At 41.3% G+C, this 144179-nt stretch overlaps 1 protein-coding gene across 4 annotated transcripts; it reads right to left on the reverse strand.

Moving 5' to 3' along the window:
- Window positions 1-16526: 16526 nt before the first annotated feature.
- GRAMD4 (GRAM domain containing 4) lies at window positions 16527-101138 on the reverse strand. 4 transcript variants are annotated; one of them, XM_072147094.1, is made up of 20 exons: window positions 100798-101138; window positions 81008-81215; window positions 76149-76269; window positions 70079-70199; window positions 59824-59882; window positions 58489-58624; window positions 57430-57455; window positions 56486-56577; window positions 55361-55452; window positions 51858-51906; window positions 47411-47482; window positions 47123-47166; window positions 41747-41856; window positions 41116-41270; window positions 37764-37781; window positions 28996-29140; window positions 27914-28007; window positions 26012-26096; window positions 24067-24135; window positions 16527-23344 (listed from the first exon to the last, which is right to left on the reverse strand). In XM_072147094.1, the coding sequence occupies exons 1-20, from the start codon at window positions 100824-100826 to the stop codon at window positions 23243-23245; spliced, it is 1827 nt and encodes a 608-aa protein (XP_072003195.1). In that variant the 5' UTR covers window positions 100827-101138; the 3' UTR covers window positions 16527-23242. The 4 variants fall into 4 exon arrangements, with proteins under 4 accessions (XP_072003195.1, XP_072003197.1, XP_072003196.1 ...); XM_072147096.1 differs by lacking the exon at window positions 100798-101138 and adding an exon at window positions 87466-87609; XM_072147095.1 differs by lacking the exon at window positions 37764-37781 and having other exon boundaries at window positions 100798-101133.
- Between the last annotated feature and the right edge of the window lie 43041 nt (window positions 101139-144179).

Genomic DNA, 144179 nt, shown 5'->3' on the forward strand with positions numbered 1-144179 from the left:
GCTGGGGTACAGTCCGGCCTCCCTGCAAAGGGCCAACATCTCCCCATAGGAGGCCTGGCTACAAAAGGGACTCTCTTAAAGGGGCCTGACCCCTTATCTAATGCTGCTGATCGTCCTGCGGAGTATCCAGGACCACCTGCTAAGAGGCCCAGGCTGTCCGGTGAGAACGCCCTGCCAGCTACAGAGGTTACCACCGCCAGCGCAACAGCACCCCCAAGAGCTACAGGTCAGTCCAGGAACAACAATCCTTCAGCTGTCAGCAGTGAAGAAGTTACAGCTCCTGCGGTCATCATCATGCGCTCCACAGCGCCCCCAGCTACAGAAGGTCAGCCAGAGAAGTGCCTGTCTCCTTCCTTTGCTGAGATGCCTGCCGCCGCAGATGATCTCCCTGCTGTTCCAGCTCCAGCTACTGGGTGTTCCATGTCAGCAGTTCCAGTGTCTACCACCAGATGTCTTCAGGTGACAGATCTCAACACTGCTTTCTTCACCCAGGCTGATGATGTCCCTGCTGCAGTTCCTGCTCCCATGCCTGCAGCCATTGCTCTTGAGCAGCAAGATTAACCCCTGAAGGGCTGTAGCCCACTTCAGGTACTGTACATATTGTGTATATTTCTGTCCTTACCCCAAAGAGCCAGAGACTTTCCTGAGACTCTTACCCTTATTTATCTCAGTCCAGAGATTATACATTGTCTTGTGCTATGATAGCACCCCTTCCTCTGCCACAGCAGAGATTTCTTCAAAGGACTCTGTCCCTCTCCAAATAGAGGAGACCCTTTGCATCTCAGTGCACTTTTCCCCACATCAAGGGCTGTACCCAGAAGATGGACTTTGTCATTAGAGACCTTCTGAGAGACTTTTGCCAGATACTCCAGGGAAAAGTTGCTATTGCTATTGACTATTATTTTGCACTTAATGCCTTCCGTTTTAGGTATGGACATTCTGCTTGCACTTCCATGCCTTTTCTTTGCAGGAAAAGAGACATTTGCTATCGTGCTACCCTGAGTAGCCTATCCACCTCTGTAACGTTTGCAATGTTATAAGATGTGTACCCATTGGGCTGCTAAGCCAATGTGATTTTGCCAAATGTTTGCACACTGTCATATCTGCCAGTAGTCTGCATTAACCCTTTCATAGGCTTTTCAGGTTGTAGTGTGGCTGTGTCGGACCGTCTTTTATGTAAAACACTGACCGCTACCTGATCCCTCAAACCGAGGTTTGCACATGGGGGTAGTCCGTAAACTGCGGGTCTTTAGGGGACCGGGGGTGTTACAGAGATAGCACCTGGATGCCACTCATACATGGGTAAGGATACCAGTCAGGAGGTACTTGTGTCGCATATGCTAACGCAATGCAGATAGACACCTTATATAATTGCCGCCAGGGAAGAAGCGTTGATACAAGAAACATACAGGCCTTGGTGCAAGGAGTGGATTACAGGACATGACACCACACCTTTCCTACTGTACAGTTCGGTTTAATGGCGTCAGCGACCAACTGTCATACAGCTCTTACATATTTTTGTCTTAGTCCGACACCAACCCAGGTGCCTGTCTCCAGGACCATGGGCGGTTTGTCCCTACACCTCACATAGCCTGCACTTCCCAGAAGTGCCTTTAGCCCCCTCTGTGCCCCAAAACATCTGTAGTCGAGCCGAGGGCGGCTCTTTCAATTGCCCCCGGGGTATGCAACACCCTCGCCGATGCAATGGCGAGGTAGGGTTTGCGAATACGTCCCACCTGCATGTAATCCCATTACACAACATGGTTCTGATAGGACATAGGGATATTGCAGTGGTGAATCCTGCCTGGCAAGGCAGAGGTTAAGTATTTTGTATAATGCAAGATGCTGTTATCCAATGATATGTGTTACATCCTGTGCTCTGTAAGCTGAGATGTGATTGGAGGAGCAGCCACCACCTGACCAAAGGGAGGTAATAAAACTCCCTGGCCAGGAATGTTCTAGGTCTTTCCAGAGATCTGTTCAGAGAGATTCTGTTGTAGGAGAATCAGTGAGTGAGTGAGTAATCTCTGTCTAGCCCATACCAGAGCAGGAAGAGCCTAGCCCCTGCCTCTGAAGAGTGGAGCATTAGACTAGGGTTAGTGTAGTGAGGAAAAGGGGTATCATCTTACCTTTGAAGGTGATACCTGAAGCCCTACAGGACAAGCTGAAGCTTCCTACCAGGACTCAGCTGCCTCCCAGCCTGCCCTCTACATCCAGGCTGGTGAACTATCTCCTGAGGCTCCCTCCAACTCACATCTCGGCACCCTACCTACCTGTTAAAGGCACGTTTGCTGCGGTTCCTGCGGTTCAAATAAAGAACTGTAAGTTGTTTTCTTCAACTTCTGTCTCCGTCTGGTCCCTGCTAATACGGCTGCCTTCATCACCGGGCACCCTGTCCATCACCCAGAGACTCACACTCGGGACATTAAGGGGTTGCCCCAGGGAGATCCGCTATAGCAGCCGCTCCCGCATCTTTTCTTGCCAACACCACCCTGCTGGAGACCTGCCAGGCTGTAGGACAGCCCTCCGGTTCCCCCGTACCAAGCACCGTGACCATAGCGTGCTTAGGCCGCAACCGCCAGCCACTCCGGTACCGCGGGCCCCGGCTGTCTCCAGGCCTCACCTTTAAGGCTAGGCCCCGGTGGGGGATGTTGCAAAATGATTTAGCAAGAACTTACAAGAAAAGCAGCTTCAAATTAGTAAAACAATATTTCAAAGAGTAAAGGTTCCGCTGTGTGCTGAAAATGGATGATAAGGCTAGTACAGGAGATAACTGTGATAGTTTGGGCCAAATTTAGCAATCTGTTTATGATAGAAATTAGTTGTTTGCACCAAAAACTGTCTAGAAATATCTTTAAAGCTTTTGTGCTAGTCTTCTCTTAATGAAAAGAACGTGCAAACTTCTAGCACATGTATTTATAAAGTGTCTGTGCTAGTTTTGTGTCTTGGCTGCACTGTGTCCGACAAGACAGAAAAAGTGTGCACCTAAAGAGTCGTGTTACTGCTTAGTTGGACCATGCACCACATTTATTACTGACCTGTGGCAGAATTCTGCAGCATGAACAAAGTGCACCAAAAAATATGGTACACTCTTCCAGAGCTGTGCAGGGGGCGCCAGAGTGTGCACTCTGCACACTCCACACACAAACTGCACATAGTACAGACTACACTAGTTTTGATAAATGTGGACCTATGTCCAATCTTGAAATGGCCCACGTTTATCAAAACTAGAGCAAACTGCACCATATGCAGTTTGTCTGTGGAGTGTGCAGAGTGCGCCTGATTTATTTAAAACTGGGGCACGTTCCTCATGAATCTGTGCGCCCTGTACTGCTCTGGAAGTGTGCACCATTTGTTTTTTTGCACTTTGTTCATGCTGCGCCACAGACAATTGTGGCGCACTTCAATAATAAATGTGTCACAAACTCCGACCAAGCACTAACACATCCTTTAGGTGCACATTTTTTCTGCCTTGTCTGACACAGTGCAGCCGCAAAACTGGCGCAAACACTTTATAAATACATGTGCAAGCCATTTGCATGTTCTTTTAACTAAAAAATAAGACACAAAACTGGAACAGACACTTCAATAAATGTGGGCCATTTTCTTTCTTTGAGGCACCTTTTGATAAATCGGTTAGCGGTTACTCTCTGCATCATCAGTGTCTGTGTTTGAGCTCTGCACCGCACTCCTGTACGAGGCCATGTCCGTCCCTCCCTATGTGTGATTTACTGAGCACTCAGTGCCTCCAGACACCAGCACTGTTCCGGTTGGCCTCAGCGTTATCAGATGTTCGGAGGCGCAGCTATTCAGACAGGAAACAGGCAGGAAGCAAAGTCCACTCCTGTGTGATGTATGCTGACCCTAGTACAGGCTGCACTACTATAAATGTGGCCCGAGTGTTTTGGGCATGTGTTTGGACGTATGGGTAAGAATGCATGTGTTTTTCATGTTACCATGTGTTTGGGTGCTTTGAAAGCATATTCTATCATTGTTAGAAATGTATGCAAAAGTGAAAGTGTTAACACACGCATCCAGCAATGAATAAAAAGGCTTTCAAAGCAGCCAGACACATGGTAACATGGAAAACACATAGTGGGGTTAGGGGAGGGGGCAAAAGTGGCGTAGGGCACATTATCTGCCACAAAATTTGGGAGCTATAGCAAAGGGGCCCACTGAGGCTCTGTTGCCCAGGGACCTACTTAAGCCTGGAGTCGGCCCTGTATACAGAGTTAAAAATGGAGCGGGTTTGTTTAGGTTAGAGCAGTATGTGTATGTGCAAGGAGGTGGGAGTGTGGTATTAAAAAGGGTCTCACTACTTGCTTGAGACAGAGGAATAGGATAGATTTTTTTCCCTTTTTAAGCTCTGCTGTGAGCATGGATCCAGGAATGTATGCCCTCATACAGCGGGTGTTGCAGGAACAGCAATTGGATGGTCCGTCTCAGCCACCCTTGACTCCAGCTGCGCTGCCAGACCGCCGTGTAGCAGCCGTACCTGTCCTCCGACCAGGCTCAGTCTGGAGATGACGCCTCGGTGCCAGCTGTCAAGAAATCCGTGTCCATGGGAGGGACTGGGATTGCGGAGAACACCAGCAATGCGGACCCCATCCCTCCGCTCACTGGGCAGATTCCAGATGGTTCCAGCCAGCCGACCTGCTGATGTGCCTATCAGCAGTGGAGGAGGTGTGCTTAGCTGTTTCATCAAGTTGAAGAGGACTCAGGGTCTGGCGCGGGTCGATGCCCCCAGGGTCAACTGGGCAGGTGGATCACAGACCCGGAAGTGGAATGCCAGATAACAGTGGCCGCAATAGGGTTTGACTGGAAGACCCAGATCGGTGGCAATAATGGAGTGGCAAGAAGGTTAGAGAAGGTTCCAGTTACAAGGAGAGGAGTGGGTATCCCCTCTCTTGGTGTCGGTATGGAGAAAGATTTCTGGATGGATTACGAAGTCAAGGGGGGTCCTGGGGTTAGGAATTTTTACGGAGACAGTTTACAGTTCTTGCTCTGAGTGTGCAGGAAGTGTTGGGGTCTAGTCCAGATGCAGCGTCAGGGTCCCCTGTCACTGTATGACAGGAAACTGGGGTGGTCCCTGGGAAGAAGTTAGGAGTTGTGACATCAGGGGTAGGGGAGAAAAGATTCGGGACGTGGACTGCAACACCTAGTGTGCTTTGTGGGCCCTATTTAAAGCTGGGAGGAAAAAAATGGCCGGGTGAATATGTAAAGACATTTTCCCTCTTGCTGTTAGAAAGCGGGGTAGGTTGGATGAGAGCAATTGGTTTTAGGCCTTTGTCATTATTGCCGGTTCATCCAAATAGTTTCAAGTTTTCGGGTTGTAAATGGAAGGGATGGTATTTTGTGGATTTGTGTATGCCCATGAGTTGCTTGGTTTCCTGTGTGTACTGTGTGGGAAGTTTTATTGTTTTGTTGAATCGTGGTGAGAAGGGAAGCACAAGTTCAGTATGTGTTGCATTATTTGGATGATTATTTGTTCATTGGATCACCTGCCTCGTGGGTATGTGCCTTATTGTTGCAGACAATGGAGCATATAGCCAGTAGCTTTGGGATACCCTTAGCCCCTGACAAGATGGAGGGACCATGCATGGAACTCAAGTTTCTGGGCATAGTCATCGATTTGGAGAGGATGGAGTACAGATTACCTGATGACAAGTTGGAAGAGATACGTGTGGCAGTACATGGGGCTTGTTGGTCTTGCAAGATTTACAATCTTTATTGGGACGTTTGAATTTGGCCTGCAGAGTGATGCCCTTGAGGCGGGTCTTCTGTAGGAGGTTGACAATGGCTAACACTGGAGTATGACACCCAGAGCATTATGTGACTTTGTCGGTTGAGTTGAGAGCAGATATAAGAGCATGGGGTGATTTTTTGGGAAAGTAAAATGGAAGATCGTTGTTTCAGTCAAGGGCAGGTTCAAATTGCGAGTTTGAATTGTTTACGGATGCAACAGGCAGTTCTGGGTTTGGCATTTACATTTCAGTGGTGTGCAGAGGGATGGCCAGTTTCATGGAAGGAGAGGTGTCCAATTTAGAGCTACTTGAGTTGTTCCCGATTGTGGTGACCACTAAGGTGTAGGGTGAGAAGATGAGGGATATGAAGGTGTGCTTTAACTGTGCCAATTTAGGGGTAGTGCAGGCACTTAACAGTCAGACCGCCAACTCCCCACCAGCAGGAAGCTGCTGCGGCAGCTGGTTCTGAAAGGGTTAGAAATGAATGCTTATTTTGTGGCAGTACATGTACCAGGTGTTGACAATAATGTGGCTGATGATTTGTCTCGTTTTCAGTGGGTATGGTTTCAAGAATAGGGGCTGGGGGCCGAGGTGCAATGTCATGTATGTCCGGAGCACTTGTGGAGTCTGGTTGGATTACGGATTGGTCTTTGGTGAGATGTTTGGTGAGTGACACCAAGTGGGTGGCTTACAGTGCAGTGTGAATGGGAGAACTTGGTACGTGCAATTGGTTTGGCAGGTAGCACTGCTGATTGGAAGTCAGCCTTATTTTTTGAATGAATTTTTTTTTATGCCCAGCGGATGGGCATAAAAGCGTTTGGCTTAAGGGTTACAGGGATTTTACTAAATCTTTTGTCGTCCAACAGGCATTGCAGAGTTTCAGGAAGTTGAGGGTGTACAGGGATGTTCAAAAGCCCGTGACATTTGAGTAGTATGGGAAATAAGTGGAGGTTTTAGCGGATCTCTGTTGGAGGTGATTCTGTTTTGCATGGCTTAAATTCTGCCATTTTTGGAGCATTTCGAATTTCTGAGTTAGTAGCGCCGAGTAGGAGCTCGGTGGGTGGGCTGTGTGACAGCCAGGTATCTGCTCAAGATTGGGTGTTGTTGTGTTGTTTTTGCCTAAATCAAAGACTGATCAAACGGGGAAAGATGTATTAATTAGGCTGGCTCCATTAACGGGGTCAACACTTTGTCCCGTAAGGAATGTTTCGGAGTACTAATACTGGAGACCACCGGTGGCGACCCCCTGTTGGTGCATGCAGACAGGTGCTTTTTGTCACGATTTGAGTTTTGCAGGGTTTTTCGTAGAGCATTTGGGGTTTTGGGATATGACAAGAATGCCTTTAGTTCTCATTTTTTTAGGATCGGGGTGGCCACTAAGGCTTCCAGATGGGGTTTGAGGGATGATTTGATTAAGTGGTTGGGTAGACTGGTTTTACCTATTCATCCACCCTAATTTAGTTTTTTAGGGGCCATGGTGGGAAATATTGATTTGTTTATCATGGTTTGTTATTGTTTGTTTAGTTTCGGTCTGTTTCGGTTTGGTGTGGATAGCAGGGCATTCATTTGTCCACTTGGGAGCTCTAAGGGCAGATGTACGGCCAGCAGGCAGGTAGTTGGGCTTTGTAACATCTGAGGTACAGATTTGTTGGCTGAGTACTAGGGGACTGTTGTGGTCACGTCTGCTCCCGGAACTGTGTCACTTCCCCGCTCAGGTCCGCCGGAGTCCACCTTTTTCTTTTTGGTGCATGTAAGTGCATTGGGCTTACGACACAATTTGAAAGTTAAATCCTGCGCTCAGTCCGAATCGGTTGGATCATCCGATGGCACGCCCCCCCCCCAATTTGTGTCGCATGAAAGCCAGCACAGCTGCGCCAAAATTGCCAGTGCAGACCTCTGTTAAATACCTGTCAAAGCCGTGCAATCTCCGAAACCATCGGAAGGTCCAACAAAAGCGCGCGGACCCTCAGTAAATAAGCGTGTAGATCTTGTTACCATTTCACGCACCTCCATGATGAGGGAACCAAGTGGGCAGGGCCAGCGTAGACAAAGGCAAAGAAAAAGTATGGGGAAAGATTTTAACTTGTTCACGACCCCCTCCATGTATTCACGGCAGCCGTCGGGTTCCGCTGCATGGAGAGGGCTCACGGGTTGAGGCCTCTCTATCGCCGGTAAGTCTTTGCTGCGTATTGCAGCAAATACTTATTGGTAACACCCGCGATCGGTGCTAGCACCGATCGCTGGTGTTATCACAGCGATCACTGCCGGCAGCCTCAAAAGGGTGGAGCCGCCATCTTGCCTAGGATCGTCGCTCCCCTTGACGTCATCGGGGATCCGATCCATCTCCATGGTAGCCACGGTTCTTCCGAAGACCCGAGGCTATTTCATTTTAACCCCTTCATTACAATGTATAGCACATTGTAATGAATGAGGAGGAAAATCCCCATATACTGCCATACCGTAGTATGGCAGTATATGATAGGATCGATCAGGCAACCTAGCGTTAAAGTACCCTAGGGAGTCTGAAAAATAGTAAAAAGAAAAATAAAAAAAAGTTTAAAAAAAAATTATAATAAAAAAACCTAAAAATTAAAATCACCCCCCTTTCCCTAGAACTGACATAAATATAAATAAACAGTAAAAATCATAAACACATTAGGTATCCGAAAATGCCCCATCTATCAGAATATATTAACGGTTTATCAATGCGTTTAACCCCGTAACGGAAAATAGCGCCCAAAGTTGAAAATGGCACTTTTTTGCCATTTTAAAAAATATTAAAAAATCTATAAAAAGTGATCAAAAGGTAATACAGTCCTAAAATTAATTGAAACTATTGTCAAATGTCGCAAAAAATGACACCACCCACAGCTCTGTACAACAAAGTATGAAAAAGTTATTAGCGCCAGAAGATGACAAAATCAAAAAAAAGATTTTTGTACAGGAGGTTTTAGTTTTTGTAAATGTATGAAAACATTATAAAACCTATACAAATTTGGTATCCCCGTAATCATACCAACCCAAAGAATAAAGTAGAAATGTTATTTGGGGCGCTTAGTGAAAGCCGTAATATCCAAGCCCACAAGAAAATGGCGCAAATGCGTTTTTTAACCATTTTCACTGCATTTGGAATTTTTTTCCTGCTTCCCAGTACATGGCATGGAAGATTCAATACCAACACTATGAAGTGCAATTTGTTACGCAAAAAACAAGCCATCACACAGCTCTTTACGTATAAAAATAAAAAGTTATAGATTTTTGAAGGTGGGGAGTGAAAAATGGAAATTAAAAAACATGAAAGGGCCCGGTACAGGAGACCGCATGTGCATTCCATAAGGTAGATCACGAACTCAGAGGAACAGTTCATAAATGATTTAATGTGAAATACCACAAATGAGGCAGTGTATGTACTATGCTCTGTGGGGACTGGGGGAGTGCTAAAAATGTGTCTCCTGGTGACAGGTTCCCTTTACAGTGACCAAGTGACCACACTCCCACCACACCTTTACAGCTCTGGGAAGACACTTAAGACCTGAGCTTCTAGGTAAGAATCCAGTCCCTCATTTATCTATTTGCTTCATGTTTCTCTGCATTGCATTATTTACTTTTTGTCTATTTGACCACTAAATTCCACAAGCTATAAGTATTCCTTTGCTATCTGCCTACTTCATTATTGGGATCCATCATCCACTTCCAATCCACTTCTTTTTACCCTGTCATTTGTATATATTCATTTTTATATAATCATTGATATGTCTATTGTTGTATCTATATTCACATTTATTTATTTGTATCTAAACTTATATTTACATTCATATTTATTTATTTTGTATCTATATTTATATTTCCACTCAATTTCATTATATGCTTAATCCATTTTATTGGACTCTGTATCAAACGTATTCCTTTTTTAACTTAGTTGATGCTTCTTATGCAATTTTATGTTGGCTTACCTATTAATACTTGTTATGTACGTTTTTTGTTAGTTTATACCATGCTATGATAACATGCAAATTTTTATCTACATCGCCCTAACACTCTATTGGCATTTTTATACGGATGGCTTTTATTTTTTATTTTCAATTTATTTTCTTGTCCTTTATTGACACACATTGTACCTATATGTTCTTTTAGTCTCTCCTCACTTGAAAAAGGAATCGACGCTGATTCCGAAACGCGTTGTGTTACCGAGACACCAATAAACAGATTTGTTGTGAAGTAGTCTCCAAATCAATTTTGACTACCAGTGTGCGCCATAGTGACAATCACCCCATCATCCCATGCATCTGATCTAGACCGGTGTGGCTACTGCGCTCTGATGATCCCGTCAACAGGCAGCACCTGATTGGTACTCAGATCAAGCCTTTCACTAGTGTTGTGCCTGGAACTTGCACAACTCTATCTGGCGAGTCTCATTCTTTCCTCCCCCATCTGGATTTGTCCATTGTTGTACAAACTACTACTCTATGAGCGCTTTTTGGTCTCTCCCTGTTCGCCTTTCCTATATACTGCCACATGTGACCTCCTTGCTGTTCAAGCTACAACTCCAGCTTCTGGGTGTCCCATGGCAGCAGTTCCAGAGCCCAACAGTGTTCCTGAGGTTCCTGCTAAAAGGATTTCATTGGTGAGCGCTTCTGTTTCACAGGTTGATCCTTTGTCTGCATAGGAACGTGTTCCTGCATCATCTGTTCCTGCAATAGCACCTGTTAACAAGCTTACCAAAGGCTGTTTTGAATAGAGGGGTGCAGTTTTTTTAAAATGGGGAGTTTCTAATAAATAGAATTTAAAAAACCCTTGAAGATAAATTGTCCTCTAAATTTTCACCAAATTTGCATTTGGTGCAAAAAATGTCAGCTAAAATAAAACATTAGTGTTAAGTACAACATGTCATGAAAAAAAAAACAGTCTAAAAATAAACTCTGCAAGATAAAGTGCTCCAAAGTGATAACTCCATATCGTGACACAGGCAGATTTGAAAAATCATGCTGTGTCCTAAAGGTGAAAATGAGCTGGGTCCTTAAGGGATTAAATAGTTTTACGCACTTTTGATGTGAACCAATAGCCAACCTGATGTCCAAATAGAATCAGGCGATAATGTAACTTAGCTATTCAGAAATAGTTTCTTGATTGAGCAGCCCTACGGCAGTTTGTTGCTCTTTACCTTGCACATACTGCCATCTAGTGGTAGATCTTTATATTTAATGGTGAGCCACAAATCTCTTGAGGTGCTTATTATAATGATGAAAAGGCAGTAATACTGTATTGCAAAGCATGTTAATACCTTTAAACAAATTCATATAAACACAAATCAAATATGACTGTTAAAGCCCTTGTCTGGGTCTCTACATTATACCTGCATATGCTTAAGAATATATATAAATTCATACTGAGCTTAGCTGAAATTATAGATTGCCATTTCATATAATTAAATTCTATAGAAGGCTGGCATAATAAAGAATACTCAAGTGTTGTATGGAGACTTCATAGAATGAACTGTAATGACCTCCCAAAGATATGGAAACACTGCAGCTTGCTCTGTTATACTATTTCCGCAGCTCTATGGGAGTTAAGAAAACAGTGTATTGTGGTCCCTCTCTCTGCTCCCCATCTTATTATGAGCCCCCTCTCCTTTCATTGGCCCCACTTTTTTTTATTATGCTGCTTAACTGCTCCCCCTCTTATTGCCCCCCCCCCCCCACTCCACTTTCTATTATGGCCCTCACTTCTGCTTGGCTGTTTTATTGTGACCCCTTCTCTGGCTGCCTCTTATTGTGCATCTCTATTTGTGGCCTGCTCCCTTTATTGTGTTCCCTTCTCTGTTCTCCGTCTTATGGTCCCTTTTATGTTGCATAAAAATAAACTGTGCTCACCTTTCCCCGTTCCCCCGGACAGATATATACAGACAAATCAGAGACCTTCCAGTGAAATTGAAAAAAAAGGAATTTGCGCCTGTGAAGGAAAACAGAACGTTTCGGACCTCTGAAGGCTACACAAGGTTGATTAATCGTCTTTTCATAGACACTCCCAGAACGCATGGGTTTTGGAAGGCACAGGAAGTGATTTAGGGTTGTCCACACAAATATTAATAACCTAAGATGCGAAAAAGAGTGAACAGAGTAATACCCAAAAGGGCCACTAGATGTCAGCAGAATGCTAAGAACATTACGTGCACAAACAATCCAGGCAATGATATGCAGGTAGTTCTGCCTAATATAGGTCTCAGGGAAGAAAGGCAGATCAAGTAATGTTATGTATGATAAGATTAAGTCATATATATATCAGATCCATTCTTACCCAATACACGTGGCAATAGTGGAGTCCTGTATGCGCCCCGACTCATGTTTGTCAGTGTCTCATCAGGAGGCATAATATAAGCCTGGTCTGTAACTGGATTTTATAGGGTGAGTAACCAACCCGGTAGCGTGTGGGGATTGGTGGATCGAGGTAAAAGAGCAACACAGGTTAAATTGTATATTTAATTACCTTAAGGGCACACTAAGCAATACAGTACACACTATATATATATATATATATATATATATATATATAGTTAAGCAGAGAACAAAGTATGCAGGTAGAACTACAAGTATCAGTATGCAGTATGTTTGTTACTTTGTGTGGGTCTAATGGGAACAGACAGGCCACAATTCAAGATCCTTCCTGCACTTGTGATGGTAAATCGTTCCCCCAGGCAAAGACATTGGGTCTCAGGGATGCTCTGATTATATTAGGTGCAGAAACACTCATGCACACCCCCAGGAGGGTGCGTGGATTTTTTTTTTTATAATTCTTTGTCTGTTGCCAAACAAAATTGTGGGAAGCCTCTGAAACAGTCAGTGCCAGGGAGGCTGTGAAACTCCTTTGAGGCTATCCCTCCTGGCTCTAGCTAGCTCAATTAGGCTAATCTAGATGAGGCTGGGGGGAAGTTAGGGATATGGATGGCTTGATGAACAGGACATAATTTGGCAAAACCTTGTTAACCAAAAGAGAATTGGAGCCCTCTCCAAACATTGCCAGCCAACGTGTGACATACTATTAAGCCACGCGTCATGACTTAGGGGTTAAATTCTTCGCTACCTCTATGACTCCATTCTAACCCTAATTGAGCTTGGCGATTCTGGATGCTTCACCAATGGCATTATTTTTGACAAAGCAAAAGGTAAGCCATACAACTTCTTATCTGCTTCCGGGCCAGTAAGCAGTTGTGTCCCTCAACAATGTTGGCCCTGGCATTTTCATGTGTAATAACACTACCAATTTCCACAGGGTGGTAAGTTCTCTCTTCAGATCCCAGTTAGAATGTGTGTAGGCACCTTTGACCCAGTCTAAAACGTGCCTCAAGAGACACACCAGTTACAGAAGTAATAAAACAAGGGTAAACTGTGCCACCTCTTTAATTCAGATATGATTTTAGATATTATTTGAGTATAGTTCAATGAATATAAACTACTCTGGCATTTTCCTATATGTGATTTCTCTGGATGCAGACTTAATGCCCAGGTGTAATCTACCCCAGTTTTCCATCCTGCCATGATTTCAGTCTTCCCGACATTTATTTTATATCCCAAGAAAGTCTTGTAAGACTGACAGAACAGTAGCAGATGCTTAAATGGGTTTGAGAAACACAAGATAACGTCATCTGCAAATAATGCAAGCTTTGGTACCCAATTAGCATTTTTAAACACACTGATTTATGTATGTTTTTCATTCATAAATTCATAAATTTATTCATTTATGAAATGCAATTCTCTTATGCTGTTAATTTATATATTTTTGTTAGAATGTATTTATACTGAGGAATTCTACACCTCAATTTCTCCTACTACAAAACTCCTCAAAAAAAACTGGACCTGAAGAACGTGAAATCCTCCCCGAAATGCGTAGTCCATAATTGTCTGCTTGACTAGTTGTCAAATAAATATGTAATTGCAAAACCTTAGAGTTATATTTACGCCAAACCTATAACAGAAAAACCCTAACTGGTTATATGTTAGAGCAATAGTATCCATTTCAACTAGCAGCGCGACAACTAAAACTGGTTACCACAAAAAAAATAAACATTTTTTTAGTCTACCATATCAGGATTCCTTCCTGCACACCAGAGTCTGCAGCAGCTTTATAACTATCTCTCTCTCTCTTTTTTCATTATCCCCTTGCATAGAGGGCGGTGTACACACTCTATACCAGGCTGATATAGCGGGGAACTTTACTCTCTTTAAAATCACCTTACTTTTTTTCCCACATCCTGCTTCTGAATATAAGGCACTATAAATATTCCCGGAAAACAGAATCAATCTCTTGGGGTTGATTTCTGATTGATCCAGGAGTCCGCAGTGTCCTTATAGAAGGCACTGCATATCTGCCTTTTGCTAACTTAGCCAGGAGTTTCCCTGCCTTGTCACCATATTTATGGAAGTTAGCCTCCCATTCAGTTCGGTAAAAACTCTCACTCAGTTCTGCCGAATGTCAAATTTTCTTTTCACCTGTATACATTCCTCCCTTTTCTCAAGAATATCATTCTTGACAAGGAGGAATGTGCCACCCGCAATTTCAGACTACATATTTCTCCAGAGCCCTCTTACTAAGTGATATAACATACCCTCGTATTCTGCCTCTGATAACCATTTTTGCTGAGGCCCAATATAATCCCAGGTCTTCCTCATGTTGTTGATGTGTAGTAGTGTATTCTATCCACCCACCCTTTACTAAAGAAAGAAAACCTTCATCCTTGGGTAAAAATCCCCCAAAACGCCAGGTTATATAGTTTTCCCATAGCCTGTCTATCTGTATAGGTGAATAGATCTGGAGCATGGTTGGAAATTACCAGATCCCCTATGTGGCCTTCTGAAACTCTTTTCCCTATTTGTGAAGAGGAGAGTATATAATCCAATCTAGACCACGTGCCATGAGCCCGGAAAAAATGTGAAAAAAAGTCTCCACGTGTCTGTTTAAACAGTATCATCTAGAAAGGATGAAAGCATACCATCCCCTATTCTCAGAGACTGTGGAGAGATTTGTGGGCAACGTCCATCTTCCACACTAACGTGCACAACATTTAAGTCCCCCATCCCCCCAGTACTTGGTGGACAGAGGTTGCCCTAAGAACTTTTGCCCCAAAGTATTGAAAAAAGGTGAACATTCATTTTGTCAGTAGATATTATAGAGATCCCAAGTTTCCCCTAAGTATTGAAACACCAGTTTCAAAATCCTTCCTTCACTGTCTGACTCGTGAAGAAGAATCTTATACATCAGTGTTATTTCACCAGCCTTACCATGACTGAAGGTGCGTCTCTTGAAGCAGCACAATGGGGCACATTTACTTACGCGGTCCCTGCGCAATCCCCGAGGTGCGTTGTCCAACCAGGATGAAGTCTGCAGCGATTCAACAAGATCGTGTGCCCGAGATCCTAGATGTGACGCTTCACCGCTCAGGTCTGCCGGAGTTCACCTTCATCTTCAAGGTGTATGTGGGCGCATGTCTTGCGACACAATTTGAATTTCAAATCCTGCGCTTAGTCCGAATCACGGGCCCCAATTTGTGTCGTGTGAGAGTTGGCGCAATTGCGCCAAAATCCGATCGCGTGCGCCAAAAACCCGTTAAATGGGACATTGTTCTTGTTGGCCACCACATTCGTGATCTTGAGTTGACAAGTAACATTTTGACTGCACTGCAGGCCTGATCCATGCCCCTAGAATGGCGCACATATTTAATCTGTCAAAGTCATGCATGATAAACCAGGGGCATATTTGTTATCCATGGCCGCTTTCCTGAAAAAATCATTATGCTCAGAAGGGATCCTGGGGCTGTCCCTCCATGCTGTAGCTTCACAAGCTGTTAAGTTTTCCAAGTGCACTTACCCCTACTAATGTGTGCTGAAACTTCCATTCTCACTCTGCCTAAAATAATTTCACAGCAGCAGATGAAGTGCTGCAGGAGCAGGGGGAGACAGTATAACAGCCAGTACAACTACAGCACAGAGGGGTTCAGGCAACACTCTTCAGAGCATTTCAAGCTCATTAGCATAAATGTAAACATTGATTTTAGAAGGAAGGAGGCCATGGATAACAGATGTAAGAAGATTGCCTGGGTTTATGAGTAAGTGCATATGTATTTCAGGTTGCCAAGAGGGATGAGCCCATGAGGTTGGTCTAGAGCAGGCAAAATATAAGCTTGATCAAGTTCTTTTAATTTAAGCTTGTTTGGTTTAGCAAGAGGAAGGCCCAGGAATTCCTTGATAAATTTGAAGTCCACTGCTCCAACATCTGGAAATGCGGGCTCTGCAGCTCCGATAATCCGGACACACAGGACTAAAACCGGACTATTCAACAACAGTCGATACTACACTAGTAGTCACACTTAATTAAGTGGAGGTCAGATTAAACAAATTCATGAGAGGGGACTCAAACTAGCAATTTTCCCAGGTAGATACTGCAGTGTATTTCACACTAAAGATGAAGGTGACCCCCAAAAACCATTCAGAAACGAGCAATTGTATCCCAGTATTTAGTGCAGTAATTTCAAACTAAAAGGGAATGTCACCCCCAATGGAATATTATTATATAAGCAATTATAACCAGGCAGATAATGCAGAGTATTTTACACCCACCTAAGAGGAAGGTGACCTCCTAAATACTGCATATTTATGAAGTCACAGCAACAAAAGAAAAGTAAAGTAAAGACAGCTACAGTGCAAGTTACATAGGAAAACGGGATCAAACTTAACCAAAAGTTGCATTTAACCAAAAGTTGCATTTTAACCACAGCAAAATCCCCTTAAAGAATAATTTCACATTAACATTTTTTATTCATTTTGTTTATTTTTATTTTTTTTTACAAGACTTTCTTCATCTTTTTGTTAAACAATAAAGATCATTTTAAAAAATGTACAGGGTAAGTTAATTATCTTACATACAAGTTTGTTATTTAGAATTATTCACAACTTCAAAAAAATAGACTCTCAGACTTTAGACATTGTAGCATCAAATTGTAACATCATTCTAATGTAGCCTGATACAAAAAATAATAACCGCTCAGATTTACAGTTTAGTAAAAACTAAACAATTCTATACGTGAAACAAATGTCAAAAATATATATACACAAGTAATTCTTGAATTTTCAAGAAAAGTATGTCTGTGCTGCCACTCTCTAACATTTTGTAAAATCTGGAGTCAGTCCAGTATTATTAGGATTTGTAAACTGAATGACTATGGGTGTACTCTTAACAGGGGTCTACATGTTCTATTTGACTGGATCACAAACTACTATATCTTCTGGTTCAGTATTTCCACCTTGAAACCGATGTTAATACGCCTTTCCTCGGTATAAGACTCAAAAGCTACAATGAAGTCAAGGCATAAACCTGAAAGCAAGACAAACTTAAATTAAAGTGGTTTCTTCGCTCAACACTCCTTTGAAAAAAAAAAAAATCTGTTGCTTATGGCCACTACATGTAGCGTTCACTCATATGACTCATTCGCATGTAACCTAGGTTAGCCAGAAATTGGGATTCACCTCTTCGAACACTAGTGCCATGGGTCTATACATCCTAACAGAAAGAAGACAACACTTTAGCTAGACTACAGGAATATGTATGGGCCACAGGCGTATATTTCCAGTTTATAAATTGTACCCTTTGACAGAAAAACCCTGCAAAGCAGCAGTATTATTTATCAATGCACAAAAGTACTACATCTTACATCCGGGAAGGCCACATCAAGTCAAACAGAACTGAGGTGTTCTAGCAGATAGGTACAAAAAAACCTAATATTTCTACTACCTCTTAGTTAATTTAAAATGCAATTCCACCAAAAATGCTTGTATTCAATTGTTTGATGACTATGGACTATTTGTTTTGCTGGAACTCTAATGTTTCTTACAAACACTTAGTCCAGACTCTACTTATAGATAGCGTTTGAGTTGTGAAAATACCTTCATTGTGATTAACTAGTGTATATTTGGGACAAGCCAAGGTAAGGTAAAAAGGTAAGTGAAACGTGAAGTTATCCGCAATCCCATTCAGTCAGTGTGACTGAATGAGAATAGCCCCAAGTAACACTAAGAAAACAAAAGGAAATGTTTAGATCATGGGCAGCCAGTTACAGAATATTGCACATCAAAGTTCACTACACCAGGTTTGGTGCAAAAGACATGAGTAAAAGCATTTTAGAATGAATATACTACACAGGGGAATAGAAAATATTAACAGTGTAATGTTTATCCAAGATCAGCATAAAAGTAGACCCTCTATTATAACAAAAAACATCCCATAGTCATAACACGAGAGAGTAGCAATACAAGATGAACCAATCAGGCTGTCTTCATTTCCCCTTACAATTGTAATGGAACTCTGACAAGCAAGATTGGTTGTAATGACACAATTATTCCAAACATACATAAATCGAAAAACTGCAATTTAAACAGAAATCCACATTTCCTGTTTAAACATGGGCACTGCAAAATAACTACAGTAGTCAACTTTCTTCATATTGCTTTCTCTTTAAACAGAAAAATTATTCCAGTATCTTGTAACATTTGGTCATACTGAAATTTCTGATGCCAGTTTACAAAAGAGTAAATCCAGCGACAGAATGTATGTTGGCGACTTCAGATTTAGATCATGAACTTCAAGGAGAGTTAAACAATCCTTTTCCAAGGTATTTCTGATAAAAAAAAAAAAAGCAAAAAAACACTCAGCTTCACAGAGATTAAAGAAGAAAAATTCTCCAGCTTAGGCTTCACAGAAATGTACTCCAGGTTTTATTCTTCCTTGCATTATCAAAAAATGGAAAAAACAGTCCACGTCTTTTTTTCCCACTTTTAATAATAGAAGTTTAAAGGAAGGCAACCTTCTGTACATTGAAGTCGATAAAATGTTGAAGGTGAACAGTGTTTTTCACTCACCTTCCGTTCTCCATCACACTCTTCTGAAAGAGTGCAGTGGAAAGGCCAGACATAAGTCACAGGTGTGAACAGAGCCTGTTTACCATCTCTCACAACAGTTGATCCATGCTATAAGAATATATGAAAGTAATACACTAAAAGGGGCTGATCATAAAGCAAAGCCATCTAATGCTCCATTCACACGTCCACAAATGGCAGCCATTAGTTAACTGCAAAAAGGAAAACTACTTCACAACCATGTCTCGCACAGTGTCTAAGCCACACGGCCGCATGGCAAAAGAGAGGGCAGCGCTCTCGGCCACGTGACCGAAACAGGACGTGTGAGAGTAGCGTACGGCCATAACCAAAATACTGGTAAGAATAACGCAGCATGAAATACACCAACCATCAATTACATATAATGTATATACATGCATCACTCTAAATGTGACTGAAATCTGGTGCCATTTGAAGCAAACTGTGCACAACATTTACCAAGTGATTTAGACACTTTCCAAGTATTGGTCAAGAAAGAGATGTGGCTTTGTGGTAATAGCTTGTGGTTTGTGAGGAGATGGCTTAAGATACACCAACATGTGGCAATATTTGGGTGCAGAACAGGCCTAGTCTAGTCTGGGGGCATTTCATTAGGGTGGAAGCATTGCTAGGGGCATTTTTTGGAGAATTGTTGCAGGAATTTCATTAGGGGTGGGGAGCACTGCTAAAGGCAATTTCATTAGTGGCGGGCACTGCTGGGGCATTTCATTAGTGGCGGGCACTGCTGGGGCATTTCATTAGTGGCGGGCACTGCTGGGGCATTTCATTAGTGGCGGGCACTGCTGGGGCATTTCATTAGTGGCGGGCATTAATGAGGAAGCACTGGACATTGAGTTGAGGGGGCACAGATGGGGACATTTCATTGTGTGGGGGCTCATATTGCTCCCCCCGAGCAATGCTGAAGACGTGGCATTGGGGGGAAGGCCAGCTGGGGGCATTGCATTGGGGGAAGCACGTCTGGGTGCATTTCAGTGAAAAGATTAAAGACAAGGGGACATCATAGGTATGTTGCTATAGAAAAATGGGTATTATAAAGGGGGGGGGCTGCAGGAAATGGGACATTATATGGGTTGGAATATTTGTGGGGAAAACAATTTTTCCCCAATGACCATGGTAAGAGGGTTACACAGGCCCGGCTCCCGGAAAAAAATATATATTTTCAGTGGAACCTGAAACAAAGGTTGGGGAACACTGCTTTAAACGCTACTTATGACCAGACTGAGAATTTGGTGTGCATGTCTAATGTATGCCTCCTTTTTTTTTCCAAAGTTTTTGCACATTTCCACAGTAAAGCTTTGTTTGCATACTATATGCACATGGCAGCTATTTTCAGACATGCAGTCAGCCGTCATTAAGATGGAAAACTTCGAGATCTTAACCATTAGTGGGTCTGTCTGCAACATTTTGCACTAGGGCCATTTCTGCAGCAAGTCCCTAATAGCAGGTATTCGGTTTAGAGACTGCCTAAATCTACTTTGCAGCCAGTTGTTGGTCCTTGAATTAAGTATAAGTTCATTGTTGGGAACCATTTTATAGTTTCTGTATATATTTAATCTACATCATAATTAATTAGGTAAATTCCGAATCCTAATTTGGTAGAAGCATCAGTTTTTACATATGGAAAAGTAGCTAAATCCTTCTATATAAAGTATTTCACGGTGTAAATCATTAATAAATCAACTAATAATAAATCTTTATACTGATGACCTACTTCTCAGAATTTATATAGTTTCCCCATTATGTAGTGGAACATAAATAGAGGTAAACACAGTAAAGTAACAGACATGCTTAGATAAAAAATAAAATTCTAATTTGTACCAATTCATTTATGCCATTGTTTTAACAGCTCTACTAAACCCAATAAGGCATATAAAAGGAAAAAAACCTAGAAATACCCACCTCTGCTCCTCTTGATGTTTATTTTGGCGCTGTCCTTCACTAAGCGTCACATGCCATGATCACCTAGAAAAGAAACTTATAATTAGCAGCACGGAGCACGGGGACAAGCTGTCCAGCACTCTGTACAGCTAATTATGCACGTTCCCTGCAACTCACTCACCCTCTCCCATGCTGGTGGGTGCAGGCACGTGCATAATTAGCAACTCCTTGCTGGTAATCATAAGATTCTTTTTTTAGGTGATCCCAGCATGTTAAGAGTAGTGGAGGACAGCGCCAGGATCAACATCAAGAGGAGCGGAGTATTTCTAGGGTTTTTTTTGTTTTTTCTAATGATTGATTTCTTCTAAAGAACGGTACGTCCTTCTTTTTCCATAAAGTCTGTTTTTTATATAATGGCAATAAGACTAGAAAACTACTGGGGCGTTTCCCAAGTCTCTGCAAGCTCTGGGGACTAAAGCTACTAAAGACCCTCCTGTAGTGGCTTCAGTTGCGCCAGCTTCAGGGGAGTTCGGCATCTTTGCAGTGGCGTGACAGCAACTGCACATGCACAGGCCCGTGGTGCCGTTTCATCCCATATCACAGACATGGGGGGTGGGTATGGGGATAGCCCATAGAGCTTGCAGAGGCTGAAGAGATGCCCAAGTGCTCTTATTTATCCCACAAAGCCCACTTATTTATCACAAAGTGCCAAGGCCGTAATTTAAGCAGTAACTTATTACTAACTGCTCTGCTACAGCATTAAATAATATAAACATCCTGAGGACACCAATACTTTGAAAGAAGCTGGAGATCTGGAGTACTAATGATAATTCAGCTTGGTCCACACTTCCCTGTTCCTCCTGCAGTCCCAGGCTTCAAAGGAGTTGTTGCTTTGAAATAAAATCGAGGACAGCACATGCCGTGCTACTTGTGTCCTGTCCAGAGAACTCTGTGCAAAGGGTGAAGGCCATCACTGCTGTATTTTAACACCCCACAACTTGCTGGCTTAGTACATGACAGAGCCACACCTTAATTTCATGTAAAGCCACACTCCTTTCCCGACAAGTCGTACGAAAACCTAAAGCACTTGATAAACATGTGGAAGGCATGTTGAACAATTTTGTGGTGCATATTATTATTTTACATATTAAATCTCGTACCATAACTAAGGGGAAACATTTCTACAAAAAACAACTATGGCAGTGTATTTAGATTCAGATTGCAGACCTGCTGCTGGGAATATAAAGTATACAAGTAAAACTGTATGAAATGCTACATTTTAGCGTTCATGCATTTTACTGGCCCAGGACATTGATCATTGCCAAGTGTGCATCAAATATGTACGTGTGCAAAGAGATTACAAATAATATAAACTGCGTACAACTATTTAACATATGGAAAGTACTGACATAATCTTGACAACAAACAACAAGATAATTTTTAAGCTAAAATTCATCACAGCAATTTCAGAGCTATATGTAATATGGTGAAAGTTGAGTGGCACAAAATGCAAGAAGAACTGCAGATCATGCCAGCCTTTCATCAAAAACTAGCTTGTAAGCAGAGAAATGGGAAAATGGATAACATTAACTATGACTTGCGCGACAGCTTATCTGCTGGAAAGGCAGGTAAGAAACTGCATTTCTGCCATATTGGACAGTTTTCTGCCTCGCAGCACCCTTTTTCTAGAAGTGGGCATGGCTGGGCAGTGATGGGAGCGGTAGGGAAGTTTAAGTTTCAGCCTACCGGTTACAGCGTCTGTCAGAGATCCAAATCTCCACCCATTCTGGCAGACGAGAGAAATATTAAGACCATTATAACATTCTTCATATTTTATTACATCAATCCAATTTCTATGGTAATGGCTCAAAACGTTGAGATCCTCAATTTCTATAAAAATTAAAAGAACTTTAGAATTTAGAAAGAGCGTTTTAAAAATTTGACACGTTTCCTGCGTTTGGTATATTTGTTGGATAAATATGTGACCCATTCTTTACAGTGTAAGATTTGTGGGTAAGGCTTGGGGAAAATTTAGATGTTAGCCACATTATACAATGGGATTGATTTCTAAACCTACAGAAGGAAAAAAAAGGAGTAAAATTTGCTATTTACCAATATTACATAAATAACTTAAAAATAGTGATGCATTTTATGATTATTTGTAAGCATTATGGCTTCCAGAGCCCAAAGAGATCAGCATTTTATACAAAATCCTTAATAAATTGACAACAACTATAAGTGCAAGTTTTATGTGGAGTAGTTTGCATTCAGGAAATACTTATTAGAAACCGTTCTTATCTTGTTTTTGCCAGCATGGAAATTATATTGTAACTGCTCTATGTAACAATTTCTCTCAAATGGTTACTACTGTACCAGCTTTCCAACTGAAAACCAATTTGAGAGCAACATACACACATTAAAATACACATAAAAAATAATACATAAAACAGGGAGGACCACTTTCCGCAATCCTAACTATTTCATGTGCACTTTTTGAGTTTAGTAAAAAAAAATACATATATGAGAGGATAGATGCTTAAAAAAAAAAAAAACCCTGAAAGATGCATATATAAAAACACAGAATGTTTGCTCTCTGTAACCGCAAAAAATCCCCTCTATTTGGTAAAATTATTGCAAAACAGACTAAAGAAGTGGAAGGCAAGATGAACTTTGAAGGGTTGCTTATGTGTCATTGTTCGTTGCTGCTGAAATGGTTTTCGTATATTGGTTGAAGATGGTCTCAAATGCTTCATCTCGGTGAACCATGGCACCAAAGATCAGAGGCTGCAATAAAAAGTTTAGAATTATTGAGCAAAAAGAATCCAAAGTACAAAAGCATTTATCTGAAAAAAACTTTATGGGAACAGGGAGGGGCGTAATCATTAGGCTATAGTTAATGTCCTTGTATGACCTCATCAGTTGGATGGTTGTATGAAAGGCTCTTGTATAAATGTGTATTATGTGCTGGAACACATATTTAACCCCTCACTATCGATGAACTTTTTCATTTAAAATTTTTTGCTTCCCACCTTCAAGTCATTTCCATCATTTTCTTTTGGGCTACGGTTTTATGGATTTCACTTTGACACATATACTTTATCCTATGGGTCCATCACAGGGATACCAAATTCACATGGGTTTTTAAAAATTAAAGGGAAAAAATGTTTTGCCATATTCTGACACCAATAACTTTTTCATACTTCAGTGTACACCAAGTAAGCTGACATTTACATTTCTACCATTTGCGGGTATTTACAACCTTTTGATCACTCTTAAAAATTTTCATGTGTTGTAAAATGACAAAAGTGGCGATTCGGTCATGTGGGCACCATTTTCCATTACTGGGTTCACTGCCGGGAATCAGTTTTTATGTTTAAATAGAGCAGGTATTGCGACACACAGCAACATTTTTTATTTACTTTATTATATTGCTATGCCTCCTATGGTAAATGAACCATAGGGGTTCTGATTACTTATCAAATAAACTGCAATACTGCCATTCATACCTTTTGTGTTGAGGGGGTTGTAACTGCAATTCCCATGCCAGATCCAGGGAGAACTGAAAGAACTTTATACTGAAAAAATGAGAAATTTTGAATACATTAAGCAGAATACACAAAAGTCCATAACCACAACAATCTCAATTTTAAGACTATCTAGGCCATTATTGGCATAGAAAAGAAAACAAGAATTCAATAGAACAACAAAGATTGGCACTATAAGTCAAATATACTATGGACGGACTGAATTAGCCTGAATTAGGAAACAAATCTAATGTGAAAATCCAATTGGCTTCTGTACCCACCCATTTTTGGATGTCTGAGACACTCAATTAGGCATTACTCATAGATGCATTGCATTACCATGGTTTCACTCCTTAAAGTGCTTTGAAGCACCTGACACATTGACCAACAATGGACACACACACTCAAGACCCACTTTCCAGAAGGACTGAATTTTAAGAGAGATTAATGCATCTATACTGATACATGATCTTGTTTATCTGCTGCTATTCATTTCTGCTCGCTGTTCTTTTTCTGTTTAAAGGGCTTTGAATTGTTGCATGCCGTAACTATGTGTCATGTGATACTCATTGGCGGGGTTCTGCCTGGTGTTTCTCCTTCCTACGTTACCAAGTTATGTACATTGTGTCCTGTCAGTTTTTTGCATTCTATGATTAAGAATCCATTATGTTTTCTGTAGTGGTGCCCCCTATGAATTTAATAATGATAAAATAAAGTATTTATTAATCCTTTTAATTATCTTTTGCCTGGATGCTGGAGATATCGTTTTGTTCCTAGAATTCTTTGCTGGCCCCTGCTTAGTGCCCCATTCATCAGCACTACTTAGCTTTGGGAGGTGAAAACTCTTGCCAAAATGTATCAGTGCTGAAATCATACGAACAAGCCCTAAAATAAAAATAGATGCTATTCCACACTTGCACTTATTCAGCTGTATGTAAAATGTGCGCCTCTGTTTCTATCTTGATACTATACTAAGATACCAATTAAACAGGACTAGATATAGCTAAATGTTCACGACACAGATTGGGCAGAGCCAAATCGTAATGCTTTTTAAATAGTAATATCTATCAAATAAAGAGTACATTGAAAATGTAATAGAATGTCTCAATGCTTATGTGAAAAACCCTTAATTCAAACACACCTCGTGACTCTGCAATGGGAAGGAACAGGTGGCTCAAAACTCCTTTCAGTCTGTGGGTGATAAATGTCCTTTCTTGTGGACGGAGCTTTCAAATTGTTAAGGTAAATGGGAAAATTATACATGCTGCCGCATTGGTGATATTTTGAAATTATATTTCATCTACTGTATTCGGAAACTGTCGATTGGTCTGTGGCTTGGTATAAATGTTTTTTTTAATGTAAAAACTTAATAAAGATTATCCCAAAAAAAAAATTTGTTAAGGTAATTATTACCAGTCAGCAATCGCCAGGACCTGCACTGCATCGTTTGAACTGCATCAAATTCAGCTATGTGTATGCTGAAGCTCCATTATCTACAATTATCGACAAACTAAGAACTTGGTCATAACAAAATGGTTACGGTCGCCCATGTATTAGGACAAGAAACTAAAAATGGTACATAGGGAATACTGTATATTTTATAGTTAGCAAATACTGTTACATGCCACAATGGAACAATCCCAACGTTGACCTACTATGCCGCTTTTAGACACGTCATCATGGCAAGCTGCTTTCAGACATGTCAATTTTTGGTCACAAATCCACACAAATTAATTTATTAAAAAAATAATTTCTTTTTATTAAAAATAAGCTTCTTCATTGTGTCCTTGCTGTTGCCAATACATAATTTTTTACAGGACTAGGTTTAGCTAAATGCCCCTCTGTTGAACCCTTTAACTACATTTTGGACTCAAAATGGATTCAGAAGAGTCAATATCATAGGTCCACATAAAATCATCAAAAGTACCTTCTGAACGTCTGTTATATCTGTTAGTTTAATGACTTTGTTCCTCTTGGATGAGCCAGATTTTGAACTTTCAAAGCATAAGAAGCTGAAAAAGGTAAAAAAGAAAAATAAAACAAATGTGTTTAAAAATGGTAAAGGATCCGTAAATATTCTGCAACTGTAAACTGGCTGGAGAATTCTATATATGGACAAGCTTGGTCCACAATAGAAATGGGCTCAGGTGTGAAATTAGTTACATTGAATAACAAAGCATGAATATGGACTCTTGCGATGTGAAAAGTCAAAATAGCTTAGGTTCAAATAAAAGCCGCTGCTTCCAGTCTTCTGAGAAGCTGCTACTTGTGCTGCAGGGCGTGAGAGTAAAGTGGATGATGTGTAGGAACCAGTGTAGATAGGATGCAGATAACAGGGCTCACAGACAATCAGGTACCAGATGTTCAATTTAAATTACATGTATTTTATGTAGTAAAATAAAATGTAAAAAAATGTAAAAAAAAAAAGTAATTTTATTTGTACATCTGATACCTGATATCAATGAGTGAGCATATGTGCATCTCATCTCGACCATGTCCTACACAAGAACTGTAAATTGAATCACATATAATTTCTAAACCATATAATCATATACAAAAATCAGCACAAACCACCCCAAAGCCCTCTCTTAAATCTCAATACATCCATTATGCCAGGCCATCCATATCTCTTTGAAACCTGGTTTCAATTAACCCTACTTCCATTTTTCTGCTGTTACCAATAAATCCATTTTCCTTTCCCATTCCAGCGGCATCAGCACCACATATGACTTCCATGGGTCAGAATTACATTTCTAGCCAACATAAAGCTCTTCAAAAACAAACAGTAGTTCCTCTTACCCAACATACCCATAATTAATCCTAAAATACAGGTTTCTGGGTCATGAGGAAATGAAACATTAAATATTGGCTTGACGTTCTTGAAAGTTCGCAGTCTATTTTCAAACAGCTTGGGGCTACGCCACAGCAATGGGATCCAGTCCGTTTCTACCAGACTACAGCTTAGACATCTTTCAATCCCATCACCAAAATAACAATTGTTTTGGAATAGAACACAAATAATACATTAAAAAAACATAATAAAGGATCAATTTTTTGTCATTCATGTGTACAGGTTTCCATTAAAAGAAAAATTAATATAAGATTGGTGGGGTCCAAGTTTAGCATCAAGAACTCCCTCTACAGCATATAAACTTGACTCATTTCCTCAAAACTTCATTCCTATACATTTGTGACTCCAGAATTCCTAGTGTGTTGTATGGACATAGAGAACTATAATTATGTCTTGGTATATATTGAATCATATAAGAACAGGAGATGCCCTCCCATTAACTCTCACCCTGGCAGTCGCCCCAGCAAATAGCAATTTCACCCACCGTATATACCAACTACCAAATCCCATGTTCTGTAGGATGAGCTATATGTAATCCCACTCGACACAATCAAAAGCTTTGACTGCGTTGAGTGAAACCACGGCCCTACACCCTCTAACATCACAGGGAACCTACAAATTCCACCACAAATGTTGGATATTATACTTAACCACTTTTCCCGACATGAATCCAGATGGGAAACAGCAGATAACTATTACATATGTGAAGATTTATTCATAGACGCTTAAACAGACCACTTAAGCAGCACGAAGATGAGAATGGTAGTGTCCAGTGGAAATGTCATGTTTAGAACAACAAGTTATTGTAATCTACCAACATTTGAATAAATGGCATTGACTACTCTCCACAGTGAACTTCTTGAAGCCCCTAAATGGTCTTAAATATTTTACAGGACAATAGCCGATTTCAAAACAGCGACAGACCTAGAAAAATGGGTAATATTTTTGTCAAAACTAAACTAAAAATACACAACTTACTTTTCTGTAACATAAAGTACACCATTTCGAATGTAATCTGTGGGCATTTTACGATCCCTGTTGATCAAACAGCAGCGCCAGCCTGTGTCGCAAGCTAGAAGTGAGGGGGAAAAAAACAAGAATAACTCAATAAATGGGTATCAATTATTAAAAGTGCATTCCTATCTATAAGGAATGTCTTCACTTAACACTACTCTATGGCGAGGGCACTACGCATATCTTTCCTCAACTCAAAAAATTATTTTATTATTTGGCCATAGAAATGCAGAGTGGATTGGCAACAACCTTTGAAGCAAATTTATTTTGAGAAACAAACAGATTTGACAAAGCATACATACAAGAAGAGGAGGCTAAAGGTTAACTTCCTACATACCAAGAAAATATTTCACTAGAAAATACATATATGTAAGAGAACAAGTCATTGACTTGACCATCAGCTGTTGGTGTTATTATGGATGGGACAGTGGATTTATACACAATCCTAATAGCAGGAGGGAAAAACAGAGGGAAGATTTTTCTTTATTAAAGTACATTACAGAATTTACTGTTATAAGCTCTACTACTGATTAATGCAATATAAAAAATTAGCTTAAAAGTATCGTTACCCTTTAACCCCTTCACGACTGCCATATGGCTATACATGTCCTACTTGCACATACCCCATGCAGATACATAAATATATGCCAAGACAGTGTCCCAATTTAAATGGTCATATCTCCCGAATCTTACCTTCAATATACAAGGATTGTGTCTCTAGGTGAAACAGAATCAAAGATATCCACAGTTTTTTTTTTTTTTTTTTATTTAGAATAATATTATTTTCTATAAATCAACATTTGAAGAACCACATAATTTACACAATAGAGTTACAAATATCATCAAAAATATGTACTCATGCAGTTGTTGTTATGCAGACATAAATCATCCACTACCCCATCCCCAGCCATCTGATAAGGGGAAATGAAAATAAATAAATAATTATATTTATTTTCTTAATTTATCTGCCTGGTATATTGAAGAATTCTTTTAGAAATTTTTTAAATCCCCATCTGAACTCTATTTTAGAAAGACAATCACGTTACCTGGCAAAGGGCGCTCTGTTTCTGGTAAACTGAAGATCTCATGAAAACTGCTCTTTTTTGTACTATGGTATCTTCCTCCTTCATCATCTCGGCTTGTGGTTTGTGGAGCTCCAGTGGTCACATTAGTTCTTGATACTGACTGCATCTGAAAACGAAGTAGGATATGTTATTTCTGTAAAGCGATGAATAATTGGTAAAGGGGAAAAACAGTTCAGATACATAAAGCAGCAAAAGTCTAGAGGCACCAGATTAGAAGTAACAGGAAGTGTCTAGAAATACTACATATAGTTTAGAATGTAACAGTAAAAAACCAGATTCTGCTGTTAACTGGAGGGTAAAAAACTACATCTGTTAGGAACCTCAGAGGAGGATTGCCAACATCTGTAAAAGCATTGCATGACAAGGTTCTAGGTCAGGGGTCAGGAACCTTTTTGGCTGAGAGAGCCATGAACGCCACATATTTTAAAATGTTATTCCATAAGAGCCGTACCACATGCACATGCCCCCCAGTAGATAGGTAGTCCCAGTGTCACGGGTGCCCCTGTGATCTACGTCTCGGATTGCTGGCACATCTGTGCCCCTCTCCATGGCAGCGGCCCTTTCCGAGCTCACTCAATTCAACACTTTCCGGCTCCCATCCCAGGCTGCCCAGCGCGCGTGCCCCGGCACTCACAGATTTAAAGGGCCAGTATGCCGCTAATTGGCGCTGCCCACTTCCCGCGTTCCTATAAAGACCAGTGGCTCCCAGCATTCCTCGACAGATCTTAGTGCTTCATGCCTATGAGGAAGCTTTCCACAGTGTTTCCTTCCCAAGTGTTGACCTCCCGTTGTGACCCCGGACCTGTTCCTGAGCTGCCAGCCCTGACCTCTCGCTCCGGACCACACATCATTGCCGCCTGCCTTGAACGTCTGCCTGTTCCTGACCACGAAACTGCCTAGTGATCCTGTACTTCAACCTTGGCTGCCACCGTTGAACCTGTGTACCCCAAGTAAATAGGTAGGCACGGCACATGCCCCCAAGTTAATTGGTAGCCACCGCACATGCTTGCCAGAAGATAGGAAGTCACAGAACATGCCTACCAGTATATAGGTAGCCCCATCACTTACCAGCGCTCCCTGCAACCAGCTCCTCAACGCTCTCACGCTCTTCTCTTTGACCCAGGCTTAGACAATGGCGGTGATAGCACCTGGGTCATACAGAGGACGTAGGCAGCGGTGACATCGCTGCCTGTGTCCAGTGATCAGTCTAAGAGACACACAGGAGCCATCACTATTAATTAAAGATCTGTCTGAGAGCCAGATGCAGCCAACAAAAGAGCCACATCTGGCTCCCGAGCCATAGGTTCCCTACCCCTGTTCTAGGTCAAAGTGAGAGGCTGTGTGATAACTAATGTAAGAATGTTAAACGCAAGTTTTAGGACACAAAAGAAACAGACACCATATAAACATGTAAGGATTCTAGAGGATTTCTGGAGGCAAGCATCTCTGGATCTGGCAATGAAGTGATGAGAATGCTTGCAGAAATCACCCATTTGTATATAAAAATAAAAAACAGATTTTGACACACTTTTCTAAGTCCAAGCTGCCAAGTCTCTGAAAACTTTCCTTAGTGCCAGCATTTATGTAATCCTCTTCCACTGACAAAAATTTGACACATATTAGTTCCATTAATGACATTGATATTATGGGAATAGAGTGAATGCTTTAGTCATGAAGGACAGCTATAGATAAGAAAGTCTATGAAGGAAGACTTGCCCCGATTTTGTTTGCATAGTTTTGCAAATCCTATAGGATTATATATCAATACATTATCCAAAGTCCTTGAACCATTTAACATAGTCATCACCCATGCAGTGACCATGATGCTTAAAGGAAATCGACCATTTGCTTTTATGCATTATGAACCAAACATGCCTAGAGAATGCTGTAGCTACAGTGATGCAGAAACATATCCATTTAATCCCTTAAACCCTTAAGGACGCAGCCCATCTTGTAGCTTAAGGCTCAGTCCCATTTTTTGGATTCTGACTTGCGTCTCTTTATATGGTTATAACTTTTGAACACTGTTACTTATCAAAGCGATTCTGAGATTGTAAATAAACGCAAAACTTATCAGCCAAAATTTACCACTAAAATGAAGTACAACATATGGGGAAAAAACAAAGAAAAAAAATGATGAATTTTTAGAAAAATTTGCCATTTTCGTAATTCGAAATCACCGCGTTTTCAGGCAGAACGATTTACCACCTAAATAACTTGCCGAATAACATTTCCCATTTGTCTACTTTACTTTTTCATAATTTTTGAAATGTTTGGATAATTTATTTTGACGTTCCGCGGCTTACAAATCGAATAGCGATTTTCCGTATTTTCAGAATTTACTATTTTGGGGATAAATACTGTTTGAAATAAAATTTTACATATTTAGCATTAAAACCCCCCTATATAACCAACCCATTTTCAAATCTGCACCCCTCAAACTATCAGAAACAGCATTTACGAAGATTGTTAACCCCTTGAGATCTTCATAGTAATTGAATCAAAATGGCGGTGAAATTTAGAATGGTCAAATTTTGTCGGTTATATGTTCGGTTAGCCCTAAAATTTACACATTTCCAAAAGATAAAAAGAGAAAACCCACCATAAAATTTGTTCTACAATTTCTCCTGAGTACAGAGACCCCCCACATGTGACCGTTACTTGTTTTATGGGGGCACAGCGAGGCGCAGAAGGGAAGGAGCCCTGCAGCTGCCAGGATTTTAGTTTTCTCGTTGCCCCCTTTTGAAGGCTATAACATTTTCGCTTTTCCGTTATTGGGGCCATGTGGCGACATTTTTATTGCGCGATGAGATGCTTTTTCTAGTGTTACAATTTTGGGGTTGGTATCACCTATTGTTGAAAATTTAGGAACTTTTTTTGAGGTCATGAGTAGAAAAGCATCAATTCTGTACTGGATTTTTTACTTTTTTTTTCGTGTTCACCTTATAACCTAATAATCATGTTACCTTTATTCTATGGGTCGATACGATTACGGGGATACCATGAATATTTTTTCTTATATTTTACTAAATTTGCCAAATAAAACCCTAATGTGGGGAAACATCTATCATTTTTGCATCGCCGTCTTCCAAGTGGCATAACATTGTTACGTTTTTGGCTACAGAGCTGGTTGATGGCTTGTTTTTTGCGGGACATGTTGTACTTTGCAACAGTATCATTCTGGAGTACATATGTTTTGTTGATCACTTTTTATTGCATTTTTAGTGGGATATAATAGGTAAAAATCATAATTTTTGGCGGGTTTTTAAAGTTTGTTTTTTTTTTACGGCGTTCATCATATGGGTTCAATAGTTAGTTTTATTCTATGGATTGTTACGGATGCGGTGATACTATATATGTGGGGTTTGTGTTATGATTTAGACTTTTTTGAGCGTTATATGTCTCTTTATATGTTTTAGGGCTTATGGGCATTTTTAGCGATTTATAAAGTTATTTTTTATTGAAAAAAAATTTATTTATTTTTTAATTTTTTACTTGATCCACCATGGGATATGAACAAGCAATTATCTGATTGCTTGTTCATGATAATACTTGATAATATGCAGATGCATAGGCTGACACTTTGCCTTTAAGATGACGTCACAGACACCATCTTAAAGGCACTGCCTTTAGACTTCTCTGGGGTCCCGATCAGACCCCAGAGGTGCCATAGCAGCGATCGGCACGGGGGTGCCGATCGTGGGGTAAAACGGCACGGGGGCACGGGGGTGCCGATCGTGGGGTAAAGACCCCCGGAAGGCATGTTGAATGCCGCGGTTGCGTTGACTGCGACATTTAACGGGTTAAAAACCCGCGATCGGAGCCCACTCCGACCGCGGGTGTTAGCCGGGGATGTCAGCGGTAGATTACCGCTGAAATCCCGCGACCCCCGATGCCGGTTCGGCTGCTGTGCAGAGATGAACCGGAATCGTCTCTGCGCAGTACTGTGCTGAGCGCTATTCGGGGGACTCAGCGCAGTACGGCTACGACGCAGAGCGCCAAGCGGTTAATTGAGTGGTTTTGCTGAAAAAACAAACAATTATAGAATGATGATAACGAGGTTCTCGTGCTCCTGTGGCTGGCTCAGCGCTTCTTATCTTACATTAATTATGCACTGCTTCAGACAATGATGTAATCACTGTGTTGTGCCTGACAGGAAGAAGTAACCAATCACTGCACCACCCCCCAGCTCCTGTGTAGTCCTGTATGGACAGTGTTTATGAACGGCAGACTGCATGCAACCCAGCTTTCCCAAGGTCCGGAATTTTGGAATTGCTTTTTGAACAAAACCACTCGTATCAGGGATTACCGTATATACTTGAGTATAAGCTGACCCGAATATAAGCCAAGGCTCCTACTTTTACCACAAAAAAACTGGGAAAATCTATTGACTAGAAGCCTAGGGTGGGAAATGCATTGGTCATAGCGTCCCCCCAGTAAAAAGCTAGTAAGTCCCCCACCCCTAGTATATATCCAGCCCCATAATATAGTGAGCCCTCTGCCCCATAATATAGCGAAGCCAATATTCCCTCAGTAGGCAGCCTGTATTCCCCTCCCCCCCCCCCATTACATAGGCAGCCAGCATCCCCCCCCCCCATTACATAGGCAGCCAGCATCCCCCAGCATCCCCCATTACATAAAATAGAACGAGACACGGGCGGCGCCCCTAGTGCAATAGGTCACTTATAAGTGAGATGAGGTATTAGAGAGTATCTGCTCACCTGAAGACACCTTGTGTCTTATGCGTCTAGAGTAGATACTTTTTGTTCTCCGGTAGCTGTGGCTAGGGTGTGCTGCGTCTTCCCGGGGTCCGGTACAGTGGTAGTGCCGGATAGGGAATCACAGGGATGTAAAGATTTGAAAAAACCGGGTTGGTATAAGACGCGCTGCCCCAATTGAGTTGTATCCGACACGGTAGTGGAGTGTAAGATATTATTTATTTAGAGGATAAAAAGGACTACGCGTTTCGGGGGTGGTCTACCCCCTTCCTCAGGTCCGTGATAATTGCTAGGCAAAACAACATGATAAAAACTAGTTTAGAGTATATATACATATAAAAGATGATGTTTGTTTTTTTGAAAAGATTATATAAAGAATAAAAACGTGTCTATAAAGTACAGGTCATTTCGTCGTTTCTTGGTGGAATAAATTCATATCATACAAGTACTGACAAAAATAATTCATAATTGATAGTATCAAAGGAAATACATAAACAGGAAATTCATAGTAATGCGTAAAAGAAAATTCATAAAAAGAAAATACATGTGGTTCATGTAGGGACGTCTGAATATAAATAATATAAAATATGGTAATAGGGTAAACTGTATAGAATATATAAAATATAATATATAAAAATGTAATATATAAAATATCATGCAGGTATGGGGTGGTGGAGAAAAAGATATCATGCAGGCACCCCATACCTGCATGATATTTTATATATTACATTTTTATATATTATATTTTATATATTCTATACAGTTTACCCTATTACCATATTTTATATTATTTATATTCAGACGTCCCTACATGAACCACATGTATTTTCTTTTTATGAATTTTCTTTTACGCATTACTATGAATTTCCTGTTTATGTATTTCCTTTGATACTATCAATTATGAATTATTTTTGTCAGTACTTGTATGATATGAATTTATTCCACCAAGAAACGACGAAATGACCTGTACTTTATAGACACGTTTTTATTCTTTATATAATCTTTTCAAAAAAAACAAACATCATCTTTTATATGTATATATACTCTAAACTAGTTTTTATCATGTTGTTTTGCCTAGCAATTATCACGGACCTGAGGAAGGGGGTAGACCACCCCCGAAACGCGTAGTCCTTTTTATCCTCTAAATAAATAATATCTTACACTCCACTACCGTGTCGGATACAACTCAATTGGGGCAGCGCGTCTTATACCAACCCGTTTTTTTCAAATCTTTACATCCCTGTGATCCCCCATTACATAGACAGCCAGCATTTCCCCCCCCCCCATTACATAGACAGCCAGCATTCCCCCCCATTACATAGGCAGCCAGCATTTCCCCCCACCCATTACATAGGCAGCCAGCATTTGCCCCCCCCCCCATTACATAGACAGCCAGCATTTCCCCCCCCCCCATTACATAGGCAGCCAGCATTCCCCCCCATTACATAGACAGCCAGCATTTCCCCCCCCCCCCATTACATAGACAGCCAGCATTCCCCCCCATTACATAGACAGCCAGCATTTCCCCCCCCCCCATTACATAGACAGCCAGCATTTCCCCCCCCCCATTACATAGGCAGCCCGCATTTCCCCCCCCCATTACATAGGCAGCCAGCATTCCCCCCCCCATTACATAGGCAGCCAGCATTCCCCCCCCCCATTACATAGGCAGCCAGCATTCCCCCCCCCCATTACATAGGCAGCCAGCATTTCCCCCCCCCATTACATAGGCACCCAGCATCCCCCCCCATTACATAGGCAGCCAGCATTCCCCCCCCCCATTACATAGGCAGCCAGCATTTGCCCCCCCCATTACATAGACAGCCAGCATTTCCCCCCATTATATAGGTAGCGAGCATTCTCCCCCCCCCCATTACATAGGCAGCGAGCATTCTCCCCCCCCCCCCCATTACATAGGCAGCGAGCATCCCCCCCCCCCATTACATAGGCAGCGAGCATTCCCCCCCTCCCCATTACATAGGCAGCCAGCATTCCCCCCCTCCCCATTACATAGGCAGCCAGCATTCCCCCCCCTCCCCATTACATAGGCTGCCAGCATTCCCCCCCCCATTACATAGGCAGCCAGCATTCCCCCCCCCATTACATAGGCAGCCAGCATTCCCCCCCCCCCCATTACATAGGCAGCCAGCATTTCCCCCCCATTACATAGGTAGCCAGCATTTCCCCCCCCCCCCATTACATAGGCAGCCAGCATTCCCCCCCCATTACATAGACAGCCAGCATTTCCCCCCCATTATATAGGTAGCGAGCATTCCCCCCCCCCCCCATTACATAGGCAGCGAGCATTCCCCCCCCCCATTACATAGGCAGCGAGCATTCCCCCCCCCCCCATTACATAGGCAGCCAGCATCATCCCCCCCATTACATAGGCAGCCAGCATTCCCCCCATTACATAGGCAGCCAGCATTCCCCCCATTACATAGGCAGCCAGCATTTCCCCCCCCCCATTACATAGGCAGCCAGCATTTCCCCCCCATTGCATAGGCAGCCAGCATTCCCCCCATTACATAGGCAGCCAGCATTTCCCCCCCCATTACATAGGCAGCCAGCATTTCCCCCCCCCCATTGCATAGGCAGCCAGCATTCCCCCCCCCCCCCCATTGCATAGGCAGCCCCCTGCCACATTATATAGCCAGCCTTTCACAAGCTTGTTTGCCAAGTTCATAAAAAAGAAAGTCAATGCTCACCTTTCCGACGCCCCTGCAGGTCTTCTCCACGATCCATCCCGCAGCGGCACGTCCGTGTCACGCTCCAGCACACAAGTCGTGAGATCAGCCACCACTGACATCACACAATATTATAGCAGCAGCGGCCGGCATCCGAGGATCACTGCCGTACGTATCGCGGAGCCTGAGGGGGTTGAAATACTTTGTGCTGAAAAACTCTGCTTATACTCAAGTATATACAGTAAACAAGATATGTTTCTTCCTCAGTGTAGCCGAATCTCATGGTATGTTTGGTTCATAATGCATAAAAACAAAATGGTAGATTTCCTTTAAGCCTTTTATTTTTTCTGCCCCAACATAAAATTTAGCTCGAGCTGGAATGATAATGTCCACTCATCAATCAATAATGCATTTTATGCCAGGAGAATAGCCTAGATTCCATTGGCTCTGAACATTTTTACTGTCAAAGATACTAGGATGCTGCTTTTAAAAATGGAAGTGAGCTCTACACATATCACACGTTTGAAAACGGATGGGGGTAATGCATTTACATCATATTTTAGTATTCACAAAGCTTACACCTATAAGCTGAAAAAGTTTCCAAAGCTCTGTAGCACCAAGCTACCTTCCTACCTTTGGCCTATTGTTGAGGCACAGAAGCCCACTTGCCTGAGAATCAAGCAAATATATACATTCAACCCACTTTCCAACAAAATCCTGCTGTGCACAGACAATATAGTCAGACACAGAGATACATGGCACAAGTACAGTTCATACTTTTCTCCATGATAACATGCTTGGAGTTGTTGAAACCAAAAGTGATTAGTTTAAATTTAAAATACAAGTCCATTTGATGCAATTATTTTACATAATAAATGAGACAATTTTTACTTTTAGTCGATTTTGAAGACTTGTCAAAAAGGATTATTATCATTTTACAAAACTCGTCTGTTAAACAGCTGGCATTTAGGTTGCTTAGCAATGGACACTATTACGCCTGAATGAAGAATGGCTACACCTTAAAAGGAATACTATATATATTGCAGAATTCAAAGTTATGTCCTACCGACCTCAAACTAACTGTACTGGCCACAGTGAAAGGGAGCAATATGTGAACAGCCCCATGCTGCATACAAACTTAAATGACATGCACATGTGAAAATCCTTATTTCAGCTTTTTGTATAAATTTAAGGATATAAATGAACACACAGTTTAGAAGACATGAGGTACATAATAAATCAAACAAAAGGTCAAGCGAACTAGAGCATGTTAAATGGTTAATGAAATCCAAAATAAAACCAGTTGCACTCTTGAGTTCCATACCTTTTCATGCCCTGACAGCTAGCAGGAAAGGAAACAAACACATATGTGACAGTGACAAAAGAAATGGCGACAGCTTTGACATTTTATCCACGAAATACACACAGGCACGAGCAGAAAAGTGCACAACAACACTACAAATGTGCACAATTAAAAAAAACTCTACTATTGTTGCTGCAGTGAAATGCAGAGAATATGATGCAAACAATGGACAAAGCCGATTGTAACAATCAATGTTCATGTATATCCATCATCCTCACACCTAGAACTCCACTATATCCAACTGCGGAGATATCTATCCTACATAACTGCTGTGGTGTGGTGCTAACATTACAGTCCCTATCAATTCAGGGTTAGTGTCACTGAAGCACTAGAAAATAAATATGTTAGATTACTAAAATATATTTAAAAAAAAAAAAAAAAAAAAAAAACACTAAATAAGGGAAAAAAACATTAATGGACATCTTTAGGAATTAAAAACCTATTGCGACATCACAACTGTTCTTATAAACATGCACGACTGTAGGGAAAATAAGGGTAAACATCAACACAGTTTTTTATTGCAAAAGTAAAGAACGATTTTGTACCTGGAAAAAATACAGTAAAACAAAATTAAAGGACCGTATATATACTCAAGTATAAGCCGAGCGATTTGGCTTATACTTGGGTATATAAAAAAAATAAATAAACTGAGTACTCACCTTTCAGTTGCCCCGGGTAGGTCATCTTCTTACTTCATGTGCACCAGCTCCAGGTCTGTTACAGGTCCGTGCGCACAGCCCATCCGCGCACAAACTGACAGTTTTTTTTATGTGCTGGGCTTATTGGGGGCTGGCTGGCTACATACTGCAGAAGCAGGCTGGCTATATACTACTGGGGGCAGGTTGGCTATAAACTACTGGGGGCAGGTTGGCTATATACCACTGGGGTTTGATTTATTTTACACACTATGCAGAATTTGTTAAAGAAGTGTATTATAAAAATGTTCACCACATCCCCTGCACACAATATTAAAATTATGGTTACACTGTAATGCACTGAAAATTTGTTAAAGGGGTTGTCCCAAGTTCAATTGTTGTGGATAGGGGATAACAATCTGATCGGTGGAGGTTCAACTGCTGGCATTCTCAGTGATCAGCAAGAATGGACGTCGTGTTCTCACTAATTGAGGGAAGAAGCAGGTCAAGCATGTGCCTACTATGTGAGCATCATAACTTGACAAGAACAAACACTCAGTAATCTCAGACACTCCCATTCACTGTAATTGCCATTGCTCCCATAGTACTGAATGCAGTGGTAGCATGTATGCTCCACCTGAAGATTTATTGAATTAATAAGAATTTCACCGACGTTCTCATGATTGGTCCAAACGGTCAGACAGCCACTGTGGATATGGGATGATACATGAACATGGTGTAACCACTTTGAATCTTTTTGCCCAATAGCAAAAACATGCTTGTAACAGGTAACACAGACCGAGACACAGGACACAAAAAGAAATTCTCCAATGGGGAAGCAGTGTAAAAAATATTGGATACAAGTTAAAGGAAGTTATCGTTATGGAGGAAGTTGCTGTAACTTGTGTAAGGTCATGTTGAAAAGTACCTAATTCACTTCTGTTAGCACTAGGCTAACGTACAATATCAAAACCTACATCAATTGTGAATCCTCACATGTTATTTACCTGGTATACTGTTACAAATGTTCCTTACAGTAGGTGGGATGTACATTGAAAAAGCTTAAGGCACGAATCAGTGGACATATCACAGGTGCTAATCCCAGCACGATAGCGAGCACTCGTAATCTCTCAGGCATCTCAAAACATTACAAGGAAGTCCATTCAGTCTCAAAGAATGGGATGCAAGTTATAGCTATTGAACAAGTCTCCCGACCACATCGGGGAGGATCTTAAGCATTTTGGATCTAAGATCTTGACACTCACTTTTCCCCAAGAGTCTTAACTATAAACAGGATCTTATGTATTTTTATTAAATTGACTTATTTGCAATTACGGTTATATGTCACATTTCCTCTTGGTTAAGTCCCTGCCCTTGGAAGGGGTGTTATCTTTTGCTACACCGGAAACACACCTGGGTTCACTGTGTTTTAATATATTTAAATCCTGCACTAGGTATAAGTAAGGACTAGGATGTTGTAGTCCGAAACGCGTTACTACAGCCCTGTTTTTGTGTCCCGTGTCTCCAGATCTGTGTTACCTGCTTCAAGCATGTTTTTATCCAGACTTAAATTTTATGTTTTAAAAGGCTTTTTTCACTGGAAATGCTGGAATCCACCCCTACTTTATGTCTAACCAATTTAAGCTAAGCAGCGGTCTGTGTGCATGGAATCCTAGGTCCAGTCTGGAGTCCAGTCGTGCTTTTAAATTGTCGGATCCACTCATGGTAAGCCATTTTTCTTCTATTTCTTTTTCCTATTTAGCTGTATACTCTTTTCAAACAACAATGGGCTAGACTCATTTTACATATCATAGTATGAAGCATTGACACACGTAACATGAAAAGTAAGCCCAGTTTCACAAGGCAGTATGCTGGTCAATATTTTCACATCAGCGTGTAGAAGCGAAAAACAGAAATGGATTCTAAAATTGAGAATTAAATCTTTCCATAATACTGTTCATACTCAATTCAACATTTACAGATTGGTGTGTGCGATGCAATGACTTTTTACTTATCCCTTTTAATTACATCAAAAGTTAAGGCTTTCTCTTCATAAGTCTAATTACTATCAAAATAATAAATCTGCTTGATAAAGTTTGCATGTGTAATGTGCCCAACTGTAAAAATAAACTTTTCAATGCACCAAAGAATTAGCACTGTGACCAATAGTGATACAATATTGCCAGCTTAGTGTCATACATATATCATTGTTTCATTCACATTGGGGGAGATGCACTAATGGGCCGATCTTTAGACCAGTGCAGAGTAGAACTAGCCAGTTCTCTGCTGGGCCAGATTATTTCCGGTTTCTGATTCTGGATAATTAATCTGGTACAGAATAATTAGAATGGTGAGGCGTACTTTGCACTTAATATTAGCTGGTCTAGTTTGTGGCACCACAATATTGAATTTTCTGGTGCATGGACTGATTACTATGTTACTATGTTGATCATTTTATAGCTTACAGAAAGATGAAGAAAAAAATGGTAGTCACATACTTTAAATGGCTAAAATAGAAGATATACACAGCAGAAAGTGAACACATTGAGAGTTTCCACTTAATGCATTATGTAACTTGGAGGCTTGTTCCAAATTCAAAAATATCATCTTCTCATACAGCAACATTAAAAGCAAATGTACTATATGTTGAAGATTACATACAAATGTTACATACACACCCTTCTAGATGCTGTTACATTTGTTCGTTCTTTAAGTTGTGGATCTGTAGGTAGGTTTGTCCATATAATGTATGGCGTGTCATACTTGTCTCGAAGTCTTGGGCATCTCTTAAAAACGAAGTCAATAAGGAAAAACTTAATGCCGGCATAAAGCCCTAAAAAGAGCAAACAGAAAATGTGGTAAAGCAACAACAATTATCATACATATCTCAACATAGATTCAGATCTCCGTTTCCAATTCAATATAAATCTTTCATTCAGCTCAATTTAGTGCTTTAGACTAAGTGAATAGAGTCTAGCTACTGTCTCATGGGTGAGGACACAATGGTAGGTGCATTCTACACAACGGTATAGGAGTGATCAGACCTTCAAAATAAAAGTACATCCTTTCCTAGCAATACAATATTATGTGTTTGTGATACCCTTGATTTGATAGAAATGGATGCATATAGCGATGTTATGTTACTAAAATTTTGTATTAGTCGACAGGTTGGTTTAGATGCCACACATTGTTACGCATGAACTACCTTTTAGTACTCTACATAGTAATGTCAAGTCTTCAAACGTTACTCATAAATGTTTCTAGAACTTCACGCTAAAGAGATAATAAAACATTAGTAAATACACTTACCTATACAGAGTCCAATTAATCTATATGGAAAAAAGCAGGACGCAATGAAGGCTGCCCATAGACAAACATATAGTTTCTGTGTAATCTCTGGCTGGACCCACATGAAAAGACTGCAAAATTGAAACGTAATAAGTTATATTTTTATTCAAACCTTAAAGGGAATCTGACACCAAAACATCTTTTTCAGGTCCCAACAGTCAATACTAAATATATCCTAAAACAGTTAATCAGAATTCTGCCTTTCTTCTTTCAAACTATAACTTACCGTATATACTCAAGTACAAGCCGAGTTTTTCAGCACAATTTATGTGCTGATAAAGCTCTACTCGGCTTATACTCGAGTTAGTATAAAAAGCACACCCGATACAGCGGGGTGTGGGGGAGCCGGGCAGCAAAGTGAGCAGGGTGTAGGAAGCAAAATCACCTCAGGATAGATTGCTGGCTGAGAGGCAGAGCGGGGGAGCAAGGGACAGGCTCCTGACCACAAGAACAGAGCTCAAGCACGTGCAAGCTGAGCCTGCAAACAGGGGATATAAAGCACCTTTTGCTCGCATGAGCAGCAGTGAATACAGAGGATCATGCAGACCGGAAGCTTGGCAGGTCAGGTCAACAGTGAGACTGCAGAGTAAACTAGGAGACTGTCTGCAGAGGGAAAGAGCAGTCCAAGCTATAGAAGCTGTATGTGTGCAAGACAAGTACAACAGAGGAGCGGATTCTGCAGGTACCTGAAGTGTGTTTTAGCTGCACTTACAACTTTACTAACTCTTATACAGGCAGTCCCCGGGTTACGTACAAGATAGGGTCCGGAGGTTTGGTCTTAAGTTGAATTTGTATGCAAGTCGAAACTGTATATTTTATAATTGTAGATCCAGACAAAAAAAAAATTTGGCCCCAGTGACAATTGGAGTTTAAACATTTTTTGATGTAATGGGACCAAGGATTATCAATAAAGCTTCATTACAGACACCTTACAGATGATCATTACAGTCTGGGAATATAGTAAAGCTCACCAGAGGTCAGAGGGGTCTGTCTGTAACTATGGGTTGTCTGTAAGTCGGGTGTCCTTAAGTAGGGGACCACCTGTACAACTCTTGTAAAAATTAGATACACTTCTCCCTGCTGAGAAACTAGACTGTTCACTATCTGCAGGATATAATAAACTGACTGTGCTCAAGTAAAACAAATGTAGTCCTGCCACTCAGTCAGTCTGTCTGTCTGTGTACCTAACATGTGTGCATACAAGGACCTTTACATCTGCACATTAACATCTAAACAAACTGAACTGTGGCTTACAGTGGTGTTGGCTGCAGTCAGCCCTAAACCCCCGATGACGCCAGCATCGGCGAAACATGTCGGGAGGTTCTGGTTTAGCAGTATGTTTTAATTAGCAGTGGACAGTGCATAGGAAAATGTTAAAATCTGATGTTACATATAGGACAATTAATTTTTGATAGCCTTGTAGATAGAGAATTGGAGAGGTGTTGCATATAACAGGAAGAGCTGGGATGAGTCTATGAACATTTCTTATCTACCCATAGATGCTCACTATAGTATTGGTTGCTATAAGAGAGGGAACTGACCAATCCCTCTAGCACAAGTTTGCTCGTAGAGCATCCCAATCCTGCTATATTTCCATTTTCCAGCCCCTGCCCATTGTGTATTTTAATACACTTTAGGTCGTTTGTTCTTAACTAGAATTCTAATACAAGTAAATTTTTATTATACTGTGCCCTGGTGGTCTAAGGGTAATTTTGGTCGCTTGCCGGGCAACTATGAGTCTTTTTCAATAAACTGACTGTGCTCAAGTAGAACAAATGTAGTCCTGCCACTCTGTCTGTCTGCGTTACTAACATGTGTGCATAACAAGGACCTTTACATCTGCACATTAACATCTAAACAAACTGAACTGTGGCTTACAGTGGTGTTGTAAACCTACATGGAAGGGTATAGAAGCTGGTAATAGGATTCTGCTTTTAATGTGTTGTAAGCAATTTAATATCCCTACCATCAATGCTGCATTAACTAATGCATTTCATTACTCAGGGAGCCTGTAACCAATGCATTTCATACCCTCCGCTTATACCCGAGTCAATAAGTTTTCCCATTTTTTGTGGTAATATTAGGTGCCCCGGCTTATATTCGGGTCAGCTTATACTTGAGTATATACGGTATATAAAACTTTACCTAGCTCCCTGCCTGCTTGAGTCCATCAGGCATCCTGGCTCAAAGAAAGTACACCTCCTCCACAAACTACCTGGCTCTCAGCCTGGACGAGTGGTTTGTGTAGGAGGCGTACTAAAGCCCAATTCACAGGAACGTGAGGGGGACGTATGTACGGCCGCACATACATCACCCTTAGACGGCTGTAGGCGCACTGAGCAATTCGGTGCTGCACACATGTGGCACCATACCGCTCTGTCCACAAAGAAAAACATGCCCCATCTTTCCATCTGTGTGCATGGCCATGCATCTCTATAGAGAGGGTGGGGGTCACCCTTCCTCCTTTCCAACGCACCGGGCAGGCATACACCTGTCCGAATTCACCCTTACTTTTAGGATGACCATGTGGGCAGGCAGGGAGCTAGGTAAATTTTTATATAAATTATAGTTTAAAAGAAAAAAAGGCAGAATTCTGAAATCAAAACTGTTTGGTTATGCTTGTTATTGAATGTGGGGACATGGGAGAGACTAAAAACACTTTTGTAACACTTTAACATATCCAGGGTATTTTGAGACTTTTCTCATCAGGCATTGAACTTCAAATTAGTTGAAAATATTGGATGATATTTTTGTGTTAAACTACATTCACATGTATGGGAAACGTATATACGGCCGACATATATATGGCGTATATACATTCCCCATACATCGCAGTGGCCTCACGGCGCCATACAGGAGCGGTATGGTACAGCAAACATGCGGCACTGCACTGTTCCTAGCCCATAGAAAGATAGGACACGGAATACGGCACCAGGTTCTATGTTAGGCTATGGAGAGGAGTGGGGGAGAGAGACGATCTCCCCCTCCTCCCCCCGGCACTTAAACACTTTGAGAGGTAAAAACCTGTAAATTATGTTGTTATTTTAGAAACTACACCCCTCAATGTATTAAAAATCAACTTTAAGAAGTTTGTTAACCCTTTAGGTGTTTTACAAGGGTTAAAACCAAATAGATGTGGAATTTACAAACTGTAATTATTTTTTTTGACAATACACAATTTTGACCAAAAATTAAAACACACAATATATTAAATGATGAAAAAACTCCATAGAGTTTAACACCCAATTTCTCCAGAGTATGCTTATACCCCATAAACTTGGTAAACTGCTGCATTGTCACATTTATAACATTACATGTTATAAAATGTAAACTTTTTTGTAATTTGGGCATATGGGGGATTATTTTTTCGGGATGAGAACCACTTTTCAGGTACGTCATTTATGAGCTAATAATGAGATTTTCAATACCTCTTCTTGGTGGTTTTTAAAAAAACAATTATCAATTCTTGTTTAGGGTTTTCAGTTTGTTTGTTTTTTTTCCCCTCCCTTCACCATATAATAAAAATAATAAGTTATCTTTATTCTATGTGTTACAATGATTACCCCATTTATATAGTATTTTATGGTTGACTTGTTTTGGAGACTACAAAACTCATTGTTAGAATTTAATTTGTTTTTGCATCCCCATGTATTAACAGGCATAACATTTTTATTTATTTTTTGTTTACAGAGCGGTTTTAGGGCTTGTTTTTTGCAGGACAAGCTTTTTAATGGTGTTATGTCAGGGTAAACAATACTTTTTTTTTAGCACATTTTATCCTGTTGTTATGAGGTTAGATGTGAAAACATGAAAATTACAGTCACCTCCACAGCAGAACAGACAGGAGAGATTCCCCGCCTCCCAGGGACAGGAAACAACATGGAACAGAATAAAAGGGAGATCCCTCTCCTCGTTCCCCAGTTAACACCTTTATAATTTTAGAATACATTCGAGAAAAGAAACACAAAAACCTGAAAAAAGGAAAGGGTGAATATCTTTTCCTAGCACCACCACAACGGCACTAACAGGAGGATAAAGGAGTAATCTACTCAGGGCGGGACTACTGCCAAGAGCACCTTCCTGCCAAAGTATAGATCTAGGTCTGACCACACATCTAATTTATAATGACAAAAAAAGGGTTGAGGGTTTTTCCATGTAGCAGCCTTGCAGATCTGCTCTATTGAAGCGGATGCTCTTCCTAGCCACTATTTGTTAATAACAGTGAATTAGAGTGTGGTATTTTGTTATCCAGAGTATATTTAAGAATTTTGTCTTAGTGGGAATACTCCTGCCATTTAAATCAACTCACCCAAAAGAAAACTATAATTAAAAATGAATGCTCTTACCCCTAAATGGTTGCTTTTCACGCAGTGTAACTAACCTGCGGTAAGTCCAATGACATTAATGGGGTCTTGCATATTACATTTTACTTGCATTGTCCTGCCTCCTTTTACATGTTCGACAGGTCTCACTGCTAGGACATGCTGCTGTATGGAACTAGCACTTAGTGACTGTCTGCCAATATTCAGTTACAGACAGATACAGCTCTGTTCACTTATTATTAGAGGTAGAAATGTGTTACACAGTGCCTTGCTGGAACATTGAGAGGGAGTTCTTTTACATCCTGTGATCAGGGTGATGTCATCCAATGTCCTTTCCTTTACCCATTAACTTTTGTAAACTCTACCTCATGCATGTATCTGATCACATGAAATTACAGCATGCTGTGATTTCATGCAATCAAATACACACATTGGGTTTAATTTTCAAATGTTATTGGGTAAATGACCTTACATTACATCACCCTGGTCACATGCAGGGTTGGCTTCAGGTTTCAGTAGGCCCCTGGAGGCATTAAAATTCAGAAACAAACAAAATCTCCCGTTTCCTAAAATATTCCCTAGTTTATCATACCAAACAACGCATGGTTTTTGGATATACAGCACCCTCATGGTTATTTAATATAAAGCCCCCCTCACTCCCATGGATTCCTTATGTACAGCCTTATGAGGGCCCCCCAGCAGCTCTGGGCCCTGGCACTTGACCGGGTATGCCCAGTGCTCGCACCGGCCTTGGTCACACGACATGAAGTGCTGAATGGTGAGGAGGTATATGGCATGGCGAGTAGATGGGGGGTGGGGACAAGCAGAACACGCCCCGCAATGCCAGGTGAGCGGAAGTTGATTTTATGGGGATGTTAGGGAAACAGTTTTTAGCTAAAAGGGTGTCAGTTAGTTAATGGGGGCTCTATGGAAACCAGATACTAACTGTATTTGTGAAAAATGAGGTGACTGGTTCCCTTTAAATCACAGAAGGTTAAAAATAACAAAATCTTACTTTTTAATTTTTTCCAATATGTCTGACATCTTTCCAAACAAGTTCTGGAAAAGGAATAACAGTGTTAATATACATGTGTGACATCAAACAGAACTAATATTGATGGGAATCATGAAACATAAAAATAATATAATAGTACAGCAGGTATAGTGCCCTGATGCCATTATTAGAACAGGAAAATGTAACTACATTTGGCTTCAATAAAAGTTGATCAAGTGTGTCCATAGCCTTGAACATTAGAAGTTTTGCTATTGTACTGGAAGAGTATTCTCAACCCTTTAAACAAACCTGTGCTTTCTGTGCTACATCGAGAACTAACTGAAATTTCTCAGAAACTGTTAGGTCTTCCTTTGGAGGCTCCTAAAAAGAAAAAAAATATGAATACATTTTGAAAGTTCTTAAATTATAACAGCAAAATCCCTTGGTTTGTAATAAAGACTACCTCTTAATAACTCTATAAAAACTTGACTTTACAAAGCAGATTCCACCAAGCCATGTTTTGGCCATGGGTCTAATGAAAGAAGAATGTATACATTCCAGTTGGACATGAGTTTTATACGGCAGACACTTTTCAACTACAGGCAGTCCCCTACTTGAGAACACCCTACTTACAGACGACCCCTAGCTTTATTGTTAATACTGGTTCTTATGACAATCCAACATTTTTAAAATTGAGTTGTCACAGAGACCAAAAAGAAATTGGCTGTGGTTACAATTATAAAATATTCAGCTTCGACTTACATACAAATTAAACTTAAGAACAATCTAATATGTAACCCGGGGACTGCATACTATAAAAAAAGAATATTGTTATATAATATGTTTATATTAATCAGTCATTTTTGTGGTTTTGGAGGCATGCTCCTTTTTGTTTACAGGGGCAAGACCGCTCCAATCTGACAACTTCCGGTGACCTGGCACACCCACCCATCCTGTTTAAGAACAGATGTATTTGGGTGCTGTAGAGGCAGTCTTTCCACCATAAGCTTGCTCTGGTATTACAGTCCTCTATGGCCATAGAACATGTGCAATTGACGGGAGGCAAGTGTAACCCCTTAAGGACGCAGGGTATTTTCGCTAATTTCTCGCTCTCCATCTTCAAAAATCCATAACTTTTTCATTTTTCCGTGTACAGACCTGTGTGAGGGCTTATTTTGTGCGTAACAAATTTTACTTTCCCATGATGTTATTTATTATTCCATGCCATGTAGTGGGAAGCCGCAAAAAAATTCCAAATGTGGAAAAATTAAAAAAAAACTGCATGTGCGTCATGTTCTTGTGGGCTCAGTTTTTACGACTTTCACTCTGCGCTCCAAATAACACCTCTACTTTATTCTTTGGTTCGGTACGATCGCGGTGATACCAAATTTATATAGGTTTTATTGCATTTTAATACATTTTCAAAAATTAAACGAATGTGTACAAAAAAGAAAAAAAAAATTTTGCCATCTTCTGACGCGAATAACTTTTTCATACTTTGGCGCATGGAGCTGTGTGAGGTGTCATTTCTTGCGAAATGAGCCGACGTTCTCATTGCTACCGTTTTGAGGACTGTGCGACATTATATATCCGTCACGGAGCGTGAAGGGATTAAGGACGTAACTATTTTGTAGCTTAAGGCTCAGCCCCATTTTTTTGGATTCTGATTTGCGTCGCTTTATATGGTTATAACTTTTAAACACTGTTCATTATCAAAGTGATTCGGAGATTGTTTTTCCCCACATGTTGTACTTCATTTTAGTGGTAAATTTTGGCTGATAAGTTTTGAGTTTATTTACAAAAAAAAAGAAAAGAAAATCATGAATCTTTTGAAAAATTTGCCATTTTTGAAATTCTAAATCATTGCGTTTTCAGGTAGATAGATTTACCACCTAAAATAGTTGCTGAATAACATTTCCCATATGTCTACTCTACATTTTCATAATTTTTGAAATGTCTGACATCAAAATAAATTATCCACACGGCTTACAAATCGAATATCGCTTTTCCGGATTTTCAGCATTGACTATATAACCAACCCATTTTCAAATCTGCACCCCTCAAACTATCAGACACAGCTTTTAGGAAGATTGTTAACCCCCTTGAGATCTTCATAGTAACTGAATCAAAATGCAGGTGAAATTTAGAATGGTAAAATTTTGACGATTATATGTTCGGTTAGCCCTAAAATTTACACATTTCCAAAAGATAGAAAGAGAAAACCCACCATACAATTTGTTCTACAATTTCTACCGAGTACAGAGAGCGACAGCGTGGCGCAGAAGGGAAGGAGCACCCTGCAGCTGCCAGGATTTCAGTTTCCTCATTGGCCCCTTTTGTAGGCCATAAAATTTTAGCTTTTGCGTTCTTGGGGCCATGTTACAGCATTTTTTTTGCGGGTTGAGATGCTTTTTCCAGTGTTACCACTTTGGGGTTGGTATCATCTATTGTTGAAAATGTAGCAACTTTTTTTTGAGGGCCGGAGTAGAAAAGCATCAATTCTTTTTTTGGTTATCTTTATTCGATGGGTTGATACGATTACGGGGCTACCAGACATGAATATTTTATCTTACGTTTTACTAAATTTGTCAAATAATACCCTAATGTGGGGAAAAAAAAAGATCTATCATTTTTGCATTGCTGTCTTCCAAATGGAATAACATTGTTACTTTTTTGGCTATGGAGCCGGTTGATGGCTTGTTTTTTTGCAGGACATGTTGTACTTTGCACCAGTATCATTCTGGAGTACGTAGGTCTTTTTATAGCATTTTTAGGGGATTGAATAGGTAAAAAAAAAATCATAATTTTTGGAGGGTTTAACAGTCTTTATGCAGGTTCAATAATTATTTACCGTTATTCTATACTATACTATATATGTGGTATTTGTGTTATGACTTAGACTGAGCGTTATGTGTTTCTTTATATGTTTTGGGGCTTATGGGAATTTTTATTGATTTACTGTATAAACTTATTTTTTATTGAATAACATTTTTTTTTTGACTATTTCCACCATGGGACATGAACAAGCAATCATCTGGGGGAAAGAGCCCACTCTGACTGCGGGTGTTTCACTGTCACAGCCGGCACCCCGTGTATCCCAATGCCGGTTTAGCTCAAATCTTCAGCTGAACCGGCATCAGCTCTGCGTCCGATATATCGGACGCTGAGCGCTAAGTCACTGCGCTCAGCAACCGATATATCGGACACAGAGTGGGAAGGGGGTTAAAAAAAAACCCCACCAATGTTGTTTTCAAGAGACAGGTGGTTTGTGGAGGTAAACTTAATATTATAGGAATATATTTTTATTTACCAAGTAGTTATATGTCAGATTAAAATGCCAATAAAAACTGAATTAAAAAAGTTTTTGCATAAATCCTGCAATAAAACAATTAAAAATTGTTTAAAAAATTGCAAGAAAAGAAGGTCTTTCAACAGGCCAAAATACATATCAGGCTTGTGTTCTTAAAAGGAGTAGTACTTTGCTGATGTATTTAGAAAAACTTTCATGTAATGGTAGTGTAGGACTTGCCATGCAATACTGATGAATGCATTTTTAATATTACACCACCACAGCAGCCTGGGCAGTTAGCACCCTCATGACCGTTGGCAATCCTACGAACAAAAACAAAGGCTTTCATACGTCCCCAAAATAGTCATGTGCCATATACCTGTACAAAGTGTCTTTTACTTTAAAACCATCTTATCATTTATCTGTGAATAAAATTTATTGTGAATTTGAAGCTACAGACAACTTCACCTGAAAAATAAAAAATACTCCGGAGAGGACTCTACCCACCCCATGCATCTGGGGGAGCGGGGTTACATGACTGCCTGCTTGCATCATACAAAAGAAAAGATGATTTTTCATTCATTCTGTAACCTAGAAATATGCAAAACAAACCTCCAGGGGGCGTACATATTACAAAGGAAGGTAATGTTTTTGGGCTTAGAGGGGTTAGTATGGTGACTGGTTCGCTTAAACTCCTTTGCAACTGCCATACCGCTTTATAAATCCTATTTGCATATAAAACACAATTGTAGTGTACCATTAAAAAGGAGAAGCTCCCCAATTATCAGGTTAGCTTGTCGGCTAAAGGCAGAATGCAGAAGGAGCTGCAGAAGACACCTTATATACATGCACTCTCTGTCTTAGTCTCTGAACCTGGAAAATGGTGATTGTTTGAAACTGTCCATATTTATAACATTTTTTTTAAAGGTTTATACAATTTTACTTATTAAAAATAATTTTAATGGAAAAACATTATAATCCAATATTTTGTTACTAGTTTAATTCTCAAATAACATGAAAAAAAAGAAAAGAAAAAAAATTGTTACGATATGAAAGGCAGTTCCAAAGATAATACCATTTCGGTCATTTAACAAAAAAAAAAAAAACAAACAGTACATAAAATTGTAAAAACTAACGTTGAGATTCAGACATCCAGGAATAAAAAAAAATAAGATTATATATGGCTGTAAAAATTGTAAAAATTAATAAACCGCTTGTACTCACCTTACTTCAGACCCCCGTTTAACCACTGCTGGTCTGTTTTATATACAGAGGAAGGCAGTGCCAACACAACAACAGACACGCACCTACTACAATCAGAGTTTATGGCTAAAGGAGGCACTAGGTTTATAATTGTTATAGCCCCCCTTCTATCCCCCTTGTGCCATATATAAAAATTATTTTATTCCAAGACACCCTCTGATTAAAAGATTCCGGTGACATATGCAAACAACAAAACAAACTTACTATGGGTTCTGAAACTTGAGGCACAATGCACCACTGTATCCTCCAACCCCTATATACAGAAAGACAGACAGAAAGACAAACAATGAAAAATAAACAAATAAAAGAATGCAAACAAAATGGTTGATTTTTGCCAGATTTACTACTCTAGTAAACAGTTTACAAAAAGTTGAAAAGGATGACATCCACCTCTACCACCTACTAGCTAACCCACAAGTGAAAGCAGCATTTTGTGAGTAACTTTATTAGATTTCCCCTGAAATCTGTTATTTTGGAGAAAATTCAATTTTTTACCTTTATGCAATTATCTTCCTGGTGCACCAGATTAGGGCAGTCTCAGATGGTATAACAAATGGATACAAAATTTTCAGTTAAAAAACTAAATGATTGAGAAATGAGTCAGGAATGTCTTGAAGGTTTACCAAGTAAACAATGCTGGTTTTATTTGTGAGAAAGATGGGAGGGGGATGCTTCATTACAAAGGGAACCATAAACAGACATCACAAGTAAAAGTGCTTAATAACACTGATGAAGTTATAGAACATAGAAGGTAAACCTGACCAATGAAGATCATCACGCAAATTAGAACAAACACAGTTAAAACATGCAGGGTATTATACATGGAACAATTAATTTTATATATCCCATCAGATTTAAAAATGGTGCAAAATACAATAATTTCAGTTTGTACAACAGTGGCCTATATTTGTAACAGTTGACCCAAGTTTTTTTTTTTTCACAGTATCCAAGTTATTATTAAGGGTTCAACTGAATTGGAATAAGTAACATTTCATTTTTAAGACCCTAAGACCTGTTGTGAACAATGGAATACAGGCGGTCCCCTACTTAAAGGGGTTTTCCCATCTGGGCATTTACATTTAATTGAATTCATTTGCCATATGTAAACATTTCTTGAATGTTATGAATGTTGCTGTGTGAAGATAATCTCTCATAAATGCAGTCACTCTGTCCCTTAGAAACGAGATAGCTTCCTCGGATACGACCCGCCTAACATTTTGCCAGCGGTGGCCAGACATGCGCTATTGAGCTCTACCTGACCACTTGGATTCAGCTTTCATTACCACAGGACGGCTGTGGGACATGCAGTAACTCCCGGACATTTCATGTACAAAAACCTTTCGTTTCTTTGTGCAATCCCTCAGGCAGAGGTGGCCGTATCCGAGGAAGCCATCTCGTTTGTAAGGGACAACATTTATGAGAAATTATCTTCACGCAGGAACATTTTTTTAAAAATAACATCCAATTGAAGAAATGTTTTGCATTTGGCAAATGAATACAATTAAATGTAAATGCCCAGGTGGGAATACCCCTTTAAGAACACTCAACTTACATACGACCCCTAGTTACAAACGGACCTCTGGATATTGGTAATTTATTGTACTTTAGTCCTAGGCTACAATGATCAGCTGTAACAGTTATCACAGGTGTCTGTAATGAAGCTTTAGTGTTAATATTGATTCTTATGACAACCCAACATTTTTAAAATCCAATTGTCGCAGAGACCAAAAAAGTTCTGACTGGGATTACAATGATAAAGTATACAGTTCCGGCTTACATACAAATTCAACTTAAGAACAAACCTGCAGACCCTATCTTGTATGTAACCCGGGGACTGCCTGTAATTATAAAGGCCTATAAAAAAAGCATATTAAAGGGGTTGTCCCAATAATCCAAGTTATCCACTATCCACAGTATAGGGGATAACAAGGTGATCAGTGAGGGTCTAACCTGCTGGTAGCCCCAGTCCTCCAGAGAGCACAGAGTTCGAACAATATCCGTCTGCTCCAATAGACAGTGAATGGAAAAGCAGGACACACGTCAGCCTTCTGTTACACACAATAGTGAGAATGGGATATCCTGGTTCTCTGAAGACCTGGGGTTCCCATTCTTGTGACTTGTTGGGGGTCACTTTAAGTATCACTTTATTTGATTTTTAGCATTTCCATTATTTAACTCCCAGTCAAACATTTAACTTTTTTTTATTATTTTTTTGTATGAGGACTTTTTTTCTGCCTAACAAATTGTACCTCCTGGTGATGACATTTCATATTTTATGCCAGTAACTGAGATGCTGGAAAAAAATTCCAAATGCAATGAAATTGTAGAAAAACCGCATTTGCACCAATTTCTCGTGGACACAGTTTTAGCAGCTTTCAATATACGCAATGTACGCCACCTCTACTTTATTCCTTTGGTTGGTACAATCACTGGTATTCTTGATTTTGCCATATCCTGGCAACAATAACTTTTTCATCCTTCGGCATACAGATCTGTTTAACAGGATCTATTTATTAATTTGCTCGTTTTTGCTATGATTTTGTGTACATAGTAATTAATCACATTTATTCATTTTTACTACTATAATGTGTACATGCATACATTATTAATTCTTAAATATTGTCTTTTATATAATATATTTATTTTGTATAATATATCATTATTTATATTCATATTATCTTTATATTATTTATTACCCTTTGTGTGTATATATAGAATTTATTATAGGGGATAGATTAAGCTTTTAACATTTCTTTTTATTATACTGTTACATTGGTATTGATTATATTTCATATTTTGTGTTAATACCACCTCTTATTGAATATGTATCATGTATTACTCTCCGCTATTATTCATTTACCGGTATTTTGTTTTATCGCATAGGTATTATTCTTCATTATTATTCAAGAATATTCATTTCCCATTAATCTAATCTCTAAACCCCCTTCGTTTACAGAATTTCCTCAAACATTATACATTGAGTTAATATCCTCATCAGCACCTCGTCCCATAGTCTAAAAGACAAAGTTCATGTGCAGATACTCCGTCACCTAGTTTACATTGTTCAGAAGCGCTGCCCCAAAGTATTTTCCAGTCCAGCCACCATCACATACACACGACTCATATCACTATGAACATATGACTGCGTTCTTTTTCACCATTGCAACTACTGCCTCGATACAAGGTGAATATGTGTACATTTCTTTTTCTCTGGATACTTTTGTTAATGAAATAGTTAATGTACAGCTATGTATCTCAACCTATTTAAATGTTGTCCTCCTCTGATTTATTTGCTGGCTGGCACACACAATATATGCACCAGAGCGTCAAACTGACCTGCCACCGCTGGACCGAAGAAGAGAAGACCCGCGGGAGGCGTTGGAAAGGTGAGCATCGCATTTCTTTTTTATTTTGACGTGAGTATAAGCTGAGTTTGGGTTTTTCAGCACATTTGTGGTTAAAAACTCGGCTTATACACGGGTATATACGGCACTGAAGGTTTTTGTTTTCTATTAAATTTATCAAAATGGTGTAGCCTGATGACAAAAGAAAAAAAATCCTTCACAAATTCCAGGATCAGAGGTCCCATCGCAAAAAGCTAGATCAGAAGTGTAGTTAGTCTCTCTACTCTTACAATAGAAGAGCTTTACAAGCACTCCCAAGATCATTAGAAATATCTCTGTACTGTCCATTCAAAATTGACCTACCTGGCAATGAGGTAATTTAGGGATAACCTCAAAATAGCTAAGAATAAAAACATAGGGATGGCCCAGCCATGCCACACAGCATACATGTAGATCTAAAAGAAATAACAATATGTGTTACAACAAAGGAGAAATATATTTTGCTTGAATCAACAGGGCTCTTTCAATCAGGGATGATTGGGAGGCGCTGGTATTAAAACGAAGATTGGGTGTACTTCAAACCTCATGACCACACCCAAGGCGCAGAGAAATGTTCATTTACATATTAATAAAAAATTAGATTTCTCTGCACTTGGGCTTCCAATATGGATGACTTTAACTTCAGGTCCACATGTTTAGTTTGTATGTGCCCACATAGCAGAGACGTTGCTGTGGCACCTGTCATGGGGATTAAGGCCCATAAGCTACCATCCACCTGTTATATGAGAAAGTAACAGAATCAGAATGATGCATTTCTCTATTCTCAGCATTATGCTGCATTCTGGTTACTTAAAAGGAGTACAAGGGGTGGAGAAGAGTCACACTGGTCAGACCTCTTGACTTGAATAATGCCTCAAAGGACTCGTACACATTAGCAAAGGCTACCCCCAACTGGTGACTCCTGACAATGTACCTGGACAACGGGAAAAGAAGATGGACAACGGGAAGATTTATTTTCCAGTTGTCCAGGTACATTGTCAGTAGTCACCAGCTGGGGGTAGCCTATGCTGATGTGTACTAGTCCTTTGTGGCATTATTCAAGTCGAGAGGTCTGACCAGTGTGATTTTTCTCCACCCCTTGTACTCCCTTTTAAGTAACCAGAATGCAGCAGAATGCTGAGAATAGAGAAATGCATCATTAGCCTTCTGCACCCTAGTGACTCCTTGCAGTTCATCCAAATATAACGTTCAGAGTTTTTTTTTTATTGGAATAGTACTGAATCTCTGAAGATACAGAATTATACATTTTGATCCAGTCTCTATTCTCAGGGACTAGCTGTGGACAATTTTAATAATTCCTCATAATAATTCCTTTAATAATTCCTCATGATAGAAGTGCAGTGTGGCCACCTATTGTGTCTCCCATTTCTTAAAAGGAAACTCAACCGTACACATTATATCATATTTAATAAAGTAGCAAACACTTACAATAAAGGCAATAGCAGACGTATAAACAGAATGCCAGTCTGATAAGGCAGAAAGGTTCTTCACAAAGTTTGTAACAGGTTTGGCACCTCGCTCTAAAAAAAAAAACAACAAAAATAATAATAATCTGATTAAAAAAAACTATCTCAAAATGGATTGCAATCATGTTGCCTAGCTTTTAAAAATTCATGAACTATTCTTAGGACACATTATAAAATGGAGATTGGAGAGGGTTCAAAATCCAGCACTCCCAGTTAATTGTTCTTGGTAGCGCCATATTCCACATGCCAGGCTAGGGACAACATGTCCAGTCATCTTGTGGCCTGTAAAGAGATAGTTCAATATAGAATTCTAGTATTTTAGGAGTTAAACAGCATAATACTGCTGTCAGCTCTCAGGAGATGTATTAGGAAAGGATAATGATGATAATGAACCTGAAGAGTTTCTGGGGTGGTGCCCAGATTCACAGACTGTTAAACTGTGCACATCCCCCGACCACAGTGTGTTGAAACTACCTTTGCTGTAATGAGATTACATCAGCCAACGTGGGGGGGGGGGGGTGTTGAGGAAGCAGACGGGGGAGGTGAGACAGTCTAACAGTGAACCAACTGTGAAGCTGCAGCGTGAGGGGCTCTGGGAACAACCCCAGTAGCCCTTGTGGCTGATAAGAAGAATTTTAAAAGTTTATTTTAGAAGGAAGGAGGCCATGGATAACAAATACAAGGAGCCTGTCGAAGTCTCAGTGCCTGGATCTATGAGTAAATGTCCCTGCTTGATTCTGATGGTAGATTTCCTTGCTAATATCAGATAAAACTTAACAGTCGGGTTAAGTACAGTAGATCTCAAAGGGTCTCACGCTGCAGAATCAAATCAGATTCTAATTCTTCATTTACTGGTCAAACAAGTACCAACTTTAACAGGAGCAAGCCAAAACATTTGATACTTACTTAATCTTCTCATATTTTCTGTCAACCTAAAAAAAAAAAAAGAAAAAAAAATTGAAAGCATCAAATTTATTTTGAAATACCAAACATAGGCAATCATAGTTTCTATCCAGTGTGAATAATACAGTAAAATGAAAGATCATAGTGTTCTCCAGTTGCAAATGCTTTTGGACCAGTGGTTTAGCTTTCTAGATTTCGTTTTTCGCACATTTTTTAGCGAGAAAAAAAATGCAACCCTAAAGACACACAATGGTGGAAAAAATACACCACTGAGTGTGCAACACCACATTTATCAACTTTCAAAAGAATGCAAATTTAATCACAAAACTACACCACATAGGTGGTTTATGTGCGTCCATTGCTACTACAGGGGGAAGTTTTTGCTCAATTTTATGTTTAAGGTATCTGAGAATTTCAAGGCAGAAAGGCAGAAATTGAGCAGATGTTAAACATACTTGTGACTGGTGCAGTCTATTCTCATAGAGCACACACAGCTGTCACATCAGAAGGCATTTAACACTGCACATACACCGGACCATAAATCCAACCGTAGGAAACCTGCCAGTCTAACACATAGACAACTGCTCAAAATCCTGCCTAATGATAAATCTCCCCCAATGGGGCAGATTTATAAAAATTGACCCAAGGTTAGACTAGACAGTGTTATTCTGCACCAGATTCATATAAGTGTCTGGTGCTGGATAATAAATCCACTGCAGTATAATATTGTCTAGTTGTATTAGGACACAATTCTGTCGGGTCAGCAGTATTTCTGGTGCACTGACATTTCTTACACAAGGCCGCGTCCCCTTTTCATAGGTCACATCCCTTTTGTCAAGCTAGTCATAGGAAAGCCAGAAACCCTTTATAAATGTGGTGCAGACAGAATTTTGTCGTAGTTTGCACAAAAAAACTGTCATAGACAGATTAATAAATCTCCCCCATTATGTAATAGTTTATTACACGAGGATTCAAACAGCAAAACAATGGTACAACATGCTGGTGATTCAATTAACTTGAATACTGGTACTTGGTATGTGGTTGTACATGGGCTCAAATTACCTTCGAGCACTCAGTGGTTCTTCAGTTTCAACAGTGTTCTCTTCTGGCTGAAATCGAAAATCCTCAATATATTCACCAAATCGATCGTAAAACCATTTCTGAACTCTAGAACACATGGTTTGTCTTCTGGGTTTATCTAAAAACAGATAAGTGAAGAGTTAATGATGTTATCCTTACAAAAAAAAGACTGATAATTCTGATGCATGATAGGATTGGATCCTCTGATCTCCGAGTGGTAAGGGTCTGACATCCCCCACATCCACAGATCAGCTATTTGCACTGCAGTGGACACTAATCTTCACCCTTCACAATCCACTCATGTTAACGTTATTCTTCATATGAGCTATTTTCAGGGCAATTCCCCTCAATTCAATGGGCCTGAGCTGCAATAAAGTGCAGTCGCTGTACAATATAAGGCAGTGTGCTCGGCCCACAGTGAAGTCTTTTCTATCACCCAATCGATTAACTATCCTAGGGGTAGTTGATCCAAGAATATTACCCATTAGGGTGATGTCAGACGTGGCGCTTTGTCTGCGCTTGCAAACGCAAACAAAGCCGCACCCACCGGGGCGGGCCACGGGCCGTTCGCATCGGCGTTTCCATGGTAATGCCTGCGATCGGGAACGAGCCGGTGATTTGCATTACATTAACGCAAAACACCGGCGGCTCGTTCCTGATCGCAGGCGTTACCATAGAAACGCGATGCGATCGGGCCGCGGGCCGCCCCGGTGGGTGCGGCTTTGTCTGCGTTTGCAAGTGCAGACAAAGCGCCACGTCTGACATCACCTTAAGTATCCCAAAAAACCTTCCCTAAACGAACTTTGGCTATGTTTCAATTCTATGATTCCATTTTTGTCACCTTGTGCAGGTTAGAAACAAAACCATTGGCTACTGTAAAATGTGAATGCACCCTTAACCGCTTTTGCTGTGGTGGGGTGCTGGTGGGGACACAGGGCCCAGAACCATGGGGGCTTAGTCTGCCAGTATGAGTATTGGTGGGCTGTTGGGTCTTGATTCCTGCTGGTGCTTTGTTGAAGCGATGGTGGACACTATGTGATGCTGTACCCATTAGTGTAAGGACACACTAAAACAAGGCCACTGTGTTGTGGTTAGTAGGCTCATGCAATTTTAAGCAAAACCACTCAATTCAGAGAGCAAACAAGATATGTTTTTGCATCAGTGTAGCTACAGCATTTTCTATATATGTTTGGTTCATAATGCATAAAAACAAAAATGGTAGGTTTCCTTTAATGAGTTAGATCAGGTGACAGAGACTTCAAAAGTTTAGTTACGCTTCAAGTTAATATCAATAGTAGCTGGTTATTAAACTGGTACCTGCTCCATTGTTTTGAGATTGTCCCCTTGAAGCAGGCTGCACCACAAATTCTTCACTCCTTAAAAGAAAAGTACAAATCATTAATGAAGTGCGAGGGCTCGAAAGTGGCAGAGGGCGCAGTCATACATTGCAGATAAAAACGCATTACAATCAGGTGAAGCTTTGTTAATGTAACAGGTCAAAGACATGAATTGAATGGGTGAATTTGATTTTAAAGGGTAAACCTGTTAGACAAATGTCTTTCCCCTGTTAGATTAACAAAACTACACGTCAAAGCAGATTGCAATGCAGTTTTAGCTAAGGGTGCGGTCACACGTTGCAGTTAAAACTGCATCACAATTAGTTTTGAGGTGGTTTTAGGTGCAGTTTTGTCACTTTCACAGGTGAAGGACAAACTGAATGGGTAAATTTGATTTTGAGGGTGCGTTCACAAGTTGCAGTTAAAACTGCATCGCAATCAGCTTTGAGGTGGTTTTAGGTGCAGTTTTGTCAATTGAACAGGTGAATTTGATTTTGAAGGGGGAACCTTCTCCACAAATGTCATTCACTCATTCAGTTCATGTCTTTCACCTGTTCAATTGACAAAACTGCACCTAAAACCACCTCAAAGCTGATTGTGATGCAGTTTTAACTGCAACGTGTGAAGGAGAAAGCTGTTCCACAAATTTCATTCACCTGTTGATTTGATGTCTTTCACTTGTTAAAATACCCCCCAAAAATTGTGATGCAGTTTTAACTGCAATGTGTGACTGGAACCTTACATGTGACTGCACCCAGAATGAAGGTGTGTAATCAATATACAAAAAGAGGCAATTAAAATGGTTTCTCTGCAATCCCTGTAACAGAAAGAAACAGAAAACTGTCATTTAATAGTACAGATTTTTTCAGTCATCTGTAGCAGGGTAGCTAAAGCAGATTTTGCCGCTGAAATGTGTATTTTGCCTAGGGGAGAAGAAAGATGCGGTTTATGCATGGAGGAGCAGAGGCGGGTCTGAAGAGTTAATCAGAGCTGCTGTGTCTAATTAGACCCAGTACACCTCTGATCATCACCACCAGTGGTTTTCCTCTGCAACTGAGTAAAAGAATACAGTAAAATTAGAGGAAAAAAAAAAAAGTGAAATTGTCCGCCAGGGGTCTTTTATGACCTCATGGGGGACATATGAGGGCGGTTCAATAAGTACCCCTGTTAGAAATGAAGACACCATTTCTTTCCAAAAACAGATATTTCAACATAGTCCTCTTTTAGAAAGATACACTTCTCCCAACATTACTGCCATTTTCTTAACCCCTCTAAAAAAATAGGATTTGTCGAACTCTCCAAAATACGCCACTGTCTTGACAATGACTTCCTCGTTTGAGCTAAAAAAAATTTCCCACAAGCCATCTCTTCATTTTAGGGAACAAGAAAAAGTCGCAGGGAGCTAGATCTGGTGAATACGGGGGGTGCAGCAGCAATTCATAACGCAATTCATGCGGTTTGGCGGCGACAACTCCGGATGAATGTTCTGGTGCATTATCGTGCTGAAACAGCACCTTCTTTTTCTCCAAATGCGGCCGTGTCTCCTTCAATTTCAATTGTGTTGAAGCGGTCCAATAACTCACTGTAGTATTGTCCAGTGATCGTTCTTCCTTTTTCTAAAAAATACATGAGGAGGCCATTGGCATCCCAAAAAATAATTGCCGCCATGACCTTTCCGGCCGTTGGGACAGTCTTTGCCTTCTTTGGAGCTGATTCACCGGGAAAAATCCATTGTTTTGATTATTGCCAAGTTTCTGGTGTGTAATGATGAATCCAGGTTTCATAAACGGTGACAACTCAACGCAAAAACGGATCTCGCTTAAATTGCTACAAACACTGCTTCGAAGTTAAAAACCACACCCGCTTGTTGTCCACCATAAGCAATCGCGGCACTCATCGGGCTGACAATTTTTTCATCGCCAACTACAATACAAAAAACAAAATCGCCATAGTCGCCCCATGGGGCCCTACATGATAGAGCTGAACTTTCTCCTACCACACGAGCTGAGGTGATTGCAAACAGGAACACAACCTCAATCATTAACCACTTTACAGAACAGGACTCCAAGGGCTCGAAAGCTTCTACAATGAGGTAATTGAGCAGTAGGGAGAGGTCCCAGGGGGGAACCAAACATCTCTTAAATGGTGACATTATAGTGGCAGCCATAATGAACCTGGATATCCAGGGTTGGAGGATTTTAAAATAATGAGCTGAAAGTAGATACCTGTACTTTGAGAGCAGCTAGTTCGAGTCCCTTATCTAGTCCTGCCTGTAGAAAATCCAGAATTTTGCCTACATCTGGGTGGTCAAAATCTATGTTAGGAGCAAAATCAGGAACAGGTCCTGGGTCACAACGGGAGGTCAACACTTGGGAAGGAAACACTGTGGAAAGCTTCCTCATAGACATGAAGCGGGGAATGCTGGGAGCCGCCGGTCTTTATAGGAACCCAGGAACTGGGCAGCGCAAATCAGCGCCGGACTGGCGCTTTAAATCTGAGTGTCGTGTGCGCAGTGGCCAGCCAGGACAGAGCCGGAAAATGGTGAGTTCAGAGAGCTCGTAAATGGGCACGGCCACAAAGAGGGGCACAGGTGTGCCTGGGATCCAAGATGTAACTCACGGGGGCACCCGTGACACTGGGACTACCTATCTACTGGGGGGGCATGTGCATATGGTACGGCTCTTACGGAATATAATTTTAAAATATGTGGTGTTCATGGCTCTCCCAGTCAAAATGGTTCCTCACCCCTGCTCTAGATGTAGCAAAGATCATAATCAAGATTCTACATAGCACCAATAGGCATAATGTAACGCATGCAGATAGACAAATGTACATGAACATTGAAGAGTTTGCTGCACTGGCAGAAGTGCACCACACAATTTGATTCAGATTTTCTAACCCACAGGTAGATCATTAAATAAAATCACCCACATGGATTTAATGGTTTTAACCCAAGCATTAGTACATGCTGGCATGTGCCCCTAAATTAGGACCTGTTCTGAATTTAGCAGTTAATGGCTTATTTTTCATAATACGAAAATGGGCCTTTGTATGTATGGGATCCTATGTACGTCACAGCTCTCAACGATTCTATGGTAGTGAATAGGGGGCGGGCATAAACACCGTAGGAGGAGTGAACAATAAATAGCTGATAAAGGCAGAAGGGGCTCATTTGCATATTTTTAAAAGTTATTTTTCACAAAAAATACTGTATTTTTGGACTATAAGACACTTTTTCCGCAAAAAAAAAAAAAAAAATCTTGCTAAAAAGTGTCTCCGTCTTATAGACCGAAGGTGAGGAGAATCCAGCACTGCCAGACCATCCTAACCGCTGTAAGGGAGATCGGCTGATATAGAGCTGCACCCGATCCCCCTGTGATTAGAGTCTCCGCACTGCTCTCCCCTTTCCTGGGTGTCCTACAGGACCTGTGGGATGTCAGAATCATGTGACTGATCACATGCTTCTTACATCACCACATACCATCACCACCCTACATAATGGGGACATGCTGCCCTGAGACAGTGTAAGAAGAAAGGAAAGAGGGAAATAGGTAAAGAGGGGAGGGGGGGGGGCTGTCTTTATAGCTGAGCTGTGTGTGTGTAACGGTATGGATGATGCAGTGCTGTGTGTGTGTGTGTGTAACGGTATGGATGGAGCAGATCTGTGTGTGCGTAATGGTATGGATGGAGCAGATCTGTGTGTGCTTTGCATTAGTGCGACCAACAGGGATATTTTTATTGGTGTCAAATATATTTTTCCTTTTTGGAAGTCTAAATCTGGGGTGCATCTTATAGTAAGAAGAGTCTTATATTCTGAAAAATACGGTAAGCCATTTACAGCTAAATGAAGAACAGTTCCTGGGGCACATGCGAGTATGCTTGGGTGTAACCGTTTAAAGACTAGGGCATTTTCTTTATTTTCATTTTTCGCACCCAATCTTTTAAAATCAATTACTTTTTTTTTTATTTTTGGCATCTACACAGCTGTAGACTTGGGGGCTTGATTCCTTCATAACAAATTGTCCTTCCTTGTGACAGTATTTAATATTCCATGCTTTGTATTGGGAAGCTGGGAAAAATTTCAAATGAGATTATAAAAAATGTATTTGCGCCTTTTTTTGTACACACTGTTTTTATGGCTTCCACAGTGCTCTCCAAATGACACCATGTATTGTTAGGGTTGGCACGATCACAGTGATACCAAGTTTGTATAGGTTTTAATAGATTTAAAACAATTAAAGCCTTTTGTACAAAAGTAAAATGTATTTCATTTTGCCCAACTTTTTCATACTTGTGTGTACAGAGCTGTGCAAGATTTCATTTTTTGTAGGGCAAGCTGAAGTTTTCAAATCTACCTTTATGGGGGTTTTAGAACTTTTGAGAACTTAAAAAATTTTTATGAGTTGCAAAATGGTGAAAAATTGGAGATTCTGAGATTTGGGCACTATTTTCCATTATGGGATTTATTGTTGGAAATAACAGTTTTTATATTTTGATAAATCAGGATTTTTGGGACACAGTGATACCTGACAAGTTTATGATTTAAAGGGATATTCCAGGAATATGAACATCTGACACAAAAACCCATGATGATTTAAATAAATGAATACAACAATACTCAGTGTCAGTCACAAAATGGAGCTTAAATAGTTTGATTTTATGATTCACAACATTTTATGTCCTCTCTAAAGTAGGTGGAGTTATCACCAAGATGGCCGCCACTGGAAAATACAAGTCTCATGATCCTTTAGTTCTCAGTAACTCCTCCTACCTCTCAGGCTCTGCTACCAGTGATGATGTAACAGGTTTTCTTGCACTGTTACCATAGTAATGATGTGTAACTGCCATCACCACAACACTGACAATACTGGATGTGCTGCAACCAACTGACTACAGCCAAACATAGTGGTGATCACATGACCTGCCCAGGCAGGTGCAGGACATGTGATGTGGACATGTGACCAGCGGCCATCTTCTGTTCTGTGACGGACTGCGCGGAGGAAATTAACGGACTGATTAAAGGACCAGTAGCATTTTAATTCTTCATTACAGTCTATGTCATCAGCATTTTTCTGCTAAGGGGAGCAAAATTTTAAATAACAACTAATTACACATTAGCTTATATTTTGAGTTTGCATTTGCATATGAATTATGTTGATTCCTGGAATACCCCTTTAAATGTGTTCTAGGGAAAGGTGCCCACGTAAAGCTGCTGTTTCTGTGAAATGATCCGTTTTGACCACGACAACTAATAGGTTAACTGCCATCACTGTTGCCAGAACCACAGTATCAAACAATTACCATGGAATAGAGCGTGAAAATGCATTTGGTATTCTGGAGCTGCATTTTTGGTACAAGCTTGGTTAGGGTGCTGCATTTCTGTACGCCAGATCTGGTGCTGGCGATTTAGTGAAGCATTCTTTCAGCCATTACAACAGGATACACTCCCTCTCCCCTGTAGATTTTGTTTTAACCAATAAAGGAACTTTTTGAATACAAGCAACAGAATTCTGGTGAGTCTTCTTCAATCTTGTACCTATGCACAACTAGTTGCTTCACGGTAATATAGTTAGAAATACATTGTACATAAAATTCACCAATTGGGGTTCTCCAATTATGATTATTAGAAAGATGAAGCTGAACATAAAACCTGTTTCTGGAATATAACAATAAATGCTCTTTAAGACAGAATGGTGAGCACAAAACATTGGATGTACTGCACAGACGTCTTTCTATACAATACAGTGCCAACGGCTACATCTGTAAAGGGATAAAGGCTCAACGAGTCGTACTAAATTAAATACCAGGCAGCATCTGTTCCCATCAAGGTTCAGCTGAGGCAGCATTGAATGCATTAAGGCAAAGAAAGAATACCTTTTCCCCATCTCAAACAATTTACAAAAATATGATATAATATAATATATATCTTTAAAAAAGACATTCACAACATATATAATAATAACAAGCGAAAAAAAACAAAAAAAGATAAGTTATTTATAGGGAATTTACAGGATAACAAGGGACTAAAAATTTTACATGTATATTACAAAAAAAATATATTTTTGTACAAAATATTACAAACTTTACCAATCATGCTTTAAACCCAACCGTCATTTCAGATGATATTGTGTAGAGGGAAGTGTTGTGAACATTTTTATGATATACAGGCGGTCCCCTACTTAAGAACACCCGACTTACAGATGACTCCTAGTTACAAACGGGCCTCTGGTAATTGGTAACTTAGTGTACTTTAGCCTTGGTTTACAATAAACACCTATAAACAGTTATCACAGGTGTCTGCAATTAGGCTTTATTGCTATTCCTGGTTCTTATGACAACCCAACATTTTTAAAATCCAATTGTCAGAGAGACCAAAAAAATGTTGCCCGGGGTTACAATTATAAAGTATACAGTTCCAACTTGCATACAAATTCAACTTAAGAACCTATCCTGTACGTAACCCAGGGACTGCCTGTACTCCGATATGATTAAGTAAATTCTTCTTAGTATGTAAAGAAAAAGACTGCTAGGTGCCTCTTAGTTAGAATGTTACTTCTACATTGTTATGGCAAATCTGTCTACAGGACTGGAAAGGACTCTCTCCCTCACACATATGAGAGAGTTAACCCTTCCTGCTCTCTATAGTATGCTATATTCAAAACATCAAGCTTAAAGTAAAAGGGGGATAATCCTCATTACCAGAGCTGTTTAACCAAACACGGGGAGTTTACATGGGAGCTCATGCAGTCTCCATAGATAGTAGCTTGATTTTTGTATTAATAACCAAGCAGAATTTGTTAATTAAGTATATACTATATATAAGCCCTCACACAGCTCTTTACATGGAAAAATATAAAAATATAAAATATAAAACTAGCTTTTTGAAGGTGGGGAATGAAAAATGGAAACACAAAAACGAAAAAGGGTCTCGGCGTTAAGAAGCAGCAGTCAGTAATTCTCCTCCAATCAATGACAATGAAGAGTACTGGTAACACGACATGCACCAAACTTCTGCAACATACTGGGGGAGATGTATTAATGGGTCAGTCTTTAGACCAAAGCAGAGTAGAACTAGACAGTTCTCTGCTGTGCAAGATTTATCAAAGTGTCAGATGCTGGATGATTAACCTGGTGCAGTGTAAAACTGGCTATCCGCACTTCACACCTCATATTAGTTGATCTAGTTTGCTATGCTACATCATATTTTCTGTCACAAACAGACTGAATACTGCATGGACTATTTCTGCTGTGATTATGCCTTCGTTTTACCAAGGACAGGAACATTTTTGAGGCATAAAAAGTGTCTGCAATATCTCCAAAGAGTTTGTATGTTCTCTATGCGTTTGCTCCAGGTCCTCCAGTTTCCTCCCACTCTTCATAACATACTGGTAGGTTGATTAGATTGTCAGCCCCATTGGGGACGGGGACCGATTTGGCAAGCTCTGTGCAGCGCTGCGTAATCTGTGTGCGCTATATAAAGAATTACTATAAATTATAATTAAATTGCTAAAGTATTCTCGCATAGACAGAATGATGCATCCCCCCCATTGTGAGAAAAACAATTGGTTACATGATGGATTAACCCCTTCACAAATAATGTGTATATACATGATTATGCATTCAATGGTGTATGTGTACCACTTTTTTTCCATTTTGCTATCCATACAGAGTATAAATGGGAAAAAAAAGACACTAAAAACAACTCTGTATGCTAACATATGAAAAAAAGTGCAAAATAGTAAATTTGGTTTCTCCTTTATGGTACTGGCCTAAAGAATAAAAAGTGACCATACAGTGCTAGAAATAAAAATCCCATAAGAAAATGACACAACTGTTTTTTGTTTTGTTTTTGGAATCTTTTCCAGCTTTCCAGTAAACTGCACTGGATATTAAATTGTACCAATAAGAAGTATACTGTGCCCCAGATATTTAAAAAAAAAAAAAAAAAAAAAAAAAATGTAAAAAGGATTATATGATAGATTATAGATTAGATAATATGGATTTTTTAACTTTTGTAAATGTTTGAAAACATAAATTTGGTATCCCTGCGATTGTACGGACCCAAAGAGTTATGTAGACATGTCATTTGGGGCGCACAGTGAAAGACGTAAAATCCAAAGCCCAGGAGAAAATGGCATATTTTTTTTCACCAATTTCACTGCGTTTGGAATTTTTTTTCGTTTCGCAGTACACAGCATGGAATATTAAACAGTCACGAAGTGCAATTCGTTATGCAGAAAACAAGCCCTCACACAGCTATCTACATGGAAAGAAAAAGTTGTAGATTTTTGCAGGTGGGGAGTGAGAAATGAGAATGCATAAATGAAAAAAAGGGTCTGGTCGTTTAGAGGTTAAACAGAAATAAAAATAAAAGCTTTAGGAAACAAATTTGCATTAACATATTCCTTATTTTTAAACTTCCATGCACAGAGTTGTGAAAAGTGTTATTGATTGGCACATATCAATTTATATTTTTACAGATTAAGCATTTTAGGACATGGGATTCCTAACGAGGTTTTTCTTACGAGTTTTATTTTAAATATAAGAAGGGGGGGTATGAATTTTTGTTTTCTGGAATCCATTTTTTTTTTTTCAAAGAAAAAAAAAAAAAAAAAGTTACATTTTCTTGATTGTTCAGAAAATATCCGGCAGCTGTACTTTATTGCACATTAGGGTGCTTTCAGGCAGCAGTGTACTTGCCCAGAACCTCTTAACTTTTATGGGTCCGGATCATGGTGTGGTGACCACATGGTGCATGACTGGACCAAGTCGAGCGGCCGCCCCACTCGGTCTTGGTGCGGTGACAAAGTGTAATCCCCACAATGATTTAGTCGTAAAACATGCAACCAAATCAGTACCCCTGAACGGCCATGTGAATGAGCCCTTATTGTGAATAAACGGCTTAGCTCTTATACCCTGAATCCCTGATGCGACGTGACAGACCTAGAAGCCTGGAGGAGGCTACAAACATCATCATGGCAGATGCCCTTGCATGACATTAGGGGAGGGAGGTTAGCGCTAAGATGGTGCTCATGTTTAGGAGTAGCATCTAACAGACATGCAGTGTTGGAAAAGGAGACAAGAAAAAAAAAAACACAGAAGCCAGTTGTATTATGTATTTTACCGCTGTAGATGTCTGATACAGGTGCAGCTATTAGTGTCTAGCGGATAAGAGGAAAGTAATAGGAAGGGTAGCTATATAATGACCTATTTAGCATATTTCTACAAGTCTGCTTTGTAAATAGTTAAATCAATAGGGAACATACATCCCCTCAACCATCATGTGACTATTGAATATGGAAGTGTGATGTGTACAGCAGCAGTCATAGCAGGTAATCTGTAAAGTGTACATCTAATGTGTCCCAGTGGAAAACACAGAGCAGTCAGGCCAAGTTATTAGCAAGCAGATCTATTTTTACAGCTGATGCCTGACAGGAGGAGGCTATGCTGTGAGATTACACTTCTCTGCAATAACAGTGTTATTTGTTGTCTGGTTCACAAATAGCTCCTGTATCTATATACCTAACGTGGAACAATTTTACTTCCATTTTACTTTTCCATTCAAGCTTTTTTTTTTTTTGCACATCAACTTAAAAGAAAAAATAATAAAAAAAAAAAATCAGCAGGTTCAGCATGAAACCGATATCCATGACAGAATCTGACGTGTATTTACCACCAAGCACATATTCAGAATATGAATTGGGCACACACGTAATGATGAGGTGTTGTCCCTGTTATATGAGAAGAATGGCAGCTGCTGATAGAAATTATAGAGTATGTCTCAGCAAATGTATGCCTTTTATTTACATACTCAGCAGCACGATCAGGGATGTGTAATAAGATGCCAATGTTTACAAGCCTGGCCTCTACAGCAAAACACTTTCTGTACCAACTGGTTCATTAACATGGCACATAACACAGTTGTGTCTTCACAGCTTTTGTACTAAAATATAGTACAAAAGCTGCATTCATTTAAGGTGGCATGCAAAAACACACAAATTATCTCCATAAGGAGAATGAATCCCTTCTTGAAGCATATTAAATCCTGCTTACATTGGCAGGGTATTGTATGAGCTGCCGCCCATCCAGGTCATGATCGAGAGCTGTAGACCTCTTTTGTGTCCGTGATCTAGTGCTGCCAGGTGACGGTCAGAATAACGGCTGTGTGCATGTAGCCTAACAATTATTTACAGCACTAAGAAATCAAGAGTTTAAATCACAAAAGTTTACATTACCTTGCTTTTACCAATTCCGTCATCTTCTGTTCTAGTTCTACTCTTTTTTGCCTTTCCTTTTCCAGGTCCTGCTTTAAAGTTTCAATGTTGGTCTCTTCCCTTAGCTTCCGGAGCTCTTCCTCTATTACAAAAGGAAAACAGAAAAAAAAAATTCTAATGTCTTGTAAGCGACGTTGAATGCTGTGGTAGAACTGCTTTGTAAGTTTCTGACAGAATCCACTGTGCACCACAGATTACCCAACAGCATACAGCCATGACATGGGTAAAATATGGAGTACACACAGCCCACAAATACAGCTATTACAGCCGCATATAAAAACAATGATCATGTGCAGGTAGCGGGTGTGTAATACGTGTTTCCATGATCGAGCTGGGCCAACCCATAAAATCATGTGATTGTTGCCCAGCAACCAACAACAAAAATCAGCCAGAAAACCCCAGTACACCAGGGTGCAATCAGGTTTTTTTGGGAGCCCCATTGAAATCTGAGCCACAAACACAGATTAGAATAGCAAATACTGAGATTTTCCTCAGGGGCACACCTGAGTGAAGTTGGCCCCCACCTTGTTCAAATCAAACAAAATTGGTGTCAAACATTTGTGCTACGTTTGTGCAGCAGAAATTTTAATTTGTGCCGCTATTGTTTTTTTAATAAAAGTTTCCCAAGGTCAAAGGTCACCCCCCCCCCACATTACCCAAATAAAACTGTTGCTAATCAATTGTGCTACGTTTGTGCTGCTCAAATTTTCGTTTGTGCTGCTTTTATTTTGAATATATGAACAAAATTTTAAAAAGGTCAACCAGCCCCCCCCCCCCCACATTAACTGAATAAAACAAAACTGGTGTGTCAAACGGTAGAGCTACGTTTGTGCAGCAAAAATTTTTGTTTGTGCTGCTATCATTTTTAATATATTCATAATCATCAGAGTTCATTCCTTCCAAAGTACAATGTGTTTGCTAGCTCCCCCTGGTGATCAAACTGTCACTAGGTTTGTTTTTTTAACCAGTTCATCCTAAACCTGAACCTATGTAAACACCTAAACATACCTTAAAAATGATAGCAGCACAAACGAAAAATGTTTGCTGCACAAACGTAGCACTAACGTTTGACACCAGTTTTTGTCCTTTAAAATTTTGTCCATGTATTCAAAACAAAAGCAGCACAAACAAAAATGTGATCAGCACAAGTGTATCACAATTGATTGGCACCAGTTGGACAATGTGGGGGGGCTGGTTGACCTCAAGAAACTATTAATAACTTAAAAACGGCACAAATGAAAATTTCTGCTGCACAAACCCGCACAAACATAGCACAAAAGTTTGACACCAATTTTGTTTGATTTGAGCCAACTTCACTCAGGTCCCAGGCACTGGGTTCTGGCAAAGGGCTGAGGAATCCTGAGCATGAGCCCACAGAAACACAAGGAGCCGGGAGACAGCCGTGCACAAAAAAAAAAACACACACACTTCAAATTTTGGCTGGCGAATTTTAATTGGGTCAAAAAACAAATAGAAAACTTTTTATTTTTTATTTTTTTTAACAGCTCTTCAACTTCATTTTCATGTCCGGTTTCATAGTCATGGGATATATAGTAGTTTCTCTAGAACTGTGACTATTGATAGAGAAACAAAATCCTTTCCATCCGTTATTCCTAATTGGAATAACGGATGGAAAGGAAATGGCAACTGGAGCTAATTTGTGCTTTGCAAATTTTGCTCTTAATGATACATTTTCATAAGATAAGAAAACTCATGTAAGTACAGTTGCTGCTGTCATCATAGCAGAATTTGGGACTATAAAAAGGTAAGGGAGTTCAGCAAAAATGTTAAAACAAATTATTAATCGCTTGTCATATAGATAGTACCTCGCGTTCATCTATTTTTGTGCCTGGTTTGTTAATTTTGGCTTGTAATTTATGTTAGTTGGTGTTCTGCCTTATTAAATGTGTTTTGCATTGTCGCAAGGTCAATTCATTTGCGCCTTAATTGTTGCAAATTATTGTCCTACAAAGTAGATCTTATTTGGGACCAATAAGAAAGCTAGATTGAGAAAAAAAAAATGTCCAGACTACCGTATATACTCTAGTATAAGCAGAGTTTTTCAGCACAATTTTTGTGCTGTATATTCCCCACTCGGCTTATACTCGGGCACAGCGGCTGACATCACAGTTGTGCGCCAGCTGGGTCGCGGTGCAGGCGCCGGCCTGAAGAATGATGAGGTGCTGCGGACATGAAGATGGAAGCCGAGCTGCCCGGGCCGTCGGAATGGTGAGTACGGAGTTTATTTTTTGGGGGGCTGGTAGGCTGTATCAGCTTATACAGTACTCGAGTCAATAGGTTTTTCCAGTTTTTTGTGTTAAAATTAGGGGTCTCGGCCTATACTCGTGTCAGCTTATACCCGAGTATATACAGTACCTTTTGCTGTAAGTGCAGCAACTAAAAGTTAAAGATATGTTTAGATATTGCCTTTTTTTATAATGTATAGGAAACAAAGTCTGCTATCATTTTTAGATCTGTACCTTCAATAATCCCACTCAAAAATGAGAAAGATGATAACATTCTATATTTAGTATTTTTTCATGTTGCATACAGTTAATGTTTCATTTGGGAAGCAGAGACCTTTGTTTCCAGTAACAAAAAGGGAGGTTTGTTTCAAGTGCACCTGCTCAGAGAAGATGTATTTTTTTCAATTTTTCCAGCTACTTTTTAAACGCAAAATAATGATAGATGCAATGCAAACATCTGCAGAACACCCATTCACCATCTCAGATAAGGTACAGAAACTCAAAACCTTGAAGTTCTGACTTTTGCATGCACCCAAAAAAAAAAGACAATTCGGGGACAAATTTAATACCGCTCCAAAAAAATTGTGCAAAAAAAGGCAAAAGCTATCTAAAAAATTACGATCAATATCTTCAATGTCATTATTCACAAAGCAAAGCCTAAAATAGTGCTTTTCTGATTTACAAAATTTAAGGGGTTTCCAAAGTAGGCTGACTTATCTTTAAGATGGCCACCACCTACAACTTCCGTGATTACTCAGTAAGAGTAAGAGAGGAAGAGCGTGCTCCATCTTTAGCCGTACGTACGGCCCGGCAGCACACCTCCTTGTGGAGAGGGGATGAGCAGTCCAAGCCCAGTCGTAGCATATGTTTGTGTAGAAGAAGCCCAAGGTAGAGAAGCTTGTACTACAGTTTCTACCGCCAGCATTAGATGAGACAAGACAATGGCGGTAGTGTGTTTCCTAACTTACAGAAACGTATGTTAACAACATGACAATGGGGCTTGCTCTCCTTTTTTTTCTTTATTAGTTAAAGCTCTCCTCATTATCTGAGAAAAAATAAGAGAGTGTGAAATAAAAAGGAAGCATTGCTTCTTCCTGCAGTTTCCACTTCGGGCTATGGAAAAAGCGTATACCAAGTCTGCAACAAAAATCCACAAGAACTTATGAGGGGAGAGATTTTTCTGCAGTATGACAAGACAGAATACAGATGCAACAGAGCTCTGAGAGAAGATGCTCCAGAACAATAGCATTCTCTATGAAAATACACGTCAGGTAAGGTGATCCTTGAAGGCTATGCTTTATTCAAGGGAAATAAACACATATGGTGCTAGGTTCCTGTAGTAGTTTTTCTTGTCATGCATTCATAAATAATCATTTCCAAATTGCACCTATTTTCAGAGTCTTGGCTGTGGGGTGTTCCTTAGCCCTAGAACTAGAGGCCCTAGAACCTCCTGCCAAGATAATGCTCTCTCCACGTTCTTACTGAAGCTGAATATACTGAAAGACACATTTTTCACAAAATCTTATCTTTTTCCATTAATACTGCTATTTCAGGAAGAGGAAAGACAGAAGTGAACATTACAGGTGGAGTCAGTAGGTGGCGTGGCTGGGATAAGAAGGCCTTGCCAGAGCTTGAGGGTGCCCTGACAAGCAGAACTTGCAATGCGAAGCTTGGCCTGATCCAGCTGCATTTTCCGTGAAACACATGCAATCATTAACGAGCAGCCAGTGTTTTGCATTGTTTACATGCAAAACACCGGGTGCGTGTTGCCAATCACGTGTTTCACTCAAAACGCAGATATGATTGGGCTAAGCCCCACCCCTGTGCACTGGGTTTCTAAATGCATTGCAAGCGCCGTGTCTGACAGTACCCTTAACATGTAGAGAGAAGGAGAGGATTGTCTGCATCATAGGCCTCATGTCTTCTTCCTCTACTCCACTACATCCTCCTTTCCCGCCTGCTCAATGCAGATATCAGGAAGTGGGGACAGGTGAGGGCTGCATGAGTTTAGAAGAGAGAAGACTGACACAGGCTGCAGTTGATAACCTCTCCTAGGACTCACCACATGTTGCAAGCAGGGAGCCAGGTAATGTGAATTAAAAACTTATTTAAACTACTGAAATGATTCAGAATGCTGACAGACATTTTAAAATCGACATAGTATAGGCCAGTGATGGCGAAACTTTTGGAGACAGAGTGCCCAAGCTACAACCGAAACCCACTTATATGTCACAAAGTGCCAACATGACAATTTAAGCAGTAACTTATTGATCCCTACAGGCTTTAATCGTATTGGCCTCCTGAGTTCAACAACACAATAGAAAGATGGAGACATTTGGATTGTAGCTTCCCTCCAGGGTGCCCTGAAGAGGAAGGATCAGGGGACCCAGAGCAGGAGCTCCAATGACAATCCATCTCTATCCACACCTTCTCGCTCCTCCTGTAGTCCTGGCAGCCAAGGATGTTGCTTTAAAATAGCACTGAGCAAGACACGACCTGAGCTGTATTGGATCACAGAAGAAATCCTTGAGTCTTGGCTTGCAAACTATGTGTTGGGGTGAAGGCCTGGGTGCCCACAGAAAGGGCTCTGAGTGCCACATCTGGCACCCGTGCCATAGGTTCGCCACCACTGGTATAGGCTATTGAAGCTCGCCACAAGCTAAAAATCACATTCCTTGTGACAGGTTAGCTTTAAAGGGAACCTGTCACCGGGGACCTAATTTTTCACTAAAGAGATTGTAAAAGCCCATGACACCTGCAGTGCAAATCTGCCTTTCTGCCTTTTCTAAGCATTTGCATTACAATATAATTGTGTGTTATAACTTACCTTGCATCCTGACAAAATCCTGGGGTAGTCACAGGGGCTGGACTTTGGTTTGCATGCATTTCAAAAAACAACATGTGACTTGTCTGAGCTGCATGCTACCTCCATCTTTGTGCTCCTGTACAGTTGTCCCTCCCCCACTGATGTAAGGCTGATTAGGCTGTGACCTCTGAGAAGAAGCAGGAGGTGGAGCTAGACAGGAGCACAAAGGTGGGGGCCAAGCTCTGAGGAGTGGGTAACACAGACAGGCCACATGTAGTTTTTTTTAAATGCATCCAAACCAAAGTCCAGCCCCTGTGACTACCCCAGGACTTTGTCGGGGAGCAAGGCAAGTTATAACACACAATTATATTGTAATGCAAATGCTTAGAAAAGGCAAGAAGGCAGATTTGCACTGCTGGTGTGAAGGGCTTCTGCAACCTGTCTTTAGTGAAAATGAGATCCCTGGTGACAGGTTCCCTTTAAACTCTGTTGCAAAATAGTTCTGGGGTGAAAAGCAGCAACATACACACACAGTCATGTGAACTAACCCTTAATGCTTTAGTAAGATTGACACACAAACAAATGTATACACAAAAAATGGGGTCAAGTATATAAGATGAGAATACACTTCCGAAATATGGTAACTGTTTTTTAAGCCTAAAAGAGGTGTGATTATTGTAGATCAGCACAGCAACAACCATGCCATTTGGAACAGTCTCTCTAGTAAGGAAAGTCTAAAAACCCAATATTCAGCGATCAGGCCCAATAGCAGTTTTATAGGCTACCTTTTTGGTACTTGATTATGCAAAGGTTATTAACAAAAAACATTTATAATCAATAAGTTTGGATTGAATACAACAAGGAAACACAGTTTATGATACATCAGTGCCTTTTACCAACAGATATAATGCACACGGCCCAGAGGCTGCTAGCATGCATAGTAGATCTCATGACGTTTTGCAAGATACACAGTACTTACGCAGAAAGTGTTTTTCCAGTAAGGCAATTTCCAGATGTCCCTTAACCTCGTTGAGTCGGTCCGTTTCTGTCCGGTTATATTCCGGTATTCCGGACGCCATGATGATGGTTTCTGAATTAGCCTAGGAGAGGGTTAAACAGCAAGATCAACCAGATGCAGTAAACACCAGACTCACACTGCAATATGAACATATTAATAATGCAAACTTAACTTATGTACATAGCAAAATTAAGAGATTTCCCTCTGTCTACAACAACTGTTCAAATAACACAGTGCCTGTCTTCTAAATAAAGAAAGCCTGCTCCAGAAACATGGGTAAACAGGGAAGCAATAATCTTATTATATGTGCAGTGGTCAGAGAACAAACCCTGCTGTGTCTGATGTGTCACGAAAAGTAGAAAAGCAGCATTCTGGTGAGCTCCAAACTAGAGCAGAAAGCCTTTTCACCAGCGAAGACAGTACAAGAAATAGACGCAGACATGAGCAGTCAGCATTCCTGCAGCAGCGAGGAGGAGAGACGTCACTGGAGCCTTATAAACTGATAGGGAGGGACCCGAGTAGAAACACTGCAGGGCTGCAAGATTCTGACCTGGACAGCACAGGGAAGGTCCAAACCAGAAAATAGCTGCCGCTCAGTGAATGAGACAAATTTACACACATGCTGTTATAAATACTATGGCTATGCCTGTAAGTGACAATATCAGGAGCTACGCCAATGCCACATGTGGATTCTGTACAGGGCTTGAAAACATATTCTCTGCATTGCTTTTCTGCAACAAATTAATAGTCAAAGGGTTTAAAAAAAATAAATAAATCTTTTGTCAAAAAACAAGAGCCTATAATTTTCCCATGCAGAGCGTAATAAGCATAGGCAACAAATCACATTGTAAACTGCAGCCTCACATGTTGCTTGTTATATTCATGACAATATTATAAACTGCAATGAAACCAGGTACGAATGATCAAAAGAACACATGCAATGGGCTCTACACAAATGGTACATCACTAAGACCAGCAAATGGCTATAGTAGTGATCTAAGAAGATAAAGCCTTTTCTCATGTGGCAATGACGGATAAAAATAAACAAATTAAGCATGTGCTTTAAAATATGAAAACAATTGTTCCAGAATGTGATTTCCATAAAGGAGGGGAAGAAAAAAAAAAAAAAAAGTCCAAATCTCCACTTTTATCAACATTTTGACACCCATAAAATTGAATAAAACAATGAAATGGTCCCAAAATAATATCACTAAAAGGCGAGTTCATCACAGGAAAAAAAAAAATTAAATGTTACCCAGCTTCATACATTGAACTACCGAAAAGAATTGGTGTCACTACATGGCGATTAAGAATACAAGTTAAACTACTGCGATTCTTTAGTCCTTATATACAGACTGTGAGGGCTAGAAGTGTCAATTAAAGACTGTGACGGTTGTAGCTATGACTGCTAGATACTGGCATTATGTGGCCCTGCATAAAGCTCCTTTATGGTCCGTGTGTGTGGCTGTACAAAGAACAAGTATAACAAAGAAATTTATTATTTATATAGTTATCAACTAACCTGAATTTGGAAGTTGCACTTGGTAAAGGTCAACTTAACAGTCAGACAGTGATGGCATTGTGTACGTGAAAGAAGGGTGCTAAATAATGAAAGGTGCCAAGAAATTATAAATTAATAGATATGTGCAGGAGCAGACCACAAGAACAGAGGGGCCTCCTGTAACACAAGAAGACTGTGTAGAGACCAGGTGTTATCTGCAAGGATTTAACCCCTTCCCGCCGCGGCCCTTTTTCGATTTTGCGTTTTCATTCCCCACATTCAAAAATCTGTAACTTTTTTATTTTTCCATGTACAGAGCTGTGTGATGGCTTTATTTCATGCCGTGTACCGGGAAAAAAATTCCAAATGCAGTGAAATTGGTAAAAAAAACGCATTTGTGCCATATTCTTGTGGGCTTGGATTTTACGGATTTCACTGTGCTCCCCAAATGACATGTCTACTTTATTCTTTGGGTCGGTACGATTACGGGGATACCAAATTTGTATAGGTTTTATAATGTTTTCATACATTTAAAAAAATTAAAACCTCCTATACAAAATTTTTTGGGGGGATTTTGCCATCTTCTGGGGCTAATAACTTTTTCATACTTTGGTGTACAGAGCTGTGGGTGGTGTCATTTTTTGCAGATTTTGATTACGTTTACAATGTTATCATTTTTAGGACTGTAAAACCTTTTGATCACTTTTTATAGAATTGAAAAAAAAATTTTACATGGCAAAAAAGTGCCATTTTCGACTTTGGGCGCGATTTTCCGTTACAAGGTTAAACACAGTGAAAAACCGTTATCATATTTTGATAGATCGGGCATTTTCGGACACGGCAATACCTAATGTGTTTATGATTTTTACTGTTTATTTATATTTATATCAATTCTAGGGAAAAGGGGGGTGATTTGAATTTTTAGGTTTTTTTTAATTATAATTTTTTTATTTTAACTTTTATTTAATTTTTATTTTTACTATTTTTCAGACTCCCTAGGGTACTTTAACCCTAGGGTGTCTGTACGATCCTATCATATACTGCCATACTACAGTATGGCAGTATATGGGGATTTTACTACTCATACATTACCATGTGCTGACAGCACATGGTAATGAATGGGTTAACCCGAAGTAGCTTCGGGTCTTCGCGAGACCCAAAGCTACCAAGGCGGCGGATCGCCGCTCCCTGATGACGTCACGGGGAGCGACGATCCACGGAAAGATGGCGGCGCCTGCCGCCGGCACCTTTGCAATATGCAGCAAAGACTTGCCGGCTATGGAGAGGGCTTGTACAGGCGCCCATGTACCGGGACCCGACATGTGACGTAGTACTACGTCACATGTCGGTAAGGGGTTAAGGAGGTAACAGTGGCTTTAAAAGAGGTTGTTAAAGGGAACAAGAACAGGCACATTACTCACCCCCTTCCACTGTGCCTTTGTTGAAAAGTGCAGCACAGGTGCCCCAGCATTAAATCTGTCTCCTCCCACCAGTAAAATCGTTCCCCAAACTTTATTAGGCTTTGTCTTTGCTGGTCCAGCCCACTGTTATGATGCTCCGCCCATCATTGATTGGCCCCACCCATCAGGGGGTGCATTTCCCACATAGTGCTCTCTGCTAAATACACAATGCAGTGAGTGTAACAGTATTCAGGTAAGGCCAGGAAGAGGACTTCCATTCGGGTCAGGCTGAGATTTAAAGAGACACTGAGCTGTCAAAAAAAGGGGCGTGGTTCAGTGGTATCTCGGGAGAAAATTTTACCAACTCTTCTTTAGTCATTTATGAGAAAAACTGCTGTATAAAGGTAGAGCGCTACAGTTGCAGATAATTTCGGATAACACAGGGAAGCTTTTTAACCCTTTACTAGTAAGTAATACTGGTGTGAGGGTAAAATTCTGGCAATAGGTCTTCTTTAAGCAATGCTTAATGGATATAGATTATATTTGTGCATGTTTGTTTTAGCAAAACACCTCTATGAGGCTACTTGCACACTGCCATATGCTCGCCCGGCCTTAGCCCTGCTCCCCCTTCCTCTCACCATAGTGATCCACGGTGCTCAGCTGTACATACAGGGAATAATAGAGTATGCTCTTTTACCTTTGCCGGTCATCATAGGGTCACCGGGCGCCATAGTTGTCTATAGGGATGTATATATATCCGTAAAGGTTTTTTTCTCAACTTAATAGCTCTTGGGATGTAAAACAACTTTGACTATTATTTTGTTACCTATATGCATCAGTTTCTTTTCTATAGCCCTCAGATTACCTCAGTGCTGCAATGGCTGCTTCCTCTCTCTCTGGAGTCCGTATTTTGTTTATAGATTGTTTCATGGGAGGGGAGTGACTGCTGATCCCTGCTCACAGTGGTGGAGGAGATCATGTGACGGAGCTCTTTGTTTAAGTAGCAGAGCTGGATGTGTTCAGTACAGTGGATGCAGAAGTCTCCTGTACAGAACAGGGAGGTACAAGATCTCCCCTGTTTCCTACCAGTTCCTACATCCTAGTCTGTGATGTCATGGGCACTTTGTGCACTGTACAGATAAGCTATCAACCCTTAGTACTCACACAACACAGGCTATAGACTTCATGTAACTGGTTTACTGATTTATTCCACTTATTACAAGTTCCCTGCTCCTCCACGTGATGGAAGCTGCCAGGCTAGTTACCATATACATCCTGTATGTGCACTGTTTAGTGGATTTACTTGTGGGAAACTAAATGGATTTAATGCTAAATTAGTAAAGAGAGATCAGAAGGCATCATGGGATGTGTGGGCAAGCTATCTGGCCTTAGACTGAGGGCATAGACTGACGGACCTTAGTCTGCACCCACTTCACCTCTGGTGAGAAATATTTTTGTCAAACACTTTCAGAACAGAAAATGCCATAACTTTGAAAAGAAAACCGCGAGCAGCATAAAGTAGGCATCTTCTGTTTTTTTTTTAAAGGGGGGGGGGGGGATCATATATAATAATTTGGTAAAATCATTATAACTTTACAGTTACGCTTTAAAAATTTGTCAACTGTGGGAGTGCCATGAAGAGGAACAGGGTTTGGAAACCCCAATACCATGATTTTTGGGGGTTCATACACAAAAAAAAAAAAAAAAAAGACTTGAAATGTAAAAAAACTCAGTGCCAAACCTACCAAATATGACACTCCTGTCTACCAGCCCACTTTCTCCAGAGCATGACAGCCACAGATTAATTGAAGAAAACAACAAAGCAGAGAGAAGAAAGAAAGTTTTTTTCCAGGGTTACTATATAAATACAATAATAAAAAAACATTACAAACTCCAGCTTATAAAATTAGAGCACTCACAGGGTCCTTTAACTCCTCATTGTCTTTTGATGGCCGAGAGATTTTCAGGGTAATTTCATCGCCACATTCTGTATCGGAAGCATTGGGAGACTCAGCTAAGTAAGGAAACTCGTCTCTCTTCGGACCTCTGAACCTGATCTTGTCCAGTCTCCTTAGCATGTTCTGCACAGTACCTTTCTGCTTCACTTTAACATGACTGTTTACGTCTCTGAAAGGTGGAACACAGGAAGACATTTAGAAGACAAACAAGCGGCAGCATTTCAGACATAGCCTTAACTATACAGACTCCACACCCAAGTAAAGCATGTGACAGATTAGCACTGGCTACCGTGCTGCTTTCTTAAGCCCAGAACAGAGCCAATAATGTACACACGGTTTTGTGCCTTGTGGCTGCTTAAACTTAGTAAAGCAACACACGCAGGACTGTGCCATCTCACAACTGTATAGGAACAACATTTCTTGAGCAATTGAATAATTCAATATAATAGTGACATCTTGTTGAAGTTCTGCAAATAGTTTCATGCTGTATAAAAGAACAAGAAATAAATAATAAAATGTTATGATGTGATAGATTGTCTGCTACAGAATATTCACATTCAACCTGGAGTTTCCCCTGCAGCAGCCCTGGCATAAAGCATTACACAGACTAATCACAAGAAAGAGACCTTCATCCACATATATTCTTTATTCTGCTTCATAGAAATCATCTTCATATACCCCAATAGAGGTTTTCCTTATAATATGCAAATACATGTTGCATGATTCTTACTTGATCATTGAATGAAGTACACACTTCATATTAATATGTTCTATGACAGATTAAAGGTTCAGGCAGTAGAAGTAACATTTTTAGAATACCTCTAACTTGGACTTGGTAGTACCTATTCTTGGTTAGAGACCCCACAGGCAGAGAAGGGATGTGCCATTATACAATCAATCATGTGATACAATTCAATTAGATCCTTTGCTGAAAATTTACATTTGTGTTAAAACTGCCAAGTAGGGGAAAAAAAGCTAAATCTCAAAAGCCTAGCAACATTCCTTCTCGTATTACACATGATCTGGAACCACTTGAACTTTCATACACTGAGTGGGAGAAAACGTCACAGCATATTGTATTGTGAAAGAGCAGAAAGTTGCAATTACAAGGATTCCCATTTGTAAACAAAACCACAAACATTGATAATCAGGGTCCAAGCAGAGCAGAGTGTATTTATCCCACATTCAACTGGGCAAAAGTTTTGTTTTTAACCCCCTCAGCGACGCAGCCTGAAAAGGCTCTCATAAACGGGGCGTTTTTAGAGAATTTACATACATGGCAGTTTAAGGTCCTTAATTTTTTGTGTGCTACCATAAATTTTTTTTGCAATTTTAGATAAAAAGTAAAAAAATAGACTTATAGGCTTAACAATATGTAGGAAACCGTTTATTGTTGTCTTAGTAGCGAAAAACTTAGTAGCTTAAGCCGTTTCCTACATATTGTGGAACCCAAGTCCATTTCTACTTTTTCTCCGAGATTACTTTTAACTGGATATTTAATCTGGGTCACATGACTGTGCGCTGCCACTACAAACTACAGGCTTATCTCTAGCCTTTGTCAAGTAACCATTCACACTTTGGGACACGGGATGCCTGTGGGCTTTTACGCATTACAGACTTGCTACTCTATGGGAGAACAATCTTTTTTCATTTAGATAACTAATATTTACATTTTTTCCAGCATTTAAAAAAAAAAATTCTAGAAAATGTCCCCCTGGAGTCTTTTATGGCACCATGGGGGACACACAGAGTCAGCAGCAGTGCCGGCTCTGCTCCTGTTTGCATCACGCTATTTCAGGGGGATGCTTTGAGGAGCGGAGAAGGGAAAAGTGGTAATGCATCACATCTCCCTTCTCCCAAAGGGCTCACAGATAGCACGGACCTGCGCTTGCTGATGTCTAAAGTACTGTAGTACTGCATCTAAAAAGGGGTTTGCCCATTAAAAGGAAGTTCAAAAATTTTAATCCCCTAGTGATAATAACACGATAAAGATCATTTTAACCCCCTTACTGCACAATTAGTTTTATTGTCATTTTAGCTGATTCTCAGCTCTGGTTCCTCACTTAATCAATAAAACACACAGTCAGCTCTGCTATAAAGATCTTATCTGTCTGTAGCTTGTAGAGTTAGTCTCTGCACACTGATACTTACTGGCAGGAAGTCCCTGTGTCTGAGCTGGTCTTGTAATGCAGAGGAAAGGGCCAAGAGGCAGAGAGCACTGCAGTGTGCAGACAAGAAGCTATTCCCAAGAATATTTATGGTCGTATCCAGGAACAACCCAAATTTTAAAATACCAGGACTGATAAAGACAGGTTGGTATTATATCTGTGAAATGCTTTATTTAATTAATAAATAATTTTTGTTAATGAGATAATTTGTTGTCCTCAGTAATTTTAATTATCTTGTCTTCGTGGAAATCCCCCTTTCATTTAGTTGGTGCAAACTATCTAATGGTGAGGCTTATTTACGGAGGCACATTTAATGGAGGGGTTAATACCAAGGCTACATTGGTCTTAGGATTGTATTGCTTGCTTATATCATTCCATCTATATTATACAATTTATGCTGAATATTTTTTTTATATGACCACATCCGCTCTCCTTATATACAAGAAGAATCTTTTTGAAAGCAATTTGTGGTGCCGAATAAAATGGGAGCTCAAGAATAGGCCACTGCCCCACTATTCTGTTACAAATGTCCCTTGCACTATTTTATTTTTTTTAGTTTACAGATGTTTTTCCTTGAATAAAAGTTATATCTAAAGGGGTTCTATAAAGGTCAATCTATATTTTACAGCCATTATCTTTCTGAAATAAAAAGGTACAACAAGTTATCTTAAAAGATGTTACGCCAAAGTTCCAAGATTGGCTTCTGAATACTAAACCAACAGCTTCATGTGATAAAAGGTTATATCATAGATAAAATATTAATAAGTGTGATAGAAATGGCACAACCCCATTATGCACAATTCCTTCCTAACAGTATGCTACATAAGCAGGTTTAAGATCATAGCAAACATACGACAATGCAAAAACACATTAAATGTATCAAATTATACCTATAATGCAGCTACATGATGAAGGAGATGGGTAGAACCAGAGTCTACTCATTAGTATTATCTATAGATTTGTAAATTATAAGGCCCATAACACAAAAAAAAAGTATTTACAGTTATTGTGTAAAAAAAACGTGGAAGGTGAAGCGAAGGTCTCTCAGAGTTCCATGTAAGAAAGGTTTCAATCAATTACAGTATAAAAAAATAAGTTTGGCTTCTATCCAATATTTCAGCACATACTGGTGAAATAAACAGTTCTTTAAAAGTCATTTCAGAAAATAAACCACAGTATCTCTTTATATGTCCTATTACACCATGGGTGCACAACCTTTATAAGTCCAACGGTCACATTGTCATAACGCTCAACTTTAGGTGGACGTACTAGAAACCAACACCCTAGATGCATCCTCAAGCGAAGTTCAGCACAAAATACCATCCCAGAAACCAAATATTGCATTCAGACTATAACAGACCATAGTGAACAGACCCCAGACTAGCAAGGAATAATCATATAGACTCCAGACTAGACAACAAAGAGAGTGTCCAACCAAGACACTTACTGTACATTTATACCCACCCAGGGAAGAATCCCAAAAGCAGATTATAAGAATAATACTGGAGACCCCAGAGAAGGTTTAAATTAAAAAATAAATAAATAAACACTTACCTTCCCTGGTCTCACTTCTCCTTCCTGTTGCATACTGGACTCTTTGAATTCCGCTTTTCTCTGTGTCCAGATGTTGGCTTCATGCTCTAACACTAGGACCCAGGGCACAGCGGAACTCAAAAGTGGCGAGTACTCACCTCTCCAGCGTCATAGCACCCATAATACTAAGAAATGAAGCAGCACTCATAACTGAGTAATATATAAAAAGAAGGTTAGCTCATACCAAGCAACAACAAAACACATGAAAACAACAAGACAGAAGGGGACACAATAATCCATGCAGTTATTAGTATAAGGACTTGGAAGGAAATGCCAACACAAAGCTGACAAATCTTCGTCAAAGTTATAAAAAAAAAAAAATCAAAAAATAAATACATTTAAAAAAAAACTGCTAATGGCATTTACAAATATAAGCAACTAATTCAGAAGTTTTTCAGACCTGAAAGTATGCATGGCACAGAAAGCAGTGATCCTGAAATTTACCATGGTATTCAGATAAAAAAAAAAAAAAAAAAAAAAGTTTAAAAGGAAACCTACCAGTTCAAATGGTAGGGGTAAACTGTAAATACCGAGCACCAGCTCAGGGTGAGCTGGTGCCGCAGCTTACTTTCGTTAGTGTTATTAACCATTGTATCGCGGTTTTAACACTTTTTAAAGTTTATAGCTATAGCTGCTTCGGCGCTGCGTGCGCACGACAGTGTGCGCGCCTACATAGGAAGTGCTGGAAGCAGCTGTGTCATGCAAGAGAACCCGTCATGCAAAATAACCCCCCTAAACTAAATATATTTTCATAAACTGCCATTACAGAGCATTGCCTCTATCCCTTCATTGTCCCTCTACATGGCTGTAAACCTAAGCAATGAGGTCCTAAAGCTGTATGCAAATGACCTGTGAAATGTCCAATGAAGCATTAGCATATTCAAGCTGTCCACTCTATTCATGAGTGGGAGGCACAGCCACACCCCCAGTGCATGACTGACAGCCTGTATAATGGTGTGAGGCTGTATAATGATATCCTTCCTGGTTCTGGTGACCACGCCCCCTGCAGCCTGTGTGTGTATGTGTGTGTGTGTATAGGAGAGATACAACAGCTCCAGGCAGCCATGTTACAGCAGAACATGTCAGATTCATGTGTAGCTGATGTCTGTGTCTCTCACATGTCAGCAGATGCAGCACAGACACTAGCCATGCTTTACTATACATTACACACAGACATGAGCAGGGGGAGGAGAGGGGAGGGGTAACAGGGGTGACATCACTGCCTCTGACCATGTGACCAGCCTCATTTACATGATAAAAAATAGATGATTTTACAATGAATAATGTATGAAATAACTAGATAAAGGCTGGGATGGGATCCTTGTGAGCTGCTCCAACAGGTAGAGGTGACAGGACTAGTGACACAGACCTGATGACAGGTGTCCTTTAAGGATTAAAAGACTAAATGTTCTAATAAGTCTTAGGTCTGCCCTTGTACAAATCAGCCGCCTGCTAAGCACATCAATATATGTTGATAACCGGGTTCTTCAGGTTTTCTGCTGCTATTGATCCGATATTGATAACCCATAGTAATCAATCCCAATATTTCAGTCCAAGTAAATGCAGACAGAAAGATCATCAATTTCATGGACAACCTAAGCCCATGAAGGCCTGAGAAAGTGTCCATTCATTATAGAGTAGCCTAGAACGTTACCGATGATCTCTCATAAGAGACAGAGCTGGCAATTCTCCTTCACTGATCAGCATAAAAGCATTCTAGCTTAGCTTCCGTTAAAAGAGGAATTACTGTACATTCACATTTAATTCATCTGCCATGTATAAATCACATCTCTTCAATTGAAAGTAATTTTTTTTTTTAAATGTACCTGCGTTAAGATAATTTCCCATAAATGTAGTCAATGGTTTCTTAGAGAGAGTGTCCTTGGATACGACCACCACCGCTCAAGTGATTTCACAAAAAACGTTTTCCCAAATCAATACGTCCGGGAGTTACTGCATGACCTATAGCCATCCTGTGGTAATGAGCGCTGAATCCAGGACATATTTCATGTGACTACTGCTGCCAGAGTGTGGAGGTGGTATACAAGAAAAGCATGGCTACATTTATGGGAAATTATCTTCACACAGGTACATATTTTTCCAACAACATACAATTAAAGAAATGTAGGTAATGTGTATGCCCAAATGGGAATATCCCTTTAAGCATCTTTTCCCAGCCTATATCTAAAGTACCACAGTAGCGGCTATTTTTTATTGGTTTTGCAGGACTTAATTCAGCATTAAAGAAAAAAAAAAGTCTCAAAAGTCGCAATGTGATTTCACTGCTAAAAAGTTGCACAGGACCATTTCTGCCACTTCACTATTCTGGTATAAACATATAACTACTGCTAGTTCAACACCATGCAAAGCCAAATTCGTGACTTTTTAAAAAGTTGAATAGTCACTCCTGCCCCTTGTTGGCATACAAGATGGGACTGGTAATTTTTTTTTTTTTTTTTTTATATAGTTACAAAATAAATAAACATCAAGTAGCGCACAATTACATTTATTAAAAGGCCAAAGCCATATTAATTAATCTGACAGGCAGCGGAACTTTCCCAAGGAACTAGCCAAATAATAAATAACTTAGTGTCTCCTTCAGCTCAAACATGACAGCAGACAATTTAGGAAAAGAAAATGAACAAGAACATACACTACCTCATTTTGTGCTATACTATGACAATCCCCAAAAATTTGCAGCTTCGCTTCGTTGTTTTCCATAAAGAAGTGAAATGATTTCTTCATTCGTGTTTACAGACTGTCAGGACCAGCAGCCTTAACAAGCAGTGCACATGATGAGAAGAAGAGGAAGTACTGAGGAGCTACTGCCAGTCACTAAAAGTCATTTAACTATAGGGCAGGGGAGGACAATGCACTTTACAAACCACTATGTTGATTGCAGGAATCAGTTTGAGGCTTTGGTGGTGGTGGGGGGGGGGGGAATAAAAGTTCAGCAGACATCAATAGAAAATAATTAGGCTATAACTCTTTGTATAATAGCAAATACATTGTTAATAATGACAATTGTTAATAAGAAAAAAAAGTTGTGAATAAAATGAGAACATCTTTGAATGATTTGGGGGGAATAGCCAGCATTATTGCAGACAGAGCTGTGACAACCTCTCAATTTCATCAACAGCCAAAATCTTATTTAGAGGTGATGGAAAGAACCTTCATGACCGATCAAATGCCCCGTGATGAGAGCAAGGATAACCTACATAATATATGATGAAACATATTTTAGAATCTTTAGGCATCTAGTTTAGTTACTGGTAATCAATATCACACGGTCTTAAACATCTCATTCCACTCCTGAACACCAAGTAAAGAGAGGAAGAATCTCCATGTTAAACGCCTTGTTACTCTTCATTACTTTTAGATGGTAATAGACACCCCAGTAACTTCTAATAGTTCGCAGTATGGGATATATTCTCCCATGTTGAACAATAAAGTTAATCATGGGATAAATATACCCCTGACCTCTAGATAGCACGGGTATGACCTTGTTCAGTATGTTTGGCAATAGTGCTTGTGTCACTATTCAGGAGCCGATGTCAGAAAGTTGGCAGAGTTTAGGGAGAAGCCAATGTGATAGAGCGCTGTATAAAATGTTCAGCGTTATTTGCCGCTAATTAACAACTAAATTAGAGCTGTGGACTACATTCGAGAGATTGTTAGAAAATGATTCAGGGAACACCCACTGTAAATACAGACAGTGCCCAAGTTATGAACAAGATTATAAATATCTACCACTAGTTTATAGCTGTAGTCACCCTTAACCCCTTATCACCGACGCTTGTTTTCAGCTCAATGACCAGACTCGATTTTTCGGATCTGACATGTTTCACGATAATTGGTTACAACTTCGGAACACTTTAACATATCTGGGTGATTTTGAGATTTTACCACTATCATGAAGTACAATTTAAGTGATAAATTTTGCTTTCATTCTGGAAAAAAAAAATGAAACTTTAAAAATGAATGTTTTTTCAGAAATGTTGTCAAAGTTTAAAATGTTCTGCATTCCAGACAGGTAGTAAAACTACCCCAGAAGCTTGATAAAGCAGACATTCTGGAAATGTTAGTTATGTTGGAATTGTATTTTATGTGTCCTCTCATTTTTCTAGGATGTTATGAGGCTTAGAACTTTAGGTGCGATTTTTCAAATTTTTATGAAAAATTGCCAAAACTCACATGTGATCTCGAAAAGCCTAAATAATACTAAAACCCCATAAATTACCCCACTATACAAACTACACCCTCAACGTATGTAAAACAACTTCTATCAAGTCTATTAACCCTTTAAGTTTTTCAGATGGGTTAAACAAAATGGACCTGCGATTTAGAAACTTGACTTTTTTTGGAAAATACATTCATTTAGGACAAAAATTACACTTTCATAATAACCGTGTCACGTCGGAAGAAGTACCCTTAATGACCGACGGAGATTCCTTATAGGGTGATCATTAAGGGGTTAAAGGAAATCTGCCAGCAAAATCATGCATGATAAAGCAGGGACACTTACTTATAGATCCAGTCAATGTGAATGTGGTAATATCTTATATAGGTTATCCATTGCCTCCTTTCTTTTAAAATCATACTAATAAGCGTGAAAGGCTCTGGTGTTAGCGGCCCTCCATGTTGTAGCTTCACAGGCTATTACACTGTCCCTGCCTACCCCCCAAGTGTCCTGGTTTATCATACTTGATGTTTATGGCAGATTTCCCTTAACTCCTTTCTGCTCGCCCGCTGACTTTAGACTTCAGCGGGTGCAGGTCCGGAGTCTGCAGTGACGTCTTTAGACGTCTGCAGTTTCTGCTGCTCCAGCGCTAATCATGGGAGCAGGACCCGGTCTCCGGGTGTCAGAGGCACCCGGAGACCCTAGGGAGAAGGGAGATGCGGTTCGTTACCGCTTCTCCCTTCTCCGATCCTCCCTGCATCGCGCTGAATGAGCGCGATGCATAGAGGAGCTGAGCGGCGCGGCCGCCGGCTCCATAGACTCGGCAGTCACGTGACCGCCGGGTCTAAAGGGGTTAATCAGAGCTGCTGGGTCTAATTAGACCCAGTACAGCTCTGATCACATGTCCCCAGTGACAGGTGAGCATTTACCCTGTAACTGAGGCTCTTATAGACGCCTCAGTTACAGGGGAAAACTTGTAATAGGAAAGGAAAAAAAAAAAGGAAAATGTAAAAAAAAAAAAAAAAAAAGTGAAAATGTCCCAGAGGTGTCTTTTATGAACTCATGGGGGACATAAAGTAAAAACACACTCACACACAAAAATAATTAACCCCTTCACGCTCTGCATCCGATATATCGGATATATCCGATTTGTCTCCCGTGGCAGGAGCTGGGCACAAGATGACACCAACCATTATGCATAATCCTTGGGGTCCACCTGTGGGGTTAAAATACTCACTACACCCCTAGATTAATTCATGGAGGGATGCAGTTTTCAAATAGGGTCAGTTCTCAGGAGTTCCTACTGTACTGATCCCCGAGGGCATCTACAAATGTTTTATGGTGCCAAAAAAATGTAAATGTCGGTACTCCAAATGCCATTCTGTTCCGAGCCCTGCCCTGTCTCCATCTTTTAGATTATTGGCATGTACCTGGGAGAACCTGCATGATGATTTTTGGGGTGTTTGCCTCCAGTTGCATGGATTGGGTAAAATACTTTTGACACTACAATTACAAATTTAGAGAAATTGCAAAGCAAATTTTACTCAACACCGTTCAATTTGTGTTACATTTGAGCCAGGATCTTATGGGTTAAAATGCTCATACAACCCTAAATAAATACTTTGAGGGTTGCTCTTTCCTAAAATGGGATCACTACTTGGGGGTTTCTACTGTACTGGTACACCCCAACACCAGTCTAGTGACAAGGGTGCTCCAAAAGCAAAATTTTGCTCCTTCCCTTCTCTGCCCTGCCGTGTGCCCAGCCTGTCAATTTTTGGCACATGTGTGGTTTTGCCGTACTCGGAACAACCCAAAGACTTATTTTTGTGGTGTTTGTCTGAAGTGACATGGGTTGGGCACAGTATATTAGGTGCTAAAATGACATTTTTGAGATAAACACTCAATTTTTAATATGCACCATTTAATGTGCATTAAATTTTGACCATCATGTTGGGGGTTAAAATGCCCACAACACCCCAAGATAAATTCTTTGAGGGGTGTAGTTTCTAAAATGGTATAATTTATTGGGGGTTTCTATTGCACTGGTACCTCACAGGCCCTGCAAACATGACATGGCACTCCAAATCCAGACAGGTGAAAATGGAGCTCCAAAAGCAAAATTTTGCTCCTTCCCTTCTCATCCCTGCTGTGTAACCAAGCCTGTCAATTTTTGGCACATGTGTGGTATTGCCGTACTCGCAACCCGCAGAATGATTTTTGGGGTGTTTGTCTAGAGTGGCATGGGTGGGATACAATATATTAGGCAGTAAAATTACATTTCTGAGATAAAAACACATTTTTTACTCTGCTCCATTTACCTTGCATTAGATTTTGGCCAGTATGCTCACCTCCAACCCCAGATAAGTCTTTGAGGGGTGTAGTTTCCAAAATGGTATAATTTCTTGGGGTTTCTATTGCACTGATACCTGCGAACATGACATGGCACTCTAAATCCAAATGTATAAAAACGTAGCTGCAAAAGCAAAATTTCGCTCCTTCCCTTCTCAGCCCTGCTTTGTCTTTGAGGGGTCTAGTTTCCTAAATGGTGACATCTTTGGGAGTTTTCTATTATACTGTTACTTCAGGGGCTCTTCAAGTACACTGTGCCACCACAAAACATTTGCAGTCAAAGTGGCCTTCCAAAAACCCAATGGTACAAACTCTGTTCTGGACTTCACTGTACGACTAAAGAGCAGTTAACATCCACATGTCTGGTATTACCGTACTCGGAAGAAGCAGGGCAAAAATTTTGGGATGTATATTTACCTCAAATTCCTTCTGAATTTGTCCATTTTAGGGCTAAAAGAAAATAATCATAGTAAAAAAATGAAATTTCAAAATTTTCAATCCATTTTTGTTTGCTTCCAGAGAAAGATTTAAAGGGTTAACATACTTCTCAAATGCTGATTTGAATAGTTTGAGATGTTAGGTTCATAAAATGGTGTCACTTGTGGGTGTATAGTACATAAGCCTTTATAGAGCACTTCCAAACTGAATTGGTCACTAAAAATTTAGCATTTTTCAAATATCTTGAAATTCTGAGAAGTTGCTTCTAAAACTTGAAACCTTCTCAGATCCTTAAAAAAAGTGGAAATGTAAAACAAATTATGGAAATAAAAATAAGACCAATGGCATAAGGTTTCTACAAAAAAAATTTGCGGTATGACTTTTTGTCTAAAAAGTATAACATTTGAAAATTGTCTTTTTTTTTTCAAATTATTGAATTTTTACCCCCCAAAAAAGAAACTGATCACCGAAATGATAATACTAACAAACTACAATATCTCACGAGAAAACAATCCCAAAATCACAGGGATATCTTAAAGTGTTGAAAAGTTGAATTATTCTTTCCGTTAATTCCTTTTCCATTAGTCCACCATGACGGCCCCACATGGAGGATGACCCTTGACCCTGCAGGGACAGGAAGCGGAGAGGTTAAAACACCCCCCCCCTTGCATCCACATACCAGTGGCTTCCAATAACGAACCTTGGCAGTGGATACAACCCATTTATTATATGTTTCATTCACATACAATATAGTCATAAACATTAAATAGCAACAATATGACATAGGGTGGGAATATACATGGGCCGTCATGGTGGACTAATGGAAAAGGAATTAACGGTAAGAATAATTCAACTTTTCCCCTAGCGTCCCCCATGACGGCCCCACATGGAGTCATAACAAATAACCATTTCCTTAGGGGGGGACAACAGCCTGTAAAACCTTCCTACCAAAGGCTAACTCTCTAGCACACTAAGTCTAGTCTGTAATGTTTTGCAAAAGTCATATGGCTGGACCAAGTAGCAGCCCTACAGATCTCCTCTATTGACGCTCCTCTCTTCTCTGCCCAGGATGCTGCCATGGCCCGAGTTGAGTGCGCCTTAAGCTTCCCTGGAGTTTCTAATTGTTGAGTTGCATAAGCTGCTCTGATGACTGATTGAATCCATCTTGCAATTGATGCTTTGGAGGCTTTTTTGCCTTTATTTCTACCCCCATATTGAAGAAGGATATTGTGATCCTGACGCTAAGATTCAGTCTGTTTGAGGTATTGTAACAGAGCTCTTTTAACATCCAAGGAGTGCCAGGCCATCTCTTTTGGATTTTTGGGTTCCTGGCAGAAAGAAGGCAAGATGATTTCCTGATTTTGATGAAAGTCAAATGAAACCTTGGGGATAAAAGTTTTGTCTAGAGTTAATGTTACTCTGTCATTGGATACTTTTAAATAAGGCTCTCTAATGGAGAGGGCTTGTATCTCTCCCAATCATCTAGCTGAGGTTATTGCTACTAAAAATGTTACTTTTAGGGTCAGATCTTTTATGCTAGCCGATTCTAGAGGTTCAAACGGGGGCCCCGTTAGGTAGTTTAGGACTAAGGAGAGATCCCAGGTAGGAACTCTTTGTTTGAGTTGTGGTCTCAACCTGGAGGTGGCCTTAATGAATCTCTTAATCCATCTATGTTCTGCAAGAGGTATATCAAAAAATGCCCCTAAAGCTGATATCTGTACCTTCAGAGTATTGGTTTTTAGCCCTTTTTCAAATCCTGCCTGTAGAAAATCCAGGACCTGAAAAATATTGGGAGATAATTGATTAGGCGTTACTGTTCCACAGAAAGCTACAAATCTTTTCCATATTTTGGAATATATAGCAAACGTTATCGGTTTACGACTTGCCTTAAGTGTAGAGATCACACTGTCTGACAAGCCTTTAGACCTCAACAGTCCCCATTCAGGATCCAAGCCGAAAGTTTCAGGTTTTGCGGGTTATGGATGGTATATGGGTCCCTGATGAAGAAGGTCCTTCCGATATGGAAGTAATATTGGTTCTGCTATTGCTGATTCTTTTAGTGTTGCAAACCAATTCTTCTTAGGCCAAAAGGGAACTATTACAATCACTTTTGCTCTGTCCGCGATAATTTTTTGTATCATCTTGGGTATCAATGGCATTGGAGGGAAAGCATACATTAAGGGTGCGTCCCACTCGTGATTGAATGCATCCTTCTGACAGATCGAGACATCCCTTTGTAGCGAGAAGAAAAGACCTGTTTTGGTATTCTCCTTGGTTGCTAACACTGGAACTCCCCATCTCTGTGTTATCTGGCCATAAACTTCTTGGTTTAGAGACCATTCGTGATGGTCTATCAACCTCCGACTCAGGAAGTCTGCTATTCCATTCTGACTCCCTTTTAAATGTATAGCTGTTAGAGATAAGAGGTTGTTCTCTGCCCAGGTGAAAATTTTTCTCGATAGATGCAACAGGTCTTGACTCCTGGTGCCCCCTTGATGGCGGAGATAAGCTACCGTCGTCACATTGTCTGAGTAGATTTTGATATGGGGGTTTTCCAGATATTGGGAAGCCCCTTTCAGTACTTCCCAGACCGCCTTCAACTCCCGATAGTTTGAGGATCGCTTCTGAGTCGTCAAAGACCATTGCCCTTGAAGGCATCTTCCTTCCAGATATGCTACCCATCCTGACAGGCTTGCATCCGTCTGAATGACCTTCACTGGCCAAGGAAACCAGTGAACTCCCTTTTTCAGATGATCTTCTTCTGTCCACCATACTAGGGATGACTTTATGGATGGAGGTAGCTGGATTATTTGATCCAGGTGTAAGGGATCCTTGTCCCAGGATGACAGAATCCAACTTTGAAAGGTCCTCGTATGACTCTGGCACCATTGGACCGCTCCTATGCAGGCGGTTAGATGCCCCAACACTTTCATTGCCTCTCTTATTGTGCAAGACTGACGTTGCAGAAATAATAGCATTTTTTGAATCATGAGGCTCCTTTTTTCCTCTGGTAGAAAGGACATCTGGAGACTCGAATTCAGTTGTGTACCTAGAAAGACAGTTACTTTGTTGGGGGTAAGATTGGACTTTTCCCAATTGATGATCCATCCCAGTTGCTGTAGGGTTGAAATAGTTAGATTCCTGTGAGATCAATTCTTCTTCTGTAGTCCCAATTATTAGTAGGTCGTCCAGATATGGAATGATCTTGACGTTTTTCATTCTCAAAATGGGCTATTATTTCTATTACAATTTTTGAGAAGGTCCTTGGGGCTGATGAGACCCCGAACGGTAAAGCCCTGTATTGGAACCTGAATATTTCGTTTGTTGGAGAGGAAATCGCAAACCTGAGGTACTTTTGGGACTGCAGACAAATGGGTACATGGTAATAGGCATCTTTCAGATCTATTGTACATAGGAATGCATGACGAGGGATGAGATTGGTGGCTGAACTGATCTTTTCCAACTTGAATTTCCTGTAGAGGATGAATTTGTTTAGCGACTTTAGATTGAAAATAAGTCGGAAGGAACCATTGGGTTTCTTTATCAGAAATAAAGGGCAGTAATGTCCGGTCAATGTTATATTCCTCGGTACTGGCACTACAACGCCCATCTCTTGTAGTTTCATGACTTCCTGCCATAACTGAAGAGAAAGGGACCGATTTTGCAGATTTGTTACTACAAACTTCTTGGGAGGGAGGGCTGTTAACTCCAATTTGTAGCCATTCTCCAACAGATTCAGAACCCAAGTATTTGATGTTATTTGCGCCCACTGTTGGTAGAATCCTAGGAGTCTTCCCCCCACTCTGGCGTCATTGCTTTCTGAACGGTTGAGTTGTATTGCTGGAGCTGAGGAGAAAACCTCTTCCTTTTCCTCCCTTGGAATAGCTCCATCTCCCTTGCTTGCCTTTTCCTTTATAAGGAAATTTCCTTTCTCTTGGTTCACGAAAGGGTTGTTTCTTTGGAAAAGATTTCGTTTCTGGAAACCCTTTCCTCTTGTCTGCAGCCTTTTCTAGAATAGCATCTAGTTCTGGTCCGAAAACATATTCTCCCTGGAACGGAATACCACACAATTTGGAACGGAAGTCCCCACTCTATTGTCTTAACCATAGTGTACGTCTGGTAGAATTTGAGAGGGCGCCTTCTTTCGCGCTAAACCTTACTCCTTCTGCTGATGCATCGGCTATAAGTGCTGTTGCAGATTTTAAAGTTGGTATTGTATCCAAGATGACATCTCTCGGGGTTCCACTTCTAATATGGTTTTCCAACTCCGACAACCAGAAGAACATTGTACGAGCTACTGATGTTGTTGCTACATTGGCTTTAAGGTTTAACATACTAGACTCCCAGGTTTTCTTCAATAAGCTGTCTGCTTTTCTATCTAATGGATCCTTCAATTGTATCGCATCTTCAAACGGGAGATCCGTCTTCTTTGCAATCTTAGTTACCTGTATGTCTACCTTAGGAGGGTTATCCCATAGGCGAGAATCCTGCTCATCAAATATTAACCGGTTCTTAAATTCTCGGGATACCGAAATCCTGTTCTCTGGTTCTCTCCATTCTTCTAAGATTAACTGTTTTAGGGTTTCATTGACTGGAAATACCCTCCTTTTTGCTTTTAGAATGCCAAAAAGTTCATCCTGAACTGATTTGGATTCTTCAAGGTCCTCGATTTTAAGCGTATCTCGTACGGCTTTTAGGAGAGCATCTAAATCTTCAGATACAAACATATATTTTGACTCCATTTTACATGCCGAGGAAGAGGGAGGTGGTTCCATTTCAAATAACTCCACATCTGATGTGGAAGCCTGTTCAGCCTCAGACTCTGATTCTGAAAAGGGTTTCTACCCCTCTGGGTCTTTTGCAAGGTGGCTGTAATTGTGGAATCAATGCAGAAATGGATGAAGACACTGATGTCTGAATTTCACTCTTTATGAATCCCCTCATTTCATCCATAAATGACGTTCTTTCTTCTCGCATTAACCCATCAATACATTCCTTGCAGATTGCTTATTGTAACACATATTGCATCTTTTAGAGGATGCTTTCTTCTTCTCCACCTCTTTAGTTTTCTCCTTCTCCTTAGGGTCCTGCTAAAGAGATGGAGATCAGGAATTTACAGAAATTTTTTGGTAAAGGAAGATAATCCCCCTGTCCCCCCAGATACCCCGAAACCACTCACAGGAGTTATAGGCGGGGGTTCTGGTAGTGATACATCCATAATCAGGGATTCCATGCCTTCAATCTAAACAGAGTATCACGCATTTAGATAACTTCAAACATAACATGTACTACAAGAAGACAAAAACCTGACCTTATACAGAATTTTGCCATAATAAGCCGCACCTGCATAACAGAATAAGGCATTTAGACATTGTACAGCAACGTTAAAGGCATAGACCTGACAAAGTACCTTACACCCACTGGTTTAGGAGTGTCACGACCGAATCACCGCTGATGTAATCCTATAGACCTCAGAGCAGCATGCAGGTCAACCAGCGCTGGCGTCACGAGTAGATCCTGTAGACCTCAGATCAGCATGCGCCATTTTTTAAGTTTTTGGCGCCCTGCGCCAGCCTTCAAAGGCCCGAAACGTCACTTCCGGTGAGACGCGGTCCACCGGAAGTTGTCATCAAGCTCCCGACACGTGGCCGGGAGCACCAAGATGGCGGTACCGGGTGTCTTTGGCTTCTCGGAGCCGCAGGCAGAGCCGGCTGGAGACTTCGTGGGACCAGGAAGAGGAAGAACGGCGCTGATCGCGAACCCCAGTCTCCTTGGATAAAGGTAAGAACCCGCTCCTTAGTACAAACTCCCCCACACAGTCCCACATGGCGGAGACCGGAGGAGTACTCTCCACTCCCTGCCCGTGTAGGGACAGGAAGCCACTGGTATGTGGATGCAGGGGGGGGTGTTTTAACCTCTCCGCTTCCTGTCCCTGCAGAGTCAAGGGTCATCCTCCATGTGGGGCCGTCATGGGGGACGCTAGGGGAAAAGTTATTACCACATGAAGAGAAACTGGTCAAATTTTAAAGAAAAAGGTCTGAGCATTAACTTAAAAACAGGCTGCGTCATTAATGAGTTAATGCTGGCGGGTAGCTCCCAGCAGGGTGCATACAGCTAAAAGTTCTTCTGGTAAAGGACTAACATTTACTAACAAAAAGTGGCCATGGACATAAAGTCAATTACGTAGCCTAGGAATTATTTTTCTTTGATCATACAGGGTATTAAAGAAAATCTACCATCAATATCAAGCATGATAAATCAAGGACTCTTATTCATACATCAGGCACTACAACTGTCGTAATATTCTTATATCCATTATCCTCCTTTCATCAACTTTTAAAGATGAGCTAATAAGACTGAAGGGCTCTGGATGGGTATTTCCAAAATGCCTTTCTATATGCCTCCCTCCCCCTCCCTGAAATAAAGATCTTATCTGTCTGTAGCTTTACTCTCTTCTGTTTGCCATCAGTAAGTCAGTGGGGGACATGTTTCACAAGTCTGGATTCTTTGGTCTGATTTTTGAGACTTTTCTTGGCTTTCCTGCTGGTCAGATGTATCTTAGCAGTTTTTCTTTATTGACACATGTGGCATGGGCAGTAGTGAATTTGCAACTTTTTGAAACAAAAGTCGCTAACCGTCCCCCAGCTAATTTCTACACCTGGTCAAGGGCAGCCGTAGATTTGAGAAAATATTTGCAACTTAAAAAAAAAAAAAGTCACAACTTTCACATCTGACAACTCATGGAAGACTGCAGAAAATTAAACGATGGTGAACTTTGAATGGAGACAGTTTTAGGCGCAAAAAACAGGCACAAAATGAGCACAAGAACCATGAGAAGTCTCAAAAATTTAAGTAAAAGGCAAGGATACACGTATCCCACTGTGTGTCTGTGTGAGCTCGTCCTGTAATGCATAGCTGGGGGCTAGAAGCAAAGAAAAGCTCAGCGCAAAACAGAAAAACAAGATGTCTACATATCCAAAACTCAGAAGATCCACCCAAAAATGTGCACACAAGGACTGAGACAGGTTCGAATTATATCTGTGAAATGGTGTATTTTTGTTAGTAACATTGAATTAAGAGTCCGGAGTACATAATGCCCTTTTAATGTCTGCAAAAACATCCCAGCCGATAATACATCATGGAAACTTTTACTCACATCAATTACCTGTGTAACTGGGCATTAGAAAGGCCTGCCATAGATGTAATAGCCCTTTTACAGTGGTAGATGCAGAGGTGAGAAATTAGCAACAAAAGCTTCCAATAATTATTATGGGTAAACAGAACAATTGTAAGCCGACAAATTAAGCAATGCAGTTTTGGCAGCTGCTCAAACATTTTTTGTGGCTATAAAAAATGTATTTGTTGTCAGATCTTCTTGTGTAAACATGACATCTTCATGTAAAGTATACGAGATTGGAGGGTACAAGCAATTACATAATTTGTAAATTGCTGAAAATTTTCAGAAATGAAAGTTTGATTTGGTACTATACTTATTATTAATACATTAATTTAACCGCAAAATTTACCCACATAAACTTAGAAGGAGCGTCATTGAGGAGTTCCGATCCAGACTGTTAGAGCAGGCTGCCATAAGACTCCTGCTCCTCCTGCATGGGGCGCCCGTGCAGAACTTAGGTTAGGCTAACAGAAAAACCCATTGTCCTAGCCTAAGGCCCCTTAATGACCAACATAGAAACCCGTATGGGTGGTCACTAAGGAGTTAAAAAAAAACGTGATACTTTGGTTATGCATCCGTCCTGACACTGATGGAAACTGCCCCTAATCTAGAGATTTTTCAGTAGGGAATTATTGTCTTGGAAAGTTATACCTCTATTAATGGGATGTGCCATAAAATATCCAATAGATAAAGTATGGTATAAAATCAAAAATAACCATTACTCATCCATTAATTCCCTGCTGCTTCAGAACAAAGATTATTGTACTGGCCTCCACTTTAACACTTAGTCTGCGTTCAAACATGGCGTTTGACTTGTGTTTAGAAACGAAAGGCAACCCCTTGTGGATGTGGAGAGAAGACTTAGAGATAGGACGTGTGAAAGATCATTTTAACCAATAAGAATGGGAAATTCTTTAAAAAAAGAAAAGTTAGAATTAAAAAATAACGGATATGGAGAACTAAGTTATTTATCTATTCTTATAAAACTTAGCACAAGAACATGAAAGATGTGAAATACAGGCACTGTATGCTACTTTATTAAATATCAGCTGATCCACAAACTTGGCAATATCGGAAAGTACAGCATGACAGAAATTAAGAGAGTATGATGTTACTCACAAGAAAGTGGAGCAGAAGAGATGCACATATTTAATAGGAGGAGATTCCAGGCCTGATGTTTACAACATCATTACGTTATACATAAACGTACAACTTCCTCCTCGCGTACAAGCAAGGTATTAGGCTACACATCATAGTGCTAAGGGGTATAACATCCATTAAACGAGGAAGACATGATGTACCCATTATAGCTCGATGGCTTACGAGTGATCCCACAAGCAGATTATAGTGTAACTGATCATAATAAACCAATAAGCCATGACACCAGTGTACATCAGAATAGGACCAAGGCCCAAAACTTTAGAAAGCCTTTCTACAGTATGTGCCTACATGAACATAGGAGCAGAGTGGTCACTGTAGGCCAAGCAGCAATTGTAAAATGTCATGCCAGTCCCAAGAACTAGCAGTCTGTCTGAGGACATTGTGGGTTTCAGTCATTTAGGGATAGGGGGTTGTTCCTGGGTTCCCCAGATGTGTGCAGGTATGTGATGGGCTGTAGTGCAGTGCATGGACTATGGAGGGTTAGGAGAACAGGTACCTGAGAACAAAGAGCCCCTGTGCCCATCTCCAGGCTGTGCCCTCTGCCCAGCAATGAGGAGGAGACTGGAGAGGTAACAAGTGTGCAGCCTTTCAATTATTTAGTGTCCACTATGGAGGTGAGCGCCAGGTGAGGGATGTGGGCGCCCATCACATACACACAGGAGGAGCAGATAAGGGCCTTCCTTACCCTGCACCGACATCCGAGCAAACTTTCATCCAAGCAGCAGCTCCCGGTGCCCCCGGCACTGCGCGCTCCTTCCCTCTATGTAGTGTCCCGGTGTAGTGTCAGCATAGACTCCGAGGATGTGCCTGAGGAGCATACACGAGTGGTGCTTCGGCCCCTGCCTAGCACACCGACATGAGCCGCTGCACCCTCCTTATCCGCCGCCTACTGACAGCGCCGGGCACAGGAGAAGCCGCTCTCCGGTTGTCTCTTCTCTGGTGACGTCACCGGAGCACGCAAAGCAGCAGCAGCGCCAGACACTCGGCCCCGCCCCCTGCGCCCGCTTAGTCTATTTTTAATGGCTGGCCGCTCCCCCTCTGCGTCCGGCACATACACCGCACAGCCGGCGGGCGTTCACATGTGCCATGACTGCTAGTCACCGGCGCGTCACCTGCTGCCTCCTGTTACCGGCCATACTGCTCAACACTGGCTTATAGGCAGCAGGGCCGGTTCTAGGCAAAGTGGGGCCCTGGGCAAAACTAAAAGTGGGGCCCAAAATAAAACTATTTTATGACCAGTCACAGTCAGCAAGAGGCTCCCTTTAGTATGGTAAAACAAACTGTAATATGGGAGAATTTTATAGGAGATAGATAAATGATAGGGAGATTTATGGGCAGCATGGTGGCTCCATGGTTTGCACTACAGCCTTGCAGCGCTGGTCACTTTAAACCTGAATATCTCTGGATCCATAGCACCTAGAAACAAAATTCAAGATTCATTTGAAAGAAGAGATTCTCCCCTTTCTCCCAGGGGCCCTGGGCAATTGCCACCTTTGCCTACCCATAGCGCCGGCCCTGATAGGCAGCATCCCCACATGGATGCACTGCCTGCACTATATATGTGGGAGGAATATGTATAAATACCTCAGCAAATACTGGCAAGAATCCTGGTCATCCTACTGGAGGCTCAGACTAGGCTGCCTAAAGCCCACTGAATATCCTTTCTTGGGGATCGAGATCACATAATTTAGGCTCCGTTCACACTAATCTGCCGTCACCAGAGCCTAGGGTCAGGAAGTAAGAGGTCTCTCGGAAGTCATGCACGATGGTAAGTGGGCTGCCTTTCAGGTGCCAGGGAAAGCATTGCTTTCCTAGTTCTGTCCTGGAGAACATACTTCCCAGAAGCATCAATGGCTATACCACAAAGCAGCCTTTATTGGCAAAGTCTCTGTAGTAGTAATAATAATCTTTATTTATATAGCAGCATCATATTATGTAGCGCTTTACAAATCATTTGACATTTACAAATATAGTATTACATTACAAACCATCACATGGAACAATAGGAGTGAGAACCCTGCTCACAAGAACTTACAGTCTATGATGATGAGAGGTGACACAAGAGCTTACAGTCTATGAGGATGAGGGGGTGACACGAGCTTACAGTCTATGAGGATGAGAGGTGACACAAGAGCTTACAGTCTATGATGATGAGGGGGTGACACAAGACCTTACAGTCTATGAGGATGAGGGGGTGACACAAGAGCTTACAGTCTATGAGGATGAGGGGGTGACACAAGAGCTTACAGTCTATGAGGATGAGGGGGGGACACAAGAGCTTACAGTCTGTGAGGATAAGGGGTGACACGAGCTTACAGTCTATGAGGATGAGGGGGTGACACAAGAGCTTACTGTCTATGAGGATGAGGGGCGACACAAGAGCTTACAGTCTATGAGGATGAGGGGGTGACACAAGAGCTTACAGGGGGTGATTTGAATTTTTATGTTTTTTTCATTTATTTACAAAATATATATCAGGCGCACCGTAACATAAGGCGCATCAGTCCGATGCGCCTTATATATGTAATAATTCCATATATAAGGCGCAGGGTCCGGGGGCGTGGCGGAGGTCCGGGGGCGGAGCGGAGACGCGATGCCGAGACGAGACGCGGAACGCGGGAAGGTGGAGAATGGCATACTTACATAGGTCCCCGCTACCAGAGACAGCAGATCTTCAGCGGGAACTGCAGACCGACACGGCAGAAGTTGTTCGTGCCGCGTGGTCTGCAGTTCCCGCTGGAGATCTGCTGTCTCCGGTAGCGGGGACCTATGTAAGTAGGGTCCGCTGCCCTCCTATAGGGCGCACCGTACTATAAGGCGCACTTTGGATTTCCAAGGAAATCCAAGGCTTTTATGTGCGCCTTATAGTCCGGAAAATACGGTATATATATATATATATAATTTTTTTTTTTTTTTTTTTACTATTTTTCAGACCCACTAGTGTACTTTAACTCATTGTTCTCTGATTGATCCTACCATATACTGCCATACTATAGTATGGCAACATATGGGGATTTTCAGCATTATCTATTACAATGTTCAAATCGTACATAGTAATATATGGTGTATCTTTGTGTGACCCAAGGATGTCATAGCAACAGATTGCCACTCCCCGATGACGTCACAGGGAGCGACAAACTTAGCCAACATGGCGGCGCAAACGCACTTTTTAATGCCACTAGCAGCTTTCCAGTGATGATTGCAGGGTTAACACCTGCAATATGCAGCAAACGTTCACCAGCTATGGAGAAGGCTTAGCCCGTGAGCCCTCTCTAATCACACGCAGCTGACGCATGATGTAGTAATACGTCACACGTCGTTAAGGGGTTAAGTTTTCCGAGCAGTCTTTTCTGGAAATTTAATCTTTACTCCTGAGTGCTGAAGTCTTGGATTTTTTTGAATTGAAAAGTTACTTTCGCTCTTTGCTAATTGTAACATAATATTAAAGGGGTTGCCCCACGAACCAAGTTCAGCCCTATCCACAGGACAGGGCCTAACTTGCTGATCGGTGGGGGTCTCGGTGATGAGACCCTCACAAATCACGAGAACGAGTGGTCCGATGAGGTACCTCAGTTGGCCCCTCGTCGCTCCCAGAGAGTAATGGAGCAGACGGCTGTGCATGACTGATCTGCTCCATACATGTCAATGGAGCTGACGGAAATTGCTGATTATGATGTCATCATAACTGCCCCTATTTAGGCAGTTTCGATATAGCATGTGGTAACTAAGATACTTGTCAGACTCCAGGGGTAGTGGAACACCACGGACGATGACGTAAGCCGACACCCGGTTTTCACCAGAGCCCACCGCAAAGTGTGTTGGACTTGCTGCGGCTTGGTACCACCAGGTCGTTCCACAGGCGGGACTTTTTCCTCTGTGGCAGCCAAGGCAAGGTACAGAAACGGAAGGCAGGTTCGTGGTCAGGGACAGGCAGGAGGTCAGGACAGGCGACACAGGATCAACGTCAGAGGCAAAGCAGGTGGTGAGGGCTGGCAGCGGAGGAGCGTAAACAGGAAAAGGTCCGGGGTCACAACGGGAAATCAATACACGAGCACAGGGTAACAATACTAGCTTTCTCAGAGGCATTTAGCACAAAGATCTGAAAGGGGTTGCAGGGAGAGTCAGGCTTAAATGGTATTCTGGGAAATGGCCAGCGACAATTAACGAGCACTGGCCCTTTAAATCTTCTGAAGCCAGCGCGCGCTCAGCCTAAGGGACTGGGTTGCGCACGCATGGCTGAGGAAGCAGAGACAGGAGCAGGGACAGGTAAGCGGGGGACCGGGGAACATGGAGGGCCACGGGTAAACCCAAGACATGGGTTGTGGGAGCACCTGTGACAATACTATAATGATGTTAGCTTACTTGTGCCCAGAGTTGGCACAACTTTGTCAGTTATGTCTGTCTGTGAGTTTCTTTTACTTGTAAACTGTACACTGATCCCTAGATATACTGTACTTCAGTAAATAAGGGAAACCGAAAAAGACACAGGAGCGACCAATCACAGCACAGCTTTTTTTCAGATTTTTTTCAAAAAATGTTCCTTGCAAAGTACAGGTCTGCCAATATTATTTGCCTCAAAATGACACCAAAGAAAAAAATATTAATATTTCCTAAAATACCCCCACACCAGACCCTCTAAATATGTTCATACACCCCCAAAAGTAATTTCTCATTCTATTGTTTTAAATATTTAAAAAATTTATTTTTATTAAAAATAAATTAAAAAAGCATGAGTACATCAGGTAGGAAGCCTAGGAGTAAGAAGTAAGCCTTCTGCCACACATTTCGAACTCAGGTAGTGAGTTCTTTGTCAAGCCATATAGAGTTAACAGCTGAGATGTACCTCTTGCTTCGCAGGACAGCAGGGCAGATCCCATAATCTGGGTTGGTAGGGGGGCTGCTTGCATACTTGTAGACCAAACCATCTTAAAATGGCTACTATCATAAAAAGTCATTCCTTTTATGATGTTTAAGTCACTAAATACAAGACGTACAAGTAGTATTAAAAGAGCTCAGCAGCTGTGCCCTATTCATACAGGGAAGTTGTCTCCTGTACTATACAGTGGCACCCACCATTAACATCAGTTGTAGATTTTCACCTTGAGAGATACAGGGAGCGCTGATTAGTGCTATGTCAACTGGGAGGTGTGCTTTAACCCTACCATTATACTAGAGTTGAAGAGCCAAGACTAGGAGCTGCCTCGTCTCTGTTTAAGGGAAAAAACTCTACTCACCTTTTCATCATTCCCCCACAGTCCCCCTTCCTCCTCTCCCTAGGTCTGAGAGTTGACGACGAGGGGACGGAGCCAACCAGGAGGAGGAGCTACCGTCATCTGGCTCTTCCCCCTCTTTAGCATCTCGGAGCCTCGCTGTCAGAGGAAACAGGATTGTGGGGGAAAGATTGAAAGATAAGTAAAGTTTTTTTGGTTTAATAACCAGCACAGGGCCACAATATTCACACAATAATGAGGACAGGAGCCACAATATAAGTGAGGATGAAGCACAAAGGACCACAATAGTCAGATGAGGGAGGCCACAATATGAGGGGGATGGAGGAGGCTACAATATGAGGGATGATGGAGGACAAGAGGTCACAATATGAGGCAGGATGGAGGAGAACATATGACTATGAAGTATCTGTGAACTCTACAGATGTTCATCTATTACATTTAGGAGATGTGAAACTTATTATTTTCTATTTAAGGCACATTAGGGTAAATTTATTAGCATTTTTTTAATAAAATTTTACAGTATGAATTCAAATTGCATAAAGGTGTCTTTATTTATAAACTCTTTAATCCAATATAGAAAATGAGACGAGTGTCTCTTTCAGAAAATATATGGATTGCCTGAGTTTTGTACAGTAATTTTGGTTTTATTTGTCTTGGTTGATTAGATTGTGAGCCCCATTGGGGAGAGGGATTGATTTGGCAAAGTTCTGTGCAGCGCTGCAGAATCTGTGTGCGCTATATAAATAAGAATTATTGTTATAATTATTAATTATATATAAAAATTACTCTGGCCAATAAGGCAACATAATAGTTGTCAATCATGGTACCTCCACAAAACTACAGAGGAAAATCTAGCAGAATCTACCTCCTATTAACCACCTGTAAAGGAATAAATTGGCAGAGCCATGTACAGTAGCTTCTGTACAGTAGTATATATTATATTACACCCACACAATCATAGCAGCATAACAGTCAATTGACATGTTTTAAAATTCATTATCAGTTTTCCAGCAGTCAAAGTGACCCCTCAGAATCAGCATTCAAATTCTACATGATAAAGCTTGTAGCCAGTTTTCCCTGGAATCATTTTGGCATCCTGCAAGTTATTATTGGAATACTCCCACAGCTAAAGATAATAACAGTGTGTTAGAGAATCGCTGCTCATATAAATCCCTAATATCCCAATCGCTGAAGCCTTACATTGCTATGGTTCACTAAGCTTGGCAGAACTAATGATGTATTGCTACTTGATAAACAGTGGCATAACTTGAATCTGCAGGGCCCCAGTGCAAAGTCTGTGCCCCTCCTGACTATAATGTATGTTTTATAGTACTAGTCATATGGGAAAGTGACACCTTATGGGTCCCTAAGCCTCTGGGGCCCAGTTGCGATTGCGCCCTCTGCACCCCTTCAAGTTACGCCCCTGTAAACTATTGTTTAGTCCAGGCACCTGTATTTCAATAAAAGTGACTGATCCAGCTCACCTCCAACCTCTTGTTGCATGGAAACGGCACGGACTCCACCTCGTTTGTCAAGGTTGAACCAGCATGAAAAAACTTCCAATGATCCAGCCAGGTTCCAATAAAACTTCAGACTTTATTGTGTCAAAATTCTACATCCACAGTGTGATTCCATAAATCCCCTTCAATCCAATGTGTTTCAAACGGTCAAGCCGTGTATTTCAATGGTGGATGAGTTGCTGATCTGTGGTTTGACTCTTAGCTATAAAAGAAACATGGATCTATTATTTCTACAATATAGAGGTAAATGATATGATATGTTATGATTTTATGATTATAGAATACCATAAAAGGGGTATTCCCACAAAGACAAGATTCTTAAATAGCAAAATAACACATTCTCTAATTCACAAAAATACATAATTTCGTAGATATAATTCCAACCTGTCTCTATTAGTCCTGGTCTACACAAGTTCGGTTGCCCCAAACTCTAGGGTCAGGCAGAACACATTGGGGCACATTTACTTACAGGTCCCGCCGAGTTCACAGAAAGTGCATTGTCCGACGATAATGCACTCTGCTGCGATTTACTAAGATCGTGCGCCCGATATCCTCCTGCATGTGTCGCTTCCCTGTTCAGATCCGCCGGAATTCACATTCTTCTTCCCAGTGCATAAAAGTGCTTGATCTTGCGACACAATTTGAAAGTTAAAGTGTAACCGTCATTTCAAAAAACTTTTGATATGTTGTAGGGCAGGTAATTTTTAGCACTTTTGCAATTGGATTAGTTACCCGAATCTTGCTCCTTTCTCTTGTATTCTGCAGACTTCCCCTAGATGTTAGCAATCTCACATATGCCTGTTGCTAAGCTCATCCCGTCTTCAGAAAGAAACGGAGACTACAGAGGGAGAGACACGCCCCCATCCCCCTCCCTCTCAGCTGATTACCCCATGTCTCACTGCCCCAGCACTCAGTCATGTGCAGGGAGGAGCCCTAACTAATGTAATAACCAAGCACCTACACTTATCTCTCCTCAGATTTCCCTACACTTGTCTATAAACACATAATCCACACAGATACAAACTGCAGCCCCCCCCCCCTCCACCTTACACAAGGAAGTGGCAGGAGATACTCTCCAAGTCTGCAAGCTGTGCCCTCATGTGGTGTGCTGGAGTGTTACTTACATAGGTAGGTACATAGATAGATAGTATATACATAGATAGATCATAGTCATAGATAGATATGAGAGATAGGATATACACAGATAGATATGAGATAGATAGATGGATATGAGATAGATATGGGTAGATAATAGATGGATAGATAGATATGAGAGATAGCTCTGGTCTCATTGGTCAGCAGCAGGCACTTGTGAAGAGGTGACAGGGGCAGGCTCCGTCTCTCCATCTTGCTGATTGCAGTTTTTTTGAGAGCTGGAAACCCTGGTTGCTATGGGCCAAAAGAGGTTCTAAATGAGGACCGAGAGGCAAAATACTTTGAGGAATAATTCCCAGGGACACCTGGAGCAGAATTATGTATTTTAGTTTTTTTTTTGCTCAGAATGACGGTTACACTATAAATCCCGCGCTCAGTCCTAATCAGTCGGATCATCCGATGGCACCCCCCCCCCCCATTTCTGTCACATAAAAGCCAGCGAAGACACGTCACAATCTGATCGTGTGCGACAAAATCCCCAGTTAAATACCTGTCACAACGGCGCAAATCCCAAAAATCACGAAAAAACCAACGAAAGTGCAGCCACGAACCTTTAGTAAATAAGCCCAAATGTGGTGAAAAGTGCACTAAGGCAGATTGCACCAGTTTTCATATATCTGGGCCAACAAGTTAAAATAATTTTTGTGGGATTTGGGCCCAATCCATCATATTTATTTAAGATATACACATTGTAATGCTTTGCACAAAAAATGTTTTACCTTCTGTTTTCTTATGTAATTTTGTTGGTATATATTACTACCAATGTATTTCTTTTTATGCTGTAGAGCTGTTTGGGACATACTTGTATATGTGTAACAAGTCTTTCCTCTCACCCTGTACATTTTTAGATGATCATTGCCTGTAGGCTATAATTGTTACATAATACTAAATGAATCAATAAGAGTTCTACTTACTAATAATTACTTAACGATTTTACTGTAATACATGCTGTTTGTGTGAGATGAATGAGGTCTGTTTTTTATCTTACAATGGTGTAGTGAAGTTTCAGTTTACAGGTGCTCAAGTTCAAATAATGAAATATTGCATTGTACTAACATACACACAATTACTCCTTTTGCCCTTTACCTACTGTGATCTTTTGCAGATGTCTTGGTGGGATACTTGTCTATGGTTGGATGGAGTTAATACTAATATTACACATAAAGCAGGTCTCAAGATACTTTATGGGACACATAAGTGCATTGTCAGTGTATATTGTCAGTGCACCTTTAACATAGGGCGTGTGCCACAATTTTAAAGTTAAATACGGTGTTCGCTCAGACTGTCCGATGGCCACCCCCTAATTTGTGAAACCTAGCGCAGCTGCGCTCCCAAAGGGTCAGATGCGACACAAAATAGCAGCACAGACACTTCTTAAATACCTGTGCAACACGTTTTAGCCACACGTTTTAGAACTTGCATGGTCCGACAAAAGTGCAGTGTGTGACCCATAGTAAATGTGCCCCTATGTGTGTTTTAGCTCCAAAGTGTGTGTGTACAGTAATGTTAGTTTGATGGGAACTCTTACCAACTCTTAAACCACTGTCACACAGATCCCTTCACATTGAAAGCAAAATACCTTTATAAGAACTCTATGATAGACACAAGTGTATGTGCAGTTTACTGAGTAGTTGGTGCATATGCATTCAGCTGAGTCAACTACTACACATGGCTAAATGGATTTGCTGTTCACTTTTTTGTGCTCATTTGTACCTCCCACCAGAACACTTTTTTTCTTTTCCACGCCCTCTTTTTTTTCTTTTTCACTGTTGCACTCCACTGACACGTCACATTTGGGAGCATTCTCTAATCTTGCTTACTGTCATTTCTTTATTTCCAGTCTTGTAGTCTGAGGTGGTATCTTAATAAAAGTTCATTTCAAAAAAATCCATGTGTCAGAGGAAATTTAAAGGGACCTAGTTGGGTATATACTTTATTTTCTCTGAACAATTTTTAAACAGCCAGTCTTTAAAACACCATCAAACATGGGGAGAGAGAAAAGTGAGGAAGCTGTATAGGAGAGGGATGTGGGGAGACCAAGTAGTGTCTGTGAGAGAGACACAGTCACAAATCATTGCTTCCCCCCGAACCACACAGTGGGCTCTGGGAAATCTTGGTGAAGTCAGTAAAGGTTGGACATTTGCTCTTGTATGACCCACAGATTTGACTATGGAACCAGGAGATATCCCTTGAAGATCATTTAACAGGAAAAGTAACCAATGGTAGAGCCAGGGTGGAACCTTTTGACATGTGTCAGCAACCGCCTCCTCTTTACAGGGGAACTTAGTCTTTCTTGCATTCCAATAAATGAATTTGATATTATTGGATGCATCCTTTATTGGTATTCATTTAAAGGACACCTGTCATCAGGTCTCTAACACTAGTCCTGTCACTACTACCTGTTGAAGCAGCTCACAAGGATCCATCCCAGCCTTTATCTAGTCAATTCATACATTAATCATTGTAAAAACATCTTTTCTTTATTATGTAAATGATGCTGGTCACATGGTCAGAGACAGTGATGTCACCCCTGTTCCCCCTCCCCTCTCCTCCCCCTGCTCATGTCTGTGTATAATGTATAACAAAGCATTGCTAGTGTCTGTGCTTTACCTGCTGACATGCTGCATCCTCCCATACACATGTGAGAGGCAGACATCAGCTACAAGTACCTGACATGTTCTGCTATACACATGTGAGAGACACAGACATCAGCGACACATGTACCTGACATGTTCTGCTATAACATGGCTGTCTGGAGCTGTTGTATCTCTCCTATACACACACACAGGCAGCAAGGGGTGTGGCCAGCACCAGGAAGCACATGGAGGAGCCATTACATCATTATACCTCACACCATTATACAGGCTGCCGGTCAAGCACTGTGGGTGTGGCTGTGCCTCCCACTCATGAATAAGCTGGACAGCTGAATATGCTAATGACTCATTGGACATTTCACAGGTCATTTGCATACAACTTTAGGACGTCATTGCTTGAGTTTACAGGCATGTACAGGGACAATGAAGGGATAGAGGCAATGCTTTCAGTTTATGAAAATATATTTAGTTTAGGGGATTAATTTGCCTGACGGGTTCTCTTTAATTCTTGTGTAAGGGGACTAGATGGTCAAGGTAGAATGTGATCCCAGACATCCCAACCCAGGGAGAGAGTAATAGGAAAAAAGTATACAAAATAAGACATATAAAATACTGTCAACAGTGGGGTTGATAGTTAAGCAACTTATCCTACTCTGGAAACTAAAGTTCATGGATCATTTCTAGCCCACAGGAAGGAAAATGGCTCTTGCAGCTTCTGGGTCATACAGTGATATATGTTGGCTCAGCCATTTTCCATCACTCCCAGATGGGCTAGGTTCTGTCATTTATATTTACTGAAATGTTCAACTGGGTGCTTGCAAACTGAAGAGATCAATTTGACCTTGAATGTAGATTGAAATGGAATGTTAGGATTTCTTCTCATTGCCATGTCAGGGGGATATTCAGCAAGTAATCGTCCGCGTCAGATGGGTGCTAAGCAAGACTGTCTCCAGTGTGAGCATCCAGAAAGTAACAGTTCAAATAGCTGAGTGTTTTACCTCCAACACCTCAAAGTTTTTTCCACAATAACCGAATATAGTGGTTACCAAAAGTATTCAGACTCCTTTAAATTTTTCACTCTTTGTTTCAATGCAGCCAATTAGTAAATAAAAATAGTTATTTTGCTCATTACTGTGCACCCTATCTTGAAAGAAGAAATTGAAATGTTGATACTTTTGCTAACACATTGGTGGACAGCCATTTTCAAGTCTCTCCAGAGATGCTAAACTGGGTTTAGGTCCAGAATGGTCACAGAGTTTATCTGGAGCCACTGCTTTGTTATTTTAGATGTGTGCTTAGGGTTGATTGTCTTGGAAGGTAAACCTTCGGCCCAGTCTGCGGTCCACAACACTCTTGAAGAAGTTTTCAACTCTGTACTTAACTGCATTCATCTTTCCTTCAATTGCAACTATCTGCAACCAGCTGAAAAGCAACCCCATAGCATCATGCTGCCACCACGTTTTATTGTTGGTATTGTATTTTGCAGGTGCCTGGTTTTCTCGACACATACTGCTTAGAATTTATACAAAAATATTCAATTTTCATCTCATCAGACCAGAGAATCTTATTTCTCATAGCCTGGGAGTTCTTGATGTGTTTTTTGCAAACTGTATGCAGGCTTCGTATGTCTTGAGGAGAGGGCTTCGTCGACAAACTCATAAACCCCGGATTGGTGGAAGGCTGCAGTGATAGTTGACTTTGGGAACTTTCTCCCATCTACTGCATCTTTTGAGCTCAGCCACAATGATCTTGGGTTTCTTCTTTACATCTCACACCAAGGCTCTTCTTCCATGAGTGCTTAGTTTGGCTGCATGGCCCGGGTCCATGAAGATTTGTGATTGTCTCAAACTTTACTTTCAAACTTTCTATTTAAGGATTATGGAGGTCACTGTGTTTTTAGGAACCTTCAGTGCTTCAGAAATTCTTTTGTAACCTTTGCTAGATCTGTGCCTTGCCAAAATTCTGTCTCTGAGCTCCTTCGGCAGTTCCGTAGACCTCATGTTTCTAATGTTGGGTTACATGCACTGTGAGTTGTGAGGTCTTATATAGACAGGTGTGTGTCCAATCAGTTTAATTAAACAATGAAGGAGTAGAACCATTTCAAGGAGGAGCAGAAGTAAATAGACAGCATGTGAGTTAACTCCTAGGTGCACCAGGACGTTATAGTACGTCCCGGTGGCTAGATACTTAGCGCACCAGGACGCACTATAACGTCCTGTCGACGGACAGAGCCGGTACCAGAAGCAGCGGCTGTCAGCTACAGCTGACACCGCGCTGTAACACCCATGATCGGAGCCGACTCCGATCGCGGGTGTTAACCCCTTACACGCCGCGGTCAAGCATGACCACGGCGTGTAAGGGTCTTCCCCTATGGATCGGATCCCCCGTGCCGCTTACTGGGGGATCTGATCCTCTTCTGAGCGCAAGCATGCTCAGACAGTTTACACTGCTCTAAAATAAAATAGTATTGTAGAGCAGTGTATTGAACTTGAACCAGCGATCAGAGCATCGCTGGTTTAAGTTCAAGTATGTATAAGTAAAAACATGCAAAAACACTTAACACTACACATTATAATAAATAAAAATTAAGATGTCACTTTCCCATAAAAACACTTAATAAAGTATAAAAAAACACAAAAAAAACAGCATATTTGATATTGCCGTGTCCATAACAATCTGCATAATAAAACAGAATCATTACTGGACCCGCACGGTAAACGCCGGAGAAAAAAAATGCAAAAAATGTTCCTAAAAACGATAATTTTTAATTAATACCCTATAAAAATGCTCTAAAAAGTGATTTAAAAAATGTTATGCACTCTAAAATTAGCCCACTAAAAAGAACAATTGTTCTTGCAAAAAATAAGCCCCTAACCAGATTTGTCAGCCAAAAAATAAAAAAGTTATGCATATGAAAATATGGTGATGCTAAAATGAATAAGATTTTCTCCAAATTAGTTTTTATTCAGTACAATTGAATAAAATACACAAAACCCCCTCATATTTGGTATCCCTGCATCCGTAACAATCTGCATAATAAAACAGAATCGTTATTAGATCCGCAAAGTGATCCCCGTAAAAAACAACCTCAAAAAACTCTCTGAAAAAAAGATGATTTTTATTAAGGCCTTTTAAAAAATGCTCTAAAAAGTGATTTTAAAAAGTTACGCAATCTAAAATAAGACCACTAAAAAGAACAATCATTCTCGCAAAAAATAAGCCCTTAAACAATTTTGCCAAATTACTTTTAATTCAGTAAAAATGGGAAAAAAATAAAAAATATATATAAATGAAGTATTTTCGTAATCGTGGCAACCCATAGAATAAAAATAATATACTATTTTTATGGTATGGTTAACGGCCAAAAAAAAACACATAAAAATTTTCCTAAAAATTGATCATTTTCATTTCCTCCATCAACAAAGAGTTAATTAAATCTCACCAATTAGCTATAGATGCCCCAAAATTACGTACCAGAAAAGTGCATCTCATGTGGCAAAAGAAATAAGCCCCTATAGGTCCTCAATATAAAAAAGAAAAAAATTATAGCCTGTACAATGTGACATAGCAAATCTGATCTGCATGGCGCCTCCTTCCCTTCTATGCCCGGCCGTGCGCCCATACAGCAGGTTACCACCACATATGGGGTATCGGTGTACTCGGGAGAAATTGGGTATCAAACTTTGTGGAGCCTTTTTTCATTTAATCCATTGTAAATGTTTAATTTTCCACCCAAAATGAGTGTATTGTGAAAAATTTGCAGACTGCACCTCCATTTTGTTTTAACCCCTATAAAACACGGAAAGGGTTAACAAACTTCTTAAAAGTGGTTTTTCATACGTTGAGGGTCATAGTTTCAGCAATGGGGTAATTTATGAGTGATTTTTGGTGATTTTACAAAAAATGTGAAAAATTATACCTAAATTCTGAGCCTCATAACATTCTAGTAAAATACGTGGAATCTTAAAAAAACATCCAACATAAAGAAGACATTTGGGAAATGTAAGTTATGAATTTATTTGGGTGCTTTGACTATCTGCATCAAAAGTAGAGAATTTAGAACGTTGAAAATAAAAAAAATTTCCAAATTTTTGCCAAATTTTGTTTTTTTTCATAACTAAACGCAAAAGATTTCATCCAAATTTTGAAACTTATTTGAAGTACTATGTGTCACGAGAAAACAGTCTCAAAATCCCCTGGATATCTCATAGCGTTCCCACGCTATAACCACTTATAGTGACACAGGCCAGATTTGAAAAATGGGGCCGCGTCCTTTAGGCCAAAAGAGGCTGAGTCCCGTAGGGGTTAAATATGAGGAAAGGGTCTGAATACTTTTGACCATGTGATATTTCAGTTTTTCTTGTTTAATAAATTATCAAAAATATCTGCATTTTTGTTTTTTCTGTTGAGATGGGGTGCACATTAATGAGCAAAAAAAACTTTTTTGATCTTACCATTGGATGCAATTAAACAAATAGTATCAAATTTAAAGGGGTCTGAATACTTTCTGTACACTCTATAAGCACACAAGTGCTTTATTTGTGGATTCCTCATTATAATAGAGTCCAGATTGGAACATAAAGATAGGACTCAATTTACTAAACTGGCTCATAAGAAATTGGTTGTGGTAGCAGTTAGGGTTGAACTTTTTATATAGTGAATAGCTAAAAATTACCTATGCTTTCACATGCTAAAGCTTCCCTTGACAAGTGTAGTTGACACTTTTGTGAGTTTTGCAACAATTTGGGCAAAACATTGGCTAGAACCCTTCGTGTTCACAGGGCCTGCACAACTTTCCTCTAAACACAATCCCCTTCTGTTACCAAGGCCTTTTACCATGCATAATGAAAACATGGGTCATGCTGCCCTAGGCACAAAGTTTGAATCGCACCTTTCTACAACTATCATGATTTGCTACTTTTTAAGTAACGCGCTACATCATATACCCTTTACGCCAGAGGTCCCCAACCTTTTTTGCACCAGGGACCGGCTTTAAGCTAGACCAGTTTTCCATGGCCCGGTGGGGGTGGGGGCGGGGCTTTGGTAATATGGGGTGGGGTTATGGAGGGGTGGAGCTTATAAATAAGATATCAGGGAGTGTCCGGACCAGATCCATCATATTGGTTTGGTGTAAAAATAAAGCAATGCAAAATGCATACAGAATACCGCCATGTAGTATAAAATGCATACAGCGTATCGCCATGTAGTATAAAATGCATACAGCGTATCGCCATGTAGTATAAAATGCATACAGCGTATCGCCATGTAGTATAAAATGCATACAGCGTGCCGCCATGTAGTATAAAATGCATACAGCGTATCACCGTGTACTATAAAATGCATACAGCATACCGCCATGTAGTATAAAATGCATACAGCGTATCACCATGTAGTATAAAATGCATACAGAATACCGCCATGTAGTATAAAATGCATCCAGCGTGCCACCAAGTAGTATAAAATGCACACAGCATGCCACCAAGTATTATAAAATAGATACAACGTACCGCCAAGTAGTATAAAATGCATACCGAGTACTGCCATGTAGTACAAAATAGAAGCCCTGATAAATATAACAAATGCTGCATATACATACAGCATATATACACATAAACAAACAGTAGATACAGCATATACACACATAAACACACACATATATACACACACATCTATACATACTTATAGATACACATATATGTATACACACATCTATACATACACATATATGTATACACACATCTATACATACTTATACATACACATATATGTATACACACATCTATACATACTTATACATACACATATATGTATACACACACATCTATACATACTTATACATACACATATATGTATACACAAACATCTATACATACCTATACATACATACATAGAAGTTACCTTACCGTACTCTTTTCTTCTTTTACGGTCCTGGCAGGTTCTGCCTTGTCCTCCGGCGGGGGGCTGGAGCCTGGGGGAACCGGAGCCTAGGGAGGCTGTCTGGAGCCTGGGGGGGGGTGACCGGAGCCGGGGGGCGGCAGAGCGGAGGAGGGGGGAGAAGCCGGAGCCGGTAGCTTAGGGTAGTATGCAGGGAGTGGGGGAACCCGGAGAGGACAGGTGGGGCTGCAGTCAAGGGGATGTTCCGGGAGTTCACAGGTGCCGGCCGGCAAGCAGGCGGATGTGCTGCCGGCGGTCATGTGGAAGTGCCGCGCTGCAGTGCGGGAGGGTAAATGTGCCGGCAGGCGCAAGGGTACATGTGTCGGCGCAAGAGGGGGGAAGTACCGGGCGCCTGTCATGGGGAAGTGCCGGCTTGCGGGGGGATATGCCAGCCCGCGGGCATGTGGATATGCCAGCCGCGGGACAGGTACATGTGCTGGCGGTGGGCGAGAGTATGTGTCCACCGGCGGGCTGGAGCCCGGTGCTGCGTCGGGGGGTGGGCGCAAGGTGCCGGACGGAGGGCTGCAATGTGGTCCCGTCCGGTGCGGGAGCTCAGTGCTGGCCGGTGCCGCCCCTGCGCGGACCGGCTGATAAACTCCAACGGCCCGGTCCTGGTCCGCGGACCGGCGGTTGGGGACCTCTGCTTTACGCAAACCAACGTAGTAGTACTTTGGCATGTGGCAATGGGTGTATGGCTCACAGGCTGAGCCTTCTCTATACAGACTTGGGATTTGCTGCATATTACAGCAAACACCCAGTGTTAACATTTGTGATCAGTGCTGGTGGCACAATGTAACAGATCACATCCTAAGGGCACCTGAAAAAATAGTAAAAAAAAAAAAATAAACAGTAAAAATCACAAACATGTAAGGTATTGCCGTGTCCCAAATGTTCACCGACTTATTCCTGGTGGTGAATCCCAAAAAGGAAAATTGTGCCAAATGTCTGAAATGCCACTTTTTTTGGTCATTTTGCAACTCAAATTATTGAAATTTATTCAAAGGTTGTACACTCCCACACATTTTTTTTTTCAACAATAGGTTTTTATTGAGATTTTTTCTATATATTTATACAATAAAACATGAGAAAGAATCATATGGGCGATCACAGTCACCGCATTTTTAAGACCAGTATGTCATACATGTTGATATGTCATGTTATACATGTTGATATGTCAAAAGATTTACACTTTTTAAAACCTAAATAAATGAATAATAAAAATCTAAATTTGGTATCGCCATAATCGCACCGACCCTTAGAATAAAGGGGAGGTTTCATTTGGAGCCCACCGTGAAAGCCATAAAAACAGAGCCTACAAGAAATGATTGCATGATGGGACATCTGGGATGTCCCCTGATCCCCTTTAGTCTTTTTCCTCTCACTCAAATTCCTGTTTTACCATCTCCTTAATGAACCCTGAATTCTTGGATTCAAATTGATACCTTGTGACTGCCAACACACATAATGTTTTTGTGTTAAATCTACTTCCATTAGTTACTTTAGGAATCCCCGCACAACCAAGGTCTGCCAAATTTACCACTCCTACATTTCAGTGTTAACTCATTTGATCGAATAAGACCTGGAGCCGTAGTCTTCAAGTCTGTTCAGTTCCTGAATTATTAATATGAATATCTTAACACACTTATCACATGTATCTAAAGTCAGCCATACCAATTCATATACCTACTGACTTTTTCTGACAAGTGTCCTCTATAAACCTTAACCAGTCAGTTGCCTGGAGGGGTGAACCAAGCCTTTCTGGTTAGCATGCCACCATGTAGTATAAAATGCATACACTGTGCCACCATGTAGTATAAAATGCATATAGCATGCCGCCATGTAGTATAAAATGCATACAGCGTGCCGCCATGAAGTATAAAAATGCATACAGCGTGCCGCCATGAAGTATAAAATGCGTACAGCGTGCCCCCATGTTGTATAAAATGCGTACAAAGTGCCGCCATGTAGTACAAAATGCGTACAGCGTACCACCATGTAGTGTAAAACGCATACAGTGTGTCACCGTGTAGTGTAAAATCAATACAGAGTGCCGCCATGTAGTGTAAAATGAATACAGAATGCCGCCATGTAGTGTAAAATCAATACAGAGTGCCGCCATGTAGTGTAAAATGAATACAGAATGCCGCCATGTAGTGTAAAATGAATAAAGAGTGCCGCCATGTAGTGTAAAATGCATACAGCATGATGCCACGTAGTATAAAAGTAAAATTGACATGAGAAGCCCAGATAAATATCACCAATACTGCATAAAAATATATATTTACACACATACTGAGTATACAAACAGCAAATACACTTATATAAGCAGTATATAGAGAAAATATACACACACACATACATCTATCCATACATACACACACCTATACATGCATAAATACATATATACACATCTCTCTCTCTCTCTCTATATATATATATACATATATATATATATATACATATATATATATACATAGAAGTTGCCTTACTTTTTTCTTCTTTTCTTGTCCTGGCCGGTTTGGCTTTGTCCTCCGGCGCGGGGGGATGTTTGCCAGAGCCGGGGGGGGGGGGAATCGTTGTCGGGGGATGGCGGGGTCCGGAGCGGGGAGTTGAGAGCGGGAAGCCCGCATGCTCCCAGCGGGGAGTGGAGAGCGGGGAGCAGTATCCCAGAGCGTACTTTGGGCTGGTGCAGGTGACGGCCGACGCTCATGTGACGTGCCAGTCGGCGGTCAGGTACATGTGCCCGCCAGTGGATGGAAGTGCCAGCCGGGTGAATATAGCGGGCAGGGGGATGTGCAGGTATGTGCAGGCCAACGGCAGGTGCATGCGTCGGGTGAATATGGCGGGAGCCCAAGGAGATGCGCTGAATGAGGTGAGAATCTCAACTTGCCAGGTGCGCCCCTGGTTGCCTGGGCCACCCAAAAGGCCTACACTGCCCTCTACTTCCTCTCATTTAGCTTTTTTTTATTCCATCAAGCTATGGGTTGGAATAACGAATTACTCCCATTCCATTGTTGTTGGCATCCCTACCACATGCACCCTGTCACGGGTGCTCCCGCGACCCACAACACGGGCGCACCCATGCTCCTCCGTGTGCCTCCAGCTCCAGCCGGGGCTCTCACCTCTCCTCCATCCAGCGCTGGCTCTGACAGGCCGATGTGCGCCGGCTTCCGGAGATTTAAAGGACCAGTGCATCGATAATTTGCGCTGGCTGGCTGCCAATTCTGATAAAGTCTAAGCCTCTTCCTGTCTTCCCTGCCAGCTCTTTGTGCCTCATAGCCTTAGAGAAAGCTTTCCTGATGCCCTCTGCGATTATCCTGATTTCCCATTTTGACCTTGATTCCGTTCCTGACCTCGCTCATGTTCTGCCTGTCCTGACCTCCCGCTACGATGCCCGACTCTGATCATATGCTGCCTGTCTCGACCACCTGCCTGTCCCAGTCTATGATCTTGCCTTACAACTCTGTATTTTGCCTTGGCCGCCACCGCGGAACGACCTGGTGGTAACACACCACAGCAAGTCCAACCCGGTGGGCTCTGGTGACAACCCAGTGCCACTTAGACTCTGGTCCTAGGTGTCGGCTTACGTCATTGTTCCCGGTGGTCCAGAGGATCCACTACCACTGATCCTGACACACCCTATGATCTTGGCAATGCTGCAAATATGTTAGTGAGTGTTTTACATGACAAAAATGTCCCTCCACTGCTCCCTTATGTTCCCCATCTTGGGAAATCCTTCTTTCATACCTGGTCTTTCTGATCCTACTTACATGTCCATCACTGCACTCCTTCTTCCGGCAAAAAGTTATTGTGCACATCAGCATTCCAGATAAATACTCACCTAATAGGGGAATACATGTTACCTGTCTCCTATCTATCATTTATTATTTATTCATTTATCTATCAATATTTCAGTTTCTGTAGAGAGTGGGATGAGTTGAAACAAGGTTAACTTTGTCTCAGCAACAAATTATGCAGTTATTAACCCCTTAGCGCTCCGCGCCGTAGCTGTACTGCGCAGCTTCCCACTATTGGCGCTCAGCGCAGTACAGCTACTGCGCGAGCGCATACTATTTTAGAATTGTCACCACGTCGCGAGACGTGGTGACATCGGGCTGAAATTTGGGTGACAGAGGCAGGAGGAGTTCCTGTCTCCGTCACCCGACCAATCAAATTGGTCCCGCCCGCCGATCGCCGTGATTGGCCAGTCAAACCTGACTGGCCAATTACAGCGATTTTAGGCTAAAAAACGTGCTTTTAGCACTTTCCTCTTCCTCCAGCGGCACCATTTTGGTTTGGTATCGCTGGAGAGAGGAGAGAGCGTTACTGTGTGCACCAAAATACACTTTTACACTATAAATAGTGTTCTGATCCTTATCTGATCCCTATTGTTCCCTACAAATTCCCATCCTATCTGTTTTTTCCTGTGTCCTGTGTGTTCCCTGTGTGATCGCCTTGTGTGATCCCACGTGTCTTCCGTTTTTCCCTGTCTGTCCCTTCTGAACCCAAACGCACTTTTCAGTGCGCTGTGTTAGCGTTGTTCTGCACTGGACGCACTTTTCAGTGCGCCGTGTGAATAGCGCTGCACAGAATCTTTAGCAATCTTAGCGGTAGTTAGTTTGTCTTAGGGCAAGCTAGGTGCATTTGTAGCGCCTTTTTGCGCGGTGCACATAGGTTTTTTTTCGGTGCCTGGTAATATTTTTTTCCAGAACGCCGTAGGTGTACCCGTACATAGCTACTTTTTGTGTGTGCCATCTGTGCGGCTGGTCCGTGTGGCTTGGTGTGCATTATCTTTTTTTTTTTGTGTGCTATCTGTGCGGCTTGTCCGTGTAGTTTAGTGCGCATTATTTTTTTTGTGTGCTATCTGTGCGGCTTGTCCGTGTAGTTTAGTGCGCATTATTTTTTGTGTGTGCCATCTGTGCGGCTTGTCCGTGTAGTTTGGTGTGCATTACCTTTTTTTTTGTGTGCTATCTGTGCGGCTTGTCCGTGTAGTTTAGTGCACATTATTTTTTTTGTGTGCTATCTGTGCGGCTTGTCCGTGTAGTTTAGTGCGCATTATTTTTTGTGTGTGCCATCTGTGCGGCTTGTCCGTGTAGTTTGGTGTGCATTACCTTTTTTTTTGTGTGCTATCTGTGCGGCTTGTCCGTGTAGTTTAGTGCGCATTATTTTTTTTGTGTGCTATCTGTGCGGCTTGTCCGTGTAGTTTAGTGCGCATTATTTTTTTTGTGTGCTATCTGTGCGGCTTGTCCGTGTAGTTTAGTGCGCATTATTTTTTGTGTGCCATCTGTGCGGCTGGTCCGTGTGGTTTGGTGTGCATTATCTTTTTTTTTTGTGTGCTATCTGTGCGGCTTGTCCGTGTAGTTTAGTGCACATTATTTTTTGTGTGTGCCATCTGTGCGGCTTGTCCGTGTAGTTTGGTGCGCATTATCTTTTTTTTTTTGTGTGCTATCTGTGCGGCTTGTCCGTGTAGTTTAGTGCACATTATTTTTTGTGTGTGCCATCTGTGCGGCTTGTCCGTGTAGTTTGGTGTGCATTATATTTTTTTTTTGTGTGCCTGCTAGACGGTTTATCCGTGTAGTTTGGTGCACATTATCTAATTTTTCTTGTTCTCTATTTTTTTTTGTGTGCAATGTCTCAGAAGACGTACACCGTGTTGGAGGCATATAACATGCTTGCCTCTGACACCGAGTCAGCTAGTGGGGATGATGGTCCCTTTTACCTATCATCATCCTCCTGCTCATCTTCCAGTGACCTGGAAGGACCCCCAAGAAGGCGCCGTAGGGTTCCAGGGACTTCTGCAATTGAAGTGCCTGGGACTTCTGCAGGAGAAGTGCCTGGGACTTCTGCAGGAGAAGTGCCTGGGACTTCTGCAGGAGAAGTGCCTGGGACTTCTGCAGGAGAAGTTTCTGGGACTTCTGCAGGAGAAGCGTCTGGGGCTTCCACTGACCCCACATGGGTAGCCCCAGATAATTATACCCCTCAGGTCCCTGACTTTTTGGGCCATCCTGGCATTAACTTTGACACGACAGGGCTCAGAGCTGTAGACTTTTTTAAGTTTTTTTTTGATGAGGAGCTGCTAAATATTATTATATTTCAGACAAATCTCTACGCTGCACAACATATTGCCCAAAACCCCACGTCCTTTTATGCACAACCCTACAGGTGGACCCCTGTCACTGCAGCAGAGATGTACAAGTATTGGGGCATAATACTCCTTATGGGGATAGTAAAGAAGCCTTCAATCAGGGACTACTGGAGCACAGATATACTGTACCACACCCCCATGTTCCGCATGGCAATGAGCAGGATGCGCTTTGAAGCCATCCATAAGTTTTTGCACTACACTGACAACACACAGTGCCCACCCAGAGGTGACCCCAGTTATGATCGGTTATTTAAGGTCAGGCCCATATTAGATCATTTTAGTGCCAAGTTTGCCCAGGCATATACTCCCGCCAAACATGTAAGCATAGACGAGTCCCTAGTACAATTCAAAGGGAGACTTCAATTCCGCCAGTACCTGCCCAATAAGAGGGCAAGATATGGTGTGAAAATGTATAAGCTGTGCGAAAGTTCATCAGGGTACACATACAAGTTCAGGGTATATGAAGGGAAGGACTCCTCTATAGTGCCCCCAGAATGCCCCCCCTTCCTGGGTGTTACAGGGAAGATAGTGTGGGATTTAGTGCACCCACTGCTGGACCAGGGCTACCACCTCTACCTGGACAATTTCTACACCAGCACCACCCTGTTCAAGTGCCTCACTTCCAGAAATACTGCGGCATGCGGCACTGTACGCAGAAATCAGAGAGGTCTCCCTAAGTCGCTGCTTGGGCAAAAACTTAAAAGGCACGAAAGCAGGGCACTATGCAGCGACTCTGTATTGTGTGTTAAGTACAAGGACAAGAGAGAGGTCCTTGTATTAACCACAATACATGAGCACACCACCACCCCTGTCCCAGTACGAGGTGCCAGTGCAGAAGCCCCCAAGCCAGACTGTATTTTAGATTATAACAAATACATGGGAGGGGTGGACTTGTCTGACCAGGTGCTTCAGCCGTACAATGCCATGCGGAAGTCGAGGGTGTGGTACAAGAAGCTGGCCGTGCACATCATGCAGATGGCATTGTATAATGCTTATGTGCTGCATCGATATGCCGGCCAGAGGGGAACTTTCCTGGAATTTCAAGAGATGGTAATAAAGTACTTTCTTTTTGGAGACCAGGAAGGGGGGAGTGCTAGCACATCTGGAAGTGAGGCCACATCACGTATTGTACCAGGGCAGCACTTTCCAGGAGTAGTTCCCCAAACAGCCAGCAAGGGAAGGTCACAAAAGAGGTGCAGGGTGTGCTCCAAAAATGGCATTCGGAAGGACACCATTCATCACTGTGAGACATGCCCAGAAAAACCAGGGTTATGTATGAAAGATTGCTTCCGAATTTATCATACATCCCTGGATTTTTAGAGTACCCTGTTGTTACCCTGACGCACAGCTTATACATCATGCCGCACCTTCCCTTCTAAGCCCTGCCATGTGCCCAGCCTCTAGATTACTGTCCCGTATGCTTTACCCGGGAAAACATGCATCATGATTTTTAGGGTGTTTGTCTCCCATGGCAGCAGCTGGGCACAAAATGACATAATAGATATTTTTTACTATGCACTATCCATTTTGCACTTTTTCAGGGGTCCACCTGTGGGGTTAAAATGCTAACTATACCCCTAGATTAATTCATGGAGGGGTGTAGTTTCCAAAATAGGGTCAGTTCTTAGGGGTTTCTACTGTACTGGCCCCTATTGGCATCTACAAATCTTTCATGATGCCAAAAAGAAAAAAAAAAGTACAATGTCTGTGCTCCAACAAGTTATTCCCTTTTGAGCCCTGCCGTGTCACCATCCTACAGATTATTGCCTCCTATGGGGTATTGCCCTAACCGGGGTAACCCGCAGAATGATTTTTGATGTGTTTTTCCCCAGTGGCATGAGTTGGGCAAAATACTTTTGTCACTTCAATGGCATATTTGATAAATTGCAATACAACTGTTTCTCTGCACTACTCACTTTGTATTACATTTGAGCCAGCACCTTAGGGGTTAAAATACTCATACAAGCCTACATACATTCTTTGAGGGGTGCCCTTTCCAAAATGGGTTCACTACTTGGGCTTTCTATTGTACTGGTACCTCGGGGGTACCCCCCATTACCAATCTAGTGAAAACGAAGCTTGAAAACCTAAATTGTGCTTCTTTCTTCCTGACCCCTGCCGTGTGCCCAGCCTGTAAATTATTGGCACATGTGTGGTATTGCCGTACTCAGGACAACCCCCAGAATGATTTTTGGGGTGTTTGTCTAAAGTGGCATGGGTTGGGCACAGTATATGAGGCACAAAAATGACTTTTTTGAGATAAAAACACAATTTTTACTCTGCACCATTTACTTTGCATTCAATTTTGACCAGCGTGTTGGGGGTTAAAATGATCATACAAGCCTACATACATTCTTTGAGGGGTGCCCTTTCCAAAATGGGTTCACTACTTGGGAGTTTCTATTGTACTGGTACCTCGGGGGTACCCCCCATTACCAATCTAGTGAAAACGAAGCTTGAAAACCTAAATTGTGCTTCTTTCTTCCTGACCCCTGCCGTGTGCCCAGCCTGTAAATTATTGGCACATGTGTGGTATTGCCGTACTCAGGACAACCCCCAGAATGATTTTTGAGGTGTTTGTCTAAAGTGGCATGGGTTGGGCACAGTATATGAGGCACAAAAATGACTTTTTTGAGATAAAAACACAATTTTTACTCTGCACCATTTACTTTGCATTCAATTTTGACCAGCGTGTCGGGGGTTAAAATGCTCACCACAACCACCGATAAATTCTTTGAGGGGTCTAGTTTCCGTAATGGTATCATTTATTGGGGGTTTCTATTGCACTGGCACCTCACGGGCCCTGCCAACATGACATGGCACTCCAAATCCAAACGTGTGAAAACGGAGCTGGAAAATCAAAATTTCACTCCTTCCGTTCTCATCCCTTCTGTGTGCCCAGCCTGTAAATTATTGGCACATGTGTGGTATTGCCGTACTCGGGACAACCCGCAGAATGATTTTTGGGGTGTTTGTCTGAAGTGGCATGGGTTGGGCACAGTATATGAGGCACTAAAATGACATTTTTGAGATAAAAACGCAATTTTTACTCTGCACCATTTACTTTGCATTCAATTTTGACCAGCGTGTCGGGGGTTAAAATGCTCACCACAACCACCGATAAATTCTTTGAGGGGTCTAGTTTCCGTAATGGTATCATTTATTGGGGGTTTCTATTGCACTGGCACCTCACGGGCCCTGCCAACATGACATGGCACTCCAAATCCAAACATGTGAAAACGGAGCTGGAAAATCAAAATTTCACTCCTTCCGTTTTCATCCCTTCTGTGTGCCCAGTCTGTAAATTATTGGCACATGTGTGGTATTGCTGTACTCAGGACAACCCGCAGAATGATTTTTGGGGTGTTTGTCTAAAGTGGCATGGGTTGGGCACAGTATATGAGGCACTAAAATGACATTTTTGAGATAAAAACGCAATTTTTACTCTGCACCATTTTCTTTGCATTTAATTTTGACCAGCGTGTCGGGGGTTAAAATGCTCACCACAACCACCGATAAATTCTTTGAGGGGTCTAGTTTCCGTAATGGTATCATTTATTGGGGGTTTCTATTGCACTGGCACCTCACGGGCCCTGCCAACATGACATGGCACTCCAAATCCAAACATGTGAAAACGGAGCTGGAAAATCAAAATTTCATTCCTTCCGTTCTCATCCCTTCTGTGTGCCCAGTCTGTAAATTATTGGCACATGTGTGGTATTGCTGTACTCGGGACAACCTGCAGAATGATTTTTGGGGTGTTTGTCTAAAGTGGCACGGGTTGGGCACAGTATATGAGGCACTAAAATGACATTTTTGAGATAAAAACGCAATTTTTACTCTGCACCATTTGCTTTGCATTTAATTTTGACCAGCGTGTCGGGGGTTAAAATGCTCACCACAACCACCGATAAATTCTTTGAGGGGTCTAGTTTCCGTAATGGTATCATTTATTGGGGGTTTCTATTGCACTGGCACCTCACGGGCCCTGCCAACATGACATGGCACTCCAAATCCAAACATGTGAAAACGGAGCTGGAAAATCAAAATTTCATTCCTTCCGTTCTCATCCCTTCTGTGTGCCCAGTCTGTAAATTATTGGCACATGTGTGGTATTGCTGTACTCGGGACAACCTGCAGAATGATTTTTGGGGTGTTTGTCTAAAGTGGCACGGGTTGGGCACAGTATATGAGGCACTAAAATGACATTTTTGAGATAAAAACGCAATTTTTACTCTGCACCATTTGCTTTGCATTTAATTTTGACCAGCGTGTCGGGGGTTAAAATGCTCACCACAACCACCGATAAATTCTTTGAGGGGTCTAGTTTCCGTAATGGTATCATTTATTGGGGGTTTCTATTGCACTGGCACCTCACGGGCCCTGCCAACATGACATGGCACTCCAAATCCAAACATGTGAAAACGGAGCTGGAAAATCAAAATTTCATTCCTTCCGTTCTCATCCCTTCTGTGTGCCCAGTCTGTAAATTATTGGCACATGTGTGGTATTGCTGTACTCGGGACAACCTGCAGAATGATTTTTGGGGTGTTTGTCTAAAGTGGCACGGGTTGGGCACATTATATGAGGCACTAAAATGACATTTTTGAGATAAAAACGCAATTTTTACTCTGCACCATTTGCTTTGCATTTAATTTTGACCAGCGTGTTGGGGGTTAAAATGCTCACCACAACCACCGATAAATTCTTTGAGGGGTCTAGTTTCCGTAATGGTATCATTTATTGGGGGTTTCTATTGCACTGGCACCTCACGGGCCCTGCCAACATGACATGGCACTCCAAATCCAAACATGTGAAAACGGAGCTGGAAAATCAAAATTTCATTCCTTCCGTTCTCATCCCTTCTGTGTGCCCAGTCTGTAAATTATTGGCACATGTGTGGTATTGCTGTACTCGGGACAACCTGCAGAATGATTTTTGGGGTGTTTGTCTAAAGTGGCACGGGTTGGGCACAGTATATGAGGCACTAAAATGACATTTTTGAGATAAAAACGCAATTTTTACTCTGCACCATTTGCTTTGCATTTAATTTTGACCAGCGTGTCGGGGGTTAAAATGCTCACCACAACCACCGATAAATTCTTTGAGGGGTCTAGTTTCCGTAATGGTATCATTTATTGGGGGTTTCTATTGCACTGGCACCTCACGGGCCCTGCCAACATGACATGGCACTCCAAATCCAAACATGTGAAAACGGAGCTGGAAAATCAAAATTTCACTCCTTCCGTTCTCATCCCTTCTGTGCGCCCAGTCTGTAAATTATTGGCACATGTGTGGTATTGCTGTACTCGGGACAACCCGCAGAATGATTTTTGGGGTGTTTGTCTAAAGTGGCATGAGTTGGGCACAGTATATGAGGCACTAAAATGACATTTTTGAGATAAAAACACAATTTTTACTCTGCACCATTTACTTTGCATTCAATTTTGACCAGCGTGTCGGGGGTTAAAATGCTCACCACAACCACCGATAAATTCTTTGAGGGGTCTAGTTTCCGAAATGGTGACATTTTGGGGGGTTTTCTATTGTACTTTTACTTCAGGGGCTCTTCAATTACACTGTGGCACCACAAAATATTTGCAGCCAAATTGGCCTTCCAAATTCCCGGTATCGCTAACTCTGTTCTGGACATCGATGTGCGGGGAAACAGCAGCTGACATCCACATGTCTGGTATTGCCGTACTCGGAAGAAGCAGGGCAAGAAATTAGGAATATATATTTACCTCAAATTCCTTCTGAATGTATCCGTTTTAGGGCTAAATTGGAAAGATTGAAATCAAAAATTGAAATTTCAAAATTTCCACTCCATTTTCATATGCTTCCGGAAAAATAATTAAAGGGTTAACAGACTTCTTAAATGCTGATTTGAATAGGTTGAGATGTTAGGTTCATAAAATGGTGTTACTTGTGGGGGTATATAGTACATAAGCCTTTATAGAGCACTTCCAAACTGAATTGATCACCAAAAAGTTCGCATTTTTCAAATTTCAAGAAAATCTGAGAAGTTGCTACTAAAACTTCAAACCTTCTCACATCCATAAAAATAATGGAAACGTAAAACAAATTATGGATATAAAAAGAAGACCAATGGCAAAAGGTTTCTATCAAAAAAAATTTGTGGTATCACTTTTTGTCTAAAAATTATAACATTTGAAACTTTGAAAATAGTCATTTTTTTCAAATTTTTCCTAAATTTTTGAATTTTTACCCCCCAAAAAAGGAACGGATCACCGAAATGACACTACTAACATAAACTACAATGTCTCACGAGAAAACAATCTCAAAATCACAGAGATATCTTAAAGCGTTGAAAAGTTATTACCACAGGAAGAGACACTGGTCAAATTTCCAAAAAAAGTTGCGAGCCTTAACCTGCAAACAGGCTGCGTCCTTAAGGGGTTAATATAAATGTTTTGTCTGAGTAAATGCAGACCAACAAAGAATGACCATCAATGATCAAATATTGGAAATGTCATCTTCTGCTGGTGTTCCATAAAAATTAATGATTGTGCTGCATGTTCTCCATAAAAATGAGTGAGAGGTGCTGGTTCTCCATAAAAATGAATGGTGGTGTGCAGCTGTTTCTCCATACAAATGAATAATGATGTTTTTAGTCGTCCATGGAAAATAATGAGTGGGTTCTGGTGCCTCATATATAATAATTGGGAGGTATCATATATTATTAAACAAATGGGGTGTTGGTTTACAAATTATATAAAATAATTATATATAATTAAGGTGGAGCATTTATTTGATAATCTGGTGGTTTTGTGCACTTTATGTAATTACACATCTATGGCGGTATAGTGCCAGGAAGACGCAGGGAGAAGAAGAAGAGGAAAAGTACAGCGTTTATTATTTTTATATATACATTTTATGTATACATTTTATTAATGAGGGGGCTCTGCTAGACATTTTATTAATGACGGACTTGCTGTAGATATTTTATTAATGTGGGACCTGCTGTTGATATTTTGTTAATAAGGTTGCTCTGCTGGAAATTTTATTAAAGAGAAGAGGCTGCTACTGGACATTTATTAATGAGAGGTTTCGGCTGGACATTTTATTAATAAGGGTGCTCTGCTAGACATTTTATTAATGAGGGAAAGCTGCTGTGGACATTATATTGTTGAGGGGTTCTACTATAAATTTTATCAATGATGGGTTCTTGTGTAAATTGGAGACTGCTGGACATTTTATTACATTTTAGCAGCTGCAGTTTTCACCTAAGGCTTATACTCGAGTTAATAAGTTTTCCCAGTTTTTATCTGATAAAATTAGGTGCCTCAGCTTATACTCTAGTAAATACAGTTTATTTATTTATTTTGCAAGCAACACAAAACAGTCAAAATTGGATGGTTACTGCATTGCAATTCACAATAGATCTGCGTCAGTTAAATGCCATGATGATTTTTACTGCACCTACCATTAATATGCCATGTGTGTGAACACGCAAAATGTTTATATCTGCCTGCCACCTAATTCCTAATGTTTTCACATGTTGCTGTATACAATGAAGGGCAACTGCATTGTAAGAAGCATAACAACTTAGACTAATATTCATGAATTTAAGCTAAAACAAAAATAACTTTGTTTATGCCATAATTTTATTATGCAGTTACCATATATACTTGAGTATAAGTCGTATAAGCCGAAGCCCCTAATTTTACCACATATAACCGGGAAAACTTATTGACTTGAGTTTAAGCCTAGGGTGGAAAATGCATTGGTCGCAGCTCTTAACAATTATCTCCATTACAAAATACAGGGAACGGGATGGGTAGGGGCCTGAAAACCATTGGAAACTATAGTAGAAACTCCCCCAGGCAAGAACTGGTCTAAACAGTTCTGACCTGGCAGAGATTTTGTCTGGATCTACAAAGAGACTCAAACCATATGAGACAGAAACTTGGGTTGGAGAAACGGCAATTTGTGGTACCTGTATAGATCTGATGTCATCTGTCCTGTGACATCTGGAGTTTATTCCTTTTCTCTAGCCTCAGTATCATCTTATGGCTTATCTGTTTTTAGACTGTTTGAAATTTTAAAAGGCTGTTGAGCAGGAATCTCTATACTCATCAGACCCCTGAATTATAATGTATTGTTTTATAGTATTAGTCTACTTATATGGTGAAAATACATCTAAAGGGCACCTAAGGTTCCTGGGCACAGCTGTGACAGCACCTTTTGGACCCATGTAACTTAGGCCCCGTCTTTAAGGGATTTGACATATCTTATTAAGCTTTCTAAACTGTATATCTGATGTTATATTTTCCAGTTTATAGCCCCTTCATGATTCAAAAGCAACAAATTTAACATTGTCCTCTGGCTTTTATTGTATAATATTGGCAATTCCCTCAAAATAGAATGTATTTGCAATTGCATTCTTTTTCAATATAAACTATGTAGCTGTAACTATGGACTCAATGTGAAAAGAGCCTAACAACAACACGTTTTACAATTATGTCAAAATGGGTTCTGCTCTGTATTCAATGCCCGTCACTTGTTCTGGAGATTTCCCAGAAAATTTCTTTCACAGCACTAAGCACTTGGGTAATAGATGTTCTGATAGTTGACTAATAGCATTACATTCCCAGCTATATCAGACTTTATTGTGTAAAGAAGAAGATGATAGCAATAATGAGTCAGCGATTGACAGATGCATGACATATAAACACAAGGTCAGTGTACAATTACCTTTCCTTACTGGAGCTGGGAATTGAAGTGAAACAATAGTGTCCTTGGAAATTTCTAGCTCATGTATGACCCCTTGTTAACCCCTTAATGACCTGGCCCTTTTTTGTTATTTCATTTCCATTTTTCACTCCCCACCTTCAAAAAGCTTTTTTATAGTTAAAATCTTGAAAAAACGCATTTGCACGGCTTTCTTGTGGGCTTGGATTTTACGGCTTTCACTGTGCACCCTAAAAGACATGTCTACTTTATTATTTCGGTCGGTACGATCACGGGAATACCCAATTTGTATAGGTTTTATGATGTTTTCATACATTTACAAAAATTAAAATCTCCTATACAAAAAAGTTTTATGAACTTTTTCATACCGTATATACCGGCGTATAAGACGACTTTTGAAGACAGAAAAATCTTCTGTCTTCTCTGGGGTCGTCTTATACGCCGGTAATCGTCTTATACGGCGGCATGGAGAGGGCTCACGGGCTGAGCCCTCTCCATAGCCGGTAAGTCTTTGCTGCACCGATCGCGGGTGTTTGCACAGCGATGGCTGCCGGCAGCCTCAAAAAGCTGCCGGCAGCCTCAAAAAGACATCGGGGGGAAAATACTCACCCTCCGTTGGCCCCAATGTCCGCGCTGTGCTGTCTTCAGTCTTCTGCGCCGTCTTCTTTCTTCTGCTGGGCGCCGCCATGTCTTTCCCCGGGTCGGCGCCTAGTATGACGTCAGCAGCGGCGCGTCATACTAGGCGCCTGCCGGGGAAGATCAATGGCGGCGCCCAGCAGAAGAAAGAAGACGGTGCGGACATCGGGGGAGCAGCGCCGCACATCGGGGCCACCGGAGTGTGAGTATATAAGTTTATTTATTTTTTTTTAATGCTGGGCAGTGCTGTATACTACTGGGGGCAGTGCTGTATACTACTGGGGGCTGTGTTGTATACTACTGGGGGCTGTGCTGTATACTACTGGGGGCTGTGCTGTATACTACTGGGGGCTGTGCTGTATACTACTGGGGGCAGTGCTGTATACTACTGGGGGCAGTGCTGTATACTACTGGGGGTTGTGCTGTATACTACTGGGGGCTGTGCTGTATACTACTGGGGGCTGTGCTGTATACTACTGGGGGCAGTGCTGTATACTACTGGGGGCAGTGCTGTATACTACTGGGGGTTGTGCTGTATACTACTGGGGGCTGTGCTGTATACTACTGGGGGCTGTGCTGTATACTACTGGGGGCTGTGCTGTATACTTCTGGGGGCTGTGCTGTATACTACTGGGGGCTGTGCTGTAATGGTAATGTTGTTGTTGTATGCCTTATGTTTATGAGCGACAGTTTTCCTGCTATATACCTGCATGTCATAAGAATTTACATTAAAAAAAGGACCATGTTAAAGTCAAATCTGTTTTTTTTAAAATTTTTACCGGTGTTTTGTATGCGTTGGAAAAGGGGTAGTCTTATACGGCGAATATATCTTAAACTCTATATTTTAAACAGGAAAGTAGGGGGGTCGTCTTATACACCAGGTCGTCTTATACGCCGGAATATACGGTACTTTGGTGTACGGAGCTGTAGGTGGTGTGATTTGGTGCAACTTTTGATTATGTTTTCAATGGTACATTTTTAGGACTGTACAACCTTTTGGTCACTATTTAGTGAATTTTTTATATTTTTCAAAATGGGCGCTATTTCTGTTACCGGCGATACCCAATGTGTTTATTATTATTACTGTTTATTTATATTTATATCAGTTCTATGGAAATGGGGTCATTTTAATTTTTAGGTTTTTTTATTATTTATATATTTTTTTTTTACTTTTTTTTATTTTTACTTTAACTATTTTTCAGACCCCCTAGGGTACTTTAACTCTAGGTTGTCTGATTGATCCTATCATATACTGCCATACTACAGTATGGCAGTATATGGGGATTTTCCTCCTCCTTCATTAAAATGTGCAAATCGCAAATGAATGGGTTACAATCGTCAGGGGGAGCAATGATTGTCACCAAGATAGCGGCACCAGCTTTGCAGGAGTTAACCCTTGACATACAGATATGAGTATTACTAGCTTTTATCGATTTACTATTGCATTATAAGTCATATAAAGAATGCTCTATATGTGTGTATTATAAGTTCCGTCAGTCAATATACATGTCTTAATAGTAAAATCTTCAAATGCCAAGCTTTTATCTCTGCCAGATTCATGAAGGTAAGTAGAACAATAGTACTTTTAAGTGCTTCAAATAAACAATAAAAAGATCTATTTTTGACCCTACTCCTTATTATTCTATGTTTGCCTTATTGGTCACCACACACACCACCTCACAAAAACTGTTGCGGTTCCTTGGTTTGCTGGTCTGGTTTTAGCCCTTTCAGAGACTGTGTTAAGGAGAACAGATCTTTAGTGCAGATCAACAATGACTCGAATAGAGGTTAAAAATATTTATTATACTCACAAACATGGGTAAAAGGGTAAAAGTATGATGCTGCCACCACCATGTTTCGATTGTATTTGGCACGTGATGAGCAGAGCCTGGTTTTCTGCACATAAACCACTTACGACTAACACCTAAAAATTCAATCTTCAGCAGACCAGAGAATCTTATTTCTCATAGCCTGGGAGCAGGGGCGTCGCTAGGTCAAAAGATCCAGGGCTCGTGCCAGAGCCCCGGATCTCCCCGGGTCAGCAGGACATCTTCCCCGCTGCCCGGGAGATTCCTCCCCTCTCTCATCACGATTCTTGTCCTCAGGACACAGATCGTGATGAAAGCGTGTGCATTACTTTCTGTCATGATCACATGACCGGCAGGGGAAAGTAATGCATAGATCTTCACGAGTGAGGTGAGCAGTAAACATAAAAGAAGCTAAGGGAAAGAGGAGCACATTACTTGCTGTGTGGGGCACAATACTTGCCTGGGGAGCTGTGGGGGGCACAGTACTAGCTGGGGGGAGCTGTGGTGGGGCACAGTACTGGCTGGGGGAGCTGTGGTGGGGCACAGTACTGGCTGGGGGGGAGCTGTGGGGGGCACAGTACTGTCTGGGGGGAGCTGAGGGGGGCACAGTACTGGCTGGGGGAAGCTGTGGGGTGCACAGTACTGGCTGGGGAGCAGTGGGAGGGACAGTACTTGCCTGAGGGGAGCTGTGGTGGGGCACAGCACTGGCTGGGGGGGACCTGTGGGGTGCACAGCACTGGCTGGGGGGGACCTGTGGGGTGCACAGTACTGGCTGGGGGGGTAGCTGTGGGGTGCATGGTACTGGCTGGAGGGGGAGCTGTGTGTGGGGCACAGTACTGGCTGGGGGTAGCTGTATGGGGCATATTTCTTAGGGCGTATGTTTCCAGTGAAACATATGTGATTGGTAACAAGCACCTGGAGTTGTTTAAATGCAAGACAAACGTGTGCTCAGCCTTAAAGTATTTGGGTGAAATTGTTAGAGGCAGCAGCAGGGTAACACTGTCAGGGAACCAAGATATAGGGGCAATGAGGAACATAAGACGTGGTGATGCCTAATGGAGAAGATGGAGGACACGTCACATGCAGTCACTGGATGTAACAAGTAGGGATTCCTCCTGTGGTTTCTGTAGCTGTATATACCCTCAGTAAAGTTGTTATTGGCACAACCACAGACAGTTTTATTAAATAAGGCCGAGTGTGCTTACTGTACCGTGACCGTGCCTAATAGTCAACGGCGACCGTGAGCTAGCTGCAAAAAAGGCATCTAACTCACAGCCACCATTTGTGGTCTTGTGCATGAGGCCTATAGCTGCTGGCTCTGGCACAAAATCTTCATCTGTCCTCTTCAACCTGCCAATGATATCACATGCCACTGTGACTAATTGATTTCCAACATCCTTAACAATTCAATTAAATTTAGACAATATTTGAGTGTCCCCATTAAATTTGGCTTTTAAAAATCTGAACTGCCACCATAACACCCGTGATCAATACTGACATTTTGTGGAAGGTCATTGCTCCCGATGTCGCCATGCTAGTGCTATTTAAATAGTTAATGCCTGTGTTCAGTGCCAAACCCCTAATGAAGTTCGGGCACCTGAACTTAAAAAGTTTGGTACAAATGCAGATTAGGGTTCACTCAATACTATTAACCATGTGTCCTTTGGCAAACTACCTCATTATGACATGTAAATATATATTTGATAGGTAACAAAATAGCAGATTACTGATGGAAGGATGCCATGAACACAAATGTCTTTGCTGAAGGCCAGGTAAGTAATAATTTCTTATTTGAAACTGTCCCACAAGTCAGTCAGTGTAGCTATTCTTAATTCCAGATGCCTCCTAGTGCACAATAATGAATACTACAACAAACAAATGAACTAACCTTAACACCAGTATGGCCCATGCAAAATGGAACAAATATTGGCCCACATTTATTAACGTGTTTGCACCAGTTTTCTGTCTGACTCCTGCACTGAAAAGAATGTGCAAACCAGGGCCGGGACGAAGGGTAGGCGAGGGTAGGTGATAGGCTAGGACGCTGTCCCGGTCCCCAGTAGCAAACAGCGATATGTGTATCTTTAAGATACACATATCGTTGGTTGCTGGAAGCAGCTGTCCCCCTCTTTGACCCAGGCGGGTCATAGAATGAGAGGACGTTGGCAACGCAGGATGGACCATGCGGTTCCAGGGAGTACAGGGAGATGGTTATTTATTCTATTTTTTTTTTTTTTGCATGACTATATACTCCAGGGGGGCAGGCTGACTATATACTCCAGGGGGGAGGCAGGCTGACTATATACTCCAGGATGGCTGGCTATAAACTCCACAGGGGGCAGGCTGATTTTATGCTCCAGTGGGGAGTGGCTGGCGATATAATACAAGGGGGGTAGGCTGACTATATACTCCAGGGCAGCAGGATGACTTTATACTACAGGGGGGCTGGCTATATACTCCACTGGGGGGGGGGCAGGCTGACTATATGCTCGGGGTGGGGGGGCTGGCTGGCTTTATACTCCGGGGGGGGGCAGGGGACTGGCTGGTTATATACTAAGGGGTTGGCTGGATATACAATCAGCGGCCACTTTATTAGGTACAACTGCTTGTTAACACTTAATTTCTAATCAGCCAATCACATGGCGGCAACTTAGTGCATTTAGGCATGTAGACATTGCCAAGACAATCTCCTGCAGTTCAAACCGAGCATCAGTATGGGGAAGAAAGGTGATTTGAGTGCCTTTGAACGTGGCATGGTTGTTGGTGCCAGATGGGCTGGTCTGAGTATTTCAGAAACTGCTGATCTACTGGGATTTTCACGCACAACCATCTCTAGGGTTTACAGAGAATGGTCCGAAAAAGAAAAAACATCCAGTGAGCGGCAGTTCTGTGGGTGGAAATGCCTTGTTTATGCCAGAGGTCAGAGGAGAATGGGCAGACTGGTTCGAGCTGATAGAAAGGCAACAGTGACTCAAATCGCCACCCGTTACAACCAAGGTATGCAGAAGAGCATCTCTGAACGCACAGTAAGTCGAACTTTGAGGCAGATGGGCTACAGCAGCAGAAGACCACACCGGGTGCCACTCCTTTCAGCTAAGAACAGGAAACTGAGGCTACAATTTGCACAAGCTCATCGAAATTGGACAGTAGAAGATTGGAAAAACGTTGCCTGGTCTGATGAGTCTCGATTTCTGCTGCAACATTCGGATGGTAGGGTCAGAATTTGGCATCAACAACATGAAAGCATGGATCCATCCTGCCTTGTATCAACGGTTCAGGCTGGTGGTGGTGGTGTCATGGTGTGGGGAATATTTTCATGGCACTCTTTGGGCCCCTTGGTACCAATTGAGCATCGTTGCAACGCCACAGCCTACCTGAGTATTGTTGCTGACCATGTCCATCCCTTTATGACCACAACGTACCCAACATCTGATGGCTACTTTCAGCAGGATAATGCGCCATGTCATAAAGCTGGAATCATCTCAGACTGGTTTCTTGAACATGACAATGAGTTCACTGTACTCAAATGGCCTCCACAGTCACCAGATCTCAATCCAATAGAGCATCTTTGGGATGTGTTGGAACGGGAGATTCGCATCATGGATGTGCAGCCGACAAATCTGCGGCAACTGTGTGATGCCATCATGTCAATATGGACCAAAATCTCTGAGGAATGCTTCCAGCACCTTGTTGAATCTATGCCACGAAGAATTGAGGCAGTTCTGAAGGCAAAAGGGGGTCCAACCCGTTACTAGCATGGTGTACCTAATAAAGTGGCCGGTGAGTGTAGTGTGTAGGTGGCATCAACAAAACCCACAGCAGAGGAGGCCACATTGTGGCACAATGATGAAGTTTGAAATTAATTTGAATTCAAAATATTCAATGTAAATTTCAATTTGTAGATTCATGACGCCACATGCATAATACATTACAGTTTTCCGGAAAATATCAGGTCTTTGACAAAAAAGAACTGCACCAGCAGCAGCATGAGTACAGAGGTGTGGAGGTGGCGGCAACATGGTAGGCCAGAGAGTGGCACAATGATATAGTGTGAAGGTGGCATCAGCAGCAGCAACAGGAGGCCACAAAGTGGCACAATGATAAGAGTGTGGAGGTGGCGGCAGGAGCCCACAGGTGGCAGCAACATGGTGGCAGCAACATGGAAAGCCACAGAGTGACACAATGATATAATGTGGAGGTGGCATAAGCAGCAGCAACAGGAGGCCACGAAGTGGCACAATGATAAGAGCGTGGAGGTGGCGGCAGCAGAAACAGGAGGTCACAAAGTGGCACAATGATAAGAGTGTGGAGATGGTGGGGGAGCAGGAGCCCACAGGTGGCAGCAACATGGTGGCAGGAAAATGGAAAGCCACAGAGTGGCACAATGATATAGTGTGGAGGTGGCATCAGCAGCAGCAACAGAAGGCCACAAATTGGCACAATGATAAGAGCGTGGAGGTGGCGGCAGCAGGAGCCCGCAGGTGGCAGCAACAGGGAAAGCCACAGAGTGGCACAATGATATAATGTGAAGGTGGCATCAGCAGGAGCCCACAGAGTGGCACAATAATATAGTGTGAAGGTGGCATCAGCAGCAGCAGGAGCCCGCAGAGTGGCACAATGATATAGTGTGAAGGTGGCATCAGCAGCAGGAGCCCACAGAGTGGCACAACAATATAGTGTGGAGGTGGCATCAGCAGGAGCCCACAGAGTGGCACAATTATATAGTGTGGAGGTGGCGTCAGTAGCAGCAGCAGCAGGAGCCCACAGAGTGGCACAATGATATAGTGTGAAGGTGGCATCAGCAGCAGCAGGAGCCTGCAGGGTGGCACAGTGATATAGTTTGGAGGTGGCATCAGTAGCAGCAGGGGCCTGCAGGGTGGCACAATGATATAGTGTGGAGGTGGATCCAGTAGCAGCAGCAGCAGGAGCCCGCAGAGTGGCACAATGATATAGTGTGGAGGTGGCGTCAATAGCAGCAGCTGGAGCCCACAGAGTGGCACAATGATATAGTGTGGAGGTGGCGGACAATTCCAGTCCCTGGTAAAGATAGTAGGAGGCAGATGGAGTAACTGGCAGCAGATGTGTGGCATCAGGCGGGTGGCAGCATCAGAATAGTGGCTGAGGCAGGTAGTTAGAACCCAGACTCATTTCTCAACGTTTGGAGGAGGCGTCATGGCTGATCTAATCTGATGCATTAGGCATTGGTGAGTTGAAATCCTGGCCGATCCAAGCCTGATTTATCTTGACGAAGGTCAGTCTCTCCACATTATGGGTGGACAAGCGGGTTCTCCTTGGGGTAACGATGGCCCCCGCCACACTGAACATCCACTCTGATGCCACACTACTGGCCGGGCAGGACAGCTTCTCTACTGCAAACTCTGCAAGTTGCGGCCACACATCAAGTTTGGCTGCCCAGTAGTCCATGGGATCCTCTACATGAGGTGGTAAAGTGCTGTCCAAGTAAGCCACTACCTGTTGGTGCAGGATCTGCTCTATGTCCTGCTGCTGGTGGCGGCTACCCTCCTCACTAGGCAGGTGAAGGAAGTTGCTCAATAAGGAATCCAGACTTAAGCTGCTGCTGATGGAGCTGCTACTGCTGTCACCTGAGTAGAAAAACCACAAATTGCACCAGACTCTGCTTGTGCTCCAATGTCCTCCTCCTCCTCCAGTTCAGCCCCCACAGGACTCATGTGGCCATGAGATGTAGTCTCCACTTCTCCAGTGCCCTGACCAGACAGATTTTGCAGCATGAGTTCCAGGACATGAACCACTGGAATGAACCAGTGGCCTCTTCAAAGGGCCTGAGCAAACGGCAGGTGTGACGCATGAGCTTCCAGTGGCTTACATCAAAGTTACACAGGGGAGTACTCCGGTCCGGTCATCAATAAATCATTAATGGCTTTTCTCTGTTCATACATGCGGTCTAACATATGGAGGCTGGAATTCCAATGGGTGGAAACATCGCATATCAGACTATGTTGGGGTAGGCCGTTCTGACGCTGCAACTCAAGGAGTGTGTGCTTGGCTTTGTAAGAATGGCTGAAGTGCATGCACAGTTTCCTGGCCATTTTTAATATGTCTTGCAGATGGTTGGAAGACTTCAGGAACTTGTTGACAACCAGATTGAACACGTGCGCTATGCAGGGCATATGGACCATCCCTCCTAGTTGCAGCGCGGACACCATGTTCCTCCCATTGTCTGTCACCATGGTTCCAATTTTTAGTTTTCGCGGAGAATACCACACATTGATTTTTTTGTTGCATGACGCGGAGCAGTTCCTCCCCTGTGTGACTTCGTTCGCCCAGGCAAACCAGGTGTAGAACTGCATGACACCACTGTGCCCTGCACATTTGGTATGCTGGAGCAGCACTTGTGGAGGCTGAGGTGGTGGTGGAGAAGGAGGAGGAGGAGGCGAACACTGGCGCAGGAGCAGCAGTTTGACAACGTGGAGGAGAAAGCGCCGTCTTTTGTGGAAGTTGTTGGTGTGGCTGGGCGGGTAAAACATTACCCAGTGGGCTGTAAAGGGCATGTACTGGCCCTGACCATAGTTACAGATCCACATGTCCACCTTGGAAGAAACTGATAAGCTGAAGGACTGGCCCACCTTCTGTTGTACATATTGGTGAAGGGCTGGCACTGCCTTTTTGGAAAGAAAATTGTGGCTTGGAACTCTCCACCTCGGTTCGGCACAAGTCATTAGTTTTTTGAAGGGTGCAGAGTCCACGACTTGGAAAGGGAGAAATAGCGAAGTTTCCATGACATTATCTACCTGATGGAGAAGGATTGGCTGACTATTGGCTGGCTGACAGAATCACCTCCCAATGGTTCTGGATACTGCATGTATATACGGAATCATATGGTGCACAGCCGTATCCTGCATGAATTTAACGTGTATTTTATACATTCTCATTGACTTCTATGGACCATATGGAATGGAAATACGGGGGAAAATAGGACATGCTCTATATTTTTATATGGATCATTTACGGAATACATGGGGTCATATTCTGCCCGTATATATGGCCATTTTTATATGGTCATGTGCATGGTGCCATAGAAGTCTAGAGCCTGACAGTAAGTGATGTCTGTGCCCGAGTGCAGTATTTTAAATGCTGGTATACATTGACTTGTGTAATAAATTCATTTTTGGTCTATATTTAGAAGTGCAAGATATGAGAGATATATATATATAAGAGATGTGCTGTTTATTCATTGCTGGTAAATATTTATATGTGTGGCACAGTCATTGCTATCTATGTGTTTGGTATATTCATTGCTGGAATTTGGTATTTTCACTGGATGGACATATTTTTAAATTTTACACTATATTTACGACTGGGAGGCCTTATTGTAGATGTTTCCTTAGCAGTTGGCACCTTAGTGGTGTTTATTATTTTTAATGGGAGGGCATTTTTTTTTTTCTCGTTAGGACCAGCCCTAATTTGGCCACAATTGGGGGGGTGGATTTTGCTTGTCTGCCTAGGGCACCAAAATGCCTCCTCCCAGCCCTGGTGGAAACTGCTTGCACATGTATTTATAAAGTGTCTGCAACAGTTTTGTGTCGTGGTTGCACTATGCACCTGAAGGGGTGAGTTAGTGCTTAGTTGGCGTTTGCGCCACATTTATTACTGAAGTGCGCTACAATTCTGTGTGCACCACAATTTTTCAGCATGAACAAAGTGCACCAAAAATAAATGGTGCACAATTCCAGAGCAGTGCATGGGACACCAGATTGATGAAGACCGTGCATATGGCGCACCTTGAACACTCCACAGGCAAACTGCACATAGTACAGACTGTGCTAGTTTTCATAAATGTGGGCCAATCTGTAAGAAACAGGACTCTCAACATTTAAGTCATGTGTGTCACTGCCTTCCCATGGGACTAATGTTCCATTCTAAAAGAATGATTACAGGACCATGGTTCTACAGACAGGAGTCCTGCTATATGCACTATGTTCCTTCAAGGAAATATTGCTGACTGGTTGGTCCATATTTCACACACTGAACACAATCATTTAAAACAGTACTAAATACATAGTTAAGAGTATTTCTTCTGATGGATATGTTGGATTTTTGCATCAGAATAAGTTTGCAGGACATTGGGCCCTGCTGCTGTTGGTATTTGGCTGTGTTATCAAAGCCCAGCTCTGGCATAAACACATGGTTAAACATGGATCACAGAGTCTAAGAGAGAAGGCTCCCTTTGTTACTCATTAGCACCCTGCAACTGCAATCACGGGTAGCTGATGATGGCAGCCGGGGCTCTATAGGATGCTGGTGCCATTTTTCTATTAGGTCACAGGTGTCAAACACAAGGCCAGTGGGTCATTAAGCTGGCAATGAATGTTAAGACCACTTTGCAAGGTGTTGAATCTCCTCATTAATTTATACTCCCATTCTTACCTTTCCCTCTGTGTCTTAAAATGTCCCATTAAAATCTGCAAATCTTCCATAGTGTGGTCATCTCTGGAGAAATGTGTAAATTCAACACCTTACAGAGTGGTCTTAACATTGATGCCAGCTTCATGACCTCCTATCTCTGACCTGGAGGCCACAAGCAGATAAGAGCCAGGGCTCTCTTGTCACGCCTCACAGGTTTCTGTTGTGTTTATTGCCGCCATGTCGTAAATAAGATGTCCCTGTATTTATCAATCTGTTGTTTTAATGTTTTTTTAATATTCTTCGATGATCACTGTTTAGTGTGTATAAAATGCTGTGAATTTTCTGTTTCATGCATAACATCATGTCTGAAGAAGAGAACAAGTATTCTCGAAAGCTCACCATCAAATATACTCAGTTAGCCTCAAAAAGGTATCGCCTGATTTCTTCACTCTTCTTATGCTATGCTTGGTTCTGTTTACTAAATTTCCAGAAGAGGGTGCTAGAGCAGTACTAATATACAGAAGACACACTGAAGTGCACTTGTCAATGTGCATCTTATTACTTGAACAATTTTTGTTAAAATTCAGGGTACATACCTATTGTGCAATGATTTGTAAGCAAATTTTTTAGACAACAATGCAGTAGTTTCAAAAAGTTGAAAATTATGCCTTAAGATTATTATCAAACAGAGGAGTTTATCCTTGCATACATGATTTTATGTATCTATTATATAATATATACATTTTTTTCCATTCAAAGTTAGGTGTTTTTTTACAATATTATAAATGTATAACAATATATTTTACAACCTTTCATAAAGTCTTGAAGGTTTTCTTCCTAAAAGCTGTTTCTGATAATTTGAGGGGGCAGATTTGAAAATGGGTTAATTATATACGGGGTTTTGATGTTAAATATGTAAATTTTCATTCAATCCGGAAAATTGATATTCGATTTGTAAGACGTTTGACAGAATAAATTATCCAGACATTTAAAAAATTATGAAAATGTAAAGTAGACATATGGGAAATGTTATTCGGCAAGTTATTTAGGTATTAAATCTATCTGTCTGAAAACACAATGATTTCGAATTTTGAAAATTCATCATTTACCACTAAAATGAAGTACAACATGTGGGGGAAAACAATCGAAGAATCTCTTTGATAAGTATCAGTGTTCAAAAGTTACAGCCATATAAAGCGACGCAAGTCAGAATCCAAAAAATGGGGCTGAGCCTTAAACTACAAAATGGCTGCGTCCTTAAGGAGATAAAGATTTTAGAGTGAGTCTGAAAATTTCCCTGTTTTCCTCCAAAAAAAGAATTTGTTAGGCCAGACAATAATATTGCACAATAGGTCCTGACTCATAACCTCCAATTTAGTGCATTTCAAAGGTTTTCAATATGGTTGAGATCTGTGATCAATGTGGATCACTCCAGTTCTTCTCCACCAGATCCACCCAAAATTGTCTTTTTGGAGTTTGCTTTGAACTTTATGGTGCAGTCATTCTTGAAGAGAAAATGCCCTTCCTGCAACTGTTCCTACAACGTTTAAAGCATTCTATTTGTATCCAAAATGTCTTGTCTAGTAAAGCATGATTCTTCACTCTGCAAAACATGTTTTAAATGCTCCAAGTTCCAGTTGTGGCATGCTTTACATCTCCAGGGGCGTTGCTTGTGTCCCGGATCTTTTGGCCAGAGCCCTGGATCTCTCCGTGTCAGCAGGACGTTTGTCCCGCTGCTCAGGCAATTTCTCTACACTCTCATCCCGGTCTGTGTCCTCCTCAGGACACAGATCATGATGATAATGTGTGCATTACTTTCCCCAGCAGGACCTGCAGCCTCCAGGAGAATATTACTACTCGGAGGCTGCAGGACCTGTGATGATGTCATGATCACATGACCTGCAGGGGAAGCCTGTGCACAGAGCTGCACCAGTGAGGTGAGGG

This window comes from Engystomops pustulosus, chromosome 4, assembly GCF_040894005.1.
Source record: "Engystomops pustulosus chromosome 4, aEngPut4.maternal, whole genome shotgun sequence".
NCBI classification, from domain to species: Eukaryota; Metazoa; Chordata; class Amphibia; order Anura; family Leptodactylidae; genus Engystomops; species Engystomops pustulosus.

What these genes read in the sequence shown, in the direction of transcription:
- GRAMD4 (XM_072147094.1), bottom strand. Translation starts at nt 100,826, where the DNA reads ATGAAAGTTTGCTCGGATGTCGGTGCAGG. An exon ending in AGAAAATATGAGAAGATTAA is followed by an intron (nt 56,578 to 57,429) that starts GTAAGTATCAAA and finishes TTTTTTTTTTAG; the next exon opens with AGCGAGGTGCCAAACCTGTT. An exon ending in CGTCTGCTATTGCCTTTATT is followed by an intron (nt 55,453 to 56,485) that starts GTAAGTGTTTGC and finishes TATTTCTTTTAG; the next exon opens with ATCTACATGTATGCTGTGTG.